General features: G+C 32.7%; 6 protein-coding genes across 11 annotated transcripts; 5 read left to right on the top strand and 1 right to left on the bottom strand.

Annotated features, from left to right (window-relative positions):
* The first annotated feature begins 64946 nt into the window (after positions 1-64946).
* LOC125064636 (polycomb group protein Pc) lies at positions 64947-82950 on the top strand. The gene is made up of 3 exons (XM_047671789.1): positions 64947-65079; positions 65758-66159; positions 81736-82950. Exons 2-3 carry the CDS (start codon positions 66091-66093, stop codon positions 82504-82506), a joined length of 840 nt encoding a protein of 279 aa, XP_047527745.1. The 5' UTR covers positions 64947-65079; positions 65758-66090; the 3' UTR covers positions 82507-82950.
* Positions 82951-84582: 1632 nt separating this feature from the next.
* On the top strand, positions 84583-87967 carry LOC125065019. The gene is made up of 2 exons (XM_047672419.1): positions 84583-85081; positions 85248-87967. Exons 1-2 carry the CDS (start codon positions 84728-84730, stop codon positions 85764-85766), a joined length of 873 nt encoding a protein of 290 aa, XP_047528375.1. The 5' UTR covers positions 84583-84727; the 3' UTR covers positions 85767-87967.
* A 1762-nt stretch (positions 87968-89729) lies between these two features.
* Positions 89730-93319, top strand: LOC125065018 (tissue alpha-L-fucosidase). Of its 3 annotated transcripts, none has more exons than XM_047672416.1 (7): positions 89730-89805; positions 90562-90821; positions 90899-91037; positions 91137-91603; positions 91677-91817; positions 92275-92633; positions 92935-93319. In XM_047672416.1, the coding sequence occupies exons 2-7, from the start codon at positions 90566-90568 to the stop codon at positions 93025-93027; spliced, it is 1455 nt and encodes a 484-aa protein (XP_047528372.1). In that variant the 5' UTR covers positions 89730-89805; positions 90562-90565; the 3' UTR covers positions 93028-93319. The 3 variants fall into 3 exon arrangements, with proteins under 3 accessions (XP_047528372.1, XP_047528371.1, XP_047528374.1); XM_047672415.1 differs by lacking the exon at positions 89730-89805 and adding an exon at positions 90362-90474; XM_047672418.1 differs by lacking the exon at positions 89730-89805 and adding an exon at positions 90398-90504.
* A 1614-nt stretch (positions 93320-94933) lies between these two features.
* Positions 94934-108949, bottom strand: LOC125065017 (TBC1 domain family member 9). Of its 2 annotated transcripts, none has more exons than XM_047672413.1 (19): positions 108765-108949; positions 108482-108648; positions 107830-107997; positions 106892-106988; positions 106222-106485; positions 105570-105834; positions 103227-103429; positions 102407-102542; positions 101035-101314; positions 100528-100721; positions 99099-99293; positions 98366-98515; positions 97327-97515; positions 96811-96990; positions 96445-96653; positions 96261-96370; positions 95960-96157; positions 95638-95747; positions 94934-95514 (listed from the first exon to the last, which is right to left on the bottom strand). In XM_047672413.1, exons 1-19 carry the CDS (start codon positions 108806-108808, stop codon positions 95281-95283), a joined length of 3393 nt encoding a protein of 1130 aa, XP_047528369.1. In that variant the 5' UTR covers positions 108809-108949; the 3' UTR covers positions 94934-95280. The 2 variants fall into 2 exon arrangements, with proteins under 2 accessions (XP_047528369.1, XP_047528370.1); XM_047672414.1 differs by having other exon boundaries at positions 94935-95514; positions 102407-102530.
* A 3278-nt stretch (positions 108950-112227) lies between these two features.
* LOC125064907 (protein rogdi) lies at positions 112228-118584 on the top strand. 2 transcript variants are annotated; one of them, XM_047672216.1, is made up of 7 exons: positions 112228-112362; positions 112450-112521; positions 112729-112860; positions 113266-113423; positions 113818-113938; positions 114023-114229; positions 115987-118584. In XM_047672216.1, the coding sequence occupies exons 1-7, from the start codon at positions 112327-112329 to the stop codon at positions 116053-116055; spliced, it is 795 nt and encodes a 264-aa protein (XP_047528172.1). In that variant the 5' UTR covers positions 112228-112326; the 3' UTR covers positions 116056-118584. The 2 variants fall into 2 exon arrangements, with proteins under 2 accessions (XP_047528172.1, XP_047528171.1); XM_047672215.1 differs by having other exon boundaries at positions 114020-114229.
* An 830-nt stretch (positions 118585-119414) lies between these two features.
* Positions 119415-136484, top strand: LOC125064837 (sorting nexin-13-like). 2 transcript variants are annotated; one of them, XM_047672097.1, is made up of 23 exons: positions 119415-119617; positions 119706-119817; positions 119976-120190; positions 120553-120773; positions 121639-121791; positions 121876-122048; positions 122390-122506; positions 123151-123265; positions 123996-124124; positions 124694-124914; positions 125432-125499; positions 125572-125615; positions 126377-126472; positions 127713-127826; positions 127905-128038; positions 128515-128727; positions 129261-129357; positions 130331-130413; positions 130758-130876; positions 131330-131398; positions 131472-131578; positions 135049-135162; positions 135662-136484. In XM_047672097.1, exons 1-23 carry the CDS (start codon positions 119496-119498, stop codon positions 135766-135768), a joined length of 2943 nt encoding a protein of 980 aa, XP_047528053.1. In that variant the 5' UTR covers positions 119415-119495; the 3' UTR covers positions 135769-136484. The 2 variants fall into 2 exon arrangements, with proteins under 2 accessions (XP_047528053.1, XP_047528052.1); XM_047672096.1 differs by having other exon boundaries at positions 124691-124914.
* Positions 136485-144179: the final 7695 nt, after the last annotated feature.

Genomic DNA, 144179 nt, shown 5'->3' with positions numbered 1-144179 from the left:
AATATTGTAGTACAGTATTGTCCGGTATAATATATGTTTCTATCTTAGGGATAACCAGCAATAACAATTTTTTATCCTTCACTTTGTACGAGAAACAATGGCTTATTGTCGAAGCGATTTTAAGCATTACAGCAATAATCCTTATCCAATTAAGTACCTTAATTACATTGTGCATTTATTATAGATCAATATTGCCATTTTCAGCGTCTAATTTTATTCAATATTTTCGAAGATATAACAAATTTAAAACGCAGAGACATAGCGCTTTGTATTGAATATGAACTTTGTGTATAATGTGTATTCTGTAGTGTATTAATTATCAGTATTGCACCCGTGCCCGATACCCGGGCGGGCCGCTTGTTTGTATCGCTTTGATTGTGTTTGTTTTAATATATTCTTCTGAGAAATTTAAACCCAATGTTAAGCATACTTGTAATGTGATTGAAGGTGGTACCGCAGCGGGTCCAGGTGGCGCTTCACGTGATAGAGCTCTCACTGATATGATATCAGCTTATCGCTTCCGCTGCACGCAGCTGTCGGGAATGTCGGTGTCGACTCGGTTTTATCACGAATTTGCACACTTTTCGTCTAATTGATATTGTATGCCACTGATATGTTTGTGAAACGTATAACTCGACCATTTTTAATGTCCATAACACAAGGATGGAACTTCAAAGAATAATTCCGTTTCTTATATTCCTTCCGTCCTCCCATTCATTTAATATATTTAATATTTAATTAAATACGACGATCACATTACAAAGAATGACAGTCACACGAAACGGCCTCCTCCATAAGAAGATGGATTTGGTTATTTCAGAAGGCTCCTTTTTTTCAGATATATTTTTACACGTTTCTGCTGTTGAACTCTGTTCCAGATCTTGATATGTTCTTATTAAGATAATCATCAATGAATATAAATATACCATTTATGAAAAAAAATCATCATAAAATCTCATGTTTTTGGTTAATTAGTACTTTTATTTATATAGTTCGTACATTGACCGATGATGAAACACACGACGGTTTAGTTAAATCAGCATCCACATCCGTCACGGCCCTTTACAATCTGCATTCGATACGAATAAAAGTCATTTCTATCGTGATAATGAAATACATTCATGTTAACCAGATCACGTGACAAGTCAATACCTACGAGTACTTGTGTTATTTTGTTTATTAATATTGGTTTATATATTCAACAAACACGTGTGGAATTAGAAAATAGGCCTACTCATTAAATAAACAATAATTTTAAAAACTTCTTTTTACAACGTTCCCAGTTTTTCAGTTATTAAACAATACAAACCACTATGCTATATCCCTGCGTTTTAAATCTGTAATATCTCCGAAAATATTCATTTAAATTACACGCTGTAAAGGCCAATATTGATCTATAATAAATTCACAATATATTTAAGATATTTATTTGGATAAGGATTAATAGTGTATTGCTTAAAATCGCTTCGAAAATAAGCCATTACTTCTCGTATAAAGTAAAGGATAATAAATAAACTAGCAGCCTGTAAATGTCCCACAGTTGGGCTTAGGCCTCCTCTTCCTCTGAGAAGATAAAGTGGCTGTCTATAATTATTATATGAAATATTGTGGATTTAATTGAATGCTCCGTTTATTATTTTTCTTACCCTCGCTAGATTAATTAATATATAATGGAGATATTTATAATAATCCGCGACACTCGATACATTATATTGTCTTAAGATTGCTGCGTGGATATCCAAAATTAGAATTAGCGATACCTATCTTCGTAGGGATGGCAGAGTCTACGTTTTCTGTCGTGCCCCGCGTGCATTCGGCTGTATCCTCCTCAATGACCGCCCAGTTCTCATCCACAGGAGAGGAAGAATTCATCTCGAACTCGACCTTCTCAGCAATTTTTTAATCACGTTCGTTTGACCCTCGGGGGGATTCAATGATCTCGATCCCCCCACGCAATATCGTCAAAGGCGCACGAGTCACTTAACATACCCACAGCCTAAGGGCCGAAGAATAAGACAAGCAAACAACTCAGTTAAACTACGTAAAATAAATTGCTGTTTAATATAACAATCCACAGATAAACATTTTATTAATTATACGTTGTTTTTTTTTACATAATACAAAAATCAACGTTAATTTTATTTTGAAAATTAAAAAAAAATAACGACGGCAATTAAATTAATTAGGGAATAAAATTAAACATTTATATTTATTATAATACGGACGCTTTCATTTAACCTTTAGGCGTTAAAAACAAACGTAGCCTTGCGGCCAAGGTCTCGCTTATCAGCACGACGCGTAAGTAAATAGCGATTTAAATAACTGAACGAGATAAATATTTAAATTATGTTTCATATTAATACGTGACGAGCAAATACTTGGACACGGATAGATTGGTTCAAGGCAGAGATCGAGGAAAATATAAGAAAAATACCTCCTAAATCAAATATAATTTGGTATGTAATTTGCTTGCTCTTTTATGGCCTCTTCGGGGATACTTTTGGTAGAAAAGACTTCTCGCCTCTTTTCGCTTTTCGGATAGTTCATAGTTTATCAAAAATTACCTTAATCAGCCTCACAATACCCAAAGATTCAGAGGGGATTGTTTATATTTCACTGCTCGTCCCGAGTTCGTTGGGGTAAAATAAGGATTTCTTCCGGCGTTATTTTAAACGATGATTCAACAACATTCGCCAACGGATCTCTTCGACTGTATAGTGCTGATATACCGTATGACTCCTCGTATAATTTAAATATTGTTGGTTTGAATTGCAAAGCGCAAAAACTAATATTCACTACAAAAAAAAATACACTATTCAATTTATTGAATGGTAAATTTTTCTTCTATTAGATTTAACAACAGTTGAGGACTATTTTACCATTTTTTTACCATAAACATAGTTGCTTACTCTTGCCTGTAAAAGAAAGAATAAGCAGTCGTTCACTTTTCTGTAACTGTACACATCTTGGAGACCTCCAAATCTTATTACCTATCATACAAAGTTTGTATATCATTTCTGTATACTTCGTATAAATTTGTATATTTTATATAATTTTGATAGCGTTCACTCCTAAAGCGTCTAAACCGACACTTCTCGCACTTTAAAAAAAATCTAAAAATATTTATATTCGTTACATTAATCGGATTAGTAGTTTAAATGCGTAATACCGGAAAATATACATTATAAAGATAAGCGGCATTACCTACAATGTTAAAGATGATGAAACAATGCTGCGTCTTCTTCTTTCGAATGTCAAATCAATAATATCTGAAAGAGAAAGGTATAATCTTTAAAAACGTTTATAATTAAGGCCGAAAGACGCAAGAACATTAGCAATTATCTTAATCTAAATAATATTAACAAGCTGTTCCTTATTTTAACTAAATTCAAAAGCAAAAATATTATAATAAGGAATCGTTTCATCTGAAACATTTCAAGTCCTCGAGTCAAAAAGCACTATCGGTAATTACAACGTGACGGTACATTGAGGACCTTTTTAACTTTTTTTTTTCTATTGAGTGCTATATTGCGCAGTCATTGTTCCGAGAGACCAGTAGCAACCTCCATTGTTTATACTCTTTGTCTAACGCCATGCTTGTAAAGTGTTATACTCATTCACTATTGTTATTTTTTCAATTCGTTTTTCTATTATTTTATGTCCAGAGAGTGTTTTTTTGCTGAACTATACTAATATTATAAATGAAATAAACTCGGTCTGTCTGTCAGACTCTTTAACGACCAAACCACCGTACCGAATTTAATGAAATTTAGGCTAGGAAGTAAGCTTAAACTCCAAGGAAGGACACAGGCTGCTTTTTATGCCTGCAGCTGACGACCAAACTCTTAAACGCGAGCGAAGCCGCGGCAACTAGTGTCGTATATATACGAACGTTTGATTTTTCCGCAGACCCTCGCTCTGTATTCACTAAATGGATTTGTATTTTTATATATATTGTAGACGCACTAATTCGCCTAATAAACCAAATATCTGATGATAAGTCAGCACCGCCTATAAACATATACCTAAGCGTTGTTTAATAACCATATAAATTATACATAACTTCCAATGACGCATTGGCAAATCATTACTATCCCTTATGAACACTCTGGCTCACTTATCCTTAGGAATTTGAACACAACTAAAAATCCTACCGTTTAGCAGGAGAATCAGTACATAGTATAAAGCAAAGTCGCTTACCGCTGTCTGTCCGTGTGTATGCTTAGATCTCTAAAATTAGACAACGGATTTTGATGCGGTTTTTTTTAATAGATAGAGTCATTCAAGAAAAAGGTTTATACGTATCACATATGCACAATATAGTAGAGAAACGCTGTGATGTTTCTAATGTGATGTCGTAAATAAACACATTTTTTGCGCTTACATTGCAAACGCTGACTTAACCCCACAAGTTAGTTTAAAATCATGTAATACAGTATTGTATACCAAAATATATAAATGGATCTACAAAAAAGTCCGGGATGGTATATGTCGCTCTCTTAGGTATAACCCACAATAACCATTTTTTATTCTTTACTTTTTACGAGAAATAATGGCTTATTTTCGAAGCGATTTTAAGTAATACAGCATTAATCCTTATCCAATTAAGTACTTTAAATACATTGTGCATTTAATAAAGATCAACATGGCCCTGTAAATTAAATATTCATTTAAATTACGGCATCTAATTTAAATGAATATTTTCGAAGATATTACAGATTTAAAAGGCAGGGACGCAGCGGTCTGTATTGTCTATGAACTTTGTATATAATTATATCCTCTAGTATATTTACTATCAGTATTGTACCCGTGCGAAGCTGGAGCGGTTCGCTAGTATAAGATAAAAGATGTCTTAATGGAAGTTTATTAATTTAATACAATTTAATTTACCTAAGTACATAGTTTATCTCACCATAATATAAACAAAATCGCTTCCCGCCGTCTGTATGCTTAAATCTTTTAAACTACGCAACGGATTTTAGTGCGGTTTTCATCAATCAACAGATTCTAGAAAAAGATATATATGTATAATAAATGCATATTATTCAATCAAAAAAAAAATGTCAATAATTTAAACTTTATTTTATATTTGTACTTAAATAAAAAAAATTGTGTACAGACATTATTGTACTCATGTGAAGTCGGCTAGTACAATACAATAACGACTACAGCTAACTAAAACAAAAGACCATTTTAAATACTAATTAATATAATCAGAAAACTCTATATGTTTTTGTTTCTAGACGAAGGAAACTTCGACGATACCCAATGATAATTGATAATTTTATCATTGGGTATATTAGTGAATATGGTAAATCAATTCGTCAGCGATCTCGTTATTTGATCGTACATTGTTTATGTTTCGACACGGGCTACTGGGCTCGGCGTCACGTCTTATCTTCACGCTGACTGACGTTTGGTTATCTGACGCGCACGACTTGTCATCTCATTATTCAATTTACAATCTTCACACGATAGCATTATGGAGCTGCTTTAATCTGCATTTATATCCTATGCAGTATCTAGGTATATATATTTACGTAATTTTTCCCAATAATTTAATGATTTGATAGTAATTACAAAATTGAAAGTAGGTATCGATAAATTATGTCGTAAAATTTGTAATTTTTTTTGTGAATTCACCTACACATGAGCCAAACATATATTTTAGGTATATAAGTCGAATTTCAAGTTAAACTTTCATTTATAAAAGTTCTAATGAATTTTCGTATATACTTACCTAAGCATTATCATACTGTATTTTTAACCAGCATGACTATTAAGTTTGTAATTTATATGTAGATTTGATAACGTCGAGTAAAAAATCGATTCAAATTTATTTCCGATAGATTATCATATCTAATGAATGCATAATCGATTTTGACTAAATTAATGGGTTTGCTTTATTAATTCTAAGTAAATTATTTCTACACACGTTATAATTTGTCAGTCGTTTGATTCGTCATTCGCCTGAGTTTCAATTTTTTTATTAATACTTCTTTTTCAGATACTGACAACGGAATTTCTTTGTTATGAAGTCACAATTCGTGGGCTACTAGCTGTCAGTTGATTTAATCTCTCAATTTAGATTCTTCTTAATTTATAATTGATGAGCGAGACTCGATCAAAGACAACTCAAATCAAATAAACTTTCAAATAAAATATAGGAATATTATTATTTTTCATTTTTCCAAAGTGAACTAGAAAATAGTAAATACATATTAGTTTAGACCTATATTTTCCTATTTTATATTTTTCTTTGGATACGTAAATATAATTAATAGCCTATATATTATTATGTATATATGTATCTTTAATATAAATTTTGCACAACAATCACGAAACATAGAAATCATTTAATATAATCGTTTCGCTATTCTTAGAATCAATCCGTTCCGTCATGTAATAATATTTTTATCGCATTGCTACATATTCTTAGACAGCTAAAAAAACTACGAGAATTCTATAGGTTGAATGTATTTCGAATACACTTAGGTACACTTGATATTAAACTGATTTCAGCTCAATGAGCTCAACGAAGCCGATACAATATTCAGATGTAAGATTTGACTCAGATACAGATGACAAATCTTCACGTATAGGTAATTGGGGTACAACTACAATTTTTATACAAACAGATATCCTATTATACACGGTAGTCAAACTTGGAAGCGAGCAACACTTCGACCTCCACAAAACGTGCCTCGTCATTGCCGTCTATTGAATCAAATGCGCGCGCGCGGGTGGCCGCTCTAAGTAGCTATTGCTCGCTCCGAACTTCCACGTCATTCTCTCGTTTATTATTCAATTATACATGTGTACATCGGAATTACTCTCATGGAAGTCATATTTAATGACATATTCAAGAATTTAATAGATAACTTATCATATATGCTATAAATTCAAAAGTTTGTCTATATGTCATCACGACTAAACCACTGAAATCACTCTAAGAAACTTATTGGGAAATATTAAATTAATATAATATAGGAAACATCGGAAGCTAGTAAAGTTAAATTTAGTAAGGTAAGGTAAGTAAATAAAAGATCAAAATATACTTCATTCGAGCACCTGTCTGCCTAGAATATTAAATAAATAATACAAGAAACTCCGTACATAACTATGCATGTATTTTCTCTATTCATCTAATGTGGGTCTGTAACCGGTACAAAAACTTAAAAATTAAAGTTATTGAAAACGAATGATAATCCCGTGTTCTAACTGTTTGTTATCATTTTATTTTCACTAACACGTTTAATAAACAATCAGTTATAATAGGTTTCAAAGCGATAAAGAAACATTCTTCTTAACCACAGATGTAACTAAAACGATCAAATGTTATTGAAGTAGATGAAATCGTCCTAACCGCTTTCTCAAAGGAGACGATCTATTCAGGATATTTTATAGTGCACAAGTGTGTGTGCAAACATAGATGCACTATGCACACTACGCACATATCACTATTCCCTCACTCTGATAATCCGATTGGAGGCCAATGCGAGACGACGGATAAAGTTCAGGAGTGTTCACACACACACTTCGAACTTCCAGACTCCTAGACTCTGGGCTGTTACTGGGAAAATTTACAGAATAACCCAATAATTTTTTAGTAGCCCCACTTTGATTTTAAACCCTGAGAATCTACCGCTTTATATCTAACAACAAGACCAACGAGGCACAGATATAGTTGCAATGATCATAGCATAGTAAATGTTTTTAATATAATAAAAACTCGCGCGAGGGTATGACGTTTCGGAAGCCAGCGCCAAGCAGTAACTACTTGAGCGGCCATCCGCACGTGCGCAATTGATTCAATAGATACTGTATTAATTAAAATTACAGATTCCTTAACTTTATTTCCATTATCATTTAATTATTCCATTTTTCGACTTATTATACTTATAGAAAAATATACCTAAGTTATTTTGATATAAAAAATCATTTTACAGCCTCTATCTATTAAAAAAAATAATCAAAAGCACAAATTTTCAATAGGTAAACTTATTTATTTATGTTATTAGCTTAACATTCCATTTTATTATTTATTTTTTCATCCACTGTAACAAAAGTCCGAGGTTTGCATGATTTTGACGCTCTAGGCACTCCACTATTATTCAATATTCATGAATAACAATTAATATATTTACCAAGACTAAAGTAACTGCTCTAATAACTCTGCAGCTTAACCTTTGTAATTATTTGGTACTACTAAAAGTTTTCCTTACCGTTTTAACTCTGTACATAGGAAAGAGAAAGCAGTATATTGAGATTCGTTCTACAGAACTGATGTCTCATAGCTTCAAATTCGAAGTTTCGATGAAACGCTGCATATTTTGTCTTATTGTGAAAATATCGCCTTTCAATCTTTTATTTTCATATCAAACCTATATAACAAAGAGGTATAATTATTTGTATTGTTTATAATACCTGGATTAAAAAAAAATACTAATTAGATTATTCTAGTTTCATAGTATTCGCAGGACGATAATAAACTATATGTCGGAGAGCAGGATGCCGAACAGTTGGGTTCGGGGATTGATCCGACATTTGAAAGACTATGTGGGCGTGCAATGGAGATATTCACAAAATAAGACGTATTTAATATCGTCTAATCACTGTATTAATTGATTCAACAATCGTACACCACAATAATATCAAAAGATTACAATGATTCATCTCGATTAGGAGCAAATGGGTTTGCAAACAACCATCGCATTCGAATCGCCTGTCAAAACATAACGACTCGCGTTGCCATGACACTTACAACTCCATTCTGGGTGACCCGCTCTTAAAAGTAAATCAGCCATCAAACATTATTGCTAACTACTCGATTTCTTAATTATCCAAATCAACAACCAAAGTAACCGCGCCCCGTTATATATTAGCTATGTATATCGACGTATAGCTCTAAAGTGTCAACAGTCAACCTAACGAAAACACATTCAAAATAAATAGAAGACACTTAATTCAAAGAATACGAAGACAAAAACTAAATTATTTTGCGTAAATAATAAAACGCTTAAAACAGTTTAACGGGGTCAATATTACCCGTGCAATGACGAGTTCATTGGTCATGATTTAATTAGAATAAATGATACGCATAGTTTGCTCAAACTTAATTAACTCTAACGTAAAAATAAGGTAAATTTATTTTATTACGAACATCCAAATATGTACCTATCGTTTATAACCAACAAAACCTTGCACGTGCAGACTAGATTCCAATGATCATATCAGCGTAATCGAAGAATTAATTAATACATATAACCAAAACAAACAACACTATAAACCCACCGGATCACCCAACATGGAAACATCTTCAATGCGAAATATTTATCTTTTAAGTCATAACAAACCAAACTAAACAAGGCGAAATAATCTTCGTCGTAAAGTACGTTTTTCAAACTTCATTATCCGTTCCCTTATACGAAGCACATCAAGTGCACGTTCTTGTCTCGATAAAATGAGTATTGAATGGTAATGGCTTATCAACGCGCAAAACACTCAAGGGGGCGATTCCACTAATCTATAACGGTTACAATACGTTCCCAAAGCTATTCCTATCCAATTTGGATTTTACACTAAATAATATTTTTCACTAAAATAAATCTCAACTGAATCGTAACTAAGGTAACGTAACCAATTTTACTAATTTATTACTTACGATACGGTCCATATTCTATTTCGATATAACTTCGATCGAACCACATCGCGAATCGTTGTGTTGGTCGAATGGGAGAACTGCTAAGTTTACGTTTACGATTACGTTTTCATTCGATTGCCTATAAGATCGGCAATTCGTTAGTAGAATTCACCCAGTTGTATGAATATTTACGACACAGCCTGTAAAAGTTGAAAAAGAAGTGCTAACGAGATTGAAATTGTCAATAAACGTGGCTATACAATCAACACGATCGCGTTGGGATCAGAAATAAAATTTAATCCTTTAGTGTTAAATAATTCCGTTGAAGAAAATATTTTGTGATGAGTGTATATCCTCGTCTCCAGTGTGATGCGTATGGATTGAAGAGTTTCACTTCGTTTTGTATTTCTATAAGGTTGATATTTATTGTAAACACGCGAGCACTAGCAACACGGCAGTAGCTGTCCGGCCCGTCTTTGTACGAATATAATAACAATTAATTTCCATGTATATCGACTTTACTATTAATTCCAACGCATTATTAATCCTTATCAAAATTATTATTATGTTTTAGGTTTTTTAATTAGTAAATACTTGATGTTATGGAAATATATGAATCAAATATACATAAATCATTTAAACATTGTTTATACATAAGTTTGTATATGTTTAATAAAGGTATTCATAAATATAATGTGAATTATTCTTAGCGATATCGTCGGTATTCCGTGATTGGACCTCACGCATAGCTAATATTTTTTTTGTTATTTTGATTAAAATATTTCCTTAACATCAAATATTAATTACTACAATATTTTAATACTACTATATTTTTAATAAGAACTAATAGTATGTTAGAATTAAATTGAGTTATTTTTTTTAATAATTATTCAGATTTTAAGGTGTTTATATTTCCTAACTGGAACAAACGACTGCTCAACGGCTTTGGAAATAATGAAATTATTTTTTCTAATCTTAAGCATAAGAGTATATAGCATACCATGTACAGCAGCGACACTCATTATCAACGACTAGGTAGTTTCATTGAAGGTTAGTTTTGTCGGCTTTCGACATTAAAATAAAAAAAAACACAGCATTTTGCTTAAAAAGAATTCACGTCAAGATGAAGGGACATACATAAATTATCATCAAATTAGGTAGAGTCATTTTTTCAGTATGATTAAACATACTGCCCTATCATCATCTAATAAGCATTTCCTAATCTGTAACAATTTAAAAACAGTGGTCTCTTATAGTATAAAAACTCATTAAGTACAATCAGACTTAATAGTTTTACGATAATTAACACCTTTAGGTAACATCAACAAGATTATATTACAAGGGGTTGTAAATGAAAATTAATATTATGTTAATTTAAGGCGGTGAATAATTAATATCTACTCGTATGTTTTTATTTGTATATTTATATGTTATAAAAAGAACATAAAACTGTCAACTTGAATCGGGAATTTCATTAAATATACAATAATTATATCATGTATACTTGGGCTATGTTTAATGACCCGCTTAAACTATTTGAATAAAAGTTAATACGCATTTATATGCGTATTAAGGTTATCCTTAATCCTAGAGAAGAACACATACTTTAAAAAAATCCCCTAAGGGTGTATATTGGGGAGTGGGAGATTGTATAAATATTATTTACCTTAGTTAAATAATTCCACGTAAACAAAGCCAAATGATTCATTACATTTATAATTTTAAATATGGAGTTATAACTTGAGAGTACTTAATTGATGTAATATGTTTGTGTGTGTGTTTGTGTGTGTAACAAAACATAGTTTTCGTGACAAAGTTTATTAGAAAATGGTGGCGCACTGTAGGCAGTGAAAAGCCTCGTCTATCCTTGAACACAATAAATATGAAGTGCCACCGGCGAAGTAGCGTGTACTAAGAGCCGAGCGTAGGGCTGACACTGAACTCGAAATCTTTAAAACTATTAATACAAATCTATACATCCTATGTAAATATTTTATTTTTATAATAATTGTTCAAAATTTGAAAATATATTCACTTAATAATATATAGTGAAAGAAAACAATGAATCGTTAAAATTAAACTCACACTTCCTTCAAACCGGAATACAACAAAATAAAAGGTGTGGTGTTAGAATATACATGTATATTTTTTAGAAAAAATTTAAAAATAAATTTCGTTGTTAATACAAATTATAATGAAACTCAATAAAATTATAATGTGTTTTTGTGATTGTCTTTTTATTATTATTTTTTTTATTTAATATTGACAAAAACATGTAGTTGTACACCCCTGCGTTGCTACTGTTTACGTAATATGTTCTGGCCGGCCGCGGCTGTGTCGGCGCGCAGTGACTCATGTAACCAAACCTTAGGTATTAGTACAGTCGTGTCGTCACGCTGTTGTCGCACTGCGCTGAACCGCGGCGATGCTCGATGTTATTAAAACAACATACGTATTTACTCATTGAGAAAACATGTAGCCTCAATAGTGCGTTACGAGTATAACATATTCAACTAGCTGTGCCTCCCGACTTCGCTTTCAGTAGGTCAAGGTCTAGGTCTAGTAGAAAAACTATTTTATAAGTACCTACCTATAGATAGTATTTTCCTTGTTAAAATACATAATACAAAATATGTGAACATTAAAAATAATGACATAATAAATATAAGGTTAGTAACATACATTTTTCATTTGATTTTTTGAAAATTTGGCAAAAGATTTTTACTACTGTTTGATAGTAGTAAGTACCTGCCTAAAGATATTTTTTAAAAGTATCGTCCATTAGAGAAATACTGGAAGGAATTTGATTATTATTTACTCGTATATCCGTATGGACAGTGATGATGCGGAGAAAGTTATGTCATATTACAAGATGTATTTTATAGTTGTATACAATCAGACAAATTATTTATCATTTTAGCAAGGTACCCTTGCTTAACTTAGTCTGTGGAGATTGAATTAAAAATTTATACATAGGTACATTAAAAAAAAACACATAGAGACGATGTAAAATGTACCTACTTACGTATGAATATAAAGTAGGAAAAACGCTGAAAAAGAATCACAAACCGTGAGAAGGATGACATGTGTAAAATTAGATAGCCGGAGGAAACACTGAATATATTTCAGGAAATCAAATCAAAACATAAATGACAAAACACTACATTAACCAGATCGAATCATTTTTCGCAGAATATTTATCGGATGAGGTTGGAATAGACTAAAACACAGATTTCTGATTATAATAATAATTTGTATGTTCATAAGGAAGATACTCTGTGTACGTTCATAGACAGAGCAAGCATCTGTTATGGTAGAGTGCGAGGGAGAGGGAGAAAGCTCTCAAAACAAACATCTTTATTAATTTATGATATTTCAAGGGTATCTTAGTAAGTTAATATTTGACATTTTATTTCGATAAAATTTATGATGATGATGTCGTCCCGATCGTTATATATTATTATAATAAATAAATAAATAATATATAGAAAGTAATTTTCATAGGTATCTAATATAGAAAATTTTGTGAATCTGTACGCTTAAAGCTTTTTAAATACCTAACGGATTTTAAAGCGGGTTTCATCAATAAAAAGAGTGATTCAAGAGGAAGGTTTATACGTGTAAGACTTTGATATTATAATAGTAAAAAGTAAATTTTAACTTTCCTAGCCAGAAAAAACGAACATTTTTCTTCAAACTTCTACTTGAATCTAAATCTTGTGTATGGAGCCTTGTTGCACCCGTGTGACGACGGGTCGGATAGCTAGTCTACCTAGTATAAAAATGCATTGTCATCGGATCTAAACTAACATTTGAACTCCATAGGGTAAGAGAAAATAATAATTCAGCTTGCAAGATTTGACCTAAACAAACTAACAAACATTACAAGTTAAATATAAGTATGTAATAATAAATATCTACCCATCGGTATAAATATATACCTTTACGTATAAATATAAATGTCCCTCGGTAACATTATGCCATTTTATTGGAAATGCCCTGTCAACCAATAACACACCTTTTGTTTGTGAATTGGTTTGATAAGTGGTTCACATCACACATCCTGGGGTCAATTCCACTAACAAATTGGCACTTCATTACAACCTTTTACAACAAAAATTTTGTTGTTTTCTTATTATATTAACTACTACTACCGAAATCGAAATATAATTAGTAGTATTTTCCCTCAGCGATAGCTGAGGTTTATTTTTGTAAGGAATAGAATCGAAAACATGTAACGTATCGTTGTAAATTAGTAGAATTGTCCTCTGTACTGGAACACGACGGTCACTGTATAGTGGGTCGCTTGGTAATTGCAACAACTGTAAATTGCTTTACCTACACAAATGTAGTGCAACGACCTTGTTTGCTTAACTACTTTTTGGTGGTATTACGATTAATAAATTAATTACTTAAATCATTTTAATTGTATACCCTCATCGGAAGAGACTAGCATCTGAGCACAGCCTCGCTAATTCAGGCACTTATATACATATAATTAAATATACTTCGGTATGTAATTTTATTATTTTAAATAATTATAAAAAATACCAAAAAATCTACGGCAAAGGAATAGGACATATCCAAAAGAGATTTCATTGTTATGAATAGAATTACAACGTGTATAAGTGTGAGTGAGTGAGACTCACCGGTAATAAGTACTATTTTAAGGCAGGAATTTTAGCATTAAAAAAAAAATTAGGTCATTTACCTTTTCGAGATTTGATAATTTGTCGCGGAGAAATCGCAATAGTAATGATTTGTTCAATTAAAGTCTTACGTGTTATGTTATGTTAACATGTTACGCAACTGGCATGACAAACATTCGGTTCTTATCAATAGAATCTACATTCTGAACCGCTGACTACATTAAATTAAATTCTGTAACATGAAGATTCAAATGCAAAAGTATTCGAATAAAAGATAATTTTATTGTAATTATTACCTTCCAGGCACGCACAATCTGAAATGAAACACAGTTGTACCAAACATTTAAAATAATATCTTTTTAGAATATTTTAAAAATAATTTCTAAATTCAATTTAATAAAATAATTTATCGAAAATTGTTCAAAACGAAAATGTTAAGTTGACACTCCAATTACGATCATTTTAATTGTTTGCGCTCAAAAATTCTTCAGAATTATATAGAAAGAGTTAATCCAAACAGGCTTATCTATCTTCCGATAAAAAAATATACATTAGTTTTTCTTTATTCAAATTCAACAAAGTGCAAACATAAATTCCACTTAACCTATGCTTCCACTAAAAGCGCAATACGCTTTACCGCTTAGCGGCACTACAAACGTACAGTCAATTTTTATATCGGAACTCTTGTATAGAAAACTAGTACATTTATTTTTATTTATAATTTTACCGTCGCTGACTCTATAAGCTATTATAAGCTAACTTTAATTAAAACAAATATACTAAAAAGGTTAACTCCAAATGATACGTCCGCTAAAGTCTGCGTGGACAAAGAAAATAATTTTTTTTTTCCCTAATTATACTACAACTGTAAGCAAAGTCAGATGAACTAACCTAAATTTTAAGAATGGATTTCGATGCCACAATAGACGACCAGTGAGCGTTCAGTATTTAATAAGACTAGTTGTTCTAAAACAAAATTTATCTGTAATAGTTTCCAGTCTATAAATATATCTCACTTAGTTTATAAAGTTCTCGTCTCGTTTATAAACGAAAAGATTGAAACAATTTCATATATTGAGCTAGGAATAGTTTACTTTTAATTTTATTTATTGATAGAATTTGGTTTCCGTTCTTAAAAATTATCAAGTCAATTTACTTGTATATTAAATTTTACATTCATATTATATTCCAACATTTTATAATCACGCCTCATTCATTAATCATAATAATTTCCTCCTTTCGTTTTGCACTAATAATTATGTACCTATTTGCAAATATGAAATGCAAAACATTTAATGGACGGTAAGGTTTAATCGCGATTGCTTCTGGGCAACCGTCATTTACCTCCGAATAAGGCGGCCGTCGTAAAAATGAATTAAATCATTTACCCGAAACACTTAAGAGGTAATTTAAAAACTGTTTTAAACACACGGCTTATGCAAGGTTATTAAAATAATGATAATGTTGATTTTTGAGAGTTCATTTTATTTGGTTAAGGTGGAATCAGACGGACAATTTTACGTTCATTCTGCTCGTTCACTCAAAGTGAACGTCAAAGTTAAAATAAATTTAAAAAAAAGTGACAGATGAATTAATTAGTGAACTTATCAAAATGTTATATATTGACATTCGATTTTGAAATGAATATTCAATCGTGTGAACGTTCTTCAGAGTGAATTTGTCTGATGATACCTTTACCAAATGTTTTAAGAAAATCTTATAATAACAATATTTCAACATATAACGTCTTCCGAGAGCCTTTTAATTAAAAATATTCTTTAATTAGTAAACGTAATATGTTGTACCCATATTCTTTATTATATTTATTTTAATATTTTTTTTTTTTTTTATATAAGATCAGCTAATGCAAACATTTGTCCATAGACAATTGTATCATCACCATCAGCTTCGCACGCCGCATTTGCAAAACACAAGATCTAAAATGCATTGCGTGTCTGTTATTACACTGGCTCACTCAACACTAACAATACAAAAACATGTTCTTTGGCAATATTATAACTGTTTAGTGGGTGGTACCTACCAGACCACCAATATACTACTACCACCAATACCACTGGTGAAGTAATCCTCGCCATATCAGTGCAACTGTAACTTACGTCTTCATGGTCATACCATGAGATAATATAAATTTAATAACACAAAATATAAATTTAAAGGAAAAATATATACTTTCATGCTTCAAACTTAAGCGATAGTCCTAAAATTTTAATTGTTGAGTTTTTTGCTAAGCCCTCTTGGGTTAGCCCTCTTTGCAAACCGGTAATAGCTTCATATAGAGGCTGTCATGTAATTAAATTCTAAAGAGCCTGTTAAACCTTACTTAAATGAAAAAAGTTAGGTAGGAAGTTTTTTATAAAAAAGAGACGTTCTCGAGTTTTTGTTTCGATGTACTACGAATTTAACAGAGAGAACCGTTCACATAAATAATTAGGTACCTGCCTACTTATACCTATATAGGCATCATGTATGATTGTCTTGTTATTGTTTGGCTACTTTAAACAGCTCTAAAGGGCAAATAGAAATGTACTCGATCTTGGCAGGAATTCTTAGTATTTACCGGGCTGAATTTAATAGCTTCAACCAGGGTCGGACTCACCCGGAAGTGCCCGGGATGCTCTATGATAAGTATTAACAGACATACTTTTGAGCGATTCGAGCTCGAAACGCCACCTCGACTGTATGGTTGGTCGTGTCGTTGCCGACTCGGCGGATTATGAAAGCGAGGGTAAACATAGTACACCAGTATATATGCAACCACATAAGCTCTATAATATGTCCTGTATAATTAGCAATTGTCAGATAAGAATGATAGCAGTAATCGAATTTGGAATCATAATCATCCATACCTATGTAAATTCATTTTCTAAGGATAAAGCTAAAAATAAAAATGACCACGAGGAAAATTAAATTATAAGTTACTTTTTTAGTAAATTTAAATTTAACGTACTTTTAAAAAGTTATTCCTTGGACACTCTTACCGAGTCCAAAAATATTTTATTGAAAATATTTCGTTTGCGTACTCATTACGCGGAAAGCGTTGGATGCATTTCACTGGAACAGGGTATAATTTATTCCCTGGGTATGTTATACAAATAACATTGAGATCGTTGTTCCAGGAAACACGAGGAATACGTTTTCACAGAATAAAGAACATGTCAGACATCTTCGCGAATCATTCCACAAAATTTAAGTCTTATTGTAATTATAATCTAGATGAATATTTAAATTATTCAACGTGTAATAAGGTTTACGTTTTATGTTTACGCTGTTGTATGAACGGTTTTTAAGAGACAAACTCATACGTATACATTATAAACTGTACAAAAAACCTCATTGTAATAAAGATACAACGTGGTTTTCGTCGAATTTTTACTATGAAAATACTTATGAAGCACTAAACGGTACCAAAATACTAATATATAAATATATTGCCTACTATATTCCTGGACTTAACTTTTGTTTGCCAAATTAGTCTAGTGACTAGCTTATGAGGCCTCAGATCCCGAAGTCCTAGGCTAAGGTTTGTAATTGGAATTTTCTCTAGAACACTTTTCACCAGCAATTCGGAGTCTCGGAGTTGGGAGTGTAAATTCCAGTACCTGCCCATGGAGTATTTATCATCCCATCGTAAAGAAGAAAATAGAGACCTGCTCTTGTGTTTGCTCACACGCTTTTGGTGCAATGTCCCGCGCAGTTGACCTTTGATAATACCTGCTACATTAAAATGTTTTCCTTTTACAGGAACACGGGATATAATAATTCCAATGATTAATGATGCATTGTCGGTACTATAATCGGCAGGCGGAATAAAATATTTGTTTAATATTGGCAGCGTCTGTGACCATTAAGTTTTCTATCGGTCTGTCCTCTTATTCGAATATATATTGGTTTTAAACAGTTATAAGTTTTATGTTATATATTGTAAACAGTTTAATACTAGAGAATAGTAAACTTCAAGCAATCATCAAAATTATGATTTTTTTTATGTTATTTTTATAATTAATTAGGTATATATTATATAATACATACATAATGTATACAATAGATTATTTCCCGGCAAACGAACGACTTCTAACAAAACAAAACTACTGGACCGAATTTGATGCAATTTTTAAGACCTATGTTATATAAAGCTACTACATCGAAAAACGGAGATATAACATTAAAATCACTTGTAAAAAGTATCCAAAAGATATGAAATTATGACAACAAAATAAAATTTTGGAAACAAGGCCGCGGGGAAATAATAGTATATAATTAAATTAATATGATCGAATTAGGTCATTAAAAATAGTGTTATTATTATTTTATCGAATAAATAGGAAAAGACTGTTGTTTTCTGCAATTTATTTAATATTATTCAAGACGTTAATATTCTCGCCACGAAACATCTAAATAGGCGAAGCAAGTTTACGTGATCTCGTCGGGTCTCGTGACTCGTCGCCCTTTGCTATTGTCCGTCTCTAACCCCCTTCACACAATAGACATATCGCCGTCCTTGTCGCTTAAACGAAGAATTCGTCACTAGCGCTTGAATGTTAATGTAATTTTTACATATTTTAATTTACATAGAAATATTTTACGTTTCATTTTATAAAGGTCATATTGTGTGTGAAGGATCTTTAGTTATATTATATTAAGCCAATGAGGAAAAATAAAATAAATTAGTTATAATTAATTAGGTAATCATTTTATTTTAATGAACGCTATAAAAATATACACAATTGTAAATATAGAATATATTCCTAGTTACAAAATAATTTTCAGCTTTTCTGCACACAGGGATAAGCTTAAGAGCTTATCTGGTCACATTTGAGTCACACTGCTACTTAAATACAACCTTTCTTATAAAGATAATTCAAATATTTTCGAACATTTAATTACTATCGGTACATTCGTTTGTTTTATAAAGCTTTGTCTACACAAGAGATAAATTGATAACTTCGTTATTGTCATGAGGCATTGTTGACAGGAGTGTCGGGAACTACTTTAAAGTGTCAACCAAAAATAATACTATATACCGCAATTGTTGGTAAACTTCTTTGGTAAAATTGCTCAGTGTTAAAGAGAGACAAACGAATCAACAAAAATTGATACGGTAGCGCAAACGACAATTATAAGTCATAGACAATTATTTTATATACAGCCAGTTTCAGCACAATATGCTGTGTAAAGTTGAAAGCCTTGACGACATTCTCGGAGCGGTTAAATGGCAAATCGGTTTTTTTTCTTGCTCTTCTGCGAACAACGAAACTGGTCGGACGAGCTGCGCGCGAGTTTTTTCGGACAACTACGGCGCGCGCACATTGCAACTGCTACGTTGTTTTATTAAAACGTTTATTAATGTTTAAATGATAAATGGTCTTATTATTCAAATAAGTAATTATCTGCTCAATTAATTTTAAAGCAAAATTAGCAAAAATCTATCGTACAAACGAGACATTCTTCGACATATGAATACAATAAACAATTGATTTAATTTGATTTTTTTTGACTAATACCTGTATAGTACGTAGTTGTATTTGAATTAATAACATAAAATTATGAATATATTAAATGAAAATTTCATTCCTCATCAAATTACCCTCGCAAATAATTAAGAACTTTATATAAAAAGAGAATAAGTGCTAAATTACAAAAATTATCTAAATGTCATCAACGATAACAAAAACATACTTATTCCATAAACAATTCCTTATCATTAACGTCATACAAATATCATGCAATTATCCGCTATCTTAATTACATACATACAGAGGTAAATTATTACGATAACCGTTTTAAAAAAATACTTTAAATCTTAAGTTATAAATTGGACATTAGTCCTAGTTGCTCTTTCAATTAAGTCGGTATGACTGGATAACTTCATTATTTATGTAACTGCACGTAGGAAGTGTTGTTTACCTTTATTAACGTAATATAATAATAATAAATAAATCAATTTCATTCGGATCTAATCCATGTAACATTAGTAACAATATTTCCGACAATACAATTACTAAAATTTATCTTTTTAGGTATTTACTTAATTAAGGCACTTCCCGTTAGACACTGGGGCACAGGGCACACAGACATACATGTGCCTCTCAGTATAGGGCATCATTATCGTCATCATTAATAAAGTGATTTTTATATTTGCTCGTTAAGAAATAATATTACGGTATCGGTTTAATAACAATAGTAGTTATTGTTTTATATATTACAAGTTTATGTATATTTTATTATTATTTGTGATCTTCCGTATATTTATTATCTTTCATTTATTAATATCTCTCGAATGATTCTTGAATGATTATCTATATGTGGATGCTGCACCGTTACTTGAGGAATTTCACTGTCGATACTATAATATCCCTATCCTTTTCAAACCCACATATAAAACAGAGACAGATATATTATTACTTTTTCAAATTATACCTTAGAACTCAATACGATAGTAGGTTAAATATAAAATAAACTCCAAACTAATTTAAGTTATTTATATTTCGTAGTAAATCTAGAAACAGTCCGTATGTACTCGTACGGTTACCATTCGCCTAATTGACGCTCGGTCGCGGCATATTAATGGTCCGATTAAAATTATTTTATGGCCCATAAACGTGTCGTAATGCGTACCGACCACATGTATTCAAACTTAATAAAATATTAGCAAATACAATATATGTATATCCAATTTCAGAAGTAAAGATTAGTGGACCGCGCGGCGGTCTTTATGATATTCGGTATGTTTAGGTAATACTGCTTTGTCATATAATTTTTTTATCTTTTTAAAACGATATATCTATATGGAGGTATGTATGTTTTAATTGATATTAATAACTACAAAACAACTTTAAAGCTATCGCTCCGGCTGAACAGTCGTCATTAGTTTTTACAAATACTCTTGGATTATCAAGCGTTATCGGTTTTCGAAAAGATAAAAGAGAAACTCGATTTATTATTTATTCAAATTAGTTATAAAATGTTCGATAACATATAATATTTATGTACATACATTGAGTTGCTAGATGACGAATACTCACTGTCAATTCTTAAAGAACATTTCGGCCTTAATTCAAAAAATTTATAATAAGTATATGGGTAGGTATATAGTACATACAAAAAAATCAGGAGAACAAACACGTAATATGTATTTGATGCTGTAAATTCTTAAAGAAAAAAAAACATTGGTTATTTTGCTATGTTGTTATAAAAAACTGTCTATTGTAACAACTACTTATATATACCTCCCTAGGCAACTGTTAACTAGGTACCTACTCCTATGTTAAATTATCGGCGAGCATTAACAAATATCTTACTATATTTTTTGGCTATCTTTAAGACATTAGTTATCTCACACACACTAAGACATGTAATAAGCAAGAGCGTCACAAATACTAATCCACGCACGCAGCGTGGAGGGGCGCGCCTTCGTGCGTTAAAAGATCTATTGTAAAATGTCAACATTAAAATGACTTTTATTTTGTAGTGTAAGATGTGTCTTGATATTTATTTATAGGAAATTTTCATCATAAAGCAAACATAGTTAGGTATCTAATAAAAATATTTGCTTTTTTTATTGAACCTCTATAAATTTATGTAGCTACAAAACATGTAAACGCGTTCGATAATACATAAATCTCTATATCAAATGAAATGTTCTCGACCTGTTTTAATAATGAATATCCTTATCTCGAAATTTTTATTAATTTCCATAATCTATAACGAATAAGATAAAAAAAAACGTAATAAAATAATTTATTTACATATATTTCAAAGCGCTTGTTAATTTTCGATAAATATTAAGGATGGTTAGGTTTTACATATTAATTATATACAAGATATATTGATCAACATATTCACATGTGTTTTTCAAACAATTATAAAACATATCAAATTATTTTCAATCAAAATTATATGCAATTGACAACATTAGATTATATATATACATATATGTAATATAACTATTTACCATAGTAGGTAGATACATATTTACAAGTATCTAGTAACATACTAGGTAAGGTGGCATGGCCACCACCTTACCTAGAAAGTATATCGTAACGGAAACAATATATTTTTTAATTTAGTCTAGGCAGGCGAACGAATAAACTACGATAGATGACCATTAGTGATCACGTGGTCAGCATTTCCCTATTGATATTAACACTGTAATATACCCCGGAAATTATGAAGCCTCAGATGTTTTCCAATGGATATCTTATTACGCTGGCTCACTCGTCCGTCCAAGTTAATGTCACCCAGTTATCCTGACTGATGAGTTGTTGATACCAACCTACAATAAATTATGATGAATAAGATAAGAATTTGTAATAATAAAACATAATAGTAGGTATTGTAAATAATGATAAAAGCAATCTATATTATAACTTCGAAAGTAACTCTGTCTGTGTGTTGCTCTTTCGCGGCCAAACCACTCACAAACTTACACGAAAGGAGGACAGGTACTTTATGTACCCTAAAATCGAGCGAAGCCGCGCGCTACAACAAGTAATCCATAAAATCTTACTTATCGATGGCTGTTAGTGACAAGGCCGTCTTTGTTTGTAATTTAATTCCCTATTTTCCTTAAAACTCGTTATATTTATAGATGTGCAATAAAGTTTTTATGTACCGGATCATTAATTTATTTGCAAACATTAATAACGTATAGCGGAAAACGCAAAATATCCAAGAGGTTTGCATCGAGACCGCAAAACTTCAACCTAAATAAATCTTACATTACATTACATCACATTACATTAGCAGCCCGTAAATGTCCCACTGCTGGGATAAAGGCCTCATCTCCCTTTGAGGAGAAGGTTTGGAGCATATTCCACCACGCTGCTCCAATGCGGGTTGGCGGAATACACATGTGGCAGAATTTCGTTGAAATTAGACACATGCAGGTTTCCTCACGATGTTTTCCTTCACCGCCGAGCACGAGATGAATTATAAACACAAATTAAGCACATGAAATTTCAGTGGTGCCTGCCTGGGTTTGAACCCGAAATCATCGGTTAAGATGCACGCGTTCTAACCACTGGGCCATCTCGGCTTAAATATATCTAAATAAAAATAAATCTTACGCACCATTAATTCAGTAAGGACAGAGTATCCCTCTCTTACCCCTATTTATTATTCCACGTTATATTCGAACATATAGTGTAAACTAAAATAGCCAATAGAGCTGTTGATAATAACCTCGTTAGCGATAGCCAACTCCGCACAATACATCACATAAATGTATGAGCAAACTATGCGACCTATTTCTGCCGACCTAGAATTTCAACCCAGGATTTGCCGCCTATATGCTAAAAACTAAAGCAATGTCGCAGTTTTCGTTGTTACTATAACAAACTAGTTATTGTTAAGAGCAAGATTGAAACATTACGTTGCAGCTCAGTTCGACTTTAAGGGGTGGCTCGCACTTGTAAACAATCGGTTACATCGTATTTATTATTTAATATTAAGTGTTTTTGTGTTACACGTTGGCTTCCCATTAATTAATAAATAAGATAAATTATATTCTATAGAGCTACTAATATAATATACTGATTACCGGCCGCGGTTTCGCTCCGTCAGGTTTTAGGCATAAAAAGTAACCTATGTGCTTCTTCGGAATTCAAGCTTGCTTCATATCAAATTCCATCAATATTGGTTCGGTGGCCTTTATCATATGACCATTTGCCTTGTATAAACAAAAAACTTAACCCTGTAAAAGTTCATCTCGTTAATACGAGAGAGACGTGAGGCATTAATACGCCCAAGAACAATTAAGTGGTTAATTTTTACACTTTTAATATTTATATACTGACGGTTTTCCTCTCCAAGACAATGCTGTTCATATATCGGAATGCATCGAATGATACCGCAGATCACCTTGACAGATAGCGGATTACATCCGGTTGACCTTTGGAATCGAACCGATATATCAGCTAGTTTGTAGAGTAATCAAATATGCATAATGGAAACCGCTAAACCATAAAAAAGCAATAAAACATATTTTTGAATAATTTTATAACATCTAAAATAGATGTTTCATTTCTTACCTACCTCATTATTATCATCCAGCTATTCCTTGTGATTTAATATTATTATTGTATTATTTCAAAACTTAGACTCGAATGAAACCATTCTTTCTAACAAGTTAGGTAAAAAATACCACAACAATGTTTTCGGATATGTGTTAGAATATCATTTAAAACAAAAAAAAACGATAAAGAAATAGTAATACAGAATCTCACTATTTAATTATTGTATTTTTTATTATTATAATAATACGTACCTATAAAGCAAGGAAGCATATACCTACATAGTATACGCACCATTCGCACATCCACCAGGGAATAGAGAATGGAGAAGAACCATGGCGGCAGAAGGAAGCGTCCTGCTGTGCGCTCACGGCATAAGAATCGGTCGTAGTCTGAAGGCACGTCAATTGATATATCACAAATACAAACAGTGAAACAGTTCCAGTCCGTGCCCGAAAACCACCAGTTATTACTGCTTAAAAGCAATAGGTTCTCTGAAATATTATATTTCGTCTAAATGAGTTTATAAATGTAATTATGGACACAAGGGAGATAACGTTTTAGATCTTTTAGATCGAATGGTTGGCGGGGTATCAACTTTTTTAGAAATATTAGATTATCTTACGTGACACTCGTAAATAAAAAATATAATTCCCGACGGTCATAATCGATGCTATTTTTTATTGTGTATTAGCAGTATTTAGCGTTAAATATAACAAACACTATTGTTTAGGGATTCCCTACGGGCCAATGCGGCAGCCGGCAGATTTAGTTGATAGGACATGATAATATTCAATGACACCTGAACTAATGAAGCTTTCTATTGCCTTATTAATATTTTTATTGTGTTCTATGTAGTTTATTTTAGTTAATACCGTGATTGACGGCGTGGAAAACATCTAGATTAAATCTGCCTGAATTGAGCTAGCACCACATCCTTTGCCCAACAAAGGGAAATTAATGTTATAGAACTGTAATATTTTTAGAAGGTTGTCGCCTGCGGCTTCGCTCGCGTTCTAGGGTTTGGTGGACAGGCGCTAAGCATAAATAAGTAACCTGCTTTCATCAAACTCGGGTGAACAAACAGTGGTTTGTCCGTGAAAGAGTAACAGGCCAACAGGCGGAATTACTTTCGCAATTATAATATTAGGTAGTAAGATTAGGAAAATATTCTAAATAATTTCCACTTTCTATAAATATGGCGTTTTATTTCATGGAAATAATAAAAAAACTATCCGTGAGAACTTCGTCACGATACTCGTAACATAATCAGCGGACCTATTTATACTTATAGAGATCACTATTAGCGGCCGTCATAAGACGTTACCCTAATGTCGCAAAATTGCCGACCACGTGAAGCGGCCGCAGATATCCGACAAGACAAAAAATAATAAACACATACGATAAATAAATTATAAGTATATTTATACATACAAATTCATCCATTGTAAGTAATCAAATTTAAATAACTATTTTTTATAATTGTTCGCAACAGTTTCCTTATAATAAAATCATTTCCTGCTACAGCGTTATGTGCTTGTATATGGTGATTCATTAGCATATTTTCTAGCTAATTGAAAAAAAAGCGTTTAATCCGACGCTTTCCTATATTTAATAGAATATTTTAAACATCTAATACATAAAAATTGTTTAATATAAATACAAAAGTTCAATCAATTATAGTTATTTAAAACAATAGTTCGCGAGGTCAAACATAATCAAAGAATCATCTTTGAACAGTATTATCGTATGCTTATATATTTGTTACGTCATTATATATATAACTTGTGTATAATAACACATTCCGGCTTATTGCATTATTTTTATTTACATATATTCAAAATAATACCTAGATGTCGCGTGTCTGCACATCCCTTGATGTGTCGAAGAATACGGGCTTTCGTCTCGTGTGTGAGTTAAACTGAAATCTCTAATGTAAAACGGTAACAGCAATGTATGTAGCATTACGAACAGAAAATACGTTATAACATAGCTTCTCGCACTTATTCGATAAACATCATCATTTTGCGTCAGATTGCGCCAAGTGCTTATTCCTTCAAAGGCCGATACACTTGGCTTACGCTCGTATAATATTCTTTATTGTACAAACATATAAAATTTATAATAAAAATAACATAAACATTTCAAAATTAGCAAAAAGGCGGTTGTATAGCTAAGAAGTAAACTCTACCAACAACCTAATGGGCTAAAAACAAAGTGAATATAAGTTAAAATGTCGCGCGTAATACAATAACAAATTTTACTTATCACCAATATGACATATTACTATATATATTTAAGTATTTAACAAAGCGCCAAATAAAAAGGTATGGTAGAGTTGAAATATTAACGATTCAAAAATGATTTATTGTAAAGTTTACTTGAATAAAATGCGTTTGATTTGATTTGTTTTGAATTATGTAACTAAGTTATGTTATGAAGTTTAAGTATAAGAGTCAGTCAGAGTAACAAAATAATGCTTAACAATTTTTTTTTATTATCGATATTTGATGCTGGGATAATTGAGAAAGACAATGCATGCGATGCTTGAATCGCCATTACAGTAAAAGAAGAATAAACAATTTTATATACATCGATAAAATGAACATGTACCTATGTATGTAGATTAAATAGTATCATTTCAAAAGATCGTAAGGTATATAAATATATTAAGCGACAATACATACAAATTATATACGATAAATAACTTGAGATACTCCATATATTGACATATGACCTTTTGCAGATACAGTAAGTAAGTATATAAGGATCAATTGATTAACGACCTCGACAATGGCTGCGCGTCTTAACGAATTAATTTGCTTACACAGATAATAAAATAGCAAACGAGGTGTTGAAATAAAACTAGTTTTTAACGGATTTAATCGCGTATATTAATTATTTTAACATCCCGACGTTTCGAGCACTTTGCAGTGTTCGTGGTCACGGGCAGACTAAGGTGACATTTGTCTGTTTGAATTAAAAAGAAATATTATTTACAACTACCGCCAACGATTTCTTAATTGGTATCTTGAGTAGCGTTCCGGTTGCACGCAGAAGGCACTAACTGTATCTTTAGGTCTTGCAGTCTGGTGGATTTGGGATTTTAAATTTTTAATAAGTGGATCCCAAGTGTTAGAAAGTCTCCAACCATCTTCTCTATTGAAGTTCGGATGTTTTTGAATTTCAATAGCCTCGCGTATCATTCTAGGAATGAATCTGTGTTCTCTAGCGAGGATCTGTGGTTTATCAAATCTAATAAAATGGTTAGGTTTATCCAGAGCATGTTCACAGACTGCAGACTTTGAAGAACGCCTATCTTTGACATCTCCTATATGTTCCTTGACCCTAGTACCGATACTTCTCTTTGTTTGGCCTATGTAAGATAAACCACACTCACATTCGAGTTTATATACTCCCGCAGTTTGTAAAGGGATATTACTCTTGATAGGTCTCAAGAACTGGCTCACTTTCTTATGAGGCTTGTAAATGGTTTTAATCGAAGCTCGCTTCAAGATATTGCCAATCCTGTCTGTAACTCCCTTCACATATGGTAGAAATGCAGGTTGTCGCTCAACTGTGGGTGGCTTGATACGGCTTCTGCGATGCTGGCGAGGCACGGGCAGCTTGTTCTGGTGGAGTGCAAGCTTGACCTGAAGTAGCTCGTCCTCTAGGTGTTCAGCATCGCAGAGATGGTGGGCTCTCTGAAACAAAGATTTGCCAACGGTAGCTAACTGACTAGGGTGGTGGTGCGAGTCACCATTGAGGTATTTATTAGTGTGTGTGGGTTTCCTATAAACTGTGTGACTTAATGTATTGTCAGGATTCCTGATAATAAGGATGTCAAGGAAAGCTAAAGAATTATTTGCCTCTAATTCCATAGTAAATTGAATGTTTTTATTTATAGAATTGAGATGTACTAAAAATGCAGATGTCAGATCACTAGGTAGTATTGTGAAAGTGTCATCTACGTACCGTTTATAAAACCTAGGTGTTATTGGTCCGGAGCGAAGAGCCCTCTCCTCTAGGTCTTCCATGAATAAATCAGCGACCACAGGAGATACTGGGGAACCCATGGCTACTCCATCAACCATCTCTGCGATGCTGAACACCTAGAGGACGAGCTACTTCAGGTCAAGCTTGCACTCCACCAGAACAAGCTGCCCGTGCCTCGCCAGCATCGCAGAAGCCGTATCAAGCCACCCACAGTTGAGCGACAACCTGCATTTCTACCATATGTGAAGGGAGTTACAGACAGGATTGGCAATATCTTGAAGCGAGCTTCGATTAAAACCATTTACAAGCCTCATAAGAAAGTGAGCCAGTTCTTGAGACCTATCAAGAGTAATATCCCTTTACAAACTGCGGGAGTATATAAACTCGAATGTGAGTGTGGTTTATCTTACATAGGCCAAACAAAGAGAAGTATCGGTACTAGGGTCAAGGAACATATAGGAGATGTCAAAAATAGGCGTTCTTCAAAGTCTGCAGTCTGTGAACATGCTCTGGATAAACCTAACCATTTTATTAGATTTGATAAACCACAGATCCTCGCTAGAGAACACAGATTCATTCCTAGAATGATACGCGAGGCTATTGAAATTCAAAAACATCCGAACTTCAATAGAGAAGATGGTTGGAGACTTTCTAACACTTGGGATCCACTTATTAAAAATTTAAAATCCCAAATCCACCAGACTGCAAGACCTAAAGATACAGTTAGTGCCTTCTGCGTGCAACCGGAACGCTACTCAAGATACCAATTAAGAAATCGTTGGCGGTAGTTGTAAATAATATTTCTTTTTAATTCAAACAGACAAATGTCACCTTAGTCTGCCCGTGACCACGAACACTGCAAAGTGATCGAAACGTCGGGATGTTAAAATAATTAATATACGCGATTAAATCCGTTAAAAACTAGTTTTATTTCAATGTGTAATAATCGCGAAAATCTAAGACAACATTAAACGAGGTGTTGCCAGAATAAAAGTATAATCAATGCAAAGTATTCGAATAACGACTGGGATTTAAAACAAAACTTCTTAAGTTTCCTAGATTTCAAATGAATAAGCGCCGACCCTCAGTTATGAAGCGACTTTTTGGGGGAATGATGAAGTTAAAATTGCAGCGTCTTCGATTATATCAGTGGTAATGGTTAGTACAAGTGCATCTTTCATCGAAGTTGGCGCGTTCAAACCCAGGTAGTACCTACTTACACAAATTTGATGTTATTAATTTATATTTCAAATTATGCAATTCATAAACAAAACGGTACGTATCGGGTGAACATCCAAATACAAGTTTATTAATATTTTATATAATACAGGAGGCCTTGCCCAGGTGTGGGATAATTACTTTTAAATATAAAAGTAGGAAGGAAACATATACGTATTTGACGTCGTCGAAACATCCTCGTGGTATTGTAATGTAATTTACGGATGTTCATGCAAACATCGGACGTGCTACGATTCGTTAATGAATTATTCGTATATACATACGAATTGTGGAAGGAAACTTGTATTATTCAATTATCATGAATAAAACACTCGTGTCCTTAATAAGATTGTAATTTTAGGTTACATATTACTTTGACAAAAGAATAAAAATATTCCAAGGGGATAGGTCAAATATTCAAAATCTTCAAAAGTAATTGCAGTACCTAGTTCTTGAGGATCAAAAAAGGTGGATAAATGATCTTTTCGACTGATTAATTACGGTGCGTGGCATTAAAAAATTTTGGCAAGGACTTTTGTGCAGACCAAATCTCAAAAACCAAACAAACTACTCTCAAACATTGCATTGGTATCTTCCAGTTTAAATAGTAAGTAAGCCAGTGAATTAAATGAGATCTTAGATCCTGCGGTTAACGGCGCAAAGACCAGGGGTTTCATATATCAGGTATGTGACACTTGATCACATAGTAGCTCATTTAAAATAAGATAATAATTCCTGACACAATTAAAATAAAACACAGATCCACGGTTCGATAGTTTTAGTACATTCGTCATCTGTGAAAATATATATAACCATGAAGTAATAGCGTAAATAAATCTACTAAACGTCACGTCTCCGGTCATCGAACAGTGGGCTCTTTTTAAGCATAAAATACCGAAAGTAAACTAAATAATCTATTAATAACGGGAACAGTGCTGGCATTCATACAACGGCTTCTCATTACCATGACATAATTATACTAAAGTAAAATTCAGATAAATGTTTTTTTTTTAAATGTTTTATTGAGAATACTACGTAAACTCCTTTATAGAATTATATTTTTAAATATTAATAATATTCGTTATAATATGTACCTATATAGACGAGTTAGCCTAGACAGCGTAAAACTTAATGAAAAAATTATACAAATTTTCATGTACTTATTATGCTTATAATTAATCGCGTGCTTGGCGGTTAAGGGCCACATGTACCTACGAGTATATCCACCAACGGCATTGGAGAAGCATGGCGGAATTCGCACAAACCCTCGCAACCTAGAGGATACTTTAGCCCAGTAATGGGATATTTACAGGACATTTACTTTAATTATAAACTATATTTGAAAATTATATATAAAAATCGCATTGCAGCATTCAGTTCTAAAGTAATAATTAAAAACTCGTATCGATCAAAAAGTAGTACTTTACTCTAAGGTCTTGAAAAGTAGAGACTTAAAAAGTTAATGTTAAATCGTTGAATAGGATTGCTTTCAATAAACAGTAAGAAGTTGGTCCGTGTCAGTTTTACAACTTCCCTTACACAGGTAACGCTATTTGATAGGTTTTGTGCTATCGATTTATATCCTGTTGGAGAGCTCAGGGAAACTTTTTATAAGTACCCACACAGTCTCGAAGTTATTTGTCAGTAAATTGCTTGAATATAAAACAAAATAGTCTTGTAAAAAACGTATTGTATTATAAATTATCTCGTATTTGATATTTTGTTTTGACATTTAATGACAAAACACATCACGATAGACAGGAAAAGTGCAATTATATCATCATTAATTCGACATTGTATCGAATGTTATTTACGAGTTGCATTTTAATAGCATTGCTATACTGCTACACATCCTAAATTTATAAATATAAAATGGATATTGGTATATCCGTTTGAGGTTAAAAGACATTGACCCCGATTGACCGATCACCATAGAAGTTGGCAAATTTATGTGTTTCTTTCGGGATAAGTTTTTGTTGTAACCCTCCGCTAGGTGACGCAGCATTTTCTATATCGTTAGATCATAATGACAATATAAATAGTAAGTATAATTCTATTTTGACATATAAGTACAGCAGTACAATGTTAGCCTTGATTGGCTTGTTTCTTATACAACAATCATTTAAAACGTTATAGCAATGGAAGTTTTGTTTTCAATGGTAGGTATATACCTACCATTTACTTGTTACAAATGTATTCCCGTGTTTTACGTCTTATTTATCAATCGTTTCAGGAATCTTTGGTAAGTTATTGTCAGAACGCGACAGTTTCTGACATAATATGTACAATATAAGTATGTTAAATGTATATGAATTGTCAAGATAATATACAAACATACTGTTTCGACGTAATTAAATACGAGCGTAAATGTTTACGAAAACAAAATACCGCGTAATATGAAACTGTAAATTAATTCCTACAATCGCATTAACTTTTTGCGTGATACCTGTTGATCATATTAAATATATTTAACATTTATAAGTATACCTAGGTATATATTACTGCAGGTCGAATATAAACTGACAACTCTGTGAGCTCGTTAATGGGGCTTAATTACAGCTCAAAACGTGATAATTACGCGTGTGTGCAATTGCACCGCGTACAAGGCGTGTTTAATTACGAAAATATTTTTCGCTGCAACAGCTAACATTTTGAACGAACTGTAATCAATTTGTTACTTTATTATAAATCTAATTATACTTAGTTTTACCTAACTTTAACATGGTACTGCAGTCGTCTGTCACGGGCCACAGCTATTCGACGCATCCATTAGTTTAGTAAAAACACCGCAATCAACTAAAAGCAAAATCATTTTCCAATTTCATTTCCTCTGTCCGGGGAGCGATGTGGAAATGGAACAGAACAAAGGGGATCACAAAGGCTATCGTCGTTGCGGCCCCCTCGACCCCCTGTCGGCGTCCTCCCCCGCCCCCCGGCACCCGCTAGAGGGTGAAGCGGGCGAAGTGGGTGAGCTGGGTGCCTCCCCATCCCCCTCGAGGGATTGCGTGCACTAATTGCGCGCCTAAATTGGGGTAATGCATGAATTCGTTCAGGATTTTAATAAAGTATGAGCCGGATCAGAACGACTATTTATTTTAGTTAGTGAGGCTTATCTTGTAATATCATTGATACATTCGGGTATATGTTGGAAATAACTAAATACGACCTTGGTCGTACTTTGCAATATGACGTATTTACCTTTAGTATGAACTTTTTTTAAAAAAAATCAAAAATGTGAAAGAAAATAAAAGCATAGTTATATTAAGAGATATTCATAATCAAACACAAATATTATTATTAACGATATAGCCATCATCAGAATCATAAATATTTAATGAACCAGTATTTATTCTCGAAATATGTCAGGGCTGCCATGATCCATCATGCTCCAATCTATCGCTGAGTAAACAAGCAATATCCCAAGCATAAAACATCGCACAAATATAAGCAATACCCTCGACCTGTCACGCACACGTTGCGACAATAATGCTGACTCAGAAACTAACATAACGCACTACCGCGGAAAAGTGACATAGTATTCGATTGAAATGCCGTAAATAAAACATGTTGCAACGATCACCCTTCGAAGCATTCGCATTATTAAGTTACGCGATCCCCGAAGCGTTTTGCCGCCAAAACAACGAACATTTTGCCCCCCGGCGCGCGTAAAAACATTCAAGGCGACCGAGCCGCTAGAGCAACAGAGAGAACCCTGCGAGATGGAAAGGGATGGCTGCTTTAATATTTTATCAGTCATCTCCTCAGCAGGTCTACCTGCGCCAGACCAAATTAGAATATAATGAATGTGTAACTAAGGTCGAGAATGATTTATCCAGTTTTAGGATTGCGTGTGTGCCCTTACGTCGGTGAAAGGAAATTACAACCACACCCACGTATAATGTTGCCGCAATAAAAAACGTGTGAGAAGAAATAATGAGCGGTTACTGGCGAGTCGAGAATCGAAACCGACGATTTCATCTTTTTTCGTACATCCTTTAATTGATTAGAGGAAGGTACCGTCAAAGGATGTTAGCGTAGATGTTAATAGACTTCGACTCGAGTGGAGGTAATGAATGATGGATGAAGGGTCCTGCGAATCTGATTACAAATTTAAATGCGGGATGCAGATGAGCCGCTCGTGATCGGCGCCTGTTGAAATTCAATGAGAACGAGGCCATCGTGATCATGCGTTGATAACAGACAGATCAATTGACATTCTGAACATTCCTTCGTCCCTGTACATTGTGCATCGGACTTTACCTCTACGTCCGTCAATGACTCCTTTTTTGGTAGTAAATACAGATATCATCAACGTCACTATTACTAGATTTTTCATTTAAGTATTTAATGATGCGATCAAAATAAAAGAATTAAAATTTTCGATAATATATACTTACAATAACAATTTAAAAATGACCAAACTCCTTTTAAAACGGAAATCCCTACGTTATTTTATAACTGCGAATGGGTTTGTTTGTTTCAGATTGTTACAAAGCGATGTCATTTTTATTCCGAAACATAAAAAAACGACACCACTGGTAATAAATTGTCTATGCTAAAAATATCACAAAGTACGAGAATATACATACATACAAAGCGCATTAATCGTATAATATAGGTAAGTCGATTATGTGCTTTTTAATATGTCATATACAAAATAACAAATTTTGCAGGTTTTAGCATTAGCATTAGCAGCCCGTAAATGTCCCACTGCTGGGATAAAGGCCTCCTCTCCTTTGAGGAGAAGGTTTTGCAGGTAAATAAATATAATTATTTATTTATAATATACATGAAAACACTACATTTATCTATATGAATACGTAAATCGTAATTTTTTTATTCGACGCGTCACACACGTCACACACGCACGCGTCTAACATTAAATAACTAACAATTTCATTACAATTATTTACTATATTAGCATACCCTTGTCTCCTTCGAGGGTTTATATTCATCATGTTAAGCTAAAAGTTTGAAAATTCAAACTACGTTAGGTACAAATAATATTATGGACGTAATCGGTCAATACATCGTATTCGTTTATGAATGAACAACGTGTTTCTTTAACTATTTTCTTAAATAGAAATAGGTAAGTATATATAACTGACATTCTTATCTAACTCTAAAAAACATTAGTCTTCACGTCGATAAATTTTAAAAATATTATTTGTAGGTATTTGTTGTAAAATGGGAGGACGAAACTTATAATTCGGTACGTGAAAAATGCTAAATTTCGTTTATCTACAGACTATACTAATTAATCAATAATAAACGCTTCATAATCGATTACACTGAATTGTCTAGCTTATTTATGATGTTATTTAAAATGTATCCTCTAAAAATAATTAACTAATTCTTATATTTGACTAGGTATATACATATAACATTGTACAAACGTTCAGTAATACAGTTTTGTTAACAAAAACTTTTTACAAATATTATCAAATTCGTCGTATTGGTGGATTGTCAATTTTTGTACGCGTATTCGTATCTAATGGGAAACTCAAATATTGGACAGTCGAGTTCGACACATCGTTCCGCGTCACACTTACTTTTGAGACATTCAAGATTACTCCTATACATTTAATCCGATTACTTATCTTATCTATCACTAGCTGCGCCTCACATTCTCGCCCGCGTTACGTTGCTGCTCCAGTACGATAGGTCTTGCGTGATGTTAAATACCTAAATCTTAATGTTGTCTTAGATTTTCGCGATCATTACACATTGAAATAAAACTAGTTTTTAACGGATTTAATCGTGACCACGAACACTGCAAAGTGCTCGAAACGTCGGGATGTTAAAATAATTAATATACGCGATTAAATCCGTTAAAAACTAGTTTTATTTCAATACCTAAATCTTACATTAACTCCGACTGGAAGTTTCAGAGATTTAGCGAGTTCAAAAAAGAGATAATGATCTCTTCAGCTTTATTATATGTAAAGATAAATAATAAGAGAAATAACGTGATCTGATGTATCAAAATCAAACTCTATCATAGATAGTAATAGTAATTCAACATAATTATTTTATCTCTAAAATATTAAATTACGTTTTGAAGTCAATGCGATCGCAAATTATAATTAAACGAACATTTTTCTTGTTTAAAACCTACGTTTACGTGTATTATTTAAAGATTTAGATACAATAATCTACCTAACACATGTAAAAACAACAAAATCTACAAATTATCTAAATTATTTCAAGAGTTTCGTAAGATGTATACTTAATATAAATTATAGAAACGCACTAAATCTTTGCATAAGTATATTAAAATACGGTTTTTTATATACATATATATATGAGTAACTCATTTAATATATAGAATATGACATATGTACGAGTAAATAGCTCCAACATTGTTAAGTTAACAAATAAAGCAAGGACCGAACAGTTTCTCAATCGTTATCATTCAATATGACGTACTCTTCAGTTTCTTATCAATTACTTTTAAAACATCGAAATAAAAACAAAGTGAAGCTATTTAGAACTGTCACGGTTAAAATTTATTTTCTAACTGTTTGCAGAATAGGAACATGAATTGTTGGGTAAGTTTTTTAAAGGTTCTATTTAATTCTGAAGTATAGGTACCTGCGGCAGAAAAAAACTTTCAGAACCAGGCGTACATTTTTGGTAATAAATAAAAAAGTAAATTTATTTTATATTTTTAGCCAGGCGGACTTGCTAACGGTCCACCTGTTGTTGTGAGTATGTATTATACTCACAACAACCAATATACATTAGCGCCGTAACAAATATTAAACATTCCTTACAACCACCATGCACCAACGACTCCTACTTTATATCTTCAACTTCGGCACCACAATCGAGGCAAAGGCCTGAGTCCTTGCGACTTAAATATTTTTATTGTCCTTAATTAATCTCTGAAGTCGTTTGTCGAATCGACTGAAATAAATCAGTAAGATTAATAGGCAACGAATAATACAAAACTTATCACATACATGCACATTCGTCTCTTTGTCTATGAACATTGAGTTTATCCCGCTTTTCTTTACCAAAAGGACTAAATAACTAAAGGCACTGTAGGATATTATCTACATTTGGTGAAAATACCGGATACCTATCAGCACTAATAAAAAACAGCTTTATAATGTGCACAGCGAAGTTACGGAATTCGCTGCCGGCATCCGTATTTCCGGGTATTAACAACCTACTATTAAAGCTGGATTGAAGCGGCATTTAATACGTTTCGCTTCATCATCGATTATATCTTGACATAACAAACTAGATTGCGGTCAAGAAAAATTCTATATTCCATAAAGGAAATTCTACATAGTCTGTTAACACTCTGAACTAGCGGTCATCGTTATATCTACAACATATAATATCATCATACATATACGCATCAGTAAGTTTCCAATATTCAATAACAGTCCGAATCTATTATATGGCTTTTTGGGCTTCAGCCCAGGGCCCCGTGGATTCAAGGGGACCCGTGAAGTCAAAAATTAGACTATAATGCGAAAGAATCCATAACATTATTAAATTAAACAGATCGTTTGGTTTGCAGCGCAGTTTGCAATTAATTTAATTCAAGTCTACGTTCAGATATGTCTTAAGTGGGCCCCTAAGTAGTGTTAGCCCAGGTCCCCTAAACTTACGGCCCGGCACTGATAACAGTTTCAGTAAGTAAACTCGGTATAATAGCAACTAAACACCTATTATTCGACAAACACATAACAATTGATTGTATTACTATGTCTTACAATGCAGTAAGACATGAACTCAGATAGTAATCAGAGTCCTGCTCAATTCGGTTGTATTTTTAGGAACAATCAAATAAAACACATATATTTTGAGCTAACCAATATTTATTATTACATGTCATAACAGAGAACTAATTGCCAACCATTTTCCGTTTCGATTTGCTTTTTAATATCCGCCGTATTTTGATTACTTTGAACGTGCGAATTTAATGAAATTGTTTTTTATAACGACAAATAAAAATATTCAAATTCAATATGGAAGCGATAGTGTCGCCTTCACATAGTAATTATTATACTAGTTACTTATTAATTAATTCGCTTCGTTGCAAATGGATGATAAGCAAGCAAGTATTTACTTCTCATATTTGAATAAAAAAATAAAGTCTCGTGATGTTTAGTTAAGATTCACTTGTTCGGAACAATTCGTCTCTAATGCACTATCGTCAGTTAAAATGAAGATACGCTTAAGCATCAAAATCGTACTATTGGGAAATGAAATGTATTAAATTAACTTTAAACCTCATTTCTCAATAGTAACATTTTGGCGCTTAAACCTTTCTTCCTTTTCACTGACGATATACATTTTATCATTTTTAATATGTGTAATATTTGTGATACTTGGACATATGTATGTATATCGAAAATCGATTGTGTTCTATAATCCAAATATTATATTACCTACTCAATAGAGTCTAAACTAGTATTATAAAGAGGTAAAATTGTTTATGTAGGGGGTAATCTCCGTAAATAAGGAACAAATTCTATTTTTTTTTAATTTAAGTGTATTTCTTATTCTTGAGTGATATATGGTATTCATTGCGAAGCCGGAGCAGAGCGCTAGTACCTACCTAGATACAAATATATAAATGAGGAAAATGGATAGGATAAATGTTTCTTTGATTTAAATACCTACATGATATATAAATTAAGTAGTTTATAATTAATAAAATAATGTTTATAAATATTATCTATTATATAAATATAAATAAATTGATGAAATTTAACAAAATATTTTTTATTCAAGTACTTTTTTTAATCGTCATGTTACAGATAGAATTCAATATAAAGTACTTAAACATTGTTCCCGATTTATGCATCCTCACATACCAAAAGACTACTTTTACAAAGTTGATTCGAAAGATCACGTTAAAGTCGTAAAGATCATAAATAACGTAAATGTTTATTAATGTCGTTAATAAAATTTGTTCCTCAATAATTACATAACATAATAACAAATTAAAACACAATCGTTATATTTCAGTGCGGCCTTTAGCTAAATTCCTTAGGGATATAACGACAACATGTATACAACAGTACCTACACATTAACAAAGGTTGCCGTTATATTTTTATGTATGTTTCAACATTTCTCTACTATATATGGGTAGTAAAAACAGTGTTCCGTCTTTCACAAAATTACCTTTGAATATATTAACTACTAGCTGTGTCCGCGACTTCGTGCGTGTTGTTTGAATTTAAGTTATTTGGATATTGTAGCGTAATTTTATTTTTATTCCATATATAATTCTAAAATTAAAGTAAGTCTAAGTTACTCCTTATTACATCCGCTATCTGCCGGTGAAAGTCCCGTCGAAATCGGTACAACCGTTCCAGAGATAAGCCGGAACAAACAGACAGACAGATAAAAATTAAAAAAAAAACGGTTATTTTGGTATATGTACCGTATATATATACATATGCATTTAGTAAAAATGGGTTATTTTAATATTACAAACAGACACTCCAATTTTATTATATGTATTGATAAATGACACTACAAACATAAATAATGAGAACTATTGTAAATTTTATGAGGGTTAATTAGAAAAATGTTATTAAATATTTCATTTCCCAACGGGAAAAAAAACTCGATGCCTAATTATTATGCCGAGTATAATTTATTCATCTCCATCGTACCTATACAAGAAAATAGCTCACGAACGTATCTATTATTATGCATTATTTAATATTATAATGGGTTTTGTAACTATACACTATTATGTAGTTGAATAAACCTATTATATACATCTTTATATAATGAATATTATTGTTTTATGTATTATATAATGGCATGACTTCAAACTACATTACTATTTTAAATTTTAAAAGTTATGTTTTTAAACGTAACTTAATTTAATGGAAAATAATATTTATATTTTTCTATGATATTCTACAATTAGTATTTATTTCAGTATTAAATAGGTAACAGATAAATATGGGGAAATGGAAAGAAATCGACAGAGGATGTTAAATGGTACGCTATATATTATGTAGAGTCAGTCAACCTACCCGAATACCTGAAACATAAACTACCTCTTGACCCTGTTATTATACTCAGGGCCGGGTTTAAGGGCTTCGAGGCCCTGGGGCACCGTAGAAATAGTCCTGTAATAATGAAATACAGGAGTTTTTTTTTTTTTATTCTTAGAATATCAAAACCTATTATATTCCCCTTTCTTGTAGAAGCCTTGGAGATAAAGCCCCTTATACCACCTCCTCAACCCGGCTTTGATTACATTGGCTCATTCGCCTTTCCAACAGTATAAAGTATCGCTGTTTGGCAGTAACATAACTTGTTATCAGGGCCACCTATTAAGAATGATATACTTCAGCTTGTACCTAACGTTAAACGAAATCTCTGCCTTATGTAAATAATTAACATAAAATAATTATTACAAATTAAAAAAAAAATGTGACTCTACCGTAGAGACAGTAGAGCAACAATACTTTCTAGTCCGTCGTTGTTTCAGAACATTTACATTTCCTCAGACAATCTAGTAGACTGATAACCAAGAAGTTGAAATTGAACAATTATGACAGTAATACGATTAGAAACAATGTTATGTCTGTATACATTTTCGTCATATTTACATACTTTGACAAAAGATTCGCCCAGGTTCCATAATACAATCCTTGCTATGTCTATCACGCGAATAAAAAAGATGTAAATCCTCGTAATAAAATATTGATACGTGGTTTTCACTACGAAAGAGCGTGTTTGTTATACATCATTCGTCTATTTTATACATTATAAGGTATTATACTATGGAACTAGGCGCTTGGTTTTAATACTTAACTTGTTATATTAAGAACATGAAAAGAGTCAGTCCTTGCCTTAATTTACAATATGACAATTAGATTTACCTAAACATAGTTATAAAAACTGTTATGGAGAAAAGTGACATTAAAAGGCCTAAAATACGCAGTTCAACTATTTTTATACATCACTGAGTCATTATAATAGGTACTTTATTCCTTTTAAGTTTAAAGTATCCTTAGTTCCTTTTAAGTATTATTAACAAACAGTGTAACGCTATTCATATCTACTTTGCGTCAAATAAACAGCGATACTAAACCCGAACGTCGGCAGAACACCTCATCAGATCTAAAAATACGCGATTCAGAGGCGGCCAATGCGCAAGAAACTCCAGCGTAAGGCCGCAGCTCGGTAGTCGGCACTCGGTATAGACGAAACGAAACGAAACGAACCCGTACGAATGAACGCTATACGTTTCGTCTGTGTGTGTTCGTACGCTACGCTAGTCGTGTGCGTGTCCAACATTTGATACGTCCAAATGAGGTTGTGGCGCGCAAGTGTGCGTGAACCGTGAGAGGGTATCGTTTTGTTCGTTTTAATAATTTTATTCGGCGTCCCGGTTTCTCGTCACTGAAAGGGTCAAGTGCGTGAATACAGCTTTATAAAGACGTTGCCAGGTGACGTGGGAACAGCTTACGATGGTTATTATTTATGATTTTAGATATAATCCTTTGATTGTTTGATGTCAGCTCTATGCTCGCATTGTAACTGACGTCTGTTTACGTCTTTGTTGAGTGACGCGTTACATTAATTGAAATGGTTGATTGAGTCGTTAAGCTTTATCAACTAATTTTTATCCCCCATATGAATCTACATAATATTTCATTCATAACTATCGCCCATAAGAATGATCAGAAAACAACAAAATATTTATTAATCATACTATCCACATTGATGATCAATAAGCAGTTTATTGAATCTCGCTATTGCAAGTATAGGTACACACAAAACATGAAAAATCATCTCAATATGAACACAGAAATTATCTAAATGGTCTAATAAAAGTGTACAAGTGTGAACTTATCCGAAAGAGGGATGGAAAATAATAAATTTATTAATTAAGAATATACTGCAACTAATGATATTTTGTAATCGTTATAAAATCTGTAGTTTAATTTGTAAACCAGACTCAAATAAGCCCTGTGTAATTTTAGACAAATCCATACTGATCCTGTTATGTAACGGATTACGTTCTATTCTAGCTTGTTTAGTAACATTCAATAAAACTGAGATACAAATTACACATAAAAGGTTTGATTCTATCTTCAGCAATAATCCAAAACGGTCCATCCATTCAAAGCACGGTAAACGTAATAGCCGAGTCAAGAGACAGAACTGTTTCGATAATCCAATTTCTACGAATCGGTCTCGGTGCGTGTGCGCAACTCGTTAACGAGTCGCCGGAATCCTGCTCCGCTCCACAAACAACCAGTCGGTCAGCGGTCAGGCTGCGTATTTAGTTATAGCCATATGTGCAGACCAATTTAGAGATACTTCTCATATACCGCCCGACCTTCAATTGATTGAAACGACTCCACTGCCACACCCGTCTTTACTTTAAATTGTCTATAAATACACCTTCACTGCGTCAAACGTAACATTAACTATGCTGGAAATAAGAGCAAAATATCGTTTATTCAGGACAAACAGGTATTATTAACACAAAATGAAAACTAAGTACTTAATTATACGAACAAAATTAAAAGTATTTTAAACGTAACAGATAAATGACTTAAAAGATATACCCAACTACTTACATGTGTAAGATTATTTCTATAGACATAAAAATATTATCAAACATTTGTTTATTCCGAAATCATAACCGAAACTTTTTATTAAAGACGGCGGACAGATACAATCGCATCTGACATCGAAAACATAATAACAAAATAATTATTAGTAATGAAGCATGTAAAATAAAACGAACTTACATCAATGGAGCCGCAGGCTAAAGCTAGTTGAAGATAAAACTTCGATGCCTCCAGACAAATGCTGATGCAGAGAACCCGGTTTGTAATAGCTACGTACCTTGCAAAAACTATTATTTTTGTTACTAGCTATTACATACACTTCGATTGATTTAAAATTACAACTCGACTCGATCCCGTTTTTATTCTGACTTTATAAGAAGCAAAAATACTCTTTGTAAACTTTTTACAAACCAAGATATTTTAGTTAGCGTTAGGTATCTAGTTTGGCCCTTTTATTTTACAATCAAGATCATACCCCGGTCTTAAGTACATATGACTGACGGATAACTTAGAAATACGATTGATAAAAACATAAACACTTGGATATTCTCAGTAGCAGCCCGAAATTATGTTTATATTACAATCCCGGGTCTCGAAAAGCACTTACAGCCGTTGGTATAACTGCACCTGAATCTCCGAATAAGACAAGCAAGAGTGAAAACTTTTTTGCACAAACACACATGTTATAGTGCGTAAGTATGTGTGATATAACCATGTCCTAGCCAGTTCGCTGGTATCCCTTGAGAAGTGCCGTGACCGGAATTGGTCAGGAGGTCATTATAAATGTTAATAAACAATTGAATCTACTGACAACAAATTCCTGTCGTAGTTTTATAATATATTTAAAAAAAAAACACATAAAATTGTATGTAACATTTTATTAGGTAGACACTCGGGCTAATGATTTATAGGGCAATAATTATCCGACGTAAGGTCTCTGTGACGTCGGCAAGTATAACCATTCCTTACATTGTTATCGCGCGGCGTACCGTGGAATCTAATGCTATATACCTCGTCTCTGTAATTACATTATAATGCGATAAAACTATAAAATATTACTGATTAATGATAGCAGTTTCACTCGCGGTAAACGTAACAGCTCCGCCCCCGTGGATCGGATCGTCACGTGATGTTATATAGTCCATAACCTTTGTATTCATCTGTACTAATATTATAAATGCGAGAGTCTCTCTGTTTCTCTTCCACCTCTGAAACGTATTTAATGAAATTTGGTATGAATCAAGCTTGAACTCCAAGGAAGGACATCGGCTTCTTTTTTACGCCCAACACCCGGCTTCCAACTCCTAAAAACGGAGCAAAGGCGTGGGTGACATCTACTTCTAGTTAATCCATAAATAAACTATTGTAATAATGTAAAAAATAATATACAGAGTAGATTCTTTGATAAGCGCGCTCAAAAAGCAAACAAACTCTACCGAATTGTGTATATAAATAAATGTACAAAGCAAAATCCTTAAATATCTTTTCTTATATACCTACTATGGAATAATTTGCGTAAACACATATCACCGCCATTACTAGAGAATTAACAATCGGTTTTATCAATGGCAATGAACAAAATACAAATACCCAAGAAATGAGTAAGTTAGCCATTGTACAGACGCAAGGTACATATCTTGGAATTCGTAGTTGGTGTCTTATATACTTTGCTCACTCACCCTTCAAACCGGACACAACCATACTGAGAACTGCTGTTTGGCGGTAAAATATCTGATGAGAAAAGAATGAGAAGAAGAAAGTTAATATTTTTTGCAGTTCCCATGTCTATGGGCGAAGGTAACATATACGATATACTATACACTATATAGGTACTCGTCTTACAAATATTAAGAAATTTAAAGTGGTATTATGTCTTCTCGACCAGCTTCGAATATCATTATCTTCTTACGACAGTTAATTAAAAAAAAAATGGTCCATGTGATAGTTGCCGTCGAAACCTTTTACTAATAAACACCTAGAGACAAAAAAACGACAATGTTTTAATATTCTTTATCTCAGATCGTTATCGGTATCTATCGATCTTTTTAAACGCAGCTTATCTAAATAGATCAGTCATATAAATGACACAATTAAAATAATTTATTTCTATTCAGGTTAGTAAATAAAAAGATAAAAGAAATATAATTTAATTGCAACCATGTTTGTACTCTAGGACGCTTCTACGTCAACCATGCTAAGCTCTGAACACATTTCTTATCACAAAGTTTTATTGTTCAATATTATGTTAAGACATAACCTTCCAAGACGAATGAGGTAAGAAAATTTTATTTAAGAAAATTATTCCGATTATTTACAATCAATAAGTTGAAATGGCAAACGCATATAGAGCATTAGTTCTCGCTCGCGGTTTTGTCGCGTTTTAGTTGTTACTTTTCAGGTGTTAGACATATTAAAGTTTTTTTTTTAGCATTAGCAGCCTGTAAATTTCCCACTGCTGGGCTAAAGGCCTCCTCTCCCTTGAGGAGAAGATTTGGAGCATATTCCACAACGCTACTCCAATGCGGGTCATATTAAAGTAGCCTATGTCTTACCTTGGAATTCAGGCTTACTTCATATTAAATTTCATCAAATTCGGTTTTGTGGTTTAGCCATGAAAGAGCAACAGACAGACAGACAAGTGGAGAGACAGAAAGAGTCAATTTCGCAATTATAATATTAGTATAGATTATTATCATCATAATCAATCAGCTAATGTTCGCTGGACTATATCCACTACAACTCTCCCAAGGTGACTTACAGTTTCGAAGACTCCGCCACCTGCCAGGGTTTCGTTTCTTTATTCAGATTTTGGGTCCTGAACAAGTTGGTCTTACCTATTAATATACTTTAAACTGCATAAATCCTCATAAAACCCCATAACCATTTCATTGTAAAGGAACAGCCTGTAAATGTCCCACTGTTGGGTTAGCTTTTCTCGTTTTTAGGGGTATATTTGGAGCTGCTTCACCACGGTTCAAAACACTATCAAAACAGGTTGGTGGACACACGTGACACATTTTTCCCCGCCAAATGCATGTTTCCTCACGATGTTTTCCCTCCGAGCGCAAGATGAACTATAAACACAAATCAAGCACATAAAAATGAAGTGGTTCCCGGGTTAGACTGAAATTATTGGTTAATATTCACGTCTTCTAACCATTGTGCCATCACAGCTCACTTCAATAGCCAAGACAAAATATAATACCTGGATATATAATTCATCGTATCAGATATAAATAACTTTTCTATAGCTTACGTATTATGCTATTTATATTATATTATATAGCTATACATATTATGCCAATATTACCATTATTGTGTCCCTCGTTGATGTTTTTATAATAATTTTAATTTATATTGCTATGAGAAACTGTTATAGTATTATTATTTGAATAAATAAAACGTATTATTAATCATAATTGAATTAACCGTTTTAATTTGAAACAGGTATCAATTTCCTAAACTTATACGACACCAGTTTTCACGGTTCCTTATTAAGTACAATAGAAGTTCTCCAACCACAGGCGATTAATCCGAAGCACTGGGGCATAGACAATTATTGTTGAGGAATCGAATTGTTAGGCACGCGCCACATGGCCGGCATATGGTAGCTAATGCCAACGTTTACGGCGAAATAATAGCAATCAAAAACGCCACGAAGACTTATTATATTTACATTTATGTAGAATTATTTTTGTATGTGTACAGATGTGAATCGTAATATCTTACTGACGTTTATTTTACATTTAACGTATAGTTATATACGAAATGGCTACAGTACAGCAGTATCAGTAAAAAAAACGTAAGAGTATCATGATTTAATAATAATAATAATAATATAGACGTTTACCGTTTTACTAACATTTAAATTATTGCATTAATAATATTATATAATTATAATACACCAAAAAGCTTTACACAAAGCCTACATAAGACCATAGATATATTCTAAAAATGTAATTCTATTAAATTAACATTGCTTTTAATAAAAATCTTTAGTAAAACCATATGTTTTTAAAATGAATAAAGTAGTGAAAAACGATAACTAAACTATGTAGAATCAACGAGGCCACCAACCTAGATACCACCCACTCATCTACCATCAAACAACAATATAAAGTATTTCTGTGTTCCGGTCTGAAGGGTGAATGAACCAGAGTATTTACAGACACAAAGGACATAAGTGACAACACCTTACATCCCCTGATGATATTGCATTGACGGTATAAAGAATGGTATCAAATTTTCACTAATTTTTTTAGTATTGTCAATAATTATAAACCTATTTAAAGTATAAATAATATTTTAGTAACTAAATATAATTTACACTATTTAGGTATAATTAAATATTGCTCTATATTTAGATAATAATAGAATAAATACTTTAATCAGAACACAATCACAGTCACCGTGACGCCCAGTCTCTTTGACGTTTCAATGGTCTCATGATGGATCGCGACCCCTCGTCGCCCGGCTTTGTGTTACTGTACCGAATGTGGCACAAGCGATAAGATATCGTGGGTGTAACCTTCCTTTATACGTGCTCGCCATTTATTGTTCGACTATTGTTTATTAATTATCAAGTTCAAATAATTAATGGAAATAGGTAATAATAATATTATTGTGCCAAAAATGCTTTAAGGAAAAATATTTATGAATTCTAAAAATTTTACGCACTCATTTATTTTAACAGGTCGAAGTATGTATTGATATTTCCGCTCGAATTAAAATTACAATTTACAGCTCGCTCTATGCCTTTTCTCTGTCGTTAAATATCTTATGTCTTTAAAACTACAGGCCATATTATAAAGTATAATTAACAATGATAATTTAAAGAATATGTTTTAATTCACTTCACTAATTTGGATATAAATTAATACTTTGTGACAAATCCATTAGATTGAAGTTATCGTATTTGTGCTTTATGTCCTTTTTTGGGAAAAATTTTTTTACTGTGACCTATTTATTAAAGAGAATTACTATGGGAGCCTTTAAACTTCTTGGCAGGTCTACAGATATGTATGCGTATATAGATATGTTTTCGTTTATCTCTTACAAAGATTATTAGATAACAGTTCGCTTGCAAAGGGCCTATCAATTTATTTAAAAATTACGTCGACATCATAAGCTGTATCTAAAAAAAATCAAGATATATACGCTATACCTTTATATCACATATAAACTATAATATAATTTGAAAATGTCAAAAGAATGTTCATGACATTGTATTTTATATTTAGTTCCTATTATACTATATATATTTAGGTCTATTTTCCTGATTAGTTGAACTCTGAAGCTTTTAAGAGTAGAGTGAACAGGTTCCTTTTGGATGGGTGTGTGGTGGGACCTTCGTCTTCATCTACACTTTCCATCAGGTGAGATGGAAGACAAACGCCTATCCCTTTATAGCAAAAGAAAAAACAAAAAAAAAGGTTTTATAATAAAATTAAACACATTTTTATTACGCAACGTTTTTATTAAACAATATTTTACAATTCCTTTATGTTTTGACCGATATACATTTTTGATATGTTGTGCCATAATAAACGAGTGCATGAGTCGGCGGGCAGCTCCCCGAGTTGTCGTATTTGTCGATTTATTTGATAAACTGTGACGCGGCCGCGGCGCTCCCGCAGCGTCAAGTCGTTAACCATAAACACATAGGGATAATATCTTCTAACGTAATGATTTATTTTAAAAAATATTCTCTCCAATTATTTAAATATATCAATATTATTTTTTTAATCTTCGTAATTTATATATAGACTTACTATCTGTTTTGACTTTAATAAAATTAATGCTTTTACACCACGGTTCTTTGTTTTTAATAATAAGATAATAAAACTTATAATAGTTACAATTAGCATCGATCCAAGCGATCCATAATATGCCCGGACTTGCTTAAAACATTTAATCGCACGCCTCGCGTCTTTTTTAAGTATTTTCTTAAATATTTTATAATTCACTAGCAACCCGACCCGGCTTCGCACGGGTGCAATGCTGATAATAAATAAACTACAGAATGTCTTTATATACAATTTCATAGCTTTTTGTCATTAGACAATACAACCCGCCATGTTCCTGCATTTTAAATCTGTTATATCTTCGAAAATATTCATTTAAATTACATGTTGTAAAGAGCCGTATTGATCCATATTAAAGGCACAATATATTTAAGGTAGTTAATTAGATAAGGATTAATGCTGTATTGTTTAAAATCGCTTCGTAAATAAGACATTATTTCTCGTAAAAAATAAAGGATGAAAAAAGGTTATTGTGAGTTATCCCTAAGAGATAGACATAAACCATCGCAGACTTTTTTGTAGACCTTTTTATGGTACTAATACTGTTGTACATTATTTTGATCTTTCGCGTAGGATTCAGCGAGCGTTTGCAATGTAAGCGAAAAAATTGTGTTTATTCACGAAATGACATCACAAGACAACAATTCACTCTAAAATTATCAGTGAATCTCTACTACATTATGCATGTATTATACATATAAACCATTCTCTTGAATCAATCTATCCATTGAAAAAAGCCGTATCAAAATCCGTAGCGTAGTTTTAAAGATATCCAGGGACAGACAAACAGCGGGAAGAGACTTTATATTATTATCAAAATCACTTATACACATAACTCGATTTTCAACATTTCACAAGTGAAATCCGAAATGAGCTCTTACAAACAACGCATGATCCCCATGGAGGAAATACGTCGTAATCACGTCGCCGGCTTAGTCAAGCATTCCTTAATAAATAACTTAAATGAATCCGGATGACTTAGTTATGAGGAATGTATTACATATGTGCTTTTTAAAAAAAAAAAGAAATAAGTATAAAAATTAGTCTCGTGCGTACAAGTATTCGTAGGTTAAATAATAAATGTTCGCTTCTAGTTCATTATCATTAAAATCAAAAAGAAAATCTTAATAAAAACTTTTAATAAAAAAAAAATATTTTGAAACATACTATAGGTTTATGAGATATTTACAAAATACAACATACAAAAGGTAATGAGGTCATGAGACCTAAGTCGTCACATTTCATTTGTTTCACGCACAAAGAGCCGCCATGTTGTGGTGAAAGCGTTTCACTTTGAGCTCTATCTTATGACATACTCGTAGTGCGTCTATAAGTGTGAGAACAAAACGTTATCACTTTTTTGAATGGCACGAAAGTAATTCGACTTTGAACGTCGACGGCTCCGTAACAAATGGGCGTAGTCACAGGTGCAGTTTTACATATAGTACAAACAAAAATTAAATTAAATCTAGTTAATACATGAGGCTGATATTTATTATATATCTCGAAGTAAGCACTACACTTACACGTTTCATATTTAGGTGCACTTTGTATATATTGTTATAACTGTAATGCAGACTGCACCGATGTTACAAAATATATTGCAGCCATAAAAGAAAAATTGCATCTCAGCGATAGCATATATTTTCATAAGAAAGAAGAAATTGTATAATTAGTATTGTTATTATTTATTTTTAACATTTAATGTTTCTCCTCTTTCGAGGGGGTTAAGACCTAAAACGCGGGCCACAGCCGAGGGTTAAGGAGTGTTTATATTAAGAACGTGGACGATGAAGTTGAAGATGATATAACCTTTCGGGTGATACGGCAGGTGTTAAGAATTATGGCTTTCTAGAGCATGTGGAGTATATATGTTGGCATTTGTAAGGTGTTCAGACTTTTTGTCAGGGATTTTGGTGCAATACCGGTCGATGAAAGGACTATTGGGACTATGTGTACTATTTGTGTTTTCCATTGAGTAAGTATTAATTTTGTCCTCGTTTTTCAGATATTGGTTGGTGGTTGGTATGTTATATGAATTAAGAACAGCTATCTCGATCACATAAACACAAATATTATATATTATATATAATATTATTACAAATTTTTCTTCACTACATATACTTAAATAGGCTGAAAGTCTGAATATAATTGCTTTTTACGAGCGAAAATTGTATTTCACATCTGTCGCGCCTCTTAAAATTGTATCCATAATTAATAGATAAATCTTTAATATAAATAATTTTTAGCTATATAGCACATATTAGTTTAGTATCTACTTGTACGAAACGAATGGTTAAATAAAATATTGTTCGTATTCTATGCGTTCACGTATCATTGATATCATCCAACTGAGTTGAAACTTTGTACAGTTGACAGTTCTTATTGGCACTAGTGTGAAGGTTTCTAGCATAGTACCATCTTGGTATAAGCGGAATCACGCAGAGATTCAAGAAAATTTAAAAAGATCGAGCCTACACAACCTAATCGGAGTAGGCTTCAGAATTGTTTCGATGTAATCTCGTCCAATTTAACCCCTCGAAGAGAAAAGTTTGCGCGTTTACCGCTAAGAAAACTCCCATTACTATAGCACCGAAATTCCTTTACATTAAACTTTTGGTGCTAAACAAAGTGAGGCGTTGGTTTACATCGGGACACCGACTTCTGATCCACAGAGCCCAGGTACGTCCCGTCACCAAAGTACCCTATAAGCTGGCATTTAATACCAACTTTTTTCTCTTCCGAATTTCGTCCAATGCTGGGCCAATTCGAATTAGCGATTATTCGAGCGAGACGTTGACTCTCTCATCTGAACAATTGGGAATGCTCAACGGAGTTTTTAGTTGTAGTGACACCGTCACGTTTTTATCGCACCCTTTGCCACTGCAGTGAATTTCATCTACACCACGTCGATGCTCGGCTTCCCACCAATATGTGCGCGTCAAGAATATTATATCCACGCATGTGCAAGTTGTAGAATTATATTCCTTCTGAGGTTTTCCTGATGAACTATAAAAAGGGAGTTTACAAACATCGGATATACAAGTTTTGTTCTAGGCCACTCAACTTCTTAGCAACTTCTTTCATGTTGCAGATGTCCATGGGCAAGGGAAATACCTTACGATAAGGTGGACCTTTTGCTTGTTTGCCATAAATAACATAAAAAAAACTGTATTGCAATTAATGCTTGGCGTTGATCATACATATAATTAAACTTCATAATTCATTAATAGAGACTATTGGATATCATTCATTCAATCGTTCCTACAGTAACAATAAGTATAAGTAAGTTTATGTTTATATATATTTTTTCTGAAATGAAAAATGTAGTGCAACCGCTATTAAAATAATATTTTTGGTTGTCGTGTGACAACTAAATGAATAATAATAGTTATCGTGATATTATAAATAACAATTATGTCTAAAAATAACATTATCATTATAAAAATGATAAATGTGTGTTGTTTTTATCTAAAGATAATGCAAATTAATAATCAAGAAAAAACTATATGAGTGTTGAATAAATTAAAGATAATTACTTTATAAAATGGGTATTTCATAATTACGGTCTATTTTTATTTCATTAATAAATATTTTAAGCAATAACATTATTTAATTATGACTGTTTACATTTTCGTTCTAAACATTAAAAAAAAAAAGTGTTCGACTAATTAATATGGAGTAGGTACCGTTTACGATAGCGTTTAATTAGCAGCGTATACCAATTACGCGTTCAAACATGGAAACTCGTTGGCCATGAATCACAGCCACACTTCATTGAACCCATAAGAGTGCGTGTTTCGCAGATAAGCGAGGGTGGATTTATTAAGCCGCTGGCTTTTCAATTTCCGCTCCCTACCCTCCCCTCCCCTCGCCGCTCTTCACAGGGTAATTTTATTAAAAAGACAGCCCGTGACTCGTTCCGAATTTTTATCTCTTCGTTCGAGTCCGTTGCATTCCTGCTCGAAATTTAAAAGGGGTTAGATTTTTTTTCTGTAGTAACTTTTGCTCGCGATTCTACTTTATTTTATTGGACATGTTCATATTCAGTTTATTTTAACCGTTTAAAGAGTCTAAAAGGACATTCATTATTTTTTTTTCATTGTGAGATAGAATAAATAATCAGTACGAGATATTGATTATTTAATTTTATTTTTTCACTTATAAATATATACCTATAATATATAACAAGCTAAGCTTAATTCTGCGGAAATAGATATATTAAAATAGTCCAGCTTTTTTTTGATATCACGGCGATATAAAAAGTTTGACTTGTATAATGTAACCTTAAATATATCACATAAAATCTTGTTTACTTACAAGACAACGAAATGCCAACGATGACAACAAATTGTCAAAGTATTGTTATATTCTCATAGCAGCTTTCACAAAAAAAAACTAAGATACATACTGTGTAAAGGTAAGAAATATATAACAATGTTATTATTGAAATTAGGAAAATATATGTACACTACTACATAGTACTGTCCCTTTATATGCTTAGATCTTTAAAACTACGCAACGGATTCTGATGCGGTTGGTAGATACCGGAAGGTTTACTTGTATATAATACATACATAATATAGTAGAGAAACACTCATAATTTCAGAGTTTTCTAAGGTGATGTCATAAATAAACACATTTTTTTGGGCTTACATAACACACCTTAATCAGGTCTACAAAAAGTCCGCGATGGTATATGTCTATCTCTTAGGCATAATCCACAATAACCATTTTTTATCCTTTATTCTTTACGAGAAATAATGGATTATTTACGAAGCGATTTTAAGCAACACAGCATTAATCCTTATTTAATTAAGTACCTTAATTACATTGTGCATTTAATATAGATCAATATGGCTCTTTACAGCATGTAATTTAAATGAATATTTTCGAAGATATTACAGATTTAAAATGCAGGGACAAAGCGGTTTGTATTGTGTAATAACAAAAAAACTTTGAACGTCGTGTGATATGTCTATATGTTATGTTATATATATGCTAATCGGGGAAGGAATAAAGTAATATTTATCATAGATACACTATAAGCTCTCGATCAATTCGATGTCAAATATTGTTTATTTTAGCTTTTGTCCTCTTGTTGTATGAATAGGCTATAAAATAAAACACTACAATTATTCTCAAAAGTGATATTCAACAATCAAGCATTCAATTAATAAAATTCCACTGTATCATGGATATAGCAAAATTTTTGCAAAGTGTTTTTTTTTTGGTTGATTGTCGCCTACCAATATAACAAGTTAGTTAGTAGTTAAGTTAAATAAATATTAAATTTCAACAAGATATGTGATGAAAATGTCTAGGCGTTCGTTTAAAAAGCTTTATGACGATATAAGAGACGTATTAGTACGGACACACTCATATTTCCACGTCTCAGAAACACGCCAATATACACGCGTTAAAACGCGCACACAATCACAAGTTACGAGTAACGACCATGGACTATTTCATTTCCGCTTGTTTTATTTTCTTTAATTTATTTGTATTATCATACTTATAGTTGTATCTGTATAGATATACAATCACATCTTAATAAGTATTTAATAAGAATGATGTCAAACGTGATCAAAACTTGACTAAAGAAATAGCATCGTTTTGAAAAGAAATAATTTTTCTAAGCCCGCAGGACAGCGTACGTTTTACGCCGATTCACACTTTTTTCCACCAGACACTTTTTTACCCCAATTATCCCATGTTAAATGCCCCGCTGTCCCTTCTGATATGTTATTAAATGTAGTCAGTTCATAAAGATATATTTTTTTAATTTAACTACTTTTTTATATACATATTGTATTTGTTCTATATCAGAAATAAACAATAGATATTTACAACTACTGTTATTTGCTTCTATTTTATTTAAAAGTATCTAAGTTATTAATAAGAGATATGTATGTGTGCTACGATTTTTTTGTTAACATTTGATGAATAAATTCCTTGTACAAAGTTTTGATATATCACATACAGTTTTGGCAACGTTCGTCCTACAAACATCCGGACGATGTTCTGTGCGAATATGTTGGCATATTTGGCTACATTTCAAATTATGTTCAACTTATAAGTATACAACATGTTCATATTCGACATTCTTCTTGTAATGAACACTATTGAACTAACTTTTCTTCGCATGAAAAAAGAAAAACTTTCCTAGCGAACATACTCGTTGAAACTCTTCGTGAACGGAACGATTATACACTATGTTATATATACTACTAAACACTTCACATCTTTTAATTAGTGATTATGAAAAATAGAAGCGTCTAATTGATAAAATAATACCGATTTCCAGTAGCTAGGAACCATGCCAACCCCTGAAAGGAATCGACAAACTAAACTCACTATAATTTTAATTTACTTATGAAAGAACTTGCTTAACTCAGAAATGAAACGAATGGAAATATTTATCTATCAAATCAATTTTCCCACGAGTATCTGTCAATGTTTTTGTTGCCAGATTAAAAATATAATATTATAATGATTATTGGGAATACAAAGTGACGCTAACATATAGATACCTACTAATAATTCGTCAAATATTTCATATGAAGTATTACATTCTAATGGTACAGTTATTATCTTTTTCAAAATTTATTTTCTATCGTAATTTACTGTGTGGAACGACAGCATTTCAAGTTAATTTATCGGATTTATGTTTATTAGATAAAAGTAAGGTGGCTGACGAAGAGAATTTGACCTATGGGAGAGTGCTCAGCCTCTTAACTCAGACAAAGGTAATTCATTTCTGATGTTCTTATTTTAGTTGTGGCTTTTATTTGGGCGGAGACGGCATAGATTATCACGCCAATATCACGTGCGAATCATTTCTGATATCGACTATGTTTCAAAAAAACATAAACCAAAGTTGCCATTTCCTATAATTAAAAATCAATAAATATGCAATAATATACTTCATTCGTATTACAAGCACATTTGAATCGGCGTTTTACAAGGTAAATTAAATTGTAAACTACCACCGGTTGGGAATTTAGATTCTATCGAAAACAACCGTCAAGAATGATTAATGTCATAAATTTATATAATGATAAGTTGGTTTTAATAAGCATGTATTATCATGTAATTACAGGCTGCCTTCTACATGAAATAACTTGATCTCTTAGAGTTTGAGGAAGTTTGGTCACAGACTTTATTTTTGTCGAAATATTGGCTACTTAAATCATGCCTCCGTGACGTAAAACTCCTAATCAACATTGCTCAATATTTGACATATCTAACCTTTTATAATATATGTACGGACGCACAAAAACATGTAAGTCCCTACTACTACCATTAAGGTAGGAGAATTATTCATTAGAATGTTTTAACTCCTAATCGTAAATTATAAGTTTACCCTAAGTTATTAATAGCCTCAAATTAAAAAAAAAGAAAAATGTAAGAACGGTGATCGCTTTATTTGTATTTATGTGTATATGTATGTATAAGTAATCATATTGATTTATATTCAAAAAATTATAACTGCCCTTTTGTGTAAGAAGTATAAATTTTGGGGGATAGTTCAAACTGACATCTTCTTGTTTTTATTGTTGCCCTGAACAAACAATTAGAAGGGTAGATACTACATAAACAATAGCAATAACATTAATAAAATAGGTATATCTGTTAATTAAACATTTAAAAAATATCTACATATTGTAAAATCTTATATATTCAAAAACTTCTTCTAAACAAACGTGTTTCTAAAATAAAGGCTGCTTCGCATTGTAGACTCGTGTTGAATTCATTTTCATATTTTATATTAAATATTTTGGAATATCTACAAATTATCACTGGATGTATTGTACGGCGCCTCAAAAACCACATGGCAGTTTCCGACGTTGAGAAATTTGCACAGGCACTGCAAAAACCGGCTCGTTCTCAGAACGCCTATTGTCAGCATCATTACGGCGCGCAATTTTGTTCAACTCGTATCCCCTATGTAAGCCAGGCTTAATACAAAAGATATAACAATACAAACGATTTTGAACTTATATTCAATACATTTAAGATCCAATTTCATTTGATTGCTAATAACATGCGGGATACTAAACCCTCGGTTATTTGCTCCGACTCCGACAGGCTATTTCAAACAAAAAAGCGCTGTAGAGTTTTAAAGCATTCGCGCGTTTATTAAAAGAAATATTGCAAGCACTTTTAGCTTAATTAGAATAATAAAGAAAAGGTGCTTTTTAGTCGACAGGGTGCTTTTCAGTTTCATTGTTACTTAAACCTTTTCCCTAGCCTTCGTCATTGAAAGCGAATATTGGGTAGGTATTTAAAATACGACACCACATTTTGCGTTTATCACCCGAACTTTTTTTTATTACCACACTCGGAGTATTGTTAGATTTTTTACGGTTTGTAAGCAATTCTATTATTTATGATCTCCCATATAACCGATAATTACCGATGATGACGTATTGTCTTTGTTTCATCTGTCCATTGTGTTAGAGTGCATTGTTTAACTAATTCGAAATAATTAGATATATATACTTATCTAACAATTAATAATAAATCAACAAAAAAACAATTTCTTAATTAGGTATACTAATAAGTACCTACCCTTTTTATTCCTAAAATAACAATTTTATTCATAAGATTAGTCGATGATACTTGAAAAAAATAAAATATGTATTATTATTATAGTCATTCATTTACTTATTAAGAAAAGACACAAACACCCACACAGACATATCACATATAAGTATGTCTGTGTGATTTTACTATAGAATTTTTTTGTAATCAACAATTTTACTATACAATACCTCTGACATGTTATGAACGCTGGTCTTATTCACCAGCGTTCGTCGGAAAATCGTCCGCATACACGATTTGATACCACCCACTCATCAGACATTCTACAGCAATACTGAGTATAGTTGTGTTCCGGCTTGAAGGGTAAGTGAACCAGTGTAACTACAGGCACAAAGGATATAACATCAGTTCCCAGGATTAGTGGCGGGTTGTCGATGTAAGGAATGTTTAATTAAAACTCAACAAGTACAAGTAAAATTTGAGTCCAGCAAATGGTGGCTTGATTTACTTAACTTCACCCAGAGCGCTTTAACAAATATAAACCACGTCTTACCAGCACCATCCTCTAATCCGCATCGGAGATCTTGGTCTCAGATGCGGATTAGAGGTATTTACAGGCGTTAAATTATATTACTTACCATTCAGGCTTGAATACGTCAAGCAATACAAAGCGTTACTGTGTCTGCACTGCCAAATTCCTGTCACGAGCCCGGAAAAGCAGTTGAATAAAATTTTTTGGGAAAGCACGTAGAGCCTTAAAGTTGATCTTGCGCCTGAACTCTTTCCGACCGTGTCGGATTTGCCGTTCCATCGGTTTATGAAAGTGTGAGAGAGGATAGTGAGCCTGTATTTGCCCACACACTTGTCTACTATAGATAATATATATGTCCTGCGTAATTTGCTGGTCTCCCTTGAGGTTGACCGCCGCGGTAATCGTTTAGGACGACGTCATCATGATTATTATCATTCATGGAGACGCGCCTCTATAAAATATTAATATTACCTCTGGATAGTTTTATAAAGAAGGTTATACCTACTTATTTAATTTTATTCTCGGGTAACATACAGCATAGTATATATACTACACACACATTTAATATAGAAAAAAGGCTTACATAAGCTAAAAAAGGTTTCCACTGTTACATTAAAACATGGCGTAAATCTAATAAGACAATTAATAGATAATCAAAGTATACTACTAAAGTAAACTATATAAAATTAGGTTTCTTTAAAAATAAGTATTTTAAACTGCAACAAACAAAAAAATATTAATATTTATTAACATATTTGAACAAATAACTTAGTATACAACTATCACATAAAGTGATGGGGAGAACATACAAAAATACATCTGCGAATGACAACTGATTCGATTCTCGTATTCAAAATCGATGTAGATTTTCATACGAATATTCCAAGCGATTGACTAATATATCTGCTATATAAGGTATGCACTGGAAATAGTACTTAATTAATATACATATCTTCATGTGTAATGTGCCAATAATCCACTTAACTATTTCAGTAGACAGATAAAAATCTGCATAATAGTAAGAAACTATTAAACTGAATACGATAAAAATACATAATTTATATAAATATAACGCAGCTTAAATAATCGAAATCGGTTTTCATGATTAAAGGAAAAGTATATAAATATCCGTTAAAAGCGATCAATTAATAACATTTTAACAAGCATGGACATTCCTGATTTTCAAAAAATAGAACGTGTTTTTACGTCAATAAAATACATATAGTACCAACTGAGGACATCCCTCAATCGAATAAAGTATAAAACATACCTATCTAATCACTTAAAAATAAATATGCTCTCGCTCTGAATTAGTTTTATAAGCGCGGTGCGATGTCAAAGCAATTTCTTCCTCAGACTACTCATTACCTACACAGTAACGAGCTTCTCATATTATTGTTATATTCATCTGGGAAAAAACAGCACTTAAACATATGAATGTAACGCACTTGAATGTTTAAATAATGTACATATAAATTGACATAGACAAAATAGTTCGGCACCTTTTTCTCTTCTCCTTGCCATAGTTTTTTCGGAGAATGAAAGAGTAAAAAAAATTTCTTCGAATTATCGAAACTCCTTGGTTCCATAGATCGAACACAATTTTATATTTTTTAAAAATAATTAGCGATTTATTAGCTAGGCACAAGTTTGTTGTGATATCTTAATTTTAAACGAAAACTTAAGGCCAGTTTTATATGAAGTAATTACATCTCAAATCGAATTTTCACATTAGATTGATCGGAACAGTCGTTACAAATTTTCTAAGCCATTAATTCTCACGAATACATTAACGCGAGGGACCGCGCCGCAAGATTACAATCTTTCTGATGAGCGGTCAGAAGGGACGCGGCAATTTTTTGTAAAAAAATTCCTTGTCCAACTTTATAGCAGGCTGCTCCATTATTACTTATAATTCCAACCTTCTGAAACGTCTTTTTTGCCATTGTAAGAAATAGTTTTTTGAGCTGTTCGATTTTGTTTACACTTCAAATGCAACCAACTATAAGATAACTTCTATATTATCTAACTGACAAGTCGGTATTAAGACTGTGCCCACGTGCTGTTTGAATCCAAGCAGTTATTACGAGAAACAGTTACGCGAACCGATATGGCTAGCTCTACTTATATTTACATTTACTTATTGCTCTAACTATGAAAATCTTTTTTATTTTATTTAATATAGGCGGACGAGCAAAAAGGCCACTTGATGGTAAATTATCATCATTGTCCATAGATGTTATATATCATTTTCATTCCTTACATTACCAAAGCATCACCAAGCTTGGAAAATGAGATCCTATCCGTTATGCTTAGAGCGGCACTGGCTCACTCACCATTCAAACCGGCCCACATCAATACTAAGTATTGCTGCTTGGCGGTAGAATATATGATGCATTTTAATACCTACCTACCCAGACAGGTTTGTACAAAAAAACCAAGTGAAATAAGTACAGCCACTTTTGAACTGTAGTTTACAATATAAAAATAAATGTAGGGAAGGCTATCACTAGTACATTAAATAGTCGTGTACATACAGTGCAATTATTAAATTATTTTTTGTTTAATGTACTGGGCTGTGAGATTTTATCAAAGATATTTTTACTCTTTTAAAAATATTATTACATTTATTTAGCTATCGATTGCAAAAAACAAGAACCATATAGTGTATTCGATAAACGCAAGTTCGCATTATTTACTATTTTGCACCATTTAAATTACAGAGTAGGTATATCATGTACAATTAAATTTTTAAACGTTCTGTCTAGAAATCAATAAACACTAGGCCCACGATTTATTATCTTTAAATGATTATATCTTGATTTTTTTTTTTTATGGTATAGGGGGCAAACGAGCTGGAGGCTCACCTGATGGAAAGCGACTACCACCGCCCATGGACATCTGCAACACCAGGGGTTACAGGTGCGTTGCCGGCCTTTAAGAAATAAGTACGCTCTTTTCTTGAAGGTTCCCAAGTCGTATCGGTTCGGAAAAACCGCCGGCGAAAGGTGGTTCCACAGAGTGTTTGTGCGAGGCAGAAAATGCCTTAAAAATCGCGCTGTTGTGGATTTACGGACATCTAAGTGGTGTGGGTAAAATTTAGAATTTTGTCGAGATGTCCGAAGATGGAATTCAGCTGCCGGGATTAATCCAAACAATTCCTCGAAACACTCCCCGTGGAAAATTTGGTAGAAGATGCAGAGTGATCCAACATCTCTACGCAACGCCAAAGGATCGAGCAGATCAGAAAGGGCTTGATCGTCGATAATTCGAGCTGCTCTACGTTGGATACGGTCAAATGAAAGGAGCTGGTACTGGGGAGCACCCGCCCAGAGGTGAGAGCAGTACTCCATGTGAGGCCGAATTTGCGCCTTGTATAGTCTTAGGCGATGGGCCGATGTGAAATACTGTCTTGCCTTGCTGAGCACACCAAGCTTTTTTGATGCCAATTTGGCTTTGCCTTCCAGTTGACCGCGGAACTGAACGAGGCTCGAAACATCAACGCCAAGTATTCCGATACTAGCTGTGGCGGCTAACGGAATGTTCTCGAATCGTGGAGATACGACGAATGGTGTTTTTTTAGCGGTTAACGCGCAAACTTGCGTCTTTTTGGGGTTGAAATGGACTAGGTTTAGCCGGCCCCAGTTCGAGACTTCGTTTAACGAAGACTCGATTTCAGACACAAGTTTGTTCCGGTTTTCTTCGACGTTTTCCCGAGAAATATTAGCACAGCCGGTGTATGAGGTGTCAACGGTACTGTCGTCTGCATAGCAGTGAATGTTCCTGATTTGCAACAAGTCATTGATATGCAGAAGAAACAGAGTGGGTGACAGAACGCAGCCTTGTGGAACACCAGCGTTGACGAATTTTTGGTCGGAGCATGCACCGTCGACAACGACCTTGATGCTCCGATCTGCCAAAACGCTGGTAATCCAACTGCATAATTTCCCGGGAAGCCCATAGGAAGGAAGCTTCGAAAGAAGCGCTTTGTGCCACACGCGATCGAAGGCCTTCGCTATGTCCAGACTGGCTGCTAATGCCTCCCCCTTGCTCTCAACTGCTTCCGCCCATTTATGAGTAAGGTAAACTAGAAGATCACCGGCTGAGCGACCTCGACGGAAATCGTACTGGCGGTCACTAATCAGCTGGTACTCCTCTAGATACCGCAGGAGCTGACAGTTTACAATGGACTCCATTACCTTGGAGAACAAGGGGGTGATGGCTATAGGCCTATAATTGGACGGGTCTGAGCGGTTACCCTTTTTGGGAATCGGATGCACTAAAGCAGTCTTCCAGGAGATCGGGACGACGCCTAATGCGTAAGATTGCCGGAAAAGACGCGTTAAGACCGGTGCCAACTCGGGAGCACATGTCCGTAGCACGATTGGAGGGATGCCATCGGGTCCACTCGACTTATGAATGTCCAAGGAAAAAAGTGCTTTACGAACTGCACTTTGCCGGAATTTAACCTCCGGCATCGTGGTATCATATCGCGGTATTGTTGGTGGTGAATTTCCTTGGTCATCCAGGGTCGAATTCGACGCGAAGAGAGAGCCTAAAAGATCAGCTTTCTCTTTCGCGGTATGGGCCAATGACTCACCGTCCTTGTGCAAATCAATCTTGATATGATTATACAGTTATTCCGTTGTGTATCGGTAAGCGATTGTTTACAAAAACGTACATGTTACATCACTATTTACTTATTTAAAATAATGCACTCGGTTCATAAAAACCGGACACGCAATAATGTTAGGCTACTTGGCTAGTTTGGAATACAACGCTACCTATAATCTAGCCACTATACCAACGAGGAAGTTGAAAGCAATGACCAATAAAAACTGCTTTAGGAAATTACATCACTTAGTATGACTTACCCGACCCGATTCGGCACATAACGACTATTTATTAGTCATTTAAACAATATATTTTACCATTTTCCTACATCAATCAGTCGTACATAAATCTAGTAAGTACTTGTAGTACTTGCTAATATAATGATGATAAAACGTTGGTTTGTTTATTTGTAAGAATGCACTGATCACTGGAACTTAAACTCGGATTTGAAACAATCTTTTGCATTTTATAATGAAATTCTTGAGGAGCTATATGTTATTTAACACCACGTTACGGCTAACGGGGGCGATGCAGGAATGTTATGTATGACTACATACTTATCTGTATAGATATTTATGTTTACGTATATTCCATTAAGACAACATAGTAAAAGACAATGGTCTTTCAAATATAATAAGTGATTTCAAAAAACTTGTAATAGGATTTAAAATACACGTTTACAATAATTAACCTGCGACGTAACTTAAAACAAACGCGTCATTTCTAGATAGGTAATTGAAAGAAATCCAAAACGTAGTTGGGCGGTAGGTACAGATGTAGGTACTCTAGAAATACAATCTTATTAAATTAACGCACATAATATAACTGTACCCTAAGAATTTGATTTTCAAAAGATAAATATTGTTTTCACTGATAGTGTATCCATGTTATACTGACCTATAAGTAAAGGTATTGATACTTAAGCCTTTTATCAAGTTAGTTAAGTAAACGGACATTGATAGCTGTTATATCGGATATGTTTTATCTATAACTAGCTACCCGTCCAGGCCTCACACGGGTATAAGAATAGTCTATATATAACTTTTGAATTGGAGAAAAAACATAAAAATTCTTGTTTTTTTCTGTCTAGAAAAGTTGAAATTTTCGACTTGATTCTACTATGATACGCATTATACAAATATACTTATTATATCTACATAGGTATACCTTCATCTTGAATCACTCAGCTTATTTATTGTAAGAACCACATTAAAATCAGTTGCGTAATTTAACAGATCTAAGCGTAGATACAGATGGCGGGATGGGACTTTATTTTATATATAATGTCGTAATAACTGAATACCGGTGTAAGGAGCCAATATCAGAGACAAGCCAACTTTGCGATATTTTAGTACACGAGTATAAGTGCGAATATAGTTACAATCTATATTTCCTCATCGTCATCCCCCTATGTGATAGAAACAAGACAAGACCGAACTGAGTTCCTAAAAATGAGAGGTCCATCGAGAAATTTTCAGTTGAATAAGTGAAGTAGGCGCAAGAATGTAGGTACAGGACTCATCCAAGTGAATTTGGTCCCTAGAAAAAGAGTCAGCCATCATTTTATCCGATACCAAATTTGTAAAAAATCTCACCTAAAATCCTGGCTACGCCACTGAGCAGATCAGAGGTCGGAGGTTTTGCTTCCTGTGAATAGGAAAACAAGTAAAACCGTCGCTCCTGTGGCTGAACTGTCTCCGTTCGTATCGAACATTTGCGCCAATGAGACATAAACACCCAACAACCTATGATGTCCTCTTGATTGATTTTGGCCACGGCGGCCTGCCTCAAAGAAGACTACTAGTCTACTACGCAGGTCATATAAACGAACGAATAACGCTGTTAATGAATCTTTGACGTATTGTTATAATTGCAAGAGAAGACCATTGTCATTTACTATAGTGCCTATATGGATTATACATAGGTACACACGAATATCTATAAAGATAAGTAAGTAGTCCTGAGAGAAAATCTTTGTAATCCACAATGTGTATCCATATAAAGTTTTAATCAAACTAAGTATGATAGATTATATTCTTCTCGTTTAACAAGTGCACAAGTGTGAGTGAAAACACAGGTGCATTCTCTATCTCATCTCTCACTCTCATTATCCGATTGAACGGAATAAGGGACACGACCAAACAGTTCAAGCGTTCGAATAACGTATTTACGTGCTTTCCAAGACACGCGCAACACTTCCAACTTCCAGTGTACAGGCTGTCACTGAGAATCTTTCGGCGGAAAAACCAAACAGATTGCTATCGTTTCGACCTGGACCATGACCGGCAAATCGATTGCCTCGTTTGACAGAGCGGTATCGGTTTGTAACTATTCGTCTGAACTCAGCCATTGTACAGGACGACTAACAGGATGTACAGGACGACTAACAGGACGACGCTGTTGTAGAGCTATTTTGTTACTGTTTATGGCAAAATGAGGTACCATCATATTTTGTAGATACATACGTGCTTGCAAATGTAGAGTCCATGCACCTTCATCGCTACCTACATGAAAGTCATCCCGTAATCCGTATAAATATATCCAATACACATTTGTTTATGAGGTGGATCCGAGATCATAAATCTATTGGGCGTATCTCGCCAAAATCTAATTTTACTCTGTTTCAAACAGTAATTACGTTCCTTACGTCCTTAAGTAGGTAAATCTTCGGTAGGCGAACAAATATCATATCATAGTTACTTATTTTAAATATGATTTGATTAACCGTGAACTATCTTTATTCTGAAGAAACGAGTCTTGGCAAAAATTGTCAATAAATTATAATTTCTAAAGTGTTTTCGCTTACCGATTATGTAGATAATTTATAAAGTTGTACGGTTAAAAGACCGAAAACAATCATAATTAAAAGTAATATGTCACTTAAAAATCTGGGCGACGCGACACGACGCACTGCAAGCTGTTTATATTTATCGTGCCATATCTCCCTATAATGTTATACCGACAGAATAAATAAATGTGTGCGCCGCGCCCGCATCCGGAGACCCTTCACGTTGTACGTAATCCAAAATGTCCGTTTTATTTTTCTATGTGAGTCGCACCGTCACAAAAAACAAAGCACTGATCGAGCGTAGCGCTTGAATAGAGCGAGAAGGAAATACACGTCGGCCGGTCTGCCGCGGACGGGGCGCGGCTCGGCGCGTTATCATTGGCTATGGACATACGTCGCCCGCCGCCTGAGCTCACCGCCCAATCCTATTCGCTCTCTACGTTCTCCTCCCGCGCCCCGCGAACCCCAAAACACCGACCTTTCACGAATGCCGAACCGATTCGATACGACCGAAAATGCCTTAGTTACTAAACGTGCGTACTGTGGACCGGACGTTGTTGCTGTTAGTTTCTTTAAAATAAAATAAAATACCGGTTATTCCTGCCGTGGATTCAGTGGTTGTTTACGTCACCAAAATTGTGTGTGATTTACTTGGACAAAAATTGGAGTGACCAGTTCAGGTAATAAACCACAAAACTATTAGGAATAATCTTAATTGTCATATAAAAATAAGATATATAACAATCAACGTCTAATTCACGTATAAAACTTGAGATATACTCGAGCGTTTTTAGTGCCGGATGATCGAACGTAAAAGCGGTGTCCTCGTAATCAACGTAGGCCGGTCGGTTCGGCAACGCCGCGTGTAAATAATAGGGTAGGCGCTCGGTCTTTCTCTCGCAGCTGGCGCAAAGCGGCAACGCCGCATTCGCGCGCGACCGTGCCTCCACCGCGCTGCGCCACACCGCGACACCGTGGGGAATCGCCCGCCGCGCTCGACACGACGACTCGAGCGAGACGCATTCACCAACGCAATATACCTACTATACCAAAACGAAGTTCAATGACGACGTCGTTTGTCGTTTTGCCAATTAGACTAGACTACTTAAGAAAATAATCATAAATTCAATTACCTACTAATTATATAGCAATTACTTTAACCAACAGACCCACTAAGATCTTATGTACTTACATTATATACTGTTTATATAAAAAAAAAATACTTTACTATAATACATATATTACACAATTAACCAAAATGCAATATTCTGAAATACTTAGGTACGAAGGAATGCATAATATAATAATATAATGCTCTGAAAACTCAAAACACTGATGAAAATAAAACTTGTTTACAGATATCGAGCGGGTGTTTGTGAATGCGTGGCGCACTCTATCGGGGTTTAGCAGCGTGAGGTCGCGAGACGTGCGGGGCGGGGGCTTCCTCCCCCTACTTCAGTTTCTGCTGCGAGTTTGTACGGAGTGGACGTGTTGCTGCGCGAGAAGATAACAGAAGCGTTCGCGCGGCAACTTTGAACAGTGACAGCCAGTGCACAGAGAGTGAATTGTGATAGAAATGTGTGTCGGATTGCGGTGCGCTACAAATTGGATGCAGTGATCGGATCACACTAATTGGATTACAGTGATTTTTGGATTTGGATTTCTGTTTTAAACCACCTTCCAAACTGGGGATGCACAAGATGGAGCTCGGCGACAGCGTGTACGCCGCTGAGCGTATCATGAAGAAAAGAATTAGAAAGGTGAGCTTATTTCTTTTGCGAAAGCGATCACAGCAATATATTCTGAGCTTGCGAAACTCACATTCGAGATCACATATCACCCGCCTTATGTATTTGGTGCGCTTTATTGTAAGCCGCTGTTTCGCAACTAACGTTTGCCCGCTTCGCTTGCATCAAAACATTCTCGCTTAATGCTTTATAGTTAAAAAAATATGCATCGTTCGGTATTTTAATTTAGATTTTGTGTATTTAATCCGAGCATTGTGATACCGTGAGCAGCTGTTTAGAACGTATCGCAAGGGTTTTCATGTTCCTTTTAAAACGACGTTTCGTCCCTTATTATTATCACGGCTCCCCTTGCGGGCTTATATTCGGAAACTGAGGGCACTGAGAAACGCAATACTTCTTTTGAATGGTGCCCTTCTTGAGATCATATTCAGTTTTTACAGTAAACAAGTTATGCTCGTTGAGTTCTGGTGTAGGGTCGGCTTGTCAATGTAGTGTGAGATATTACTTTGTTACTAACCTGATGATAGATAGAATTTTGCGCATGTTTATCTCTGGTGTTAATAAGACTTACAGATTATCTGGTATGGTTGTATCGGGAGATAATAACCTAAAGAAGATTGACGAATTATGTATATTGAATATGGATTTTTGCTACTTTTACTAATATGTTGTATTTGTCAATCTTCTTAATGGTTTCGACGTGGAAAGGTAAGTTATAGTTGTAACAAAAACTTAATGACAAATAGTCACAGTAACTTAAGTAATACTTATCGGCTATTACCTATCTAAAAAATAAAATAAGTATTCGATATAAAAATAAGTTAGGTTTATTTATTAGTATATATTGTATGACACTTTTAAATAAAGAATAAAATTAGTTTCTAGCATTACATTAAACAAATATATTTACATAATAAATTCAGATTTTTATTATTATGATAGGTGACTTAAAATTGCTTGAGATGAAATAAAAAAAAATATGCCTAATTCACGTTGTCAAAAATTCATAGGTATCTTAGAATCAATTACTTTAGAATAATATCCTGCTGAAGACAATTCTTTACTTTACGTAATTAATAAAAAAAAAACATATGACAGGTTTCCTTTAGTGTAAGTACATGTATTGTAGAACTCGTAACCTCGTCGTCCGACTCAAATAACAAAATTTTTGGGTTTTGTAACTTTGCTTACATACAAAAATATGCTATTACTTTTTGAAGAATGGTGTACGTCCTTATAAACAGCTCAGTAATTGTATTACATATTTTAATTTCATATTGTTACTTACGTAATATCCTCAGGGTCCTAACTACCAGCTAATTTTATTTTATATTAAAGTGTTTGCACAAACAACATATCCTTTAAATATTATCTTGTTTTAAATAAAATCTGTATACAAATACATTTTATTTTAATACTAATATCACACTTGTATTATTTGAAGCAAAAAAGAATATACCGTGTGTACTACTAGCGCCATCTATTGAATGCAAACTGAATAACAATTACAAGCTACGCAACTATATAAATATTTTATAAAAATATAAACATTAATTGAATAATTTATACCTAACACTATTTAATATTTTGCTGCTGAACTGCTGTACTTCCTTGGGGTTCAACCTTGCTTCATACCAAATTTCATGAAATTCGGTTCCGTAGTGAACGTGAAAAAGTAACTTACAAATAGACAGACAGACAGTTACTTTCGCATTTATAATATTAGATAAGGTTTCATAACTAATTAAATTTTCATACTTATTTCTGATTAATGATACATTTCTAAATCCTATAATATAATACCGATGATAATTCCAAAAAAAACTTTTCATTTTTCTATCAAACGCCTATTATACAAATATCTGCAAAATATACTCTTTTTTTATTGTCCCATTCATTGCTATGAGTTCATTGTAAATCCATTGCTAGTTTCCAGTGGCTTCTCTAGCGCCGTGTCAAATTTTGGAAACTACTTAATAAGCGCGGTTTTATCACCACAAACTAAATTTAACCTTATATTAAAGTCTTAACGTCTATTTCACAACGTTATCCAAACACCTCGTTATCTGTCAGAATGGCTTAACATAAATGTAAGGCAGAATTTTTTTGAAATAATTTCTTATCAGAACGTAATACGGTTCAAAGTCCAATATAGGCGTGATCCTAGTATAGAAACTCCTTCACAGCGCTGTAGCCCTGGTATCTCGAAGTAAACGCGCCAGTATTCGGCACTGACCGAACCCACGTCGAGCGCGCATGCTCCCCGCCATTATTGTTAGCCAATGAGCGTCGAGCTGATTGTGCTAAGCGAAAATGCTCCACAATTGCATTATATTATTTTATTAACAGAGCTTGCATTGTAAGAATGTTCTCTTGAATTGATAATCAATAAAAATATGTTTTATAAAATAGGAAAGGCATTCGTACACGTGTCTTATATTTTTTTCAAATATTCGCAACATTATTCTACGAAAGCCGAATAACGGACGAAATAATTCTGTGATTGTTGGTTAGATGGCGCTATTATGCAATTTTTACCAGAAATTTTATTTCAACGATTGTTTATCTAAAAATCTTAATTACTTGCTTACCTAGGAAATTATTCTCTTGGTCTTTTAAATGAAAATAATGAGTTTCTAATGATTTACGAGAAATAGATCTTCAATTGTACCTACGCAATCGATTCCATCATTTCTGATACACGATACAACGCAATAAATAAATGAGATAAAAGTAAAGTCAATAAGACATTATTTTTGTTAGGAAAGCGTAGTTTAAATATAAATTTAAAAAAAGATCATCTTCCCTTAAATTTAACATTTGACGCAACGGTTTTATATTTTTTTATGAAGAAGGGCAGTGACGCGTGACAGGGATAACAACAATTTGATACGAATAGCTGCACTCGGAGGCAACACAAAGCCACCAAATTTTCTATAAATAATCGCCTGACAATGCTTCGTTGTAATTTTATCCATCCTTATATCGTATTCTTATAAAAAATGTCGAACAGAACAGAATACAGAAGTTCATAGAGTAGAATAAATATCTAAAATATTTTGTGATAAAGTTATTTGTGAAAATATATCAAGATAAAATTTAAAATAGAGTCAAGATAGCGTGCTATACCTAAATAAGTTAATAGATACAACACTATATGCTATATTTTTAACGTGTTGGTAAGATTAAGAAGATACACAAATATACGTTGATAGACACTGTTTACGTATAGACACTGTACCTACTCGGATTTGTTGTTTGAAATATTTGGAGACATTTAAAGAAAATTACAAGTATGAAGAGTAACGGCCAGTTAGTATTAGTAAGTACCTACAATGAGTTACGTAGGAAACGTTGTAACTGCCTAAAGATACCTAAACCAACCTTTTTTTTTTTTTTTTTTTTTTCTCGCTGGAAAAACGCGTTACGCGCTTCCCCCACGTGATGGAGGGTGGGGGGGTGTGTGGGACTCCCCGGAGCCCTGGACGCCGAGTGCGCCCAGGTACGCCGGGTTTACCCACTAAAAAACCAGCGGTACCCTCTCCGTCTTTCGGCGGGCGCCACGGGATCGCTTGCGCATGCTACCGTGACGCCCTGACGGTCGGCCCGCCTATGCGGGCCTCCAACACCTAGGGGGGGTTCTCGGGGTACTGAGACCCCCCCTAGAACCTAAACCAACCTAGTTAAATTTTATCAAATTTAATATGGTCAAAATAATGAATTTTAAAATTAATTCATCTATTAGGTTTTATAAGTATGATTATACTCTATAGGTGACGCTATTCTGTGCTGAACGATCAATTATAACTAGGGTCTTATATACGTTATGTACCGTTGCTCACGACCCCTCTTGATATAAAAACTTCCTATGTGAAGGGACCCCCTATATTTAGAAAGCATACTTAATCGCAAACGCGTACGCTCCGAATAATAAAGTAGTGAATGGAGAAACGTCATATTGCAGTCCCCACACAATAAAAGTGTAGACGGTATTGTCTGTCACGCACACCAGTGCACGTCACATTCCGTTACCGCGAACAGACGCCGATGAGAACTAACGATCAGATGATCGCAACTATCGTGCCAATATCGCTCTTATTATCATCAAATTAAAAAATATTTTGCAATAAACTATCATCGAAATAACGCATTTGAAATATGATACCTTCATTACCGACACCGATCACGATTTTTTCAAAACTTCTTGAATACACGTTTCATCAAAGCATCGAACGAGTGCATCGTCATAAAAACTCAGAACAGCAGGCCCGTTGCTGTGGCGTCATTACAGCACTGCGTCTTCGATCACCGGCGCGGGCGGTCGTTATACCCCATGCATTATTATGTAAATACGAAAAAGGTATATTTAGTTTGGTATTTTGTCTTATCTGATTCAGATAAGGATAGTAATTAGTGGTTATTACTTAAAAGTAACGGAGGTATTCCCACGTCATGCGTGTAACCCCGAATATTTTTTAATTGCGTCTTACATTTTATTTCATATTTATATAAACTTAAAATAATTTGGATTAAATCTTTTTTTTTGCAAAAATGTTATATTAGAGCATTGCTTCACATTAAATAACAATGGAATTTAATCAGAATGTTACGAAGGGTTGGAATTAGGGTCAGGGTATCGAGAAATATTTGTTATAATCTCCCCCGACCCCTCGTGTCAGATCCACCCGTTCGGCATTGTGTGTTTTTTTTCTTATCTGTCCTGACCCGACTCCGGGACACGTCTGGCCCCGGGCTGTGATCCTCTTAATTGAGTTATTAGTGACGTATTTATATCGTGATTATACAAACATACCGTCATGACGCAAAATTTATAGATTTTTGTTACCAGAATAGTCTCAACGGGAAAGTAAAGAAGTAGTTTCGAATATCTGTTTAGTCTCTCGAGTCGAGTACTCTTCCTTTATTTGAAAAGGAAGAACATCTCTCACACAACCCGACGAATTAATTTGTTCAAATAGCCTCAAAGGTAGGTTCAAAACTCTTGATCGTATTTGTAATGTTTGTTTGTAGGTCGAGAATGTAAAGTCAAATCAGTTTCTTGTTAATTGTAAAATGACTACTTTTTGTTATTTATATTTAAACTCGTATTTCTTTTGTTATTATTACAATTTCGGTGATACTAGTCTGGTACGGCATTACTCAAATCTGACCACCTACCAGTAGGAGATAGGTACGTACGCATACCTCGTTATAAAGATAACAGTGAACCTAATTACATTATGAGTATAAATAAATTCACCATTGAAGACACTAAGGTCAATATTTACACATCTATCAAATTTGTTATATTTTTCAGTTGCGTTATTATCTTCACGTAGGTACCAGATTTATAAAATTCTTAGAATGAAAAGATAAATCACAGTTCAATACCGTTCCCACCAGTTCAGTAACTCAAGTAGCTATCAAGCGAGGCGCGTCGCTTGACAGTGCATTGATTTAATTGTCGTCGAGTCGATGACCGTGGACCGCTAAGTGCACTCCATCGTACCGACACGAAACTGTTACAGTTTCATATTATTACACCTCAACTCAACTACAAATCATTTTAATCCCGAAATATCATATCCCCGAAATCATTTTAGACTAAGAGGTCAATAAACTTCCATACCTAATAAAAGGACGGTGACTATAAAATTCCTATAAAATTTTATTTTGAATTTCAAATGAAAATAAAAATGTCATTTATTTTAGAAAGCCAATACTTGTAACTACTACCATTAACGGCTGAGTGTAAATATAATTAATGACTACAGTGTTCGAAAAACGATAAGAATAATAATGTGGCACATCCTTTCCGAGCAACAGCTGGGTAACGACTGACGTGCGCGGCATGCGCCGTCTGCAAAATGCCAAGTCGTGTTTGCCTCACCGTCCCACAAACTTGCTTACCTTGTCTGACATATCAATTTTCTCTTGCACACACAGCGCGCTTGCAAACGTAACTAACCGCGTTACTCCTCAGTCGTTCTATGCTCCTAGTACTTATGTTACAAAAGAATACGCGGATACCGGGCCTTCTTCAATAAAAAGGATTTTCTTTATTTACACCGAAATAAATATAAAACTTGGATTATTTTATAATTAAATGGTACAATTCTTTTCTTTTTTGCTTTGCAAGTTTGATCGTAAGATTAAAAAATACTTGAATGAAAAATATGTATGTTTAATTGTAAATTTCTACAAGAAGTGCAAAAAATTTTTTAACTAAGAACTATTTACCAGATACTTACCTAACTACATAAAACTAACAGTCTTCTTACGTCCACACAAATTTCGCTACATAAAGTTTCCACAGAATATTTTTTTATCTTGCTCGCGTTTTATGTTCACATACCTATTGTTGTAGTGAATGAAATAACAGAGTTAGTGATAGACATCACGTACGTCGACGTGGAGGTCTGTACGTGCACAGAATGTGCATAGTTCAGTCTTAGTTTAAAATCAAATAAATTTACTGGAATACTCAATGTGGATTCCTTATTGTTATTTACTTGTGATGGCAAAAGTGTGTTTTCTTTTATTACCTAGGTATATGATATTTTGCTACGTAATAACGTGTTGAATTTTTTATTATATTATCTTAACTCGAACAATATATTAGCTTCGTTTGATAAAATCAACGATTCCATCCTTTTGCAGAACCTTTTAATGTGATCCGTTAAAAGATCGCTTACGTTAGCTATTCCCGAAGTTTCTGGAACCACAAATTACATCTCTTTTTCATAATTTTGTACCTATATATGTAATATAAATACACATAATATATAAGCAAGTCTTAGGGCTTCTTACTTGGTAACCAATTTCTATACCATAAAATCAAATGGAATATTAATCACACGATCATTACTTCAATTGCCTCAGGAGTCGGATTTATCCGTATTCCTCCCCCGTATCTCCATCCTTTTAGCGCCTAAAGAGGGTTCGAAATTAAACGCTTAAACTCGAAATGTATACGCGAATTTATACCGTTGTAGTATAGAATAATGATCAATATCGTATGACGTAGACTCTTAAGCTATCCAATATTGAACGAGGAATTTTCTTTTACATTTTCCTTTAAATGGTATTTTGAAAAAAATGTGCTCACATAATATTGAAAATTTGGTAAGAAAATTAAAATGTCTCAAGGCGAAATCCTTGTCATTAAATACAAATAGGACAGTCATCTTCAAAGTACTTACTTGAAGAAGCAATAAAAATATTGAAGTGTAAATTGATGTCCGAATGTCATCAGCCTCTTTGAACGCCATCCGACACGGTCACGCGTCTTATCAGCTGCTACTCGTACCAATACCGTACCTATATTACAGACACGAAAATGATTCATTTGATTAATAGATTAATGTATTGATATTTACCTATTATAGTAACATTTTATTACGACAATTAAATATAAGTGTCATCCGTTCTTCTATCGAGAGTCAAGTTACTGTATTAAATAATACTAACTAATCTTAATTACTAAGCCATAATTAACTTTAAAATTCGATTTCTTATCTTATATATTTTCTTATTAATAAAAAGTGTTAAATTCCTTGCTTTTCAAAATAACATTCTCAGAAATTGATTAAATAAACAATGATACTAACGTAGGTACAGTTACTCAGTTTCAAAACCAAAACAAACACTTTCACGGACATTTCACAGCCGTGGTTCGAGCAATTTGAGAGGATTCATGTTTAAACGCCTGATCGGTCCCGTGGGCCAGGCCGCCCCCGAGCCATTAATCTTCCTCCCTCTCCCCCTTTCCTCTCTCCTACCACCCTCTTTGTCGCAGCTAAAGTCGGCCAGCAATTTGTGACAGACCGACGACGAAATGTGACCGTCAGACCGATGTCGGCTGAAATATTGTGGTCTAACTTTGGTTTATTTATGGAATTTGAAGTTATACATCTTTTATTAGTGAACGAAAATAAAATAACATTTCAAAACCGAAATGTTTGTATTTCACCACAACTGTTTGAGGCAAACTTGCTTTTAGTCTTCACTTACCTAATTATTATCTGTCTGTCTGGCAACCTTATAACGACTAAACCGCTGAATCCTCGTAATAAGACATTGAAATCATCTAGAACCTAGATAAGGATACGGACATATATTACGAAATATATGAGAAATAATTGAATAAGATTTATTTATTTATTAGGTTCGCTAGCGATTTTTACATTTGTCATTCTTACATAAATACACAATTAGGTATATACATACATAGATTATGTAAAATCATTTAAAAGCAAACACTACATGCTAATTAAACTATTATTTACAATTGCTTGCTTCAACCACAAAAGTGAAAAAAGAAAAAACGAAAAATGAACAACAGAGAAAAAAAAAGATTGCGCGAATAGCTAGTAAAAAATTAAATACCTTACAAGCATAAATTTATACACAAGCTTATTGTTATTTATACTCGTATATTACACGCTATTGTCTCACTATGCTAATTCTTTTAAAACAAAGCAGACGAAACCAATGAAATTCCTGCAATGCGATCTCTGCAGCGAACGAACAATTTATTATCTGTCTGGCAACCGGCCAACGATGCTCTTTAACTATCTATTTTATCTATGGACTCGACACCTATATCTTTTTGTCTACCGCAAAGACAAATAATAGCTTTGTTGATATTTATATAATAGACAATCAAGCCACAGTCATAATGAGGGTACATTTACAAGATGTCTCGTTAGACAAGCTGGCACGCGGCCAACTCGGCTCGTCTACAAAACATTCTCTTAAAACCGACATTAACTTAATATCAACGTCACCACATCCGAAACTTAAAGATGATTTATATATTTATATGGTCAATATATTCATTCTCATTTTAAAATGAGAATGTTTTTTTCATAACTATTCGTGTATGGCTATCGCAATATGAATCTCTATGATCTTTATATGGAAACTAACGTAGAGTCTTTGGAGGCGTTCTAAAGGACTTCGTTGGGAATTATAGCAGTCTTTACAAATTATCACAATAATCATGGTTATCTATTTGCGAACTGTAAAAGTATATCAGTCCCTCTGACGTCACCATCGCAGCGATCGAATGGAAATGGCCGTCATAATAAAACATAATTTACAAGCCCTATACCTATAAGTGCATAGAGTTTACGGGATTTGACATTATCAATTGTCACTTAAACAACCTGTAACACTGCTTAAAATACAACAATCCACGACTATACAAGACAGCTCGACAAGTTTACCTTATAAATAGAGATTAAAGTATCTATTAATAACCCAATAATAGATGCAATTTAATGCTATAAATTATTTGCAAATGAATTTAATTTAAACGATAAAGTATTAATTAATAAGAGTTTTTACTTCGCCGCTAACGAGCATCGAACTTCAACTAGCATTCGAAAATGATAGAGGCAATGCTCGTGATTGTATCCAGTCTTTTGCCAGTACGGTGCAAACAATTTTAAAAGTAAAATTTACTTTAACGCGATGCTGAAATTATATGAGTAATTTTGTTAAACTCGCACCGGTCGTGCGTAATAAAGTATTACAATTTGAAGACTAGATTACTTCCGTAATATCTCGATTATTTTATTTCTCATATTATATTCTAAATCATATAGAACTGTAACAAAATATTTCGAGACGTTACGGCTTAGTAATGACTCTGTAAGTTTAAATTTAACATCTAAAAGGCATAAACTGTTTTATGGATTAAAACAGATGAACTGTTAAATATGCGGGCTCTATTCTAACAAGCTATTTACGCATCTTAAAATGATGATTTATAACATTAAATGCTTCAATAAGTGGTTCTTCACAGATCAAATTTCTTTTTATTTTGTTAATGTGTGCATATCTATCTATCTATCTATCTATCAATGTTAATTTGATGGAATTTCAACAAATAAATTGAACCGATAAAACTACTTCTAGTATACCTATTTCTCCTAACCTTTCCTTCCTTCCTTCCTTCTCCTTTAGAAACATAGTTTTCATTGAAAATTGTACGATTAAACTTATGTCAATAGGTATATGTTTAAAATATGCTTTAGTTTAACTAATAACTCATTATAAGTTTATCATAAAGGCATAGTTCATTACGATCTATGATTTGACAAGTGTTACCAGTTTTCAAAATACGATACAATATTAAATCCTCTAGCTATCATCAATCGTATTAACACAAAAGCAAAGAAAATACCAACACAGCCAATAATACACGAAAGAATGTAGATACGGTCTTTCGAACAGGATCTTTTATTTCATGAAGGTACCTACTAATGAAATTTTAATAAGAATAACCAAATACTTATTATTTACCTTTATTCTTCACACTTTAGCTGGAAAAGATTAGAGTTATTTTATATAAAAATAAGTTTTTTCTCGCGACTCTCCATCATTTTTTATCGTACTTTCCAGGCCCAAAACTGCCTCCGTGTCAAATTTAGTCATGTAATAAACATAGAGACCTAGCTTCTATCGCATTTATAATATTATACAATAAATATACAGTATATAACCATTCTAGTCGAAGAAGGAATGAAGATAAACAAACCTTAGATTTAAGAAGTCCATGAGATTTGCTAATAGTTCAGCTGTATCGTACACACTAACAGTTCTTTATTATTATATCATTATTTATAATACAACACTATTTCATATAAATGGTTATATCCACTTTAATTTTAATTCCAAAGTTCCTATTACAACTTTGTTGACGTTCAAAGCGTAATTTTTTCGCAATCTCATCATAGATTATTCAACCTATCGACCAATCAAGTCGCGAAGTCAATGGTTGTTTATTTGGCTTCTGTCCTCTTTTGGTTAGAATTGACTAAAGATTATACAATAACTGTTATACAAACCTTATAAATAAAAAAGCGATAAAACGGATGCCGTTAATAATTTGTGAATCGATCGTAGTTATGGGAGGTTGTAAGTTAAATTCGCACAATGTAGGTACCCACCTAATAGTTTACATAAAACCCCATAGAAGTAACAGAAGGATTTCCTTCTTATATCTCCTCGTGACTGATACTACGGAATCTCAAAAGTATGTAATCAGTTTTAACTACTTGCCTGCTTAAAGCATTGAAATCAGTAATATTTGTAGTTGTCACATGTATCTATGCGAAACAGGAGACGTTTAACCGTCTACAACATTCTTTTCTGGAAACGAACTTATATTCTTGACACATAATTTTTGAATATGTAACATACAGATTAAAAGAAAGAAGTATCAAAGACGCGGTAAACAGAAAACCTCTTTCAAATAAATATCTGGATGGTAACCTACACGTTTCGTTTTCTGCATACTACATTACGATGGTCATTATGGCAAATATGTTTTCTTTAACTATTTAGGATTTTCTGTGGTTTAACCGTCCTGAATGTAGCATAGAATGTTCTCTGTTCTCTTATGAAAAAAGTAGACATATTTCAACTTGATATCTCAAATAGTTTTTGCGTGACGCGCACGTAAACTTTTGCGATACTTTTGACGTAATATATGAGTATAACGGTATGATACCCGTATTTGACTCATCGAATAATTCTCGACTCGATTTACACTAAATGTCAATACAAGAATTACTCGATAAGATTCCAAGAAACTCGCCTAAATTTTGTATCAAAGTAGAAAAGTTCTAAGACGTGGTCAAATTACAATGTCGATTGTTATAACAGTCCATATAAAACATAAATTATAAAACCTCTAAAGGCTTGAATATACAATTAATTCATCACCCAAGTATCGTATTTATAATTGTTAATTAACTCATTAATTACTGCGATCGACTCTAATTGGCGTCTATGATCCCGAGACGTGGTCCGCCCATGGCAATACTACAACCATCAAAAGCGCCATTTTATACATACGCCCAGTTTGAACGAAAATCGACCTTATCTCGTTGTCTTAGAGGTAGGCGGGTCGCATAGGTACCGTGGTGGGCTCGACTCAGGCGTTGCGGGGGTGGAGGCAGATGGAGCGGGGGCGGGGCCCCTCTCCCTTCGCCCCGCCCGCCGTCCAATCGCCGCTCAGCCGTACGACTTCACCTTGCTCGTACGTCCCAATGATCCTTTTTATTTTTTCTATAATATGAAGAGTTTTTGTTTAGTTTTGAATTGAAGGTTTTATTTTTGAAGAATGAATGACAGAAACATTTATGATTCTCATAATTACAAATAAAGTGACCTTTGTATCTATGAATATTTATAAGTACATTGTTTTATAGTTTGGCCTTCGGGGAACGCATAATTTTATAAATAAAATGAACACAATTACGTACTTATGGCTAATAAATAGTAGTATGTAATATACAAATGGCAATAAAGAGCTCGAATGAATTAACTTATAAGTTTACGTGAATTTAACGTGGCTGACTAAGAACATAGTAAATGGGGTGATTCAGCTGAAATAGCTTCTACACTTAAACTCTTACCTACTTAATTATTATAAGCAGCTATGTATAATAAACCTATTAGATATATAGAAATCGAGTATATCAAATTAATATGCTGAATAATTTATTAGCAAATTAGGAGCGAAAAATCGCTGATTAATCATTATAGATAAAACATAAAATAAACGTTTTCAATAAATCTAAATTTAACAAAAAGCCCCAATTTATCATATTCGGAGACTTTGTTATTCTCCTAACGCCTAAATATAATAACATATAACTGTTAGACATTGTTACTTTTCTACAATTTATACTTCAAGTTTCCATCTTGTGAAACCTACCTACTTAAGAACGTATCACCTACCTAGTATACTTATGTATAAGTTGTTAATTTCATAGAACTCAAGTCAATGGTGACGATGCAGTTGCTAACAACTCATCCATCGGTACATTTTTTTAGCGAGCTGCTAAAATTACAACTCGTTGGTATTACTAGGTATCATTTAAAGATAGACAACTATTTACCTTTTGTTGAAAAAAAAAATGTATCTATTTAAGGTCGAACAACAAGGAAAATGATGCTTAAATTGTTGAGAAATTATTTTGGCGCGTTATGTAGAAATGAAGAGAGTCATTTTGATGCGAGTGCGCAGTGTGACATGAAATCTACATGATGAAGTTACCCGCTAATTAAATAACTAAAAAACCGGGAGATAACAACTTCACACCTTATCAATATTACAATGTTTATTATATATCGAAGAAGTGTTATAGTCAATAGGTAACTATTTAGTGGTAAAAATTATGCCTAAACGGTAGAACTTTTCATGCGCGTACCGCGCGTGAATATATTCACGCACCTTTTTTTAGATAAATTACAAAATAATTATAGTTTCCTGAAGTGGAATGAATAATATTGTTCACTATACTTTTTACAAATTTAATATAAAAATCATCAAAACTTAACTATTATTTCGTTAAAAAGACGTCCGTACAAAGTCACAACGTGCTCTCATGCCCAACTCACCCTTCATTACTAAAACCAATAAGACGCGAGGGTTCACAATATTACAAAATTCGAAAACGTTGTATCTGTAGGATGTTTAAATTGAAAATAAACTTTAATACCTTGATTTAAAAGTCAACTTCGAGTGTATTAAAAAAAAGTTCGAAGCGAATGGTCCGTAATAAACATTGGTTTTATATTGGATCGTTCGTGTAATTTGTGTCGCCACAGGTGTTCGATATAAGATCGGTTGTCTGTCACTGATATCTAATTAATTTGTTGCATCTATTCAATACTTATTATAAATTACTCCTTCCTGTTCTTTACGTTTTTATTGACCTATTTTTATGAAAATTCCTACATAGAATTTTGAAGTCGTTCGAATAGAAAAACAAAAAATGAACATCTAATGTTTATCATGACAGATGTGTAGTACCCACCTAATTTATAAGTATTTACATTATTGTACCTACCGATAAATTTCACTTTTACGTCAAGAACTTTAGCTTACTGAGATTTTTTCCGGACGTCCGATTTATAGGTATCGCCCATTTACTTTCGTATCAGTAACAGTTTTGCATACTTTTACTCAGCCGATTGCGGCGGTCAGTATACCTACCTACAAGAAAAATAATTCTAAGCTAAGTTAATTTGACTAAAAAAACAGCTATCCCTTTCTCTTATGTTAGATTAAAAACAGCCTCACAGAAAAGCATCCTGCATATACATATAAATAAAACTGGTTCACCACAGTAATTAAGTCATTAACATTTTAATCCTGAAGGCGTAAAGTGACGGGCTTATATTTTTATTCCATTATACCTAAATACCTATTAAAAGTACCTATTTAAATAAATAGATAAGATCATGTTTGTAGCTATTAATAAAAAAACATCAAACAACGTTTATCGATTTAGCATCACCTACGCGCGATCTAATTGGACCGATCTGAAATTAGACACGAGTGGGCGCGATTTAGTTAAAGAATAAAAGCACTGAACTTAGTCTCATAGATAACCGCAAACAGTCGATTATCTGTATCTTTTATTGATTCACGAAAATGTCTTTGAGAGCCTAACCTCAAGCCGGTCGACTTAGATTGTATCTGCTTATTGAACATAGGTAGGTATGTTCGTCTGTTTGTTGAATGCATCACTTAATCATAAACATTTAATAGTAGTTGCATACACTTTGAACGAAATAATTCTCTATGTATCTTTGTTTTTATGATTTAAATCCTGAAGAGATTCCTTATTCGTTTGCTGCCATAGAAATGGCGAAAGATTTTTTTTTTTTAATAATCTTCATAATAAAGCAGACATGAAGCAATTCGTTTCTTGCTAAGTATTGTACTAATAGCAATTAATATATAAGTTTGTATGTATCATAAAACTGTATAGGTATTTTCGTAATTTTTTTCCGTAATTTTATTTTTTATATACCTACCTATATATATGTTGATAGGTATCAACTACGAGTAAAACGTGTGTCCCATTGAAAGTAGCTCGTAATGTTTCATCCTTAGTGTACATTATTGCATGTTATTACAATTAGTTAGATATAACGGCATGTTTTCTGTCACGGGGTACCTACGTTTCGGGTTCGATCCCGGGGGAGATAGCCGACAGCTGTTCGGAGCAGGTGCGGTCCAAAACTGCAACCCGGATCGACCTGTGCCTGTCTTTTATCTTTCTTTCCTTATTCAATTTTTGTTAAAGCATGTTTATTTTCTTTTATTTATCATCTTAATACTTATGACATATTGTGTAATACATTAATAATACCTAGTAATAAGAACATAGGTACCTACCTACATACCTAGATACTTATATCTACTTAAAAAAGTAGATATAAGTATATGTACCATTATCTATCGTTTCGCTTCGTTTCGTAATCAATCGTAATATTTTAAGCAGGTATAATAGCATTGGTGAAGGATATATCATAAGAATAATCCCTCCAAAGTATCAATAGTAGGTAGGCAACTCATGTTGCGTGAAAATAGGTACAGATAAATTAACTGTATAAAAGTTTTTACCCCGTTTCAAATGTTGGAATCGCGAATAATCAGCGGGGTTATGTGCAACCCTCCGGTCGGTGCACGCCACCGACCAGTCACGCCATGCCAGCGCACCGGCGCGCTCGTGTTACAATGTCCAACGAATAACCACAACCTTACTTCTATTACAGAACAAAGTGGAGTACTACGTGAAATGGAGAGGTTGGAAGCCGAAACACAACACCTGGGAGCCGGAGGAAAACATTCTCGACCCACGGCTCATAGAGAGCTACGAACGAGGCGAAGAGTTGCGACGACAAGGCCGAAAGAGAGAGAGGGAGCATTCGCCCGTCGAACGACTGCGAAGCGGGTCCGAGGAACGGCATCCGCCACCTGGGAAACGCAAGGCGGAAGTCCTTTCGAAGGAATCTGGGAAAATCGGAGTAACCATCACTATGAGCCCGCCGGCGAAACGTCACGATTCCACGAAACTAAATGGTGGCAGAACCCACACGCAACCCCCACCCCCTGCAGCTCCGCCCGGCGGAGCGGCGGCCCCGGCCTCTCCGGCAGTAGAGGCCGCTGCACCCAGAACGGGCCCGCGGAGAGCGCCGCACTCGCCTGAAGAGGCAGACGCGCATACGCCGCCAGACAGAGAACGACGGACCGACACCCAACCTGCGGCCACGGCACCGGCAGAGCCGAAAGGTGCTCGACCGCCGCCGCCCGCACCCCAACCCGAGGATGAGGACTCTTGGGGCGAAGCGCCCGTTACGGCCCCGAATCCTCCTCCACCCCCACCTCGCCGCGGAGCCGCGTACTGGCTGGCGCGGTCTCCAGTCGCCGATCAAATCTTCATAACTGATGTGACCGTCAATCTACAAACTGTCACGATTAGAGAGTGTCGCACTGAGAAAGGGTTTTTTCGGGCGCGTGAAAACCGGCCACTCGATATAACGTAAACTCCGTGTGTTTCGTACAAATTATTATTAATGGACATTGTAAAGATGATAGGTAGCTAGTATTTATTTAGTTGTTGCATTGAATGTATGGTGTTTAAACCATCGAGTGATAAATTTGATTCTGCTATGCCTCATTGAATCATAATATAAAGATAAATTTTCATGCCAAATTTCAACCTCAAGGGCAGTGTAACCACCACATGTAAACAAATAGGCAAATTATTGTCAATTGTTAAACATAGAATGTCTATTATTTGTTGACTTATTGATAATAATGATATTGACTGGTTATTGTACCTCCCAGTATACTACTTTACTGTAATGTACATTAGTTTAATAGCTCTATTGCTTTAATGTGAATTTTTATATAATATCTGATATAACTACAAATATATCTGCAGCTTAATTTTGTAAACAATTACCATAGTGTAATATTATATCTATTACCACTAAATAATCATTATATATATATATATATATATAATGATTATTTATTAATATAGGCAGTTTAGTTTGGTAAATTAAAATGTTAACAATATCCAAATTCATGAACGAATCTCGTGTGACTCGACCTTTATAATTATTAGTAGGGAACTGTATATAAGTTAGTTTCATTTGTAATTGAAACAATGGTGTATGTGTTTAAATATTCTTTGTTTTATTTTTGTTATTGTTATTTATGTGAGCTTCATTTTAAATGTTCCATTATTCTATGTGATTCTTAGGTTATTTTAATTTTTTATTATGAGAAATTGTCTATGGTACTACTTAGTTAAAAGTATATTGAAAATAATAATTCAGTGACATAATCATCTTATAATACAATAGTAAAATAATTATTTAATTTATTATTCCAAAACTCTGTTTGTTTATGAAATGAACTGATTGTTTTGTTTGTGTAAATATGTTTTTTTATTATGAAATTTAATGATCAGAGTTACCGTATTGCTTAAAAATATCAAAATAACATTGTATTTGCAATACTCTATTTATTACCCTATTTGCATACAGATAGATAAAAAATATGCCTAAAAAAATAATTTATATTAATAATATAACCACTTTTTTTTAAAATATGAATAAAGTAGCAGCAAGGGTAACTCTTTTCACACTGGCTATTGGCTATGTGGTTCCGAATACCATAATGTATTCTTTATTGTCTATTGTTATAACTATTATTTGGTTCCTCTTATGTAGTAAAAAGTGGAGGCGTGAACTCGTATTTTTAAGTTTTAGGTGATTACTTAATAAAACAATTTTAACAATTTTACAATAAATTTTGACTTTAAAATAGTCTAAGACTGGAATTTATAATAGCATACATTTTCTTTAATACTACATTTTATACGTATTTTAATATATCTTTAATTATTATAACATATTATAAAACTGTCACAGTATAATGTGAAGTAATAAAACCATAAAATTGTTTTATCTAAAGTAATTTTGAGTTAAATAGTGCATTTTAATAGGAAGAGTTGTAAATATTGTAAATATTTTATTATGATAGAGCACTTGTTTTATAATGTGATAGTCCTCACACATTGTAGCCTGTAAATAAATGACAATGAAATTAGATTTTATGACTTTTATTTACACAATCAAAATATATTTCAAAACTAGTACTTTTAGGCCTGACAACAAATTATTTATAACTTACTTTAAAACATACATAGATGGGTTATAATTAAACCACCTTTAATTCTTCGATTCTCTATCCAATAAATTAAAGACATATAACTTGGTTTCAATGATAATTCCAAAGAATCATAATAAAAAAATCTCAAAAATAGATCTAGTCAAAACTAGTCAGTAGAGATTTTTTTTTTTTATAATATATTCTTTGAAAAAAAATTATTCTTCAATTTGATAATTTCACTGGTTAAATGACATGAGTTCGTTTCAGACGTAATAAAAATAACAAGTTAAAGGAAGAACATTAAAAATATATTTCATAAAACACTCAAGTATAAAAAACACAAAACATTACCTAGATACAATAACAAGCCTTACAAGTGGCAACACTGGATCGAATACTCAACTAATCAATCGACAACCGGTGCGTCGAGTGACGAGTCGGCGTCGCATACCAGATTGACAACACGTAGTTTACTGTATAATCTAACGATTGATCGTCAAATGCTAGTTTCTGTTCTGCTTTAAATCCAATGTTTGTACGCAATTGTAATCCCATTGGTCGAAAGGGATCTTGGATTCGGGCATGGAGTGGTCCAAGGAGTATAATAACTACGAGTGGTCGAAGGACAAGACATTGAAACTCATTGAGCTACTTCAATTAAACGCTAATTTATGGAATCCATCGCTCTGTGATACTCGTAGAGATAAACAAAAACGAAAAGAAGAGTTGCGTGGTATTGCTGAAATATTACGAATATCTGTTTTTGACGCAACTAAGAAAATACAGCATTTACGTACACAATACAACAGAGAGTCGGCGCGAGAAGCACGAGCTAATTCAGAAGGACCCAACAATAGATACGTTAGCAATTGGTACGCGTATGAATATTTGCACTTTATGAAGGACTCAAACAAGCCATATAGAGTGTTGCAATCGGTAAGCTATTGTGAATCTTTTTAAGAACAATATAAACAGTTTATAGTAAGTTAGTTAACTATACTGTACTTTAATTCACATATAAATAGTTATATTTAATATTACTTCTTAACTTATTTTTTTGTATTATCATACATGTAAAAAGACACGCATATTTTAATTTCAGGAAGAACAGTCTGATATCAATGGAACTTTACAAACACATACAGATAACTCAGTGAATGATTGCAAACTTGATAACCTCTCTCCGCCACCTAAAATTGCCAGAAGTGAACTATTACACTCTTTTAAGCCTGAAATTGTTTATCCCCCGGCCGCTATAAATAGAGATGAGTTTACAGTGTTTGGTGAATATGTAGCAAATGAACTAAGGTCACTAAAAGGTGAAAAAAATTTGTTAGTTGCAAAAAAGAAAATACAAGATGTAATATTTGAAGTAAAAATGGGCTTAATAAATGAACCTAGAGCAGAGCAAGGTACTACATGTACAGTTTATACTACACCTGCAACCCAATCGCATTCCTCAACTATACACAATGGAAAAATATATACAACTCCCATTATGAGCACAATAGCCAGTATTGAACCTCTTTCGACATCTCATACTCCCCCAACCACAGGTATAAGTGAGATAATCATCAATGGAGCCTGCCACTACTCTACTTTCAAAGTAGACGAACAATAGCAATGTCAGCCACTTCCTGTGGAAGTGGATAAAACTGACAACTACACAATCACAAATTAAAAAAGACTTTGTACAAGGAAATTGTGATTACATGTGTACATACAATACAATATGAAGTGTACTTGTATTAGTTTAATAATACTTTTGTGCCATAAATGTTATGTATAATTTGTTAATAGTCATAGAATATGGATGCTACTGAAAAATGTCCTTACATTAATAAAAAAAGTAATTTCATCAAATTATCCTTATTCTTCGTATACACTCTAAAATGACAGAACTAAATAAGCATCATTGCTCTAAGATTATTGACAATATTATGCTTAAGAACAATGTAATTTTTAGTGTATCTAGTCAATTTATGATAACTATATATTAAGATAATTTATAATCATATCAAATGCTTGTTTTTAATGTTATAAACCATTATCTATATAAATGAAGGAGGAAATTCATATTACCCAACTGAATAAACAACTAAACCTATACATAAACCGGGAAATGGTGTGCATTTCAAAGGCTAAGTATATAATATTTTCATATAAATAATTATGTATTTCAGTATAACCTGCTTTAAATTTAGAATATTAACATGACAAACTTCAACTTTATATTTGTGTAGTATAACTTACAAGATAATACTACTTAATTTATGGAATTTAAAGTAACATTAAAAGAAACATTGGATATGGTCAAATATTGTTACGCATAGGCCCTTTAAAGCAATTTTGAAACAATATATTTATGAGTAAATTGCAATTTCATTACATAAAATGATAAACATAAGGGATACATATTATTTCTTTACAAGAATTTCGTAACAAAAAATACATAAGAATGTTTGTTTATTGAATTGCCAACTGAGGCTTTGAAAGTAAGAGATTAAGATATTGTGAGATTACAATAAGTTTATATATAAAAAAAAGAAATGATATTTTAAATCACCAATGCATAATTTTTGTCCACTATTTAATGACTGCTTAAAATTAGATGAAAGTGTTAACTCTTTGTAATGAAACCCAAAAACTCTTGTCTAATATTGTTTTAAGGTAGTTTAATGGTGTGATTGTTACTGTTGTTATTGTTACTAGTTACTAAATAACACGTTTTATATCCACAATCTGCCCTTGTGTTAAGAAAATGGAACAGACTTATGCAAAATTGATTCAGTTCTCAAAAACCTAATAAATGGTTTTTTAATCTCTGCAAAAAGAATTCAAGTTTTAAGCTTGTTTTTTAACAAATCAAATGGTCGTTATTTTGATTTATAAATTTTAGTAAAAATTCACTTTTCTGAAATGTTTGAGGACTACATCCATTCTGCATAACTATTGTCCATTATAAAAAGAATGATTAACTCAACTGCCTATTAGCAATATAACAGTTTCTTCCAATTTCTTTAACACCTAATTCTTCTTAATGCAATTTTCCTTTTCCACGGACACGACTCTTATCTGACGGTAAAAATACATATGATATTCCAACATTTGTTACTTGAAAATCTTTTCATATCATATTACTAACTGTATATCTCTAGTCTTAAAAGGATCCTTGTAATATCGGAAAAAAAATGGGAACGTATATGTACATAATATACAAATGTGCTATAATATTATTTAAGTTAGAAAGGCCGTCGTTAGCGAGTTGGATCAGGAAATCTTAGTTATTTTAATTATTTATGTATAGCATCAATTAAGGTTGCTAGGTCGCCAAACCTAATAGCAGAACAGACCAACTAGTTTGGCCGGACATTTTGGTAAAATGCCGGAGCCCTACATTATTGAAGGTTTTTTGTCTCAGTATTAAAAGATACGGTAAAAAAATTGTATATAAAATCAAGCTTTTCTGATGATTACCATTATTATTTTTTATTTCTAATGAAATATAAATAAAATCTTTTATGTATCTCGTTTGACTAAATAAATAAAATGTAAGAAGCCGGACAAGTCGTACACTATTTATTTTGGCCGGACACGCAATCATAAAACCTAACTATGTCCGGCTTCATCCGGACGCTGGGCAACCCTAGCATCAAGGAAAATTACTTTCGTATATTTATGTACATTATGTACCTATCGTTATTATTATCGGGAAGCCTTCTGAGTATTTCATGTATAAATGAAAAAATAACATTGTGATATATGAAAATGTAAATAAAAATCATAGTCTAAGAAAGATCTCATTTAAGTATCGAGTCATTAAACCATGTAAATATAGTTATTATTATTGTCCTGTTTATTTTTTTTAATTAACCAAATGAAATAATCAATTACTACATTCGTGTAGTATCATATTATTGTGATACTAGAGCTAGGTATGTGTCATGTTTTTAGTAGGCGGCTCTTGTGTGTTCGGTAAGCCGGGATTACTGTGCCCTGCCGTATACACTAGAGAGGGTGGGGGGAAGGGCGAGGTTACTGACGCCCATTGAAGAGAGTCCCGCCGAACCCGTGCGGACAGGTTTGATATTTGCTGCCTTGGGCCTATGGCAGATGTCGCCACTTACTCCATGTAAAGCACACAAAAAAAAAGAGAAAGTAAAGAATTACATTAGTTTTTTTTAGACGTTCTAGGAATTCGTTTTTGATTTTTTAAAGGTTGACTTTTGTTAGTTGGTTTACTGTTGGAGTAACAATTAAAAAACAGCTAAGCAGTCAAGTTTGGCGCCCTAGACCCGAGCATACACAGCCTATAGCGAAATGCGTCCCTAGAGGAGGATGTGTACTCATGTGAAAAAAATACCGTACCCTACTAGATTCGTGTCAAGGTCAAGGTGGCCATCACAGGAACTTTAGATGGTAAATTCTTACCTACATAATTCAGGTATTTTTCGAAGAATTTACTCGTCGCAAAAAAGGAGTTACCTATGTTTGATTATTAATAACTTTAACTCTAACTTTCACGGATTATATTGACTTTTTTTATGCAATAGGTAGGGGGAGGCGCAAATGGGCCACCAGATGATAAGTGGTCACCACCGCTCATAGATATCGACGCTGTAAGAAATAATAACCATTCCTTATTATTACACCAATGCGCCACCAACCTTGGGAGCTTAGATGTTATGTCCCTTGTTCCTGTAGTTACAATGGCTCACTCACCCTTCAAACTGGAACACAACAATACTAAGTATTGCTGATTGCCGATAGAATATCTGATGAATAGGAGGTGGTACCCAGACGGGATTGCACAAAGCACTACCACCTTTCAAAATAAAATTTTACTCTTATATTTACACAATTAGTTTAATAATGTCGTATTTAAAAAAATACGAGGTGACCGGGGCTGGATCATCCATTAGGCAGTATAAGCAACTGCCTTAGCGCGTTGGCTTGCCAGATAGCCGGGAAAACCGGGAATGTTGATTGTACGGAAATGTACGTTTCGACCTAACTAGAATTGACCCTGAAATGATAACCCTGTATCTGACAGGCTTAGCGCCGCATGGACTAGGGGCTCTGAGCCAAATTTTTTTTGTATATTGATCAAATAATGGAATACTAAAGTAATTCTTATACTAGAAAACATCTTACTAAATTATAAATAAAATGGTATTGTGTTAAAAAAATATATTTGAAAATAATAGAGTATCGAGATGAAGTAAATTTTTTGAGGCTCCGACATGTTAATCTGGTCATGACTTATAGTAGAATATTCCTGGAACAAGTGGATATATCTTCTGTTAATACACTAAATAAATTACAAGGGTTTTTAACGTGAAATTCCAAAAGTAAGTATTATGGGGTAAAACTTTAGTTTACCATATTGGCTAAGCTATTTAGCATGTAGTAAGTACATTAATAATATTTTATATAAAAATCATATACATTGTGAAGGTTCACAAAATCTTATCTCTATTTGCTTGCAAGTTCAAATGCATGTAAAAATTACATAGCATATTATAATCAACGATTGGATATAATGTGGCTATTTAGTGTGTCAACATTAGTTATGCTAGATAAGAGCTCGTAATAAGTTGTATAGTTAGCATTCTACATTATACGAGTAAACAACGCCGCACTGGTTTCTATAAAATAACGTAAGTTTTACTATTAATTAATATTTTAATTGAACTTATAGGAATTACTTACCTTGTAATTTTTTTATTATGTATTTGTTACATTACTTTCTTACTTAAATATAAATTAAGAGTAATAATCTCTTTTTGGTTTTTAATGATATCCAGAGAATTGTATGAAATATTGAACATTGAATTTATCTATATTTATATGTAGATATATAATATTATACTTTTAAAGATTATTAAAAAACTGCAAGCCAATATTAAGGTATTATATACATACACGAATTCCGTATAAAGTTTTATAATATGTAATAATTATATACAAATAAAAGCGTAAGGGGCGATATAAAACTTTAAAAATAAAAAAAAAAACTAGTACAGTGGCTTTGCATTGAGAAAAAATCGCAATATATAAAAATATTACTTATTATTTACGAACCTATAAATATTTTCTATTTAATAAAAATGCTTTGTTTATGTTTCTATATTTTATTTAACTTATCTGTCAGTAATAATTTTTGTGCTATCTATTCATGATACAAGCTCCAACTATAATATTTGTTTTTGGTAATTTCATTTCGCGGCAAAAGCTTAAAAACTCAAATGACAATTTAAATTAATACATATATTGAGGACCTATATTCAAAAATATCATCTCAATCTTAAACTGTCGAGTAAAACGATGTGCTGTTTTTATTTCCAGTTTAAATAAAGGTTGTATAAATAAAATAAACAAACATTTTTGATATTTCATAAATATAAATATTTCAGGAGAATGAAAATTTTTTTGCTGTTTTCGTTACTAACAATAAATTTAACGAGTGCTGAAATAGTTGTGCGGAATAATGTAGTAGAAAATGATTTGGGCAAACCTACTGAAAGAGAAAAGAGATATGAACCAACATGGAAAGATCTGGACACGCGACCCTTGCCTGAATGGTATGATACGGCGAAAATTGGAATTTTCTTGCATTGGGGAGTATTTTCAGTACCAAGCTTCGGATCAGAATGGTTCTGGAGCAACTGGAAATGTATGTGATATATTGTAATGTAAGTTGAATTAATTCATGGATTTATTTATTTTAAATAACACTATATTATATTCCAGCGGGCGACAATAAAACAGTTGAATTTATGAGCAAAAATTACCCACCTGGATTTACTTATCAAGAGTTTGCTCCAATGTTTACAGCAGAGTTTTTTAACCCTGATGACTGGGCATCTTTGTTCCGAAAAGCTGGAGCTAAGTTAGTGATTCTATAATAATTATACACTTTTTAGTTTATAATTATATTTAAATCAATTGAAAAAATACCATACACTTCTATGATAACTCTTATTTTTAGATATGTTGTGCTAACAAGTAAACACCATGAAGGATTTACTTTGTTCCCATCTCAACGATCCTTTAGTTGGAATTCCATGGAAGTTGGTCCAAAGCGAGATTTAGTTGGAGAACTGGCTCAGGCAGTGCGCAATAGGGATATGAAATTTGGTGTTTATCACTCACTGTATGAATGGTACAATCCCATATACTTAGAAGACAAGAAAAATTTTTATTTAACAAAAGAGTATCCAATGACTAAGTTGTGGCCTGATTTGAAACAGATTGTTAATAATTACCAACCCTCTGTGATATGGTCTGATGGGGACTGGGAGGCTTTCGATGCATACTGGAATTCAACAGATTTGCTTGCTTGGCTCTACAATGATAGTCCAGTGAAAGATGAAGTTGTTGTCAATGATAGATGGGGTATAGGGATACCTTGCCACCATGGAGACTTTTATAATTGTGCTGATAGATATAATCCTGGTATGTTAAAAATGATAACAAAACTCTAAAAGCTATGTTTACATCAAACATTAAATGTCATTTTTAAAACTAGGTAAACTACAAAATCATAAGTGGGAGAATGCCTTCACAATCGATTCAAGATCATGGGGCTATAGACGAAACATGGCCTTAAATGAAATACTTTCAATCAATCAGTTGCTAAAAGAAGTTGTATCAACAGTAAGTTGTGGAGGTATGTACTTTGCTGATAAGACCTTATTGTAGGTAAATTTAATTAAATATACTATAAAATATATAATAAAATTAAATCATTTATTTATGGCATGGCTATATGAAATAAAACTTACTAATCACTTTGAAATATAACAAATTAATTTAAAAAACAATATGTTTCTTTTGTAAATATATTTTTAAAGATAGAAATTAAAATAACAAATTGGTCATTGACCTAATATTATTTAATTTTACTGCTCAATTATAGATAACACATTATCAAACAATGTGAATTTTTTAAAGTAAAGCAAAAATGTATTTAAATAATAACCAAACATTATCACAGTCAAGTTATAGTTTTGTAATTATTTGAAATATTAATTAACATTAAAAATTAGTATATACAAAAAAATATAGTAAATAATAATATGTATCATATAAAATGAGCACATTAAAACGAGTAGACATATTTTTAGGTAATGCTCTTATTAATATTGGACCAACTAAAGAAGGCACAATTGCACCAATATTTCAAGAAAGATTGCTAGCACTGGGTGAATGGCTTGCAATAAATGGAGAGGCCATTTATGGTACTTCACCTTGGAAACATCAAAATGATACTTACAATGTTAATGTGTGGTATACCTGTACTAAAACCCAATACCATGCTCACCGGCCGTCTTCTGTTCCACAACAGTCCGATACCATAACAGCCATATATGCTATATTCCTACACTGGCCTAAAAATAATGTGCTTAATGTTAGTGACCTAGCTCCTTATCTACACTCTGGCACATATAAAATAAAGATGCTTGGCAATCAAGGATTTTTGAATGTAAGTTATTAAGGTCAATTGCTTTTATTATTTATCAGTTCTATCTGAAGTATTTGTTAATTTTATTATTTACATTGAAAGATAACTAATTGTCAAGGGACATAACATCTTAGCACCCAAGATTGGTGGTACATTGGTATTTTAAGAAATCATTAATATTTGTCAGTGCCAATGTCTGGGTGGTGGTGACCACTTACCATAAGGTGGCCTATTAGCCCGTCCAGCTACCTATTACATAAATAAAAACAGTATTGTATTTAATTAAATTATAAATTTTCATTTTAACCAATTTTTTTTTCAGTGGAAAATAAGTAGTGGCATGTTATTCATAATGTTACCTGATAAAGCAACGGTAAGATCGAGATATGCTTGGGCTTTAAAGTTTAGTCAATAATTAAATGTGCTGTGAAATAAACATACTTTTCATTTGTGAAATAAAAAACACATAATTTTGAATAAAATGTGTTTTATTAAAGAAGGTACATATTATGTGTACAATTACAGAAAAATAATAACAGTTGTGCAGTTGGATTATAATACATAGGGAAATAAAGGAAAGATATATTTACATCAAAATAATTGCTTTGATTTCGATTAATTTGCCTTATCTTGATAAAGTAACAAGACTTCATTAATTGTTTTGATGGTATGTGTGAAATTGATTTAAATTACTCATATCATGTCGTCGATACTTAATAAAAAAAAAACATAATTATTATCTTTTTATGGTTTTTCCAATGTTTTTATTACATTACTAATAAATATTGTAAATAGCAGTGATTGTCTCTCTCACTGGCATCATTTAAACACAGAGAGGTGTACTTACAGTTTTTATTAGTAAGGCGTTTACTTTAACTATATTTTTTTTTCTTTGCAGTTAACATATTATAATTTAAGTTGTATTAATATGCACAAAAACTTATAACCTATAAATTACAGATAAAACAATACAAAATTGATTTCAAACAATCATATTGTTTTCTATCGATTGAATATAAAACATTTTTTGAATAAACATATAACTATTAGGTACTTTCTTAGTAGTTTTGGGATGTTTTTAAATTATACTTCTTTGGGTGCGACTTGTTTCACATTTCACGGTCGAATATGAGTGATGCGTTTGAAATGAAACATATCTAATAGTTTTAATTCTTTTACCGAGTGAAATATTAGGATATTTATTATTTATAGAGTGTGCACATCGCACGCGCTATGATTAATAAAAAAAATAACACATTAGGTTTATATTTCTAAAAAATTAGAATTGTGAATCCACTTTTATATCGCGTTTATATTTAATGGACCCGTATTTTATTTATTGATTGGCAAAGCATAATGCGATGGATTTTATAAAGCTAAAAGCGACGCATATTGTCTCGTGAAAGATTATATTTAAGTAACAATTTTCGACTAATTATAAGATTATATTTATTCTGTAGTTGATTCGTTTCGATTGTTATAATGTGGAAACCATTAAATTTCGTCCAATAATCAAGTATATAGTAGCATTGTCTAACAAGTATATCTAAATTTTATGGTTTTATAAAACTCCAAGCCTATAAAAATATATAAAGCATACATTATACCGTGACTATAGTATGCTATAGCAATTTTATTTTACTATTTTTTATATGATTTAGTTTTGAGAAAAGCCTAATTTATTGAGAAGCACCATTTATTACGTACATGTACATTATTAGTAATGCGTAAAATGCTATGAAAGAAAGATTCTTTCCTATTGTTAACATTTTCAAAAGTTATTTGTACTCATTTGCGTAATATTTTCGATTTCGTCTTAGTGTTATTTTTATTTTACACAATATTTATGTAATTATTGCAAATTAAAACTCATTTGGTTAATGTTTTTATTTTTTTTTACTTAAATTAACTTATATTTAATATGGCTATGCTTAACTTTATATAAGTAATTTGGATTTCTAAATTTTTTGTTAGTCTTCTCTCATAAAAAATAAAACAAATTATATGAATTTATTATTAATAATAATAATAATTGATATTTTGGAATGTTTTATTTGGAAGTTTATACTAAATATTTCTAAAGTACTTTATATACTAAACTTAATGCAAATTAACTTATAAATAATTATACACAACATAATTATACATGTATTTTAACAAATGATTTTATTACAATGTTTAACTTTAATTTTTTAAAGTCACATTCTGTAGTTTATAACAATGACATAATTTTCGGCAAAGCTAAAAAATCAAATAAGAATAGAAAATTTATTGAAAACTATAAACAAGTTATTTAAAGACATGATGATATTTTTAATTTTTTAATAATTGAAAGCTCAAGGGTTGTGCAAATAACTTTTTAAATTCATTCTGTGGTTTTTTTTTTTATTTTCATATATATAGGAAAAAATAATTTGTTGTCTAAGCTCTATTTTTTTAGATTATAAGTTTATGTTATAAATAGTATGTCATGAGGTATTGGAGACACGAGGATTTTGTATACTTTCAACATGTTTCTTGATTTTTGATTTAAAAACACTGATTAGCCATCTACTTCAATGTTCTAATTTAGGACAACTTTTTATTACAGGATTTTTATATATACTTTACAATTACAAAAGCTTAGCTCTTACCTTTAAATTTCGTATCAATCAAGCGTAGCTATCAACTATGAGACTGAATGCAACCTATCTCGTTGCCTAAGTGCTTCCAAAAAGGGCATTAGAGGTACTTGCTTATTGAAGAACTCCTCTAGTGATGCCTCAGCTAACATTGTAGCTAGAAATTGTTCTAGTGTTATGGACCATGTGTCTTCATCGGAAGGATCACTTTCCTTTGAAGGTGATGGCTGGATGGGTCTCCTGTCTTCGGTGATCTCAGGATTATTACCATTGGGATCAACCTATAAAGTAATATTATTTAACAATCAATAATATTGTAATTATTTTTTTAATATTTCAATTAATTTGATAGGACAACGTACTGATGACTAAATGATGAATAATGTAAATTATAAAATATTGACCTCAATGGTAGGTTGCGCAGCGGCGGCTAGGAAAAGGCTGTCTTGGGACACTTCTCGGTCCAAGGCAGGTCGATGGCCGTTAAGTTCTCCCAGTTGTAGGAGTAATGTACCTATAAACAAAATTCAAGTACCCATCTATATATAAATAAGTAAGTAGAAACGAATAAAAAAGTAATAATTAGTTAAAAATCAATCAAGGTTGTAGGCCCCATCATTCGAGGTCTGAAGGGCCAGAGATGCCTTTAAGCAGTAGGAAGTAGCCCAAAGTCAGGAAGTTGGCAGTTTATAATTCTGGTGTGTGTATACGCGTGTGTTCTCTCACCGGCCCTGGCGACGGCCTCGTACAGCGGCGTGGAGTGGTGCGTGAGGTCGTGCAGCGCGGCCAGCAGGCGCAGGAAGTGCGCGCGCGGCAGCGGCGGCGGCGAGCGCGCGGGCGGCGGCGTGCTGGGCGTGCCCGCGCCCGGCGACGGCAGCCCCGCCAGCGCGCACGCGCGCACCCACTCCGCGCTCGACGCGCTTTCTGACGCCCGACAACATTAGAGGGGAGGAGAAAATTCCGGGAGATCATCACGTAGGAGCGTACGACTGAACGATTTCGGTAATAAATAAATTGATAAACTCACCGCTTTGACCGTAAGCACTGTCGATAGATTTATCCATCGGGTTCCCCTCGCCGCACACTTCGCTTATGGACCGCTGCAACGCCGGCTCCGGTGTGGATGGATTCTCTATACTGTATCAAGAGACGCAACGAGAGAGTCCATTAATGAGCATAGATATGTAACCATCGCGTCGACGGGACCGCACCTGTCGAAGAAGGACAAGGCGTCGGCGGCCAGCTCCTCGCCCGTGTCGGTGTAGCGCGCGGCGCGCAGGTCGAGCGCCGACAGCAGCGGCGGCGCGTGCGCGCAGTACAGCGTGCGCAGGCGGCGCTGCGCGTCGGCGCGCGCGCTCACGCCGAGCGACACGCTCAGCCCGCGCGCGCTCACCAGCCCGTCCTCGTCGTGGTCCATCAGCTGCGGGCGAGCTCCACACTTCAGACCCCGCTCACCTCTACTTGCCATCGCGTGGCTCGTTTGATAGTTACCGTTGTAAAATCATTTATAATATTTTAATCGGATCGAAAATATCAAAAAAGAGATGTTAAACGTGGTCGGTATTTTGATGAGTAACCTTGAACATCCTAGCGGTTATCGCCTCAGCGTAGTCTCCCTTGGCCCAGGGCGACAGGGCCGTGAACAGCGTCTTGAACTGGCCGTAGTCGAGCCTGTAGGCCTCGTACGGAGCCTCGAGCCGCTCGCACGGGACGCGCTTGGCCCAAAACAGCTCTTCGCGGATAACGCTTAGGAGTTCCTGAAAGGAATGTCGTTACGTATGACTTATATGGCCTCGCATAACTTTATAGAAACACAATCTTATTCTGCTTTGTTTCTCCGTCTACATTATTTAGTGTTTTATTATATACCTATGTTCAACATTCTAAATAACTAACAGACGCCGAGAATTACGTTTGTATTAGTCTATTTCTATTGTCTATACATATTTTTAAAGAGCTAGTGTTTGCGGCACATAGTGCTTATTGGTTTGCCTTTTAGAATATCAATGAAAAATGGCAACCACTTACCATCAGATGACCATTAACAAATGTGTATAGCTTGACATTATCACGTAGTTTTTTTATATAGTTACCTGAAGCTCGTCGGGCTCCAATAAGCGATCTTGCTGTAGAGCTCGAAGGGTGTTCCGCTCCAGGCTGTCCTCCAGCTGCCGCACGACCCGCAGGCGGTGTCTTAGTCGCAAGTGCTCGATGGTCTCTCCGCTGACGCTGGCGCCGTATGAGCGGTACGACTGGTACACGAGCTCTTGAATTTTTATAGTCTGGAAGTTGTGTTATGCTTATATTATAACAGCAGCTATGGTACATATATGATGCTTGGCGTCTACAAACCACTAGTTCTTTAGATAGGTGCAAAAAGTCAAACCGACTTCATGGTCCAGTTATCTTATGGTAAAAATTTATTTTTGTATGGTTAAATATATAACAATAGTTAGTCGGCAATAATTGGCACTGCCAAGTCAATGAAATCAGGGAAGACTATTATTACGCAGGCCACATGATATTGCACAAGTCTGTGCACAGACACAGGTGAACTCTCCATACCCCTCACTAATATTCACAATCTAATGGGTCGGCAAATCAGATGAGTAAAGAGTGCAGGCGCAAGTCTAATAATATATTTATGAGCTTTCCGAGAATTTAAAGACTGGAAACTTCAATTACTTTTTCTCAATCTGAATTTTGGTTTGAACCGAGGAACTCGAGATCTGCGGCCTTATATCTAGCCGCTAGACCAATGAAACAGTCGACTATATAGCCAATGGAAGTAGGAAAAAAGATTAACAAACCTTAGATTTACGTATTTCATGCGTTTTGCTAATGACTCAACTATATAGTGCAAAACTAAGAGTTTATTATTAATATATCTTTATTTATAATACAACACTATTACACTGAACTACTAATATCCACATTAATTTTACTTCCAAAATTCCATTGCCATTTTTTCGCAAACCAAAATGTATATCATAGACCGATTAAGCTCTCAACCAATCATATCACGTCAATTTCCTTTCAAATGTAGTTTATTTGGCTTTTTCCTGTTATGGATGGAATAGAATTTAAAGAACAAAGTGACTGACTTGAACAATAACGTGAAATCTTTCTCACCTTCTGTGCAGTTCGAGGTTCGGTGGACAAGGCCATTGCCTCCTCGTTGTAAATGCCTTCAAGATAGTCACTTAAGACCTGCATCGCTTGCCCGTCCTCTATACACTTCAGTAGTTTCTCTCGGTTTATATCCAGAATCGTGAGGGTCACCTTAGAACAATGCATATAATCAACCTAAACGGCCTCATACGGCATTTAATATCGTACTAATATTTTAAATACGACAATGAATGGTACTACAACAATGCTTACGAAATTGAATACCGTTTAAGCCATTGCGACTAAAATTAGTATATATGTGAGCACGGTGAATATTTAATCAAAATCAAAATATTTTTTATTCAAGTAGGCTCATAAAAGCACTTGAACAGCCATCTTATTGTGTTGATATGTAAATGACCTCCGTGGTCGAGTAGTGTGTGTACACCGGTTTTCATGGGTACGCCACTTCGATTCCCGGCCGAGTCGATGTAGAAAAAGTTCATTAGTTTTCTATGTTGTCTTGGGTCTGGGTGTTTGTGGTACCGTCGTTACTTCTGATTTTACATAACGCTTTAGCTACTTACATTTGGATCAGAGTAATGCATGTGATGTTGTCCAATATTTATTTATTTAAAGCTATCACTGTTTCGGAAAGTAGATTCTACCGAAAAGAACAGACAAGAGACTCAGTAGTTACTTTGCTAATAAAACTATATTTAACTTAATAAATTTTTCAACGTGTGTTTCTTACCTGGAATATGACTTTAGCGCCGTCATAGAAGAAACAGTCCATCACATTGACCGCACACTCGTAAGGCATCACGCTGATGAAGAGAGTCAGGAACCACGACAGGGATATCATTTTCATCACCCCCAGTTCGTCTAATTTAGCGTGAAGTTCAGGGAGGTGAGCCTTTGTAAGTTCTTCCAAAACGCCTTGATCGACCTTTGTAAAAAATGTTTAATATGATAAATCTCGTACAAACATAATCTTATATATTAATAACGTAAACCGATTTTTGTCCCAAAGATTGTGGGACGATCGCGGCACATAAAAAATCGGTAAATAGTTTCATTTTGAAGAGCTCCAGACGTATATGTGCAGGAAATTAAAGAGGATTCTTGATTGCAATTTACTAAATTGTTACAATTTACCAAATAATTAATTTTCAAGAGCGGAAAAAAGTTACTGGCCGGTTAGACAGCACGACGGCTGTATAAGGAAAAAAAATGAAATGAAAGGTAAATTGTTTTCGACAAACTCCAACTCTAACTGAACTAATGTATACTATTTGACATAAAAAAAAAAACATTTAAATAATTTTTCATAATGTTGACGATAAATATAGATGAGTGACTTGCAGTTTATAATGAAATAACATCTAAATAAAACCTGCCATAGATTTCGAAATTTCTAAAAAATCTTTTGAATAAATGCGAAGTTTCGCGGACGACCCACTAGTTCTTCTAAATCGTTATTACACAAGAATAAATTAAATATCAATCCTACAGAGGAGACCCGAAGAGAAAGTAATTTTAATATTTCATTAATCAAAAATTCTATAATTTTTGGTTGATGAAATATTACGTAATAAATTGCAAGGGTCCCGTAAGTATTTCTTCATTAGGGGCCATTCATTTATTACGTAAGGCCATTTTTCGCTTTTTTTGACGCCCTCCCCCTGTTTAATATTTATTACGTAAGAATCTAAAGGAAAGAAGAATACACGTTTGATTTATTTTAATATTTATGTGGAAATGGAAATATCGTTTTATACCTATACGCATCCGAATGAACCTCGACAATCGAACCTTTTTCAAATAATTTTAACTTTGAACATTTTTTTTTATCTTACGTAAGAACTATCGAGACTCCTCCCCATCCCCTTGTAAGAAAATATAAGATATGGTCGAACGCCCTCTCCCCCTAAATCGTATTACGTAATAAATGAATGGCCCCTTCCTAAAAACAGTGGGGGACTCCCTTAAAATTAAATGATATTTCTTCTTTACTAAAAACATCCCAAAGGTAAGGAACTCCCTTAAAGTAATGCTTAGGCTTAACTATAGTGATACGTTGAGTTTACCAGTACTTTTGTAATCGATTCCGAAACGTGACGATATGTACTAATCTACGACTGGAATTAAATAAATAATTATATCACATTACACTATCTCACCAGCGCCCCTACGACCCTAGTGTTGTAGTAGTCCGGCAGCAAGGTCTCGCAGATGGTGGCCAGCAGCCAGAAGGCCTGCTCCTCTGGACAATAGATGAGCAGCACGGAGGCCACGATGTTCATCGCCTGGCAGTACCCGATGGTGGGGTTCTTCAGCGCGTATGCGCAGAGCACGCGACGCAATGCTGATATACCTGAGCAGTTCCATTTTACATTCCTTAATTATTTTTATATTGTTCACATTTTAAAGCACGTGCGGATCTTGTTTTTATCACAATAATGCAATTAAATTTAGTATAACCGGAAACTAATCCTACTAATTTATAATTTTTGTGTTATAAGAACAGTTATTACTAAGCGGCAATTATTACATTTCGATTGCGAAAAAGTAACAAATCGTTAATAAAACTGTATATAAAGGTCAAAGAAAATTTTAATACAACATCTAATTTGTGTTTTCACTGTTGCAAAGGAATAAAACCTCAAAAAACTCGATACGAAACATACCAACATCGTTCTGGAAAGCAGGATGTTCGGGCAGAGAGCGATGCAAGTCCCTCTCTATTTCGTCATTCGCTTGATTCTTCGATGACAAGGCCTCGTTCACCAATCTTTCGTAGAGACCCTTGTTCTGAGCTTTTTGTAAAATAGACCCTGAGAACACACTCCACAGTTCGCCACGAAGAGATTCCGGTATACCGTTAACGACCAACTCGCTTCCTTCGGTGGTTCGATACATGCTGACGCCGCGGCCGACTTCAGCCATATGATCCTCCCACTGCTTTTCCTGCAATGAAGACATTTGTCAGATCTGCCTTCTCAATTGCGACTTATATAATCGACTTCAAAAAAAGGAAGTTTTCAATTCAGAACTTTGAGTTGGAAAATCCTTTTTTGATTGAGATGTTATACTTTTATCATATGTTTAAATTTCAATAAAAACACCCGTAAAAGGTAAAAAATATAGGATGGACTCTTTTATTTATAACATATTTTCGTGTTTCATCTTCAAATTGTGTACATTATACGTTGATGTAGTAAGTTTGTTTAAAATGCGTAATATAAAGTTAATTTTGAAGTCCATTACTACATATACTAGAGAAGAATTGATGAGTGTACGACTAAATTAAAAGACAAATTGTACTGTGATACCGATATCACAATATAACACATTTTGTGTTCGTATTAAAGTTAATTATAATGTGTACACGTAGAAGAACTTATTTGAAGAAAATGATTGTTCAGTCTAAAACAGATTCGACAAGATATAACGTTACGTACCCTCAACGTCATAGCCGACAGGGTAGATTTGTTTTACTGCAGCCTGATTGAACTCACAACTATAGCCACTTGAACTATATCATATATAACGTAGACTTATTTTAAATATTGTTAAACGTGCTGTAATATGGAATTAGGACAACAACGCTCTAATTCGATATATAGTTATGAGTATACAGTTTTGTATTATAAATAAATAAACTCAGATTTGAGAAGATTGAAAAATCTGTGAGCGATAATGGTTATTATTTTTTTATTTAAAACACAACATTTTTATAAACTTAGTAACATAGTATTTGTCGTAAACTCAATATAAGTGTGTAGTTTACAACAGAACGGTTTCGCCCTATTTTAAATATGGCAGTAAGAATATAGCTGGGTTAAGCAATTGATTTTTGTAACTTATAATTCTTTACCTTAAATCCAATACAAACTCGTATTTGCCCCTGAATTTATATAAATGTACATAATCCATATTGTGTATTCAAATATAGAATAAGAAAGATTTAATGAAGAAATTCAGAGAAAATAAACTAATGAATAGAACTATAAATACTTATAAAGACATCCTTTACCTACATAAAAAAGCAAAGTTTACCTTCTTCTGCTGTATCTGCTTGATCGTCGAGGTCTGATGAGTCCGGAACAGTATCATGAGAGGAGGTTGCGGCGTCCAGTTTTCTTCTTCGCTCGCGTTATGCTTTTGCGTCTTCGGCTTCTCCCTGTACACATCACTGTTATTCACGAAAACATTTAGAATTTGTTTTTAAGGGTATTATTTAAATTTAAACGTCCAAGATTGTTAGTAGCGTCCTCGATGAGCATTGCGGATTAGATGATGACATGATGCCCTGATGCAAAAACCTGAACTAGACACAATACATTAGAATCGTTTAATAGAAAATCAAAACATTCAATAATGAACTACGAAAAGACAAACGGTTAACAATAAACTGGTAAGATGACAATTTTTTTTAGGAATAAAAACTAACAGCAACTAGCATGAATGTTTTATAAAAAAAGAGACGTGCTGAAGCATACGATTTAATCTTAATTAGTTTTTAGTATCTTCATACATGCACAGAGTCCATAAATCCTCTACTAAATATAAATTGCCAAGAAATTTTGGTCATTTCAAAGTTAAAACGCAAGGTTACGACAATGAGGCATCATTTATTATTTGCTTTGTTATTATGTTGCCATAATTAATTTGACCGTTTGGTATGTTCGGAGTTTCAAGGTCACGGTTTATATTCGTAGAGGAAGATATTTGTTTCAATTTATGTACGTTCTAACCCAATCAATAAATCAGTTTTAAGCTAATATATACAAAAAAAAAAAACAAAACTATTAGTATTAACAACACAATTATAGTAACATGCCCAAATTAATACACATACTAATGAAAATCCACTCACTTTGGCAATTTAGCGAGCAACTCCGACATCTTGTGAACGAGGAAGTCCCTGTCGGATATGTTCCCGAAGAGGAAGCTGGTGTGATGGGCGGTTGTGATGAGGATGTTGCCTGAATCTCCCGAACTCCCCGTGCCGCCTGAATCTGCACGTTCCACTTGGTGGACGTTACGGAGTGGTATAGTTAGGCGGACAAGATGACGTACCTGAATAACATACATTATTAATGACTGTATCTTTGGTCTAGTGGCTAGTTTACAAGTCCGTGGTCCCTGGTGTAATCTCTGGGTCAAGCCAAAAAAACTGTTATTTGGTTCTTTCGAGAAACTTTCTCAAAACATTCAATCTGGAAATTGAGAGAGTTTACACGCCTGTTCCTCGAAGGCCACCTAAAGCCTGCGCCTGAACTCTTTCCGGTCATATTGGGTTTCTCGTCTCATCAGATTAAAGTGCGCTAATGCGATATAATTATCTGTTCGGCGCAGTTTTTAAAAATGGGTTCCGTGACCGAAATTAGTTAGAACTTTATCATAGTAGTGCGAAGGTAGAAGAGCCGAGAGAGTAATTAGATGTTAAGTGGTGATAAATGGTAAAATAATCAACTATTGGTAAAATTAATCTGTTTCAAAAACATTGTTTAAAGCATTTTAATTTTTGGATTCCATTGTATCAGTAGTAACACAAGTTTTTTTAAACTGTTTGTTAATAATTAAATTGACATCACATGACATTAATCGTTAATTAAATTATGAGAAAAATTAATTTATTATGCTAATGGTTCGTTTAGTAAGTTTTTGCATTAGCAGCCCGTAAATGTCCCACTGCTGGGATAAAGGCCTTTTCTCCCTTTGAGGAGAAGGTTTGGAGCATATTCCACCACGCTGCTCCAATGCGGGTTGGCGGAATACACATGTGGCAGAATTTCGTTGAAATTAGACACATGCAGGTTTCCTCACGATGTTTTCCTTCACCGCCGAGCACGAGATGAATTATAAACACAAATTAAGCACATGAAAATTCAGTGGTGCTTGCCTGGCTTTGAACCCGAAATCATCGGTTAAGATGCACGCGTTCTAACCACTGGGCCATCTCGGCTCTTAGTAAGTTTTATAGGCAATAAAAGATAATTCTCCTATAAAATTATTTCATATCGGTATAAAAGCAAATATAGTACAACATTTAAAAAAATGCTTTAGAAACTCTGATGAATTTTAAAATGGTACCCAAAATTATTTAATAAAATTTCTTTTTTATTTGAAATTAGCTTCGTTGAATAAACCACCCGGTGGTGAGTGGTGACCACGATCGCTCATCGTCATTGGCACTGTAAGCAATATTAAGCATGCATCGCTAATGCGTCAACACTTTTCTGAATTAAGATTTCCATCCCATGTGCTTGTTACATTAGCTCAGTTCTCCATCGAACCAGAACGAAAGAATACCAATTATTAATGTTTCGCGGTCGAATATATGGCGTTTGGGTGGTACCTAACTGAGCTGACTGGAAAAATACCCAAACACTATTCAAGTACTATAAACGATATGTTGAATTTAATGAAACGTATATCAATTTATTGTTGTTATAAGTCACATTTATAATTTATACGTAGAGTGTGTCATGTCACGTTTTCGCACTAGACTAGGATAGAATAGAATATATCTGTTTTGTTTTATGACTCATTGAAACATAGTCGATAAAGAAAATTAACTCACGTTGTTTTTATAAATGTTTATGTGTTTCAAATGTTGCATTTGCACAAGATTTTATTACGTCAATCTTATTTTGCTGTCACAAGCCCGTTATTAAATGCTTTAAAACATTAACTCACACTATAAAAAAAAAAGGAGAGGTGTGGAACATCCGGCATTTTCTATATATTATGTATTAAAGAACTAAATAATATTAAATAAAACTGAATATAATAGGAGACAGAGAGAAAGAGAATGAGAGGAAAAGATCTTATCATTGCATGTTAAAAAAAAGTTTCTTCATCGCGTTTGTCAGGTCAGTCTGAACACGATAAACTCAAAACTACAGACCGGATATTCAAACCGTTTTTACCAATCTACAAAAGGAAGGTTTAACACGTAAATATGTTGATGATTATTGAAGATGTCGGATAAAATTATGCCGAATGGAAGCTTAACCACCAACCGAAATATATGTTTTTTTGGGCTCCCATAGAACACACATGATTTCTTTTCCCGTTTTTATTGATATAATGGTACGGAACCCTTCGTGCACGAGTCCGACTTGGCCAGTTCTTATTCTTCCCGTCACAAGATGGTACGATGGCTAGTAAAGTTTATAAGTAAGACCGTTAATGATTAAGGAATCATACTCACTCGGCTGTCGAAACAAATGAAATTCTGTGACAAATACAATCTTCCCCAGTTATGTCGTTTATTATACGGCGTCCACAGCGTACATTCCTCAGTTCCATCCAACTTTTCCGTGTGAGGCAAACGAAAACGCAACGTGTATAAATTCGATTGTTTCCTTGCGTCTAAATCTCGTTTAAGAAAAGACGGCTTTTTGGGTACATTTTTACTCAACTTAGTTAGCAAATCTTTGTCAATGTTAAACGAACCAGACTTATCATCAATTAACCTGGAACAAGGTTAACATGGTTATTATGAGATATTATATTTTTCCATGAATCATTTCAAACGCAGACCATAATTTTCTAGGCGCAACTTCACCCACGTGGGGAAGGGGGAAGAAGAAAGGTGCAGGATTAGGTTTGCTTAAAATTAGCTTCGCTCAATTTCGACACCAACCACTAAATCATTTGGATTTTCTGGCAAGTAGTTCTCAAAAGCAGCCCGCTGTTTACTCTCCTGTGACTTATCTCCAGTCTTGTCAGATAGCTGTACGACATTAGTGATCTTCACTTATTTTTCAGTTATATCCTCATCATCCCTACCCTACCCACGTTACTTTAAGCCTCAGAAATAAGTATATATTATAAAATAAATTATATTTATTTGTACTCACTGTTTCATTGCAATATTTGCCAATTGCTGCATAAGTGCAAATGTTTCATTCTTCTTTAAAAACATAGTAAAATAATGTTCACCGTCCCTCGTTACCATTTTAATTGAATCGGGGAATAGTAAGCTGTTTGTTTTAGCGAGCTCAGTGACATCCGCCCAACGTATCTTCAGTGCCGTCTTGCGACCAAATATGTATGAATAGAAGCACATGTAGTGAACGGAAAGATACATCCAACCTTGACGAGGCATTTTACCCTTCCAATAACTGTAAATAAAGATTTATTAAACATATGAACATGAAACTGAATGAAACAAAATAAAATTGTATGCAAACATATTGTATGTGATGGTAAACATGACTCTGTGCTACAATAGTAAAGCTACTCAATAAATAACTTCACACAGTTGATCGATAAGCACAAAGTACCCTTAAATGCAGTTTTGGATACTACGACAACATAATACAGCCAAAACTACAGGAATTATTGTAAAATCATTGTAGTAGTTTCTTAAAACTCTTAAGTGCTTTATAAAATTACATAAGAATCGACCAGTGTTGGCCATACTATTCTCGATATTTTAAAAAAAAATATGACTTCATAAATATTTCTGTCTGATTTTAATAAAATGAATATATTAATTGATTTATTTAAATATATATTGTAATTTACCTGCAAGAATAATAACAGACCAATTTTTCGTCCTTTGGCATTGAAAATCGTTGATGAAATTCATAGACAACATTTTTATATGTGATGGTATCTTCATCTAAAAATTAAATTTAATTAATTTTTTTACTGAGATAATTATCTTAAAAAATATTAGTAATAGTACTATTACTATAGTTATATAGTTGGACCAGCAAATGAACCACCTGATGGTGTTCAGCGATACTCATAGAAATTTCATATTTCATAATGAAAAAAATATCAATCATAATTCTCATAACCAATGCCCCATCAACCTTGGGAACTAAGATGTTATGTTATGTTATGTCCCATATGCCTGTAGTAACACTGACTCACTCACTTGGAACTGGAATAAAACAATAATGAGTGTAGCTATTTGGCAGTAGAATATAAGATACGTAGGTGATATTTACCCAGTTGGGCTTGCACAAAGTCATACTACCAATTACAAATATTCTTCAGTGAACTTCACTTAATCTGAATGAATAATTGTAATTTTTTCTTAGTGAAACATTTATAATAATTATCTCATACCATTTTATTACTTTATACTGAATTTACTCATTGGTCTAATAATAAGTTTTCTTTATAGTTAAAATGTAAATACATTTCTTGAGAAAAACTTAAACCTATTGTGATTGTTAAATTAATTTTAATTAAATAAATATTAATTGATTTAATAACCATGTTCACCACCATGGTAAAAATATAAATAAAAAAAAACCTATTAACAATAATAAAATTTAAGTTTTAGTCAATCTTGAACAGAATTTCTTAGGGTATTTAAAGATTTGGCTGAAGGTTGTGGGATTGCTGATTAATTGGCTTCGGACAGTAATCAACCTTTAGTCCTGCACTATAAATTATACAGTACAATAGAACTAACATCAGCTATTGAATAATTAAGAAGGAAAAATCACCTTCAGTAAAATTTTCTTGCTCGGTTGCAATGATAGAGTTGATTTTGCAACAGACAAATTTTGTTATTTCTTCTTCAGAATCGAATGAATGCAAAGTTGCGCTTACATTATCAAATAGCCACTGCCAATCTTGTCGTATCTCTTGCTCGGTTAATGCTGTTGCAATGACTGTAAAAATGTAATATATTAAATATAATCAATTTCTTTTTTTTTTATTTAAAATATGTGTGATATTGTTTTAATACTTAGAAAAACTGTAATATCTGTTTATTTAATGTACAACCGTCAACAATATTTTGTTTACATAAGCTAACAAATATTCTATATATTTGTAGAACACTGATAGATATGTAAATTTGTATACATATATTCCAGCCCTATAAGATTTTAATGGGTTAGTGTAAATGTTAAAAAAAAAGAACACTTTTAGTAATTTTGAGAAATGTCACACTCAATACTTCTTTTTTAACATAAAAAAAAATAAGATCAATATAACAAAGCACAGTTTAATAATTAGTGTACAATTTACGATTTATAATTCAACATATTATGTAAGGAACGCAAAGATTAATTGAATAGTCATAGTATGTAACATATGATGGAAAAGTCTCAGTATTATAATTTAACAGTATAAGTAATATAAAGTACATACCATAGTAGATTTCAGAATTAGGCGTTTGATGTAATATTCTAAAAGGAGCTGGCTTCGTATCGCGTACACTGTCTAATGTACCCACCAGAAGCGACGATAGTCCTTTCGATTTTCCATGTCCTTTTCTTCTTTGCAGAACGAAATACAGTGTAGTTTCATCATTATCCCTATGAAAAAATTTAATGTAATTAATCAATATCAAAGCTATCAAAATAAATAAAAAAACACAGAATCATTTATCGTCATTAACGATGAGTAAGAAATAAATAAAACAAATAATTACCACAAAGGGGTCTTCAAAAATATTTCTTGAGGTTTTACCCACATTTTTAATACTTTTAAATGTATAATGACCTAGCATAGCTAAACATGCTAAGGATATTCAATTATTTGTTTCGTTTTGATATATTTATAAATGAAATAAACACCAATAAACTCGAAAACTCGAAGGACTGCCAAAAAGCAATAATGATAAGTTTCGTTTGACAGTTCGTTTTAGGATTGCCATTTTCCATTGTCTAATTTGGATATTTACCACTATCCAACAATAAAACAGCTGTTACAATTAAACAATCCAAATCGTTCTATATTGTGTAGATATATGACACTGTTTCAATTTTATTATAATTGGAACGAAGTTGAGATGAGATGAGAGAAAGACGGAAAAAAATCTCACGAAAAGTTGTAAAGACACTTTTTGCTATAGTAAGTGTCATATCCTTTCTTATAATGTTGTTTCTTAGCAACGTTGTATTATTATGTCATTAAAAATGTATTAAATAAAAATGCATGATTTGAAATTACCAATTATTATTTATTTAGTAAAAACATATTAGCACGCATTGGAGCAGCGTGGTGGAATATGCTCCAAACATTCTCCTCAAAGGGAGAGGAGGTCTTTAGCCCAGCAGTGGGAAAATTTACAGGCTGCTAATGCTAAAAATAGTAAGCTATTGTAAGCTGTGCGGCGGCGTGCGCATATTTCTCTGCCTGTCTCTATCTCTCTCTTATAGAAAGCAAGCCAGAATTTTCATTTCTATTTCGCATTGAACAGTGTAGTGTCGCGACGATTATTTTTGTTGAGGGTATACAGGTTTTTTGTACATAATAAATAATAATTTCTTATAATAATAAGAACTTAGTTCCATCCGGGTGTCCCTTGACACCTCTCAACTTTTTTGTTATGTTATCGGTAAAATATAATTTCTTAAGAAAAATAAAATCACTGGTTTTATCGTCATTTATTATTTTTCATTAATTAATAGGACTAAGTTTTAAGAAATTCTTCCTATATATATATATCTTTTTTTAACTACCCACTAACTGAAAATTAATGAAATGTGTTTCTAAACTTGTACACCGTGTATCTCCTGTGATCATCAGATATACAATGCACAAGGCACAAGTAAAAATACTAAAATAACTATTTTTTAACTAAATCAAGTGCACTCACACGGTTCAATTTCAATTATATATGTATTACTAGCCCTTGCCGTGTTTTGAAATCAAAAGACCTCGAGACTTGTAATAAGCCACAAGACCTATTGAACGGTTTTAGCAATATATAAATATCTACAGTCAGTAAGCAAGACATACTTTAAATTAAAAAAAAAATGCACCTATTAGTATGCTTAAGTTAGCGGGGCAGAACAAATTTTATAACTTTTGTACTATTTCCCCTTTTCGTTAACTGTTTTTATTCAACGATAACATTTTTTTTTTATAATTTAACAACTATACATACATATAACAATTATACATTTTTCGATTTTTAAGTTTTATTTTATATCGACCTTATCTTTCTACTTAAAAAAAAACCAAATAGTGATTAAGAGAAACATGTTTTTAAGTAAATTGATCTTCTCCCGTCAGCTTAATACAGCTATTAAACTTTTTTTAAATAGGTATAAAAAAGTATTTCGTATTGTTAGGTATAATAAAACTAATTTGATAAGGATTTTTTATTTATTATTTTATAATTAGAGTATGATTAACCCTTAATCAGGCCCCATGTGCACTGACATTAAAACATATTTTTAAATATGGTGTGTTCTTAATTTTTACCTGTACAATGTATACCTAAGATCTGTCTCTAAAAAAATATTTAAATTGGATATATAAGACGAAAAAAGTGGTCGTATTATGTAAGCACTATGCCTGTTAAGGAGCGCTCTGTCGTTTTATAATTTGCTTCCATTATCTCTATTTTTAATATTAAATATTAAATTTATTATTATTTATATATTTTTATAGGTGTTTTATTTTAAATATTTATCGACGCTTTGTCTCAAATAGATATATCAATATCGGATGAAAATATAACAAAAATTGTTAGATGTTTGAAATGTGGTCCTGCTACGTAGTTTTTTATTGTCTACGTGGTACTGCGGCAATAAATGAAGTGTTTTGTAAAAAACCGTGGCACCACCGTCACATTTTTTTAATCAATGATTAAATTGAATTTTTTTTCCGCTACTTGAAGAATGTTATATTTGTTATAAAAAACTTAATTTAAAATTATATTTTTATTTCAAAATCATCTCTTGTATAATGGAAACAGTGTCCATAACATACTACCGCCAGACTGGTATAGGGCGTATAATGACCACTTTCTTCAATGTTTTGAAATGAATTGCTTAGTAAAAAATGTTTAGCTTCATACAAAAGATACAAATATTGGTACTCAAATAAAGTAATCAAATAAAAACAAAATTTTATTAATGAAAAAAAAAGACAAAGATCACTATAAAACTCCAATTACCTAGATAGGTGGTCGATAAATAGTACTATGCCTGATTAAGGGTTAAAAGATGTTAGTAATACATTAATGATGTTCTTTTTCAGCAGCTCGGCGTTGTGTTTCAGCCCAAGATCTCTTATTTTCTTCAGAATTTGCTAAATTATGTATTTTACTAATAAGGTAAAAAGCTACTAAGCATCCTAACGGATAGTACATCCAAATATTGTTATTTTTCATATAAAAGAAATATGGAAACTGTGCAAGTTTAGCTGACATAGTATACGGAAATTTCATGTGACGTCCAGACTTTCTGAAATTGAAATATATTTTTTTATGCTTTAATTGATTCGTTTTATTAATGATCTCATTAAATATTGTCAACATTATGATTCACAGGTATTTAAGTTTTCGATTGCGATGTTATTGATGTTTTATTTTTTTGGACTGCACCTTTTATAATTAAAAATCTTAACACAGCTTACTATTTTATAGTTTTTAAGGAGTAATAATAATATAAAAAAATTCTACTGTAAAAATAAATTAAAAAAATACCCTGCTATATATCCTTTATCTCGGCATATAGTTTCAAGTTTCGTAAAAAATGCTCGCATTTGGTTGGGAAACACCATTTTAAAAAAATATTCTTTTAATTTTATTGATCGTGTTGCGTCTATTAATCGTGTTTTTTCTCCTTTTGGTGTGAAAATATGTTTTATTTGTGATGATGACTAATGTCAGTCTAAATAAAATTTAACAAATAATAAAGAGTATTTAACAATTTTTATTTTTTTTTTTGTGATTCGTTTGTTTATGCTTAGTGTAGAAATAATATTATATGGGATCGTTTAGTTAAAAAAATTAATAGTAAAATTAAATAATCAACAACATGGTATTATTTTTCCAAGACTGAAATTTGAAAATATTTTAACGTAGTTTTTTTTAACTTGGCAATTTTTATTATAGATATAGATTATAGACAAGAAACATCAGACAAGAGTAGGATTAGACAAGACAGGCAGAAGTACTTGGTGACGGGATTAAAGTGCTTTTTATTTAAAAATACGAAAATTTACATTTAATTACAGACTATTATTAAATTTTTGAAATGAATGACAACGAAAAAGAAGAAGCTGCGAACTTGGTAGGAAATTTCAATATTCTATCAATTCAGTGTCACGTCCTGCTGAATTATGAACACTTACTCATTCAATACATTAATTTATTTTAGAAAGAGGAGTTTGAATGGGTTCTTCGTGAGGAAGTTCACGCTATATTACATCAGCTCCATTCAGTCTTAGTGGTTAGTATAACTAGCGGAATAATTATTATTAATTCTATATCTTATTTACGTTATGTATGTATACTCTATATTTTAATTTACATAAAATAAACACGATAAACAAAAATACTAATATGAATAATTATTAGATACTTTTTAAATTTTTAATTTAACTGTGAGTTAAATTAAAAAGAAATACCTATTTGATATTTTTTTTTGAATTGCCAGGAATGTGCACACAGATTTCCAGTACCGTTATATGGAAATGAAGGTCAAAAACAAGATAAATTCATTTTAACATCACAACCTGAACAGTTAAAATGTATTGTTACTTTAACTGGTGACAGCATAACTCATGCAGTAAGTAATATGAATTTTGATATAATAAAAATAATAAATTTTAAATGGTCTGAAGGTGATTTAACCAAATGAAATTATTCCAATCTATAGTTTCTGTTTCCTTATTGGGATATTTTTTTTTTAACTAAAATATATTTAAAACATCTTTACTATAATATAGTTATTTATTATTTAGTTTATTAATAAAAGTGCCCATTTGAGTGTAAGAACTACATAATAAAAAAATATTACTGATTTCTAATACATTTTATGTTGCAAGAATTCTTTATCACTGTAAAAGTATGCTATTTATCATAACTGAAAAAATTAGGTTTAAAAACATTATGTAATATGTTCTGGATTTTTATTGTTTAAAACTTTAAATAAAACTTTCCTTATTACTGATGTTCTGTTTTGCTTATCAAGGATATTAGTTTCAAAGTATTGAGACAGATGCACACAATATGCCGGACATCAATTAATCAGGATGGACCCTGGAAGTTACAACAGATCCAAGACGCAGCTAATCATCTTCAGCAGGCCATTGGCTATATTGATAATGTGGACAAACACTATGTCTTTAGGTATATTTTCAATAATATGCCCCTTAATTCTTGAGTTATATATATTATGTAAAATATATTTTTGCAAATGGTCAAAACGGTTTAAAATACGCTATATAAACATATACATATAGATTGACAGCAAAAAACTTGGCCAATAAAGTAATACATATTTTATTTCATTGGATGGTGTTGTGTAGAAATGCTTTATCCCAAAGACACAACTAATAAATGTGAAAAGTTATTAAAATAATATATATAACAGGGTTACTGTCACTAGAAAAACTATTTTTTATTATGAATTTTAATAGATTTTTTGTGTTACTGTGGATTAAAACATTACTCAAAAAAAAAATGTATCAAAAATTGAACTAATGACATTACATTTGATATAAATAAGGTAATGTTATTGCAGATCTTCAGAGGAAGTGTTACACATTATACAATGTTTGCTAGGCTCGTTACAAAGAGCTCGCACTGCCCTAGTCTTACCGAAGAAGAAAGCAATAGATGAGCTCATGAAGAGTAGGAATATGGTAAAATCTTTTACTAACTAAACATAAATATTTTTATAAAAAAATAGATTATATATGACACCAATATTTTTATTCTTTCAGAAGGCTCTTTCACCTAATCTACCTGAAGACTTGGCAATATCATTCTACATACAGTCACACAAATTGATATTTGTAGCATATCAGTTGAGTTCTGTTCATGGAACTATGCGCATAGACTCATGCCAAGCAGACTGTGCAGTGCCTTGGCTGAGTGATGTCCTATTCATGTTGACAGCTGCCTTGCACATGTGTCAACAGCTTAAAGATAAGGTATGTATGTATAACCCGCTTTACAAAATTTGGTCAAGTTTACACTTTTATGATCTTGATATTGTATATTATGGCAGTTTTAACAGTTTAATTTCATTATCTCCACATAGATAACAGTGAAATGTCATTCCAAATTTTAATTGAGAAATATATTGTTATATCTGATTAAATAAAATTTCATATTAACATCAATTTTTAACAATTTCTTTATGGTTTTTCTATCTAATCCAAATGTAATATACTTCCTACTATTCAAAAAATTGGAGGGAGGGAAAATAAACTTGAATGTCTAAAATTAACTTTGCAAGTGCGGAACCTTTTTTGGAATCAATTTAAATAATTTTCACCTAATATTTTGTTTATTAGGTAATTTGTAAGTTTTTATTTCCGAAAGAGATTTTGTTCTGTGAGGCAAAAACAACTCCTAATATGGATAATTTTGGTTAATAGCATAGTGATCATGTTTTTTCAAAAATTTGAAAACCTTCAATAAAACTTATAATGTTGTCAGTTTTTCAATGAAAAAACGTAAAATAAAATTTTGCAAATTTTCCTTAAATGTTCAATAAGCCATAGATAATCAGATGGCGCGTAATGATAAGATTCCAATATTTGATTAATTGATATACAACGAAATGTAACCATATCATAAAAATATTCAGATAAATAGTTCTCACGTAATTATTACATGACGTTTTTAATGAGTATTTATTGGTGCAATGTCCGGCCGGACATGGCACCGATAAATACTCATTTGCTTTTTATTCTATCACTAGGACTATTACCATTACGTCGTTTATATGTATGGCCATTTACTATCTGTAAAATATCTGCTGTTTAAACTTGTATGAACGAATTACTAGAACAACTATTCATTTTTATTACGAACTTGAATTTTATATTAATTAGCAAGGTCATTTTAAGTTACCAAAATATAATTTAAAGAAGTTAGTTGATATTTATTTATAGAATACAAATATGAAAGAAAAATAAACTTTAAACATGGGCGTAGGCTTATCGTAGTAGAAATGACGTGCTTTGGGAAATCCCGCTGCTTAATTAACCGAACCCTAACCTTAATTATGAATTAAACATTTAATATATTATTTTCACTGGCCGTTTTTATAGAATTTTCGGGTTTTTCCAGAGTTGATTTCTCAAACACACAACGATTTATTCAACTGCAATCACTTACAAAGAGCTTAAATGTTTATATTTGATATTTTATTTAATAAAATATACTGAAATAATGACAAATTTTAATAGTTTTAATATACATTGGATAAAATACAGTATGACTATTAAAACATAGTTCTGTGTTTGATAAGAGGGATAGCACTCAACTAAGGTTATCAAATTTCGAGTGGTCAAGCTAGTTGTGACCTTTTACTCAACAATTCTTATCTAGATGCTAAGAAAATATTTTATTCTATACAAAGATGTATTAAATCGTTTATATTTATATTGCATTTCTAAATATATGAGATTATATTTTTATTAATTGCGAAGTTATATCGTGAATACATGTTAAAATATTTTTTTCCAAATGTACATGTATAACAGCTGTGATTGAAATGGGAACATGTGGTATGTTTGTTAGTCATTTGTTTTTAGTAAATCAACATTTTTGCTGTACACTATAATAGTATACAAACAGTTACAAAATCATAAAAGTAATGTTTTAACACTAACTAAGGATAGATATAATAAAATGTATGAATATATATATCTTAATGATGATCTTTGTAACTTTTCAGCTCTGTGTCTTCTCTCAATATAAAGATTTCACCGTTGGATCAAGATCTGCTTCTATGATATTAAATTAAACCAACTAAAATCAACTTTTACACTTGTCAACACAGTTTTATTGTCATCTCTCATTATTCGAATTAAATTATTTCAAATTCTTCAAATTCTCTTATTTATTATAATGAAGTTTTCTTTGAAATAATTATTTCACAAAGCCAAATAAAAGCATTATTGTGAAGACTCTGTTGATGAGTGTAAACATGCATGTATTAATTTAATATATAGTTATTGAGTCCATTGTTGATATTCTTGTTGACTTTGTTGTAATATTTGTACCATAATGTATATTTATAATGTTAATATAACATAAGTATATTTAGTAAACCATGTAAAATTTAATTCAATAATGTTTCTGGTGTAAAAGATGTATTCCTGGTGTACTATAAAATTTATATTATGCTCTAATATTTTTTAGCATTTAGATTTTATTTAGTTACAGTAACTATTTATTTTTTATTATTTACCAGTATTTGAAAATTTCTGTTATTATGAAAAGTTTACAGAATTGCAGATAATAACAGAAGAGTAACGGCCTTACACATAAAAGTTTAGTTAAACATTGATTTATCCTTTTCTCTCATCATTGATTTGACAATCTATAGAAGACAGCAATTTTAGGTAAAATAATATCAACCTTGTATGATCCATTGGTAAGTATGCAATGCTTTGTCTCTGTCGAACGTCAAATTATCAATGTGACAAAGAGAAAAATCTGTGTGTTTCAACTGATATGGTAATGTTGGTGAGGCGGTTAATCATTAGAATTGGAGGCTACTATGATATATAAAAAATCAGATTTGATGTTTGTTAAAAATTACATATATGTATTATGTTTTTAAATGTACTGTTTATACAGATAAGATCTGAAAATAAATTGAAATCTTTTTTATATGTATTATTTAGACCATTGAAAGGTATTTGCGAACAAATCAATGCTACCTTATCACATTTAACATTACTAATGCTTATTTACTCGAATTCTAATTGTGTGTACAATCATATTAATTGATTCAAGTACATTTTCCATGGTATATTTAATTTAATCTGCACATACTATGTTGTATATAATATAACTGTATATCTTTAAACATATTTTTTGGTTGTTTAGTACAGTACAGTTAAATGTCACAAATAATATAATTCAATAAATCAGACTTTCTTTGTATTATACAGCAGGAGGGGATCTGATAACCGATAAGTTTGTCGGATTTTTGTAATCAAAGAGAAATGTTCTACACATACAAATGGGTCAATGGTCACAGAATCAGTATGAATAGTATGGTTTTATATGTACAAAGCAATATTAATAATATACATGTATTTTAACAAATGGGACAATCTCAAAATTCGGGGAATACCGAAAATTATTAAATTAGGTATTTAATATTTTTATAGTAAAAAAGCAGCTCCATATTGAAGCCAAGCTTAGACAGCTTAAGAATGGGCAGTAACGACATATTATTATCGTCTTGACGCCATGATAATATCCCGATATAGTTGTTTTTGTAAACTAAATAATGACTCTACAAGTAAGAGTCTGCTAATATAAAGTATTATGTATTAAAAAAAGCTTTTTGATGCAGCAATTACCAAGTTTTATTATTCTTTGTAAATTGATCTAATAATTTGATTCGATAATATACATATATGTATTTTTTATATTATTAATTATGAGGCTGAAATAATGGCGAAATATTTGAAAATCAACTATCAACATGTCAAGTTATATTTATAAGTTTATTCCTACATTAGTGGCTTTACTTTAATAACATTTTGTAGTATATGAACATTTAAACAGGACACTATTATTATTTAAGTGCTCTCATAGAACGTCGAATTGCTTATGTATTTATTCAATGAAAAAATAATCACAATTTTAGTACATTTTGATGTAACTTGCTCTATGTATTTTTATAATGAATGCTGCCTTTGAAATAGCAATAGTTCAAATATTTTAATAGATAGTAAATTAACAGTGAAAAGTTGCATTTTTATAATTATGATGGTGGATAAAAATGTGATAATATCTATAAGTGATAATGTACTTTATTGTGCAATGTCCCCTATTTTATTGATGATTACATGACTAGATTTCAATTGTTCTATTATAAATGGTGCCGATATGAATCTGTCTACATGTCGATAATCAATGTATTTTTTAATTTTATTTAACGATTTTATAGTTTTGAACTAAGGTATAATATTATGGAATTGGAAATATATTAATATTGTATTTAAAAGCACTTATAATAAATAAAATTGTTCAAGCACTTTCTGAGATGATAGTAGAAGTTATATAGTAGTTTTAATGTTTTATTTAATAATAATTTCTCTTCTGTAACACTTTTTTCAAAGCTCTATAATCAATTGTGATAACAACATAGTTTTTAATTTTAAAATTATTGTGTTAAATTTCAGTCTTTTAAGTAACTTGCATAAGTTATTCAACAAACAACATTTGACATGTTTGACAATAAAATAATTATGTAGTATTACTAAAATAAGTAGCAAAAAAAATATACTATTGCATAACAGTTCTTGTGGTCGTGTTGTATTTAAATAAATTGAAATGTTATATGTGTTTTTATTATTTTAGTAATTTTAGTTATTGCATTTAGGTTGCTATATAACATATATTTAGAAGATTCCTTTAGAACTAATAAAAAACAAAACAAAACCGCGCTTACATTTTTCTTTTTGGGTGTACAAAATGTGTGTTGTGTTTTATTTGGATTTGTTAGGTTAACTACGTTTGTGGTTTATTTATGTAAAAATAAATTAAAAACTAGAGGTATATTTGATGGGCGAGTAATTTATTAAATTAAATTCTTGTTTTATCTTTTTATTTTTAATCTATTTCTCTATTCGGCGCTAAATATATAGTATAACATTCATTTTTTAATTTCTCTACACTATATGTTTACATCACAATAGTTATAAAGGATCATCTATAAACTATGTAAGACGAAAAGATCTTCAATGGATAGAGGGAAAATAGCTGTATACTATTCTGTTGCATCACTATGAAAAAATTAGATAGTCGAATCCAAACCTTTGGAAGTTTCTGATAAAATATTTATATTATTATATTATTCTACATGAGAAAACACATAGACCAAGTTTATTATTAATTTTTCAAAAAAAATACTTTTAATTTTTTTTAATATATTTTTTATAACTTATCATGAGATAAATATGATAGTTACGGAAAATTGTATAAATAAATTTATATGAGCTAATAAAAAGAGAATAGTTTAATTTAAAAAAATATTACACAATTATTAAAAAACTGATTCAGATGGATTTCAGAACGCACTTATAAGTTGTCATTTGTCAAACGTCATCTTGACATGAAACATTTGTGATTTATTTTTGTGGTGTTTATCGCTTTGTTTTAATTAATGTAAATTTATTTATTGATATTATTTTAAATTGCAGTTTATATCTCGAATCACATATGATGACGTCGTTCTTTAGATTCTTAGGATGGTTTGGTCTAGTATCAATCATAACGATTGCTCTACTTGGTTTCGAAGTGTATCTTACTTTGCTTATATTTTTAGTTTCTTTCCTATTTGGGTAAGTAATGAACTAAAATTTAGTAATAGAAGTATTCATATATTTGGTTTCAGGTACCTATATTAGTAAAAAAATGTTTTGTTTACAGTGCTTTGACAATTTTATATTTGAGCTATGATAACAAGAAATTATTCTCTGCTGATATTGATTGTTTGGATGATCCATTACAACAAACAAACTTCTCCATACAATCTTCTAAGGTAATTAAGTGAATGCCACTCATAAAAAAATAATGTAATACTCTTGTTTCCTTTTTTAAATTTATTTTTGCATTTTAAATTTAAGTATATAATACATATTTAGAAGTAAAAAAGTTTAAACATAATTAACTTGAAATTATTTTTTTTTTCTAATGTAGGTCATGAAAGTATTCCAGGATGAAAAACCTTTGCCAAAATTTGATAGTCGAATTACAGGCAGTGAAACTGTCGACTCATTTCTAAATGAAATTGTATCAATTATAGTTAATGATTATGTAACTCCTTGGTATGAACTAATTACTGATGATCAAGAATTCACATCATATGGAATAAGAAAGCTTGTAGTGGCCGCGGGAGCAAATGTATCCAATCGGTAATTCATTTTCACTTTTTAATTATATTCCAGAGTATAAAGATAAACAGAGAAAGCTATTGACATTGTTGATAACTTACAATGTTTAATTTCAAGCAAACAATCCAATTATGATAAGTAACTCTGATCTTATAATGTTGTTTTATTTTATATTATTGTACAGTAAATCAATTAAAAAAACATTTTAAAAGTGATATTCAAAAACAAATATACACAAGCGAGCTAGAAAGAGTTTCATCATTAATAAATTTACCCTTTAAAACAAATCCATCATAGTTTTCTTCAACACATATACATATAAGTTACATTAATCTACAATTTATTATACTTAATTGGTTAATGTTATATTTGTTATGTGTCAGAGTGAAAAGCGTGGATTGGATTCATTTGCTCTCTACAAGATTTCCTGAAGAGTTAACTTTGCACTTAAAATTATATAAGCAATCAAGAGTGAGGTTGAAACATGTACAATTGGTGAATGCCAAAGAGGTCAATGGGACCTCGAAGCCGAGCCCCAAGAAACAGGAAGAGAAGAAAACTCATAGAAGGAACAAAAGTGAAACTGATTTGTCATGGCCACCAGGTAAAGTAACTGTAAGAACCTTTTTAAAATCATATCCTAACTAATATTATTTATATTATTTTCTTATATATTTACTTTATATTTTCAATTAGTTTTTTATTTTTCTAATTTATTTTATTAAATAAGCACAGTAGTATTATCTGTCTGTTTTTCTTTTTTTTTTTGTTTTACATGACGAGTAAGCCTGTAAGAGTGATGATGATATTTGACGACCTCAATGATATTTGAGTAGTGTGTACACTGGTTTACATGGGTAGATATTTGAGTAGTGTGTACACTGGTTTACATGGGTATGCCACTCCGAGGTCCCGGGTTCGATTCTCGGCCGAGTCGATGTAGAAGTTCATTCGTTTTCTACATTGTCTTGGGTGTGGGTGTATGTGGTACCGTTGTTACTTCTGATTTTCCATAACACAAGTGCTTTAGCTACTTACATTTGACGCAGCTGTTGGCACAATAGGCAACAAATAAGTGCTTATGTAAAAATCAATAGATATAAGAATAAATAGTTAATTTAACTTTGACTATATATTAGTAAGAAGAAAATTTTGTTTTAGGATTTTTGTGATCTTGTTCAGTTCTCTTTTGCTTTATACCATTAAACTGGTTTCTACTAGTTTTTTCTAGTTTTAATGCTAAATATCTTTTGTAAAATAAACAGAATTATTCAATCAATACAAACAAATTTGGTGAAATTTGGTATGAAGCTAGTTTAAACCCAAATCTAGTCTATTTCTTTCTTTAAGTCAATTATATTACATGCTGACACATTCAATAGTACAGAAACTTTCTAAGAAGTTCATATCATGTAATTTTGCTGCTTCTGTGTAAATCTATGAACAATGTTTGGTCTGAACTGTTTCAGATACACAAACTTTTGGCAAGTCTAAATTCTACAGCAGTTCTGAGAACATAAGTAGCAACAACATTACGGATCTGTTTTTTGATTTGGAGTGTTCAATGGAAAACAAGCAAATATGTCGGGATATATATTGTAGTGATCCTGAGAAAGAAAATGGTATGACAAATAATAATGAGAGATGAATTACTAATATTTTGTTTTATGAATTTATTTTTAATATTTTATTGATATAATTTTTAGCATTGCTCTGTGAAGTGTCTGAAGCGATATTATACTTAATTGCACCAGAGGAGGCATGGCAGTGTCATGCTTTAAAATTAATTTTAATAGATTTGATATCAGCAATTGTTTTGAGGCCATTAATAAACCTTTTAAGTGATCCCGATAATATAAATAGAACCATTATAAGATCTGTAAGTATCAAGCGGTATACATTTTATTTAATAAACATTGTTGTTGTCCAGTATCCGTTATAATGGATTTGTTTCGTAAACAATTATTTGGTACGACTCTTGCTCTACTTCTTTTACATTCGTGATACTGAAACATATAAAGAAGTTCAAAAATAAAGTTCCAATTCAATTAAATGAATGATTTGTGAATGAATAACATAAGCACTCTTTATTTGTATGATTAGCAATAATATCAGACTAGGCTGTTGCATGTGAGATGTGTGTTATATAAAATTTGAACCTTATTACTATTGCTTTAGAAATCAATTTCTAATCGTAATCAGTTCAAATTATGTTAACAGTGTTGCCGAGATTCCTGTTTGTCTTCGGAATTATTTCTTTTGGTTATAAGATCGTGCAGCGATGCCGAAGAGTTGGACGCTACACTTGAATTAGTTCAGAAGGATATACAGAAATTGGTAAGGAGTTTAAATTTTTATGAATACAGTAAGGCCCTGCTAATTCAATTTAGATGTTTGGTATTTAAATAAAATGTAACAAAGTTTACTCGTTTTACTGACGCTACCGGGGTTATTAACATTTCGTGATCTGACCTTGTACGTACGTAGTACGATAAAAAAAAATGAAGGTTATTTATGAGACGAAAAATATACGCACACGTACATAATATGACCACTTTACCATAACCTTTTTGATGAGCGAACTCCAAAGTTGCGTCAATTTACATTAGCAGCCTGTAAATTTCCCATTTCTGGGCTAAGGCCTCCTCTCCCTTTGAGGAGAAGGTTTGGAGCATATTCCACCACGCTGCTCCAATGCGGGTTTGCTCACGATGTTTTCCTTCACCGCAGAGCACGAGATGAATTATAAACACAAATTAAGCACATGAAAATTCAGTGGTGCCTGCCCGGGTTTGAATCCGAAATCATCGGTTAAGATGCACGCGTTCTAACCACTGGGCCATCTCGGCTGTTACGTCAATTTCTATCTAATCTAGCATAGTGGTATCTCGCTGTATATTCAGCATAAATGTATCAGCGATTTACGAAAAGTGTATTTCAGAAATCAGATTTTCTTAATAACAATATTATTACATCTACAGCATTCAAGAGACAGTGCCGGAGAATGGGATTTACAAGATCGTCAAAAGTTATCGTCCCTGCAGTATGTGTCTAGAATCATTCAAGCTAGGAGAGCTACACTTGGACCTCAAGAAGGTGAATCTATAATTATTTTCAATATCCTCTTATAATGAGACCAAGATTTACAACATAGAACAAGATAAAATATTTGATATCCTAATTATTTTATTTATATTTTTTTATAACGAGTGTCATCAAAAAAGTGTTCTGATGTCAGATGTAAGACGTATATCTCTCTTCTATTTTGATTGATTTAGTAAGAAAATACTTGTCTTACTATCTTGGCAGATAAATAATGGAATTGGAAATGCCGTCGACTATATTCAAGTCATGTTCACGGCTTTACCTTCGCGAAATTTGTAAAATTTTATAGCACACAAACCGTCACGCCCCTTCATTGATATCTCATACAATCTTTCACCCCCTTTTCATAACCTTATGGGAATGATTTTCGTGATAAAAAGTATGTCCTTGCCGGGACTCAAATCATCTCCATACCGAATTTTATCTAAATCGAATTAAAACTTTTGAATCTATAATATTAGTAGGGATATTGTATTGTCAATTTTCATAAGCGCCGAAAGGTTGTACAAAATTTTAGCTCAGTTATTTAAATGAAACTTGTTTAATAATTGCAATTTAAATGATTCGTTTAAATGCAAGTGGATCAGAATCCACACATACTAATTGTTAAAGTTAGTTAAAATATTGATATCCGTTGCATACATTGAAAGCATCTGTGTTCATCTCGATTCATATTTTACGTGTTACCTGCCTATGAAAAATAATTTTGATACTTGTAAAGGTGCTTCAAACAACAGCAGCACAGAAAAGATATCTGAGGAAGTAATGAGAACACTGAAGTTTTTAAGGGCCGTCGCTGCTTGGAAATCGAACGCACAATATCTGCTTGAGATTGAGTTAAATGAAGCAGGTATTTATATATTTTTTGTTTTATAGCTATTGAATACCGCTTAAAAGTGATTGCTTCACTGAGGTAGAAAAACTTTATGCTTGTTTTCTTTTTGAAACTTAATTTTCAGCATTTTCCTATAAAGTTGTCAAGCGATTAAAATATGGGAAATTTAACAAAATAGACGGTATTATTAAGTCTTAAATCGTCAGTTCTAATATCAAATAATCTAGCACATAAAAACTCCGTGCGAGTTTTTATGTTTTTATGTGTTAGTGTCTCCTGCTAAGGGAAACCAGTATGTGTCATTAAATTCTTAGACACCCTTTAAATCGTACTGAAGCAAGTTCCAAGCCTTCATCGTCAGGAATAGAGTCACTACTCAGTAATGTAAAGTATCATTGAACCAAAATTAGTATGTTTCATTAAATTATCACACACCTATTGAACCGCAATGAAACAAAGTGGGAGAACAGGCTCCAAGTCTTCAATAACGGTAGCGGCTATATACTTATAAAACCGCATCGAGGCAAGCTCCAAGTCTTCGACAACCGGAGCACACCGCTATTCTGAAGTAACGGGGCCAGCAGACGCGCCGTCGACGTCGAAGGCGGTGCTCGACAACCTGCGCGCGTCGGCGCTGGAGCTGGCGGACGCGCACCTGTCGGCGGGCCGCGCGGCCGTGCTGGGCGCGGCGCCGCACTGCCACGCCGACCTCGTGCGCAAGATCACCACGCACGGGGAGGACTTCTGCGCCAACCCCGTCGTCTGCTTCGACGACCTGCAGAAGGCCGTGTGCGATGCCCTGGAGGTGAGGGTTGACATTGACATTTCTGCGAAGGACCGGTAGAAAATGATTAATGTTTTGGGACTTCAGTTATAAACTAGATTTTTTTAATTCTTGGTCAGATTTTATTTTAATCTGAATGGTCATCGGTCGATAGCAGCGGATCACGCAATGGGTAACCAATAAGTGCTCAGAATTTATCGTGTTTGAAAAATAATATGAGTAGTGAATACTTTAATAATAATTGAATATTTTAATAGCATAAGGATCCCTTGATCGATTGGATAATTAGTTTGCTATATGCACACAATTCTTAATTAATACCTTTATTCCATACTTAACTATTGATATCCACTTTAATTTTACTTCAAGAGTTCTGACAGCAACTTCGCCGACAAAATGGCATTTTTTTCACGAATTCATATTTAATACCACGTCCAATAAGGTCATGTTCATTCAAAATCAATGCTATATGTATTGTATGTCCTGACATTGAAGTGAGAATGAAATGATTTCGAATGATATATTTTTTTTTTTATAGGACGATCCTTCTTGGCAGGCGGATTTCATGTTGGATAGTGATAAAGATATACCAGATAAAATTAATAGGTAATATTAACATAATTTACGTTGCTATACAAGTTTGTAAAACTGAAAATAAATAATTCTCATTTTTTCCAGTGATTTCGGTCGAGAGAACAAGATGGATAATCTTAAATACGGCGGTGAGTTCGATTTTACAACGTTTTAATTTAAACAAGAAAGTCACTTCTACACTACAATATTTTTGATAAAATTGTGCACGAATACATTTATTTTTGATTATTTCTCGGTTATTTATCACATGAATGTTATCAACAGACAAGTGCAAGAAAATAATGAAGACATGTCTCAGCCAGTTGCCAAAATTATTTAACAAAACGAAGTATAAATATAATATATCAAACAAGTCCTCCACCTTTCCCCGCTCCTTGACCCGAAGAGTTCCAAGTAACAGGAATCATACGATACCCAAATGTACTTGTGGGTAGCAGTTCTATATATTAGTAATTCAGCTAGAATTTTCTATTTTTTCTTTTGCACGATACCCGCGTGCTCGTTCAGTGTTTGCATGGATATAAATGCCAATCGACACGAAAGTACATTATTTTTTAATTTTTTTTCCTGTAGGACTACTATCGTAGATACTATTGATAGTTTTACTTTATTACAACAATGGCCGTCTATACATTTATTAAATCGTTAATGCGCGACGTTCTTTATATACGAGTTTATATATTTTTCATTTTTAAATTTCGAAAAGGATGCTTAATTTTTTTATGATTTTTGAAATTAGAAGACACAATTTATTTATATGAAAACTTTTTAAAGTATTATATATATATTATATATTATATAATCTATTAAATACATTAACAATTTTGAAATGTATAGACGGCCTAGATATTATATTCGTGTTTTCATGCGTTTTTCGTGATCACTACAGGCGATGTAGTTCCACCAGTGACTGGAGCGAGACACAATCGATCACGGTCAGATATTGTTGGCAGCTTCGCGCAGAGAATGGTCAACGAGTGTGCGGGTAAAATTTATATATAGTTTTTTATATTAGGACTAAAGCTAATGGGCATTAACATTTGCATTTTGTAGCTTTAGAAGCCTGTAAATTTTCCCACTGCTGGGCTAAAGGCCTCCTCTCCCTTTGAGGAGAAGGTTTGGAGCATATACCACCAAGCTGCTCCAATGCGGGTTCGCGGAATACATATGTGGCAGAATTTCGTTGAAATTAGACACATGCAGGTTTCCTCACGATGTTTTCCTTCACCGCCGAGCACGAGATGAATTATAAACACAAATTAAGCAAATGAAAATTCAGTGGTGCCTGCCTGGGTTTGAACCCGAAATCATCGGTTAAGATGCACGCGTTCTAACCACTGGGCCATCTCGGCTCTTACTGCTAAGTTAATGGGCAAAGAAGGCAAATAATGATAGATCACTAGACTGGTTTACCCGAGTTCCGACACATAGTAATCTATCGCCTATCATAGCTTATAATGAAGCCACTGGAACGAATACGAACATCACACTGAAACGAAAATTTCAAACGAAATTTCGAATAGTTTTCTGGATGGTAGGTCTGTGTGCAAGCCCTTCTAGGTAGGGCCCACTGATCGTAAATTCTACCGCCAAGCAGTAATATTTAGTATTTTTGAGCCAGTGTAACTACAGGCACAAGGGACGACATCTTAGTTCCAAAGGTTGTTGGCACTTTGGTGATGTAATAGTTAAAATTTCTTACGGTGCCAAAGGGCATTGGTGATCTCATATTATCAGGTGGCCCATTAGCCAGTTCTGATTAGTCGATTTATTTGTTCAATTGACATGAAGGTCCGCGAATTTGTCCAGTTGTAATCTTTTGTATTGTCTCTCGTTATTAATGTGTACGTAACCACAATACTTGAACATTTGTATCGTCATAAATTTGGGCATTCTTATTAAAAATTAGTTTAATTATACTATGTAAATCAAATGAGTTCTTTTAAAACAACCCGTCTAAAAAATAAATCATTGATAATTAGACATATTCAATACCTACATCGTCAGAACAGTCTCAAGCTATGCTGGGACCCATGGGCACCCATGAATTTGGGGCCCTTTTGCTAGATATTTTTTGGTTTAATTTGGTAAATTGTTGGTTCTTCGGGGCCCTCTCAGGATGGGGGCCCTGGGCACGTGCCCCATGTGCCCTATGGTAAAGAATGTAATGCATTGTCTATTAGTTAAAACTCTTTTTTTGGGTCTTAAAGCATTTTTATTTCTAGGTCCCTCAAATCTAAAGTCAACGAACACAAGCAACCTATCTTTGTCGCATTCGGCGATAAGTCAGAGCGCAAAGAATATGATGTCGCCATTGTCGGCTTATATCATTGAAACTGGTACGACACTATTGAATATAATTTTCTTTGAATCGTTACATTTAGAGCGATATTTACGTTATATTTTTTACGTTTCAGCTCTCGTTCAAGATAAAGGTAGAACTTTTGGGATATACGCGATTGCAGTCACTCGAGCGTCTGATAACGAAGTTTGGCACATATACAGACGATATAGCGACTTTTATGACTTGCACGCTTCTATTAAAGAGAAGGTTCTATTTTAATATATTGATATTAAGAAATGTTTTCGAAGCGTTAATTTACTGTTGCAGATTTTTTTATTTTTATTAATATCTAATCATATAATTTAAGTCGCTCAATAGCCATTGCGGTTAAGTGAAGCACAAAATAGCGGAGATAATTAATTTAGCGACTAACAGAAATAAAATATAAATAAAGAATAACCTTAAGACTTCAAATGTTTTGGGACCAAATCGGTTCTAAATGACGCGAGTTCAAATGTTAATGGTTACTTTCTTTTATTTTCGAAATCGGTTAAATATAACAACATTTATCTATTTGTTCATAAATATGTTACGATTTCGAAATTGGCCTCAACAACTCAATTTCGATCTGAGCGACAAAATTTTCTGTAAACATAACAAATTTTTCAAAACAAAATTTTCTGTAAATTTAAAGTACGAAACAAATAAACTTGTGTTAATGTTCACTTTTCCGTATTTTACAGTGGCCGGAACTAGCCCATCTGCCGTTTCCGGCTAAGAAGACATTTCAAAATACATCTCGAAGTGTTTTAGAGAACCGGAAACGTATGCTTAACAGCTATTTACAGAGTTTAACGAGCATTTCGAGGGACGCCAGGTATATGGCGCTTCTGTCGTCGCAGTATTTGGGGGGTTTCCTTAGTCCGGAGATACAGACCGAGAGACATGGTAATTCGGTAAGATATACAGGACGTGATGTAATCAATTTTTGTCTTTACGGCGCGATCGAGACGGTGATCAGTTTAGTAGTTTTAGTAGGTTGTTGGATTCAATATGGTTATTTTGGTTTTGGTTGGTTATAGAAAGGATTATAAATTTGTGTGTGTTTTTTTTCTTCATTATGTATACTATAAATATGACGTGATATTTTAAAGCGTTTTAAGCGAATAATGATTATTTTTTTCAAATAGTAAAACCTTTTTGATGGTAAATGGTCACCTTTGTCCATGGATATTGGCACTGCTAAAACTTTAAGGTCCTCCTTTTGCCATCAACGTACCCCTTATGTAAATGCATTAGTTAAAGTCAAAAGAACTTGTAAAAATCTATTAAAAATAAATCGTAGACAAGATATACGGCATTATTTTATTCAAGATGTCGGTTGAATGAACCTAATGACATGCTTAAAATATTAAAACAATATACTGTTGTGTAAAAGACCTAAATTTAAATGTGTTTCGTAAAATAAATATTTCGACTGAATTTTCAGATCGATGCCCTTTTAGTGAATTCAATAAAGGCTGGTATGAGAACTCTGAAGAGTATGCCCGATCAATTCGCTAATACCGTGGATGGTGTAATGGACGGTAAGAACTCATGTCGTTTTAAATATAAACCAGCTATTTATAAGCAATGCTAAGCCATGGTTATGTGGAGATGTCATATTTTTTAATTTATAAAAATGCCAAAAATATATTTTATATTCCAAAAAGATAAAATACTACTGTTTACTTGGTGGTAGGGCTTTGTGCAAGCCCGATCAGACATTCTACCGCCAAATAACAGTACACTGTATTGTTGCATTCCTGTTAGAAGGGTGAGTGAGCCAGTGTAATCACAGGCACAAGGGACATAACATCTTAGTTCCCAAGGCTGGTGGCGCATTGGTGATGTAAGGAATGGCTAATATTTCTTACAGCGCCTTTGTCTATGGGCGATGGTGACCACTTACCATCAGGTGGTCCATATGCTGGTCCGCCAACCAATGCCGTTAAAAAAAAAACGATGCTTTGTCTTAAGAATCTCAAATTTATGTTCATAGAAAGAACTAAATCGTTATGGCGATTCACACGTTGTACAATGTTTGTTATATTAGTACTGTCGTTAAGATATCATTTATAACGTAGCCAATTTTAATTAGAATATATTCAGTTCGGACTTATTCTCCTTTATTTAAATATACTGTTATAAACTCTATGCTCTATATATATCCGCAGATATTTTTACCTTTGCCGATTTATATATTCAAATCATTTGTAAAAAACACATCGGTAAAGAAGGCATAATATTCAATACAAGATTATATAGATGATAAAAAAGCGTTGTGTTAATACTTGTAGACTTCCAGTCAGGATGTATTTAACTAAGATAATTTTGTATTTTTAAATGTTGAAAAAGAGTAACTACTGAGTTGCTTCCCGGTTCTTCTCGGTAGAATTTGCGTTCAATCTGCAAAAATATATATATTCGAAATAATAATGAATTTATTTATTTTATTAATAATATTTAATTTATTTATCCACAGGTGATATGACATAATTTGTGTTTTCTCATGTGCAGGTATATCAAAAGTGTTTCAAGGGAAAAGTGGCGAAAGCTATGACGATATTAGATCTGCAACCTCTAACGATGTGCAAGATCAAGTAAGTTTGTTGTTGAAAATATTTAATACCGCTATAAATTTGTAAAAGAGTCGAGATGGCCCATGGCATATGATTTCGGGTTCAAACCCATGCAGGCACCACTGAATTTTCATGTGCTTAATATGTGTTTATAATTCATCTCGTGCTCGGCGGTGAAGGAAAACATCGTGAGGAAACCTGCATGTTTCTAATTTCAACGAAATTCTGCCACATGTATATTCCGCCGCATTGGAGCAGCGCGGTGGAATATGCTCCAAAAACTTCTCCTCAAAGGGAGAGGAGGTCTTTAGCCCAAAAGTGGGAAAATTCACAATTCCTCAATTGTTTCATCTTTTTTTTATTAGGATAGCGATGAAAGCGTTCCTCTACGATTGTTGGAGGAAGTTTTGGGTATTCGAGGTTTGTGGTTGCGACGACGTCTCCTAGCGCCACTGAGGACTATCATCGCGGATCGAGTTAATAGGTATGTTGATTTATTACACGATTTTGTATTACTTTTAGTACTGGAGTAGGGTTGGAGTTTATTGCACCACGCTGCTTCAATGTGCATGCATTACATGCATGGGTTCTTCACGATGTTTTCCTACAACGTCGAGCGTGACATGAATTATTGATACTAATTAAGCACGAAAATTTAGAACCCTAACCTTTAAGATAATTATGTTTTCCATAAAATCTTGGGCCAATACTTGATTTAGTAAATATATTTATGTAAATTGTTCCTTTTCCATTGATTGTGCACGAATCGTGTACTGTGTATGCGTTAGTATTGAATGGAATTAATTAGATTTAGTGACTGACCGTGGGCTGACTTATAGGATGCTTGTTTGTAGCAGAATATAAAATATTCATAACATAATTTAATCTTTCACATTCCATGTTGTACTTCGTACTTATATTTGCCTTTTATTTTCAGAAAAGTCTTAGAATTTGTGTCGTCATTGACGTCTCCAAGGAATGTAGTTCAGTATTTGAAAACGTTTAAGTAAGTAAATTGATTTCTCCGTTACTTCTTAAAGTATATAAATGAAAGAATTAAAACATGTTTATTTTTTTAGACAATGGCTGACGAACCGAGACAACCCGAGCGCAGTATCAAGGGACACCGCCACAAAGGCCAGGACGAGGGTAGCTGCTAAAATTGCTTTGTTGTCTGCCGCTTCAGGTAAGAAAGAATAAACTTATTGGGCCACAAAACTATATGACACTTGACCGTGTTGTGCAGAAAATATATTCCATCCTACTAAAGATTCACCAATGCCTTTAAAATAAAAGTTATTAAGGTTGAAAAGAGAAAAACATTTTTATGGTGACGGTACACATGTACTACATACACAGATGCTTCATAATGTTATGCAATGTCTTTAAAAAAATATACATAACATTATTTAACATGTACTGTCATAATAAAAAATATTTTTTAAGCTGCAAGAAGCGTCAGAGTTTTACTTTTCACTTCTTATTGATTTGTCGTTGGAAGTTATTAATGCAGAATTTTTAATATATATAGTTTTAGCTTTGACAAATGTCTACGTTTTGACTGCTGTTTTGTTTTTGTGTGTTTTAAAAGGATATGTTATACTTAACTGTTTCGTATCAGGTGTGTTTATGTACTCTACATGTCACATATCTCCTGTCCCACATAACAAACTAATCTCATACGATACATATTTGTATAATACATAACTATTAAGAAATCGTCTAATGTTCAATTTTATTGAAAGCCTGCTGAACACTAATTAATCCAGTATAACTAAATTATTAATTATATTAGTATTAACTCGATTACACTATCGGGGCCCAAACGGTTGGATGGTATGTATGAGCTACATTGCTGTTCCATGATCACCGAGAGTTTTTTGATAGGCGTGTCACAATTACTTCGAGCCAAGTGACGGATATTTCTGAACATAAGTTTAGATAAAAGCTTTTAACACGTGAATTCAATGGGTTGTTTCTCCGGATTTTAACTCACTTAACACTTTTAACTTTGATTGCAATGGGTAGATGACAAATATTTTTTATGTGTTACATTCATATTTTTTTTATAAATGTCCTTTTTATTTAATCAAAAGTATAAGATGAAATATATTGTAAAAAATATTATTGAAAAAAAAAATGTAACAGAATCTCCGGTTTTTTTATGAAGTCGAATGAAACACGTCAGTATTTTAGTACGAATACGAAACGGAACACAGCAATACTGCTATAAGCTGTTTGGTTCCTAGGCCTATAGAAGATTGCCGTTATCTGTCCTCTGTAAGAACGAGAAATGAAGCCTTGGTTACGCCTTTAACTAAGCTATATATTTATTTGTCCTTGTTACACGATATTTTCGTTATTTGTGAACCGATTTTGTTCATTATTTAAATAATAAAATATCAAATCAATAATTTTTGCTAGCCAGTAAAGAAAACAAAACGTATCTACGATATATTTATACAAAAAAAAAAAAAAAAGATTTATTGTCCCTTAATTTAGTCGGCATCGATATTATATTTAATAATAGAAAAAACAAAACTTTCTTTCGCGTAATAAAAAATATTCGTTTCAAATATTGGGTTGTCAAAATGTACTGAATTTTTATTATCTTGAACGTGGAATCGTATGTCATCAATCAAATATTTGATTTGATTGATGCTTCAAAAGTTCAAATGTTTGATCTATTTGCTTACCGATTCTACTTAAATAAAGTATTTTAACGTTGTTTTTTTAAACCTCATTATTCATAACGGTGAGCCAATTGACGAATCTATATTACTTACTATTAATAATCTCCAATATTCGGATAGATTTACATGTAAAAACCTATCGGTATATCTCGTTTAGTGATTAAATTAGTTCATTCCACCCGATGCTCTAAAATTGCTGGACACTTAAGGTTTCTTACGACCTTTTTCTTTAGTGCCGAGCGCAAGATGCATTATAAACAAAAAAAATAGTCACATAAACAGTCTTGGGGTTTGCCTCACGTATTTTAGCAACAATATTATCCCGACAATTTCTAGTAGAATTTCTTGAGTGAAGTAGATAGGTATAAATATTTCATAAAAATTTTTTTTTTATAAGAAAATCCGTTAACAGTCGATAAAGATTTATTCATTTCGTTAATTCAATGAAAATTTTGAATATAGAATTTTGAGGTTAAACCATGGTTGAGTTACGCGATTCTTAATTTGGCGAATCGCCAAATGTTTCGGGCTTTATCAATGCGATATGAGACACGGTATTGTGCGGTTGATACTAATTTACTATGTTTTTAAAATATTGGCTACGATAGTGGTGTGCGTTGAAAATACTTTTGTTACTGTCGCAAATTATATAACATACATAAGCAGCCCGTAAATGTCCCACTGCTGGGATAAAGGCCTCCTCTCCCTTTGAGGAGAAGGTTTGGAGCATATTCCACCACGCTGCTCCAATGCGGGTTGGCGGAATACACATGTGGCTGAATTTCGTTGAAATTAGACACATGCAGGTTTCCTCACGATGTTTTCCTTCACCGCCGAGCACGAGATGAATTATAAACACAAATTAAGCACATGAAATTTCAGTGGTGCCTGCCTGGGTTTGAACCCGAAATCATCGGTTAAGATGCACGCGTTCTAACCACTGGGCCATCTCGGCTCATTATATATAATTATCAAATGGAGATCGCCGACGTTGACAATAGAAATATATATTGAATTATATTATATATATCGAATGATCAATGCAGCAACGATGTAAACATTTTGCAAAGTTGTTTTTAGTGATAACATTTTAAGAACGATTATTCCATATTTATCACCATCACTCACTGTGAATCACCGTTCGTAGGGTTAATTTGTGATAAGTTTAAATATAATTAAAGTTAATTTAAAAATCATTTCGGTTTTTTTAAAGACTGTTCGTCGCAAACGTAATTCGCTTTTATAATATCTTGTTTTTTTACTTAATTACGAGCTGATATTTGTTTTAGGATTATTGGTATAATATTGATGTTAACATAAATTAGTCGTAGATGATTTTGGCACGTTGTTAAGAATTGTTTTATTATGACAAGTATAATTTATGGAGAGCAGAAGGCAAATTATAATTTCTAGAGGTTTTATTGTTTATTTTCACGAACATAGTTTGGAATGAGTAGATTGTCGTATAAATTGCGACCACGAGTAGCACTATATAAAAATTATGACATCTTAAAATGTTTTGTGTTACGATAAATATTTTTCGTAACAACACGAGTCGGTTGTGTGTGCTTACAAGCAAAGTTTATAACGTCTAAGATTCCGTAGTCAGTAAGCATTAACAAACTAGCTTTTAAGATGTAATTATCAACATCCGATTGACTTACCTACCTGCTAATGACTTGGCCGACCGATTCTTAGCAACAACTGTCAATCTCAAGGACTTGACAACTCCTACGCAACTGCTTTACTATACTGCATAAATATGTATGTAAACGCACTATATTCGATTATGCCCAAAGTCCAATACAACTCCGAAACAGCTGCAGAGGGACAGATAGTTTTAAGTTGTAGGACAAACAACTTACGTGCATTCTAAATCTGGACTGATACTGAGAATTTATTTTTATATGCAAGATAAGCAGCCATATGAGTGTCTGTAATGAATAATTTATGTTTGTTTCAGATGATCTCAGACACATAGTGGGGACTGATGCAGCTCGTAGAGGTCTCCTTACAGTTTTTGATATGTTCCAAACTCAAGAAATAAATAGACGACTACTCTTCGTTTTACTTGAAGGTACGTGATAATTATTATTATCCGTAAAATTTAAATATAGACTTTGATTTAATATAAGCTGTGCTGGCGACGTGACCTCGAACTGGTAGGTATATATTTTGACTGGTACAACACACTGGACAATGAACATAAGGGACTTAATATTTTAGATTCCGTGGTTGCTTACTGACGGTTTTAGATGTGTCTTATATTTGATAAATTAATTTATAAAACGAACACACAAATACTAAATAATATATAACCTACTTTTCTCCTGTTTGTCATCTGATTGCTTTATTTTTGTAATAAAAAAATAAAAAATGAGTAGAAAATAATTTATTAAAACGTGCAAATTAATATGTTTTCCTACTTTTACGACTATGTGACGAATTCATACTTGAATTGTCTGAAGTTTGTGATATGCATGAGCTATCAACGAATTGATCCAGGTCGTCTTGTGTGTACGTTCGTTGCGGTGCCGGCGTTGAGTTATTCTAATTAATAAAAAATCTTGTTACAGTAACGTTGTGTAATTTGTTTCCGGACAATAACATACAGGAGATGTTCAAGAAATTATATTCGAACTCACCCCGAGTGGCCATCGTGAAGAAATCTGTTAATATATAATATATAATACAAATATTATTAATAATTTAGATAATTGTCAATTCTTTAAAATTTTTGACCAATTTTACAAGTCAAATGTGTTCTGGTAGGTACTTACCTATGTAGTATTATTTTTATAAGTTTATCATAACACCGTGGAGATATCCTTAAAGGATTATCATATAGATGTTGAAAATATAAAGACGCAATTTTAAAGCTTAACTGCTTTGAAATAGAGCATGTTTCAGCCTGGAAAATTATATAATATGTCATTTGATTTTTAGCTAGTTTAATATTTAAATACTTGTTGTGATATTTTGTACCTAAATATAATGTTTATAAATCTTGTGTGCTATATCATTAACTAATTCACAGTCTTGGGTCTTCAGCGTTGGAGTAACACTTTGACCTTGAACTGTGAAAATTTTGTGAATCATCAAAGCCAAAAGTAGTATTTATACTATTGGCTGCTACTAATTTAATAAAAAAGTTTAAAGATTATTATATATTTAGATAATGAATATTGGATTAAAATTGAAATGGCGATTAAATTAAATGTTATATGACATTATAAAGTCAAAAGAACATCCTTTCATGTTATATTTATGATAACGAATAGTCTTTTTATTTTTAATTTATATGTTAGTTAGTTTAATTTAATTAGTGAACTCAAACGATATCTATTTTTTTTCAAAAGACATAAAATATGTCCTTAAAATGTATGGAGGTGTGTTTAGTAACCGTATATAGTTCCAGATTATATATAAATATATATTATCTATGAAAAAATTGAATCTGATATATTAATGTAACTGAAGCAATAACAAGTATTTTTAGTATTTTTGTACGAGTGCCATGAATGATTAAAAATTAAGTTTTTAATTTTATTTGGTCAGACAATAATTATTTGATGAATCAAAATTGTGTAGTAAAGTAATAATGTTATTATTTCTTTCGTAAATAATTTAAGGTCTTTTTTTTTAATTTCAGTCATTATATTTTTATCGAAAAATTGTCAGATTATTTAAAAAAAAAATCACTTTCTTAAATGGTTTTTTCGTATTTAAAACCGACGTAAATTGTAAAAAATTGTTTTCATTAATAATAAGGATTTTTGTAATATTTCTACAGGTTGTATTTACTAGGGGTTATTCTTTACTCAGAATTTACTTAGGATTAATATTGTAAAATTTGAAATTCCAAAGGATTTCAATAGAATACAAGTATCCATTGTTAACTAAAATAGTAGATAATTTATTACATTCCAATTGAGATTGACGATATTTATTGTGCTAACTTAAGAGTTTAATTGATAATAAAATTAAACTAAATTTATCTTTTTATTGATATTTCCCTATCCCTATTAAACATTGGTTGCCTTTCTTAGTACGAATTTGTTTCGAAAATACATTTATTTAACTAATTTTATCAATTTTGCGTATTCATGTTCTTATATTTCTTTAATCTAAACAAAAACAGTGTAACAAAGGAAAGCTTATTTCTTTATCAGGATTCTCCGAGCTCTTTGATTGTGAGTAATTTTGGGTATGTTTTATATAAAGCATTTGATAAGTACATAATTTTTTTATTGTTAATATTTTTCAATCAATCAATGAGCGAATACAATGCTTCTATGTTGAATAAAGATTTGAATAATGATTATTTAGATTGTTTTCAAGAAAGAATACTGATTTACTTAACCTCGGTTTTGTATTATTGGTAGTTTTTTTTTTTTTTATGATATCGGTAGGCGGATGAGCAAATAGGCCATCTGATTTTAATTGGTCACCGCTGCCCATTGAGAATGGCGTTGTAAGAAATATTAACCATTCCTTACATCACCAATGCGCCACCAACCTTGGGATCTAAGATCTTACGTCCCTTGTTGTACACTGGCTCACTCACCCTTCAAACCGGAACACATCAATACTTAGTACTGCTATTTGGCGGTAGAATATCTGATAATTGGGAGGTACCTACCCAGATGGGCTTGCACAAAGCTCTACCACCAAGGTTTCCTCAGATCCACTGGATTCTTATGTTTATGTTGTTATAATGTTAAATGATAAGTTTTATTAAATCCATGGAATAAATTTACGAGTTATTAATTACTTGATTCATTCTACTTTCAATATCTCATAGGTAGCATAGGAAGATAAGTCCACTCATAATAAGTAGTTGTTTCATTTTCTTTTAAACTTCAGTTAAACCTACTCTGTTTCATCTACATAATAATGACGTGTCACAAATCAACAATTTTTATTGCTATGCAGACGACAGCACCAGTTCGGAAGACGTCGACCGCGCTAATATATTTCGGGAATATGTCGACGAGAACTCGAGTATACTTTTATCTAAAATCGAGGTTTCAGTCCATTTGTCGAACCTCAACATTTTGATAACATTCTCCTTGCTACAGCTAGTATCGGTATACTCGTCGTCGATATTTCGAATGTTAATCTGAAGGTAAAGTCAAATTAATGTCTAAAAAGCTTAGTGTGCACATCAAGGCAAGAGAGCACTTGACGTCGGCTTATTGCTTAAGACTGTACAAGGCGCAAATTCAGTCCCCAGTGGAGTACTATTATTACCTCTTAGTACCAGCCTGTTTCAATTGACCAACGGAGAGTGCTGCTTATATTTGCTCAGATATGTGAATCAATCTGCATCTTTAAACGCATTTTTCATGGAGAATGTTTCGAGGAATTGTATATCCACACGACCTCGATGTCCAAAAATACACAACAGCGCGATTTATAAAGGCATTGATTGCTTTGCTCAACTACTCTGTGGGATCAGCTTTTTCTGGCGGTTTTAATGAACATATCAGGCATTGGGAACCTAGAAAACCTACACTTTATTTTAAAGGCGGCATCATAACTGCAAGCCTGTCGGTGTTGTAGATGTCCATGGTCTGTGGAAGTCACTTTCCACCCGGTGAGCCTACTGGTTGTTTGTTAAAATCTCTATTTTTTTTTATGTCATTTTAAATAAACTCCTCGTACATAACAACAAAAAGTATGGCATGCTTGTAACAGAGAGGCGTTTGTAACGGAGAGATAGAATTGGAAGAAATTTACTCATTTATATTATGTTTTTAGGTTGTACGACGACTTGCTAAATGATTAGACAAATACTACCATACTAAAAACTAATACAAGACTAAGAATCAGTAGAAATATATTTTTTATAATAAAATCGCAATACTGCTTTATTTCAGTAACATAAAACATTTTGAATATATAGTTTCGTCCTGACCGATTTCGACTACCGCGGCCAATCCCAAACCAGCACCTACGCAGGACATATTTTTTAATTGTACACCAGTGTTTGCGCATGCATCATCTTTCTATTAGGGAATAGAAATCCGATAGGACGGCAAATCTGACACGACTGGACGTGATCAGGCGCAGAACTACACTTTACGTGCTTACCGAAGTATGAGTACACTACTGATTTCCAAATTCCGGAATCCGGGCTGCTATTGAAATTTCGATAGATAAACCTGGACCTCGGAATCTGATGTCTTATATCTGGCTACTAGACCAACGAGGCAGTTGCATAGTTTATATTATGTGTACTAGTAGTAGTATACTATATGATGTAATTTCTAACAACAATATAAATAAATAATTGTCTTAGATCTGCTGGTATTTATATGTATAGAAACTTTTTTTTTTAAATAATACATAGATCTCTTTTCGATCCGATTCCAAAATAACGGGTCAAAACCGATTCCGATGGAGGTTGAGAGATTTTCGTACTTTGGGTGGATTGCGTGTCCCATGAGAATTTACAGAAATAGAGTTTTTTGTTTAGGTTTTCCTGTAAACAATGAGTAAATGTGTGAGTTCGTGAACGCTATGTTATCTAGATATATTTTGTATTTTTATATTTAGAGATAAAGAAAAGCGAAAGCTCGAATTTTCTTTTAAAAGGTTTAAAATAATACATGTTTTCTTATTTGATATATGTATCTGCATTATTAGTTGATATATATTTCATTTTCAATTTTCTTTTGGAAATAAACCATGAAATTCACAATTTGCTTAAATATAAAGGTCACTGCATGACCTTTATATTTTTTTATTAATTATACAAAATTTAAAGATTTTTTTTTTAAGTTTACGTGACAAATCGTCACAAATAATATAACTATCTAAAAGTTCTAGTCTAGGTATTATGTTCGCTCAATTTTAAATTCGTTCAGTCCAAAATTAAATAATTCAAAGGAGTTGAACGGTAAGTTGGATTGAAGGCGCATTATGCAGCAAAAGATTGCCAAATGAAGGCGGTAAACGCGCGATCACTTTGTGTCGCTCGGTTTGAAGGGTTGGGCGGCCGCCAGCGATCTACGTCTTGGTCAATACTCTTGGTAATGTCTATGACTTCAATACTCTTGTAGAAGTGTTAATACATTATAATTTATTACATACCAAAAATGGTGTGATTTGCTATTTTTTTATATCATTGCGATCATAACGATTATATTATTAATATACATATATTCATATAAAAATAAATATACATATTACACAAGATTCAATCGCGTCGGTTTTGTATCGTATCTTGTATCTTGGATACTTATACGCTTGATTAGGATAGTGGCGAAGGTAGGTTTAGAATTCTTATTAAGTAATACCATTTTATTTTATTGTGATCGACACTACGCTATAAGAAATAAAAATATTTATACTGGTTTATACATAATTTGATTTTAATAATTTGTTAAATAAATAAATTGAGTACAGCCTATGAGTGATAAATGTATTTTTAGTAAGTCTAAAAACATATATATATACATCTTGAATACTTAAAATGTAATAATTATCGGTTGCCAGTATATTGGGTAAATAATAAAATAAGAAGTCGTAAAATAATATGATGTTCAGATAAGTCTAATTCGAACAACATTACTGAGAATACCGTTGCAATTTGAACGGGTTTGCTGACGCGGTGGTAGATCTTTCCCACGGATCCTACCGCTATTGTCGTGTAACTCTGTCCGGATAACTCAAGACACACGTTTCTCGCAACTTGATAAATTATCTACCAAAAAAAAAAAAAACTTCGTTTCACGAAATCGCTCTTATCGTCGGATGTAGAATAAAACGTTATTTAAAGGTAGGAGAACATTAGATTAGCATTATAAGTAGTCTATTGTTAGACGGACTTTTCACGAAGTTGTTTTTCAGAGCAGCACACTTATAATTTTATATATTCGTTTTTATCGCCGAGCCCGTAGGCAAGCGTTATTGAAAGCCTGCCCGGTCGGCTTAATATAAAATTAAGATCACAATAATGACATTTGTTAAACAAACTGCCTGTTTTTAAATGAAATCGACTTCTTTTTTAGGAGCCATTTATTATGTATGCTCAACGCCAAAAGTAAATTGAGTTTGATTACCAATTTTTTAACTATATGATATTATCACCAATCACATTTAGTCCATAATTTTCATAGATAGCCATTAAATAAGATAAACGTCATTACGATCCATAACTCCGTCGACGTTATTAGCAAACTGGTCGGGCATGCTCTTCAAAGTTCTCATACCAGCGTTTATTGAATTCAGATGCGCATCGAATTGAAAGTACCAACTAAAATTAAATGAGTTCGTTTAAATAGAAATTTCACGAGGTATTACCGATTGATTTTTTTTTCGTAAATAATATATGTTGAATTTAAAATTATCTAAGATAGTATACCACGGTTAATAATAGTCGAGTAAATATGTATGTAAATTTATGAATCGTTTTTGTTGAAGTTAAAAAACAATTGTTATGAAAATAAGTTAATATATCTAAAATAACCAAATAACTGTATCTGATTAAAAATTGTATTAGTACCTTACATGTAGTTTTTTGTATTTTACAAAGAGACTTATATTAATATAATAATTAGTTTCCGCCCGTGTTTTCGCCCGCGTTTTTCGGGGGGGGGGGGGGGGCGGGGTAGGGCTTTGCAAGTGCTACGTACCCTAAGCCCTTTGATTTTATGATGATCAGTAGTACTTAACTAATTTTTGCATTAATAATATTACTAGTTTCTGACCATTGTGTCGCCCACGTGATACGTGTTGGCATGGGGGAGGGAGGACGTGCGGACAGTCGAAAGTTTTAGGGTCCTTCCTTGGGGTCAAGATTGTTTCATATCAAATTTCATCAAATTCGGTTCAGTGCTTTAGTTTTAATAGACAAACAGACAGACAGAGCTACTTTCGTATTTATAATATTAGTAAAGTTATAACATTGGATTTAGAAAGCCAATTCGTAAATTGATAGTTTTGAAATTCTTACAACATTATATATGCCATACATATATAATTATATATATAATTATATATATACCTATATGTAATATTTTAAGAGTTTGTTTATTGCGTGTGTTCTATAATAAGCGCTTATTTCAAAAATGACGGGAAACCTTTTTATGAAACTAATTCCTTTAATCCCGAACGAAGCTTACAGTTCATTTTATTTTTATTTTCGGCCCCTAAAAGGGTGAAAAGGTGTTTAGAACTTTTGCTTGTAAAAGTTAGAAAAAAAAGGTTCTATTGTTTTTATTTTTGTATACTATGACTCTTTAATATTTATATTAAATAAAAATAATCAAATTACACAATACATTTTGACATATATTTTTTTATGTAGCAGGAAAACACAAGTGATTTATAGTATGATAATAAATTTAATGGACATACTAAAGTATTTTTTTAACATTATCTTATTTTGGCTCATATATTAAGAAATAATAACAGAACGCATTTTATTGCACTGATTGCATTCTTACTAGAGATGCTGGCTGGTGTATCTCCATATAACGAACTAGGTTTTGACTTCCAGCTGTGAGAACAGAAACAGTTACTAATGACATTTAATTGTGTAGATATTCAAATATCGTAATTATTTTTTAAATGATTTCCAATATTAAATATACCTATTCACGTACACTAAACATTAAATAACTTAAAAGTTATTTGTATTTATAAACCATAACATCGGCGATGGGGTGAACAGTACACAAATAAAATGCATAATTTCAACGAAATTCTACCACATGTTTATTCCACCAACCCGCATTGGAGGAGCGTGGTGGAATGTGCTCCAAACCTTCTCCTCAAAGGGAGAGGAGGAGGAATGAATGAATTATTATATATCATTATTATTCTACTATCTTGCCAACACGCATTCTTTAGTTCGATAAAATTAAATATGAAATGTATTAACTAAAGTAGAAACCGTCTCTATATCATTGAGATTTAAATCCAAATAAATTAATATGCGCACAATTAAAGAGACACGTTGGAAATAATAATAAATTATACAAAATTACTGAAATAAAATATGGCCGTATAACTTGACTAGCGCCGCAAAAATTAAACTAACGAGAAGTATATATAGTATCTTTGGTAGAACCAATGACGGTTCCTTGTAGCTGTAATTACACTGGCTCACTCACCCTTCCAATCAGAATACAATAATATTAAGTAAAACGGGAGTATAATATGACGAGCTTGCACAAATCCCAAACCCCTTATATATAACATAATAAATATTAAATTATAATATAATATATACATTATATGTATGTATACATTTCTAATACTAATAACTTGAAGCTCGTAGAATTCCTCCAATATATTATCCTGAGTTCAAAGGGTTTCAGTATGGGTGTGTATCGATCATTTATTATGTAGGAGTCCTATTTCAAACGGTAAATAATTTTACGGATAGTGGTTCAATTAAATTGTAGAATCACTTTTTCCATTTGGGGCCAAAAACCGTCGTCAAGTGCCACATTGACAGGGAACAAATGATGTATTTACAGATAGTGTGGAAGGGTTTTTAGATTTCTAAGCTGGGAGTCGAACTTGCGACTCTTCCATCCTTGTACAAATGTCAGCAGGATTTAATCGATTATAGCCAAAGTACTTTTTACTGTCTCCGATCGGAATATCTTTAAGGCGAGAGTGAATATTTGTTATGATTGATTTATTTTCACCTTTCTTAGATTGCATTAGTACTCGCGAGTGCAATAAGGTGTAATTGCGGACGACTATATGAGGCCTGTAGTGATATAAATAAAATGTCTGTTGTTAATTTATCGTTTATGAACTGTATTTGTTTTTTTTTGTTTTTTTCGTCATTGTTTATACACATAAAAAGCTGCAAGACAGATATTACTTCTAAATGTCATTCTTAACAAAATCCAACAGATATGATTTTATTAGAATTCAACAACTCACAGTAAGAAATCTTATGAGAAATTACAATGATCACTTCAGTCAAAGAAAACTGCGTATCCTTTGAGCACGACCTCAATACAATTCGATGTCGACGTGAAATAATTTGTAAATAAAAGCGCCCTACGCTATTTTAAAAGACAAAATTGTTTCCGCTATTACACTGGCCTTTCCAGAGTCCCAGCG

Source organism: Vanessa atalanta, chromosome 6 (genome assembly GCF_905147765.1).
Source record: "Vanessa atalanta chromosome 6, ilVanAtal1.2, whole genome shotgun sequence".
Classification (NCBI taxonomy): domain Eukaryota; kingdom Metazoa; phylum Arthropoda; class Insecta; order Lepidoptera; family Nymphalidae; genus Vanessa; species Vanessa atalanta.
The sequence above is the reverse complement of the archived record's forward strand: the minus strand, read 5'-3'. Positions and strand labels throughout refer to the sequence as shown.

Excerpts from the sequence above, each read along its gene's own strand:
- LOC125065019 (XM_047672419.1), top strand. The coding sequence starts at position 84,728 with ATGGAGTGGTCCAAGGAGTATAATAACTACGAGTGGTCGAAGGACAAG. Across the intron at positions 85,082-85,247 it reads CATATAGAGTGTTGCAATCG|GAAGAACAGTCTGATATCAA; the intron begins GTAAGCTATTGT and ends TTTTAATTTCAG.
- LOC125064636 (XM_047671789.1), top strand. The coding sequence starts at position 66,091 with ATGCACAAGATGGAGCTCGGCGACAGCGTGTACGCCGCTGAGCGTATC. Across the intron at positions 66,160-81,735 it reads TGAAGAAAAGAATTAGAAAG|AACAAAGTGGAGTACTACGT; the intron begins GTGAGCTTATTT and ends CTTCTATTACAG.
- LOC125064837 (XM_047672096.1), top strand. The coding sequence starts at position 119,496 with ATGATGACGTCGTTCTTTAGATTCTTAGGATGGTTTGGTCTAGTATCA. Across the intron at positions 121,792-121,875 it reads TGATCCTGAGAAAGAAAATG|CATTGCTCTGTGAAGTGTCT; the intron begins GTATGACAAATA and ends TATAATTTTTAG. Across the intron at positions 125,616-126,376 it reads GGATAATCTTAAATACGGCG|GCGATGTAGTTCCACCAGTG; the intron begins GTGAGTTCGATT and ends TGATCACTACAG.
- LOC125065018 (XM_047672415.1), top strand. Across the intron at positions 91,604-91,676 it reads TGCTGATAGATATAATCCTG|GTAAACTACAAAATCATAAG; the intron begins GTATGTTAAAAA and ends TTTTAAAACTAG. Across the intron at positions 92,634-92,934 it reads GCAATCAAGGATTTTTGAAT|TGGAAAATAAGTAGTGGCAT; the intron begins GTAAGTTATTAA and ends TTTTTTTTTCAG.
- LOC125064907 (XM_047672215.1), top strand. The coding sequence starts at position 112,327 with ATGAATGACAACGAAAAAGAAGAAGCTGCGAACTTG. Across the intron at positions 112,363-112,449 it reads AAGAAGAAGCTGCGAACTTG|AAAGAGGAGTTTGAATGGGT; the intron begins GTAGGAAATTTC and ends AATTTATTTTAG. Across the intron at positions 113,939-114,019 it reads TCATGAAGAGTAGGAATATG|AAGGCTCTTTCACCTAATCT; the intron begins GTAAAATCTTTT and ends TTATTCTTTCAG.
- LOC125065017 (XM_047672413.1), bottom strand. The coding sequence starts at position 108,808 with ATGTGGGTAAAACCTCAAGAAATATTTTTGAAGACCCCTTTGTG. Across the intron at positions 106,486-106,891 it reads GTCTGTTATTATTCTTGCAG|TTATTGGAAGGGTAAAATGC; the intron begins GTAAATTACAAT and ends CTTTATTTACAG. Across the intron at positions 98,516-99,098 it reads GCGCTAAAGTCATATTCCAG|GTGACCCTCACGATTCTGGA; the intron begins GTAAGAAACACA and ends CATTGTTCTAAG.